General features: G+C 58.1%; 1 protein-coding gene across 12 annotated transcripts; it reads right to left on the bottom strand.

Annotated features, from left to right (window-relative positions):
- Positions 1-12889: 12889 nt before the first annotated feature.
- Positions 12890-89357, bottom strand: BCOR (BCL6 corepressor). 12 transcript variants are annotated; one of them, XM_084870099.1, is made up of 15 exons: positions 89229-89357; positions 34085-34209; positions 32791-32869; positions 29064-31889; positions 28396-28449; positions 27743-27929; positions 23378-23638; positions 22803-23147; positions 22046-22368; positions 21574-21828; positions 17511-17677; positions 16385-16530; positions 15952-16029; positions 15632-15788; positions 12894-14055 (listed from the first exon to the last, which is right to left on the bottom strand). In XM_084870099.1, the coding sequence occupies exons 2-15, from the start codon at positions 34168-34170 to the stop codon at positions 13764-13766; spliced, it is 5256 nt and encodes a 1751-aa protein (XP_084726225.1). In that variant the 5' UTR covers positions 34171-34209; positions 89229-89357; the 3' UTR covers positions 12894-13763. The 12 variants fall into 12 exon arrangements, with proteins under 12 accessions (XP_084726222.1, XP_084726225.1, XP_084726227.1 ...); XM_084870101.1 differs by having other exon boundaries at positions 89206-89333; XM_084870103.1 differs by lacking the exon at positions 89229-89357 and adding an exon at positions 52356-52489.
- Between the last annotated feature and the right edge of the window lie 51254 nt (positions 89358-140611).

Raw genomic sequence — 140611 nt, forward strand, 5'->3', positions numbered from 1 at the left:
AGGTTGTCCTCTCGGGGTGGGTGAGGGGGGGTGTGTGTGGCTGGGCACAGGCGCAGAAGGGCCCTCGGAGACCACCAAGGTCTGTTCCCTATTCTGGTGCTGAGGGCATGGCACCCTCTCGGGAGTGTGGGCCAGGGAGGAAGGAGTGTTACTTAATCCTTAAAGGGGAAGCTTGCAGGGGGGAGGGGGGGATAGAAGCTCCCTGGAGGAGGTGATAGGGCCTTTTCTTCACTTGGCCTTGGGAACGAACAGGAAGGTGTTGAGAGAGCGAAGCCAGAGAGGGGTATGTGGGGGAAGTGTCCCCAATCTCAGCGGCCAGGCATCACCATGGGGGCAGGGGGCAGGGGGCAGGGCCACAGCCACTTCTGGAGGCAGACACCTTCTGGGCCCAGGGACCTGGCCTGAGCGGCTCTGAGGATGAGAGAAAGGAGGGGTATTTTTAAAGCTTCTGGGAAAACACATTTAAAAATACAGTCTGTTCAGCTGCCTCTAAAAGCAGCGTCACTGAATTCTTAAGAAGGACAGAATCAGTCATCAAAGGGATGCCCCGATTTCTCCAAATCTGGGCTTCCGAACTTGGGATAGAATTCGTGGACTTGCTTTGCTTTAAACCTGAACTGAGCCCTGGCCAGTGTGGTTCAATGGATAGAGCGTCGGCCTGCAGACTGAAAGGTCCTGGGTTCGATTCTGGCCAAGGGCACATGCCTGGGTTGCAGGCTTGATCCCCAGTAAGGGCTGTGCAGGAGGCAGCCGATCACTGATTCCCTCTCATTATTGATGTTTCTATCTCTTTCTCCCTCTCCCTTCCTCTCTGAAATCAATAAAGAGATATTTTTTAAAAAAACCTGAAGGGAAATTCAGCATGTCCTTCAGTCTTGCATGTGGACAACAATCGCATTTGTGTTGGCAGAACCTGCGACCTGGTCCCTGATCAAAATCACAGGCATTTTCATATCATGTCACAGGTGCTGCGACCTCTGGGCGTATTGATCGCATCACTAATTTGAAATTACGATATTTGTTAGGCCTGCTGCTGAAACTTATGATTTCATTCGTCATTTAGAGGCACATCCATTAGTGTTCTGCTCGTCTATGCTCGGTAACAAATTGCCTCAGAATTTAGCGGCTGTAAACAATCGTTGCTTTTGCTCTTGAACCTGCAATTTGGGCGGGGCTTGGCAGGCTGCCCGGCCCCAGCTCCAGGCAGTGTCCGAGGCCACAGAGGGATGGCCACAATGACTCTGGCCTAAGTCTCCCAGCCTGTTCCTGTCCTGGGTTCGAGTGAGCCCTTCATCACGGTGGCCTCCGCAGAGTGGGGCTTCTCATCTGGTAGCTCACAGCTCCAAGGTGCCCAGAGGATATGGAGGGCGCTGCCAGGCCACCTGACCTCATTCCCCTTAGGAATGCCAGCATGTCGCTTCTGCCACATTCCATTGGTCAAAGTCGAGCGAATCTCTTCCTAAGGTCAGTCTAGGTGCAAGGGGAGGACATAGACCCTGCCTCTCAATGGGGGAAGTGCCAGAGAATTTGTGGACACAATGACTATCAGAGATTTGTAAATATTGGTATTTCGATAACATATCCTGAGTGGCCTGATTATGATGATCTCTGAATGCATAATAATCTGGTCACTCGGTGTCTATCCTATATAATAAAAGGCTAATATGCAAATTGTCCCCTCGACTATATATATATATATATATATATATATATATATATATATATACACACACACACACACACACACACTGAGTGGCCAGATTATGATGATCTCTAAATGCATAATAATCTGGCCATTCCATGTTTATCCTATATAATAAAAGGCTAATATGCAAAGTGTGCTCTTGACCAGGAGTTTGACCAGCAAGCAAGCAGGTCAACCGCCCATGTCCCCTCCCCCTGGCCAAGCTGGCCAGACCCCACCCATGCATGAATTCATGCACTGGGCCTCTAATACATATATACACACATATACATATACATATGCATACATATATACATATATATGTGTGTATATATACAAATATTATATATATATATATGCCAGATTATTATGCGTTTAGAGATTATAATAATCTGGCCACTCGGTGTATTTCAGTATCATTGGTTTCCTTTGTAATCTTATTGTTTCATTATATACCTTGTAAAACACTATTCTGATTCTAAGTGTCCTCCTCTGTCTATTCCCCACAACCTTGACCTTGGCCCAGGCTCCCATCTTCTCTTGCTGGAGCACTTCTTGGCTTCTGCCAATGGGCTCTTCCATCTCAAATCCTTACTCCAAAGTCTATCCTGTCTTAGGTCTAGATTCATCCATCTTCTCAGCCAGCCATCCAGTTAATGATTCTGCCATGCGATCCCTTATGAAACAGAAAGTGTGCGCTCTCACCAGACCAGATCTGTCATTGCCTTGATCTTGGGCTTCCCAGCCTCCAGGACTATGAGAGTGGGGAAAACTTCATACTCCCCTCCTTTGCCCTTCCCCCAGCCCCATGGCAACCAGGAACCCACTTTCTGTCTCTATGGATGTGCGTGTCCGGGGCATGTCATCCATGTAGAATCAGACATGTGGTCCTGTGATGCCGCTTCTTCAGGGTCATCCAGGCGGGAGCATGTGTTGGGACCTCCCGCTTTTTATTGCCAAGTGATATTGCGTGTATGGCTAGACCACGTGCCCACATCATCCATGGCACCGGCTTTAGACATTGGTGCCTGTCCACTTTTTGGCTTTTCTGAATGATGCACCTGAAGACCAGACTCTGTTACTTCTGTTACATTTTAAGGGGCCCACGCTTCAGTCAAAGAAACTGCTGCTTCCAAAGTTTGTATCCTTGGCAGCTCTCTCTCTCTCTCTCTCTCTCTCTCTCTCTCTCTCTCTCTCTCTCTCCTTCCCTTCCTCCCTCCCTCCCTCCTTACCTTCCTTCCTAAACCATCCCCCCCCCCTTGCAGGTAATGACTGTCCTGAGTTCAATACCTTAATTAATGATCAGAACCCCATTGAGAAGATGGCAGTATTTTGTCTCTCTCTCTCTCTCTCTCTCTCTTTAAAAAAATATATTTTATTGATTTTGTTACAAAGAGGAAGGGAGAGGGAGAGTTAGAAACATCAGTGAGAGAGAGTCATCCATCAGCTGCCTCTTGCACGCCCCCCCCCCCCCCAGGGGATGTGCCTGCAACTAAGGCACATGCCCTTGATGGGGATTGAACCGGGACCCTTCAGTCCGCAGACCAACGCTCTATCCACCAAGCCAAACGGGCCAGGGCTTGCCTGTTTGTTAATGTTGCATGAATGTGTCACCCTGCATGCATTCTTTTGTAACTTGCCTTCTATTTTAGTCAGTATTGTTTGTGACCTGCATCCGTCTTGGTCTGTGTAGCTGGGATCTAGTATCGCATTGGCTAACCATGAGCCCATTTACTTATCCACTGGCCTGCTCAACGCCACTCCCCAGAGAGGCCTTCTGTGACTTAAGCACTCATGGAATGCCCACCTTCCTCCTCTTCCTCCTCCCCATCCTCCCCCTCCCCCCTCCTCCCTCCTCCTCCCTCCAATGTGACGGAGGGCAAGTGCGTGTGTCTGTCCCTAAGAAGCAGATGCCAAGATGGGCCTAGACCAAAAAAGTGAGTCATTGGCGGAGGCAGGAAAAGGGAAGGAAGCCCTTCGACCCGACCTTGACAGGGCCGCCGCTTGTGCAAGAGAGGAAGGAAGGAGTGGGAAGAAGATGCTCAGACTGAACAGAGCTGCAATGCAGCCTGCCGGGCCGAGGAGGCGGAGCAGGTTCCCATTGGAGGAGCCCTGGCTCCGGAATGAGCCGGCCCGCGCCCTCAGTGGCTGGGAACAGCCCACAGAGAGTGTGGCCTTGGCCTGAGCCCCGAGCGTGGGGGTGAATCGCGGGGGGAGGCAAGCCTTGCCTACACCTTGGCGCTGCTGCCTGCAGGTTCTCAGGGAGGGAGGGCCTGCCCGCTCAGCTTGACACAGGCCTCCCATTTGTCCAAGCCGGAGGGTCTGGGAAGGAGGGTGTCGTGAACTGAAAGTCTGTGTTCCCCCCAAGTTTCATATGTTGACATCAATCCCCGATGTGCTGGTATGTATGTATGTATAATATGTATGTATGTATTCATTTAAAATATATTTGTGTTGATGTCGGAGAGGAAGGGAGAGGGAGAGAGAAACATTAGTGATGAGAGAGAATCCTGGATCGGATGCCTCCTGCACGCCCCACACTGGGGATGGAGCCCACAACCCGGGCCTGTGCCCTGACCGGGAATCCAACCGTAACCTGCTGGTTCATAGCTCGATGCTCAACCGGCCGGGCAGGCCTTCTGTTTTTGACAGAATCCGAATGCCTTTCAGAAAAGGGAGAAGAGAGACGAGGCAGTGAATGTTTTAACCTGTCCGTGTTTCCTCTTGCTCTGAGGACGCAGCTACAAGAGGCAGTGAGGAGAGTCTGAGGTGGAAATGACATTTTTGCCCTCAGCTTCTTATTTTGAAAAATTCCAAGCCCCTGGAAAAGTTGCAAGAACAGCTGAACACACTCTCCCCAGATTCACCAATTGCTAGTGTTGTACCATCTCTTATCTCTGTGTGCGCACTCTTTAACGGGACCACTGGAAGGTAAACCACAGACATCACAATTCCGCCGGAGCCCCCAGCACACCTCACCTGAGAACCAGAACATTCTCCTGCACAGCCACAATGCCGTTATTACTCCTCAGAAAATTCACATTTACTCAATAATACCCTCTAATTTATCGTTTTTATTTCAGTTTCCCCATTGACTCTCTAATGGTAGAAATCACCTCAGGGTTGCTTGGGGTGAGGGGGCTGTTGAAAGCAGACACGCAGGGCCCTTTTGGGGCAATGGAAACATTACATTCCTGATTGGGGGCGGAGCTTCCCTGGGTGTCTTTTCTTGTATGGAAATTATACCTCAATGGAACTGATTTTTAAAAAGACCCCAGCGGTCCCTAAAGTGTTTCTAGTTATTTTCCTCTGATCTAGGATTCAAGGTTCATGCATTGTGTTCGGTTGGCTTGTCTCTTCAGTCCTCTCTAATCTAGAACATTCCCTCCCGCTTCTGTTTTCCATGCCACTGATTAAAAAATAAAAGAATAAGCCGAAACCAGTTTGGCTCAGTGGATAGAGCGTTGGCCTGCGAACTGAAAGGTCCTGGGTTCGATTCTGGTCAAGGGCATGTACCTTGGTTGCGGGCACATCCCCGGTAGGGGGTGTGCAAGAGGCAGCTGGTCGATGTCTCTCTCTCATCGACGTTTCTAGCTCTCTAACTCTCTCCCTTCCTCTCTGTAAGAAATCAATAAAATATATTTTAAAAAATAATAAATAAATAAATAAATAAATAAATAAATAAATAAATAAATAAAAGGGCAGGCCAATTGTCCCGCAGGCCCCCATTCTGGATGTGTCTGTCTCCTGGCTGGATTCAGGTGACACATTTTCCCCAAGAACCTTAGCCATCGGATTGGGAGGTCTGTGGGGCCAGCCTGTCCCTCTCCTGGTTTTAGAAGTCAAGAATTTGGTGCTACGTGTGCTCATGGCCAGCGGGTGTCAATGCTTCTTTGGCCCTTTCAGTAGGCGGAGCTTGGAAGTGCACATTGTATCTGTTTTGTTTCAATCTTAAGTTGGCAATTCAAACGCAACACAAGGCTTTCTCCTTTCCCACATCCCATGTCTGTATCTCCCTTCTTCCACAGGCCTCACCTGGGACATTTCCCCATTGATTCTGAGGGAGAGTGGAAGAGAGAGGGAAAGACAGAGCAAAAACAGCGACGTGACGTGATGTGAGAGAAACACATCAGTGGGTTGCCTCCTGTGCGCACCCCAACCAGGGCCCAGGTAGGGGCAGAGCCTGCAACAGAGGTATATGCCCTTGACTGAAATCGAACCCAGGACCCTTCAGTCCACAGGCCGACACGTTATCCAATGAGCCACACCAGCCAGGGCCACAGTGGTTTCTAACATTACCAATATACTAGTACTTATCGTTTGCTCTATCATCAATGCATATACAACTCTTTCAGAATTCCAACACAAATATCGCTACAAGAGATTTACTAAGTCAAGTTCAAGCTATCTCAGCAGCTATTTCTGTTCTCAGAATATATTCCACTGGAGATGTGCACTGTGTACTATTGTCCGAACTTTGGTCCATCCTTTGCTCGGTGTGATAATCTGTGTGGTACAAAGTTGCATTCGTTCTTGTTCAAACTCAGCAGTTTTATTTTGGATGTCTGGATGTTGAAACCACTAAAAACTGCAGAGAAGTGCTGCCTACCCTGACCCTTGCAGCCTTTGCCATTGCCATTTGCTATTTTTCTCTCTTTCCCAGCTTTCCTAGCTGATTTTTTACAGAGAGGAAGGAAGAGGGAGAGAGAGTTAGAAACATCGATGAGAGAGAATCATCAATCAGCTGCCTCCTGCACACTCCCCACTGGGGATGTGCCTGCAATCAAGGTACATGCCCTTGGCCGGAATCAAACCCGGGACCCTTCAGTCTGCAGGCAACGCTCTATCCACTGAGCCAAACTAGTTAGGGCTGGGCGAGTCTATGTTGAAGAAGTGGCGTTAGAAGAAATTTAAGTTTAAAAAATGTGTCTCTCCAAAAAAATTTCAATTGTTGTCCTGTTGATATTTGGCTCTGTTGACTAATGAGTTTGCTGTCCGCTGTGCGAAATGTGCATTGCATTGTTGAGAAGTCTTAGTAGGAAAAAAGTTAACTCTCAGTAGTATTTATAGATTGCATGTTGAAATGGTAAGACTTTGGAAAGCACGAGTTAAAATAAAATGTAACAATGTCACCTGTTTCTTTTCACTTTTTAAAGTCCAGCTTCTAGAAAAGGCTACATTCCACAAGTGGCTCACATTCTCTTCCTAGACTCCCGCATGGTAGGTGTTTTCCCATCAGGAGCTCGAAATGCCCAGATGTCCCTTTTCAACTCTATTTCTGGTAATGCCGGCATTCATGACTACGGCCTAGACGCACCACTTCATTGAGGGCTGGGAAATGGCAGCATTCTATTATTGCTTCACATTCCGGCCGGGGCACTGCTGGAAAGCATACCAGATCCTTTCCTGTAGGAAAGACAGGGAAAAGCCTTGATTCTTTTTCAAATGATGAGGGTTTCCCCAGCATCCCTCCAAAACAGATCCGTTTTTGCTGTTGTTAATCACCCGAGGACATTTTCCCGTTGATCTTTAGGGAGAGTGGAAGGGAGGGGGAGAGACAGAGAGAAACATTGATGTGGGAGAGACACATCGATTGGTTGCCTCCTACATGCACCTTGACCAGGGCCAGGGATGGAGCTTGCAACTGAGGTACATACCCTTGACCAGAATTGAACCTGGGACCCTTCAAATTGAACCTGGATCTCTCCAATGTCTTACCATTGCAACACACAATCTATAAATGCTATAGATGCTCTATCCACTGACCTACACCAGCCAGGGCAGGTCAGCTTGTTCTGTATATCTTTATGAACTCATGGATTTGGGCAACTTCTGTTTGTGTTTGTATTTGTAGTGCTCAGAGCAGCCCGTGTTTATCCAGTTGTACTTCCCCAGGCTGGCTGCCCAGCCTCTGGCACGGTGCCACTAGCTTGTGTATATCCATACTCCCCTCAACTCTCCCTCTTCAACCGGAATCCATGATTTCTCAAAGGAACCTCAGTTCTTTTTAGTGGGAAAAGGTGTTTAGAAACCACAGTCTCAGAGCTAGTGGTGCTCATTCCCATTGGGCATTGTTTCTAAGCCTTTTCAGTGGGTGGAACTAGGGAACACTTTTTAAGATCAAATTCATCATCAGTTCACAGTCTTACCTTTAACTCACCAGATCACAGGCTTCTTATAAAGAGACAAAGCTCAAGAACAAGCAGCTGGACGAGGGGAAGAAGTGAGGGGCCCCATGCCCTCTCCAGGCACCCCACTCACCCTGAAATCTCCCCAAGGTCACCGACGGGGAAGCTCCATACTTCCAATTCAAGTTCAGCGCCACAATCTATCCAGTCTCAGCAATGTTACACTCCCATTTCCTTCCTCCCATACCCCAATCCCAGCTCTCAACAATACCGACTACTTTTGCTTGATCTTACAACACAAAAGGGACAGTTTCAGCACAAGGATGAGATTACTGAGAACAATTTCACGTGTTTGCTTAGGGTAAACCCACTAGGGGTTAGATAATCAATGTATTATGTTTTAGTGAGTAGGAATAGTTCCTTTCTGTCTGGGTGTGCTACCGAGTGAATACAGAGTTAGACAGGTTTGTTTCATTTTCCCTTTTGATTCCTAGGCATTGCTTCTGGTGTATCATTATAGATGCCAAAGTCACATCTTTAGGGCCATTCACAGGCGTGCACTTTCATCCCTTCCCCCTGCAGCCTGTTCTCTCCCCAGAGGGAATTTTTAAAGCAGATAGATGTTTACCAGGTGTACCAGTTAATAATGGGATTTTTTCACTAGATGGAGTTACACATATGTTGATATACAGAGTGGCCAGATTATGATGATCTCTGAATGTATAATAATCTGGCCACTCAGTGTGTGTGTGTGTGTGTGTGTGTGTATTAGAAGCCTGGTGCATGACTTCATTATGGGTGGGGTCTGGTCAGCCTGACCAGGGGCAAGGGACATGGGAGGTTGGCCTGCCTGCCTGCTGGTCGAACTCCGGGTAGAGGGAACAATTTGCATATTAGCCTTTTATTATATAGGAAGGATATACACTGAGTGGCCAGATTATTATGCATTCAGAGATCATAACAATCTGGCCACTCAGTGTATATGTGATTTGATATGTATGCTATTTTGTTGTATTAACAGCAAGCTTCAAAACTTCTTATGTCAAATTTTCTGAAGGTGTTAACATCATAGATATTTTTACGCTTAAAAATGTTGAATTTTGTGCCAAGAAAAGAGCATTTGCGGAAGTTCTAATTCATTACTTTATTTTGAAGAAAAGTGCTGCTGAAAGTGATTGTATACTTCGGGAAGCTTGTGGTGAGCATGTTCCATCTCAAGATACTTGTGAACACTGCTTTAAATGCTTTAAAAGTGATGATTTCGATGTGAAAGACAAAGAAAGTCCAGGTCAACCAAAAAACTTTGAAGACCGTCAATGACAAGCATTATTGGATGAAGATGTGTGTCAAACTAAAAAACAACTTGCAGAAAGATTAAATGTTGCTCAGCAAACAATTTCCGATCGTTTACATGCAATGGGAAAGATTGTAAAGGAAGGAAAATCAACTGAAAGAAAGTCTTTTTTGCATCAAATTGTGACTGGCGATGAAAAGTAGATTTATTTTGAGATTCCCAAATGCACAAAATCATGGGTTGATCCAGGTCAACCATGAACATGGACTGCAAGGCCAAATCGCTTTGGAAAGAAGACAGTGCTCTGCGTTTGGTGGGATCACGAAGGTGTGGCGTATTATGAGCTTCCAAAACCAGGTGAAACCGTGAGTACTGATCGCTACTGACAACAAATAATCAATTTGAACCATGCTTTGATGGTGAAACTACCAGAATGGGCCAGAAGACATGGCAAAGTAACTTTGCTTTATGATGATGCACCATCACACACTTCAAAACCAGCTAAAGACACATTAAAAGATCTTGTCTGAGAAGTATTAACCCACGGGCCATATTCACCAGCCCTTGCTCCTTCAGATGACTAGTTCCAATCGATGGCACACGCCCTGTCTGAGCAGCACTTCAAAATGTACCAGGAAGTGGGAAATGGGGACTCTGAATGGTCTGCCTCAAAACAAGAAAAGTTCTGTTGGGATGGTATCCACAAATTACCTGAAAGATGGGGAAATGTGTACCTAGCCAGGGGTATTACTTTGAATAAAGCACTTCTGGTGTTTCTCTTGAAATTATACTTTCTTTGATTACAAAAGCCACATTAGTAACCAGTTCACTGCCTGTGCCTAACTCCCGTCCCCTGGGTAAACAGAAGGAAACTATGTATCCTTTTCTTCCTGCCTCCCACCGCAAACAATCTGGTTCCTGACCAAGGTTCACATCATTTCTGCAAGTCCATTTTACTGGTCCTATTTATTTCATTCTCTCCATCACTCCACTGCCGGAAATGACTTCCTTCAAAAATTCATCAGTAGTTTTAACTCTGCGGGAGGGGGGGGGGGGGGGTGTTGTGTGATGGCAAAGAGCCTCCATGTCTAAAATGCTTGGGCTTTTTTTTAAAATGTATTTTTTAATAATCAGAAAAATTAATATTAATAAATTTCAGGGAGTTTGCTGACCCCTCCCCCTCCACATACTTCAAGACCCTCTCTTCCAGCACATAATATCCACAGCTTTGCCCCTGACCCCAGAGCCCATCTGCTCTGCCTAGATGTTCTCAGGGTTCAATAGCAACAGGCTGAGGTTGTCATGTGGGCATCAGAATGCTGTTGCCACTACCACCACCGCTTCTCATCACCTACGAAGCTGAAGACCCAGTGTTGGAAGGCTGGTTTAGTCATTCCAACTGACCAGCGTGTCTCCCTGCAGCCACTAGAGCAGGAAGATGCCTCTACCTTACTCTGCCTTCCTAACCGAACAGATTCCTAGCTGCAAGGGAGTTTAGTAGTTTTCGGTTTTCTAACCTCTGCAACTAAGGAGGACCTTAAAAGAAGTGGGACAGAAATGGAGAGCCAAGTAACAGACCTCAATATGGAAACTGCTGGAAAAAGTAAGCAGCAGAGGAGCAGAGAGGTTAAAGGTATAGGCCTTGACTATCAGGCCATGCCAGTTTGTATTTGACCCAGAAAGTGACCAAAACACATGAGTTCTGAAGGGAGAAAAGACACAACGAAAGCCGTTTCTGGAAAAGATGAAGGGCTGCTCATGACGGAACTGCTGCAGTCCATCAAGCCCAAAGGCGATGTAAAACCTGACTAGGGCTTCACAGAAGATGGGGGAGGTGAGGATTTGAGACATCAAAATATACGGCCACAAATTAGGCTTTCAGAACAGGACTCCAAATCATATTCTGAGCACAACTCCCCTGAAATCCTCCAGTCTGCTTTGGTTCAGAGACTATAAATTGCCTTACAATTATCTATAGGAAATTTGCCATCAATAGCACTTAAAAAAACACCTGTGAGGAACCAGGATGGTGGCGTAGGTAAACCCCTGTGCGCACTGCCCCCCACAACCACGTCAAAATCACAACCAATACAGAACAACCATCATTCAGAACCACTGGAAAGCTGGCTGAGTGCAAGTCCTACAACTAGAGAAGTAAAGAAGGAAGCACACCGAGACTGGTGGAGGGGCGGGGCGCTTTTTCAATCGGGAGGGAGGTCATCTCTGCGGGGGCTGCTCAGAAGACCAAGGGGTCCCAGCCCCACACCAGACCCCTGCCCAGGGTCCAGCGCTGGGAGAAGTCCCCACAATGACAGGCTGTGAAAACCAGCGGGATTGGGGCTGAGAGACACAGAGGCTGCTGGGGACCCAGCTGCTCCTCTTACCGGACTGGCTCATGAACTTACTTGGCTGGGTTCTTCCCAGTTCCAGTGCCGGGGGACCCAGATGTAAATCAGGAGCGGATGGTCTGGCCTCAGGGCAGGAACTCAGGGGTGGCTTTCTCAAAGGCGCAGGTGCTCACAGGGGTTATTGTTCCTGTGGTGGGACTCTCCCCATCCCTTGGCTGACTGGCAGCCCTACCCGAATCCCCATCATCCTGGAGCACTGTTAGCCCCGCCCCAGTGATTCCCTGAGACCCCGCCCCACCCAAGTTGTTTGCAGCAGCTTTTCCATATGAATGGCCAGTCCTGGCTCTCAAACAAGCTGCAGCTGGTGATAACATGCCCCAAACCTGCCAATAAAAGGCCCAAGACCCGGCTCTAGCACCAGAGCCTTGCTTCACAGCTGGGCCTCCCTCCCGCAAAGCAGCTCTCTCTATAGCCCAACGGGTCCTCACAGCCAATTGGCCTGGAGGTCAACTCCTCCCAGAAATGCCAACAGCAATCAAGGCTCAACTACAAAACTGGGCACACAGTCCACACAGGGACACACCTAGAGGGCCCCAAACTCAGGTGACTGGGGAGGCTGAGCCACTGGGTAATAATGATAGAAAAGTTCCCCCACCTGGTGAAATAAATAGACTTACAAGTCCAGGAAGCACAGAGAGTCCCAAACAAGAGGAATCCAAAGAAGACCACACCAAGACACATCATAATTAAAATGCCAAGGGCAAAAGACAAAGAGAGAATCTTAAAGACAGCAAGAGGAAAACAGTTAGTTACCTACAAGGGAGCACCCATACGATTATCAGCTGATTTCTCAATAGAAACTATACAGGCCAGAAGGGAGTGCCAAGAAATATTCAAAATAATGAATAGCAAGAACTTACAACCAAGATTACTCTACCCAGCAAAGCTATCATTCAGAATTGGTCAGATAAAGAGCTTCACAGATAAGAAAAAGCTAAAGGAGTTTATCACCACCAAACCAGGATTATATGAAATGCTAAAGGGTACTCTTTAAGAAGAGGAAGATTAAGAAGAAAAAAAGATTAAAAAGTGTGGAATAAATAGCAATAAATACAGATCAACAATCGAATCTAAAAATCAAGATAAAGAAGCAATCTAATGATCAAAGTAAACTGGTAAGTAAAATGAAAGCTGAGGCATGGAAGCATGAAACAGACTGACTCTCAGCAGGGGTGGGGGAGGGGTGGGAAGAGATCAACCAAAGATCTTACCTAAGGACAAGAACAGGGTGGTGAAGGCATGGGGTGGGGCTAAACAGGGTGGAGGGAGGCAATGGGGGGGAAGGAGGAGGGAGGGAACATCTATAATACTCTCAACAGTAAAGATTTTTTTAAAAAATCTGTGACATTTTAGGAATACATAACACACAACATCAATGTTCTCCTTTCTTCAACAGGTTTATTGCCTTTTAAGAAAATTTTTGTAAAATATAAATACAAAGGCAGAGAATTTACTTACAAAGTTAAAACACAGATTTCAAACATAAACACACAATTCAGAAAATTTTAGTTTTATGTACATTTTCAAGCAACCTCAACATATTATGTTAGTTTTCAATATTTTACAGGGTACAGAAAAAAATAGCTCAAAGTCTTCTTTAAATAAGAGCATAAAATGTTTAAACATATAAACAATCCGGTTTGATGCGTGAAAACTAATTTCACAGCTTTTAAATTAGGATATAAAAGTTTCATACAATTAGTTGTTGTGTGTGGGTATGGTTTGAATTTATATTACACGCCACTGGACTGCATCCAATGGCATTTACCTGACCCGAGCAGGTACACTGTAAACAAAACATAAAATTACAACATCACCGAATTCACCCCAAACCAACCACACAGGTGCAGCCACACTACATGGCTGTTGCCTCGGCCATCCGTCGGAGCTTTGTATGAAATTAAATCAGTGTTGCGCTCCGTTTCATCTTTTTTTTTTTTTTTCCTTCCTTAAAAAAGAAAAGCAAAGAAACAAATCTTCCAAGAAAAAAAAAGACACAAACATACCCCAAAGCGTGTGTGCATGGAAAAGCAAAGGAACATTACAACAGCTTCATAAAAACGGACTGAAAAGCTTAAAAAGGAAACAGAACCACGTTTCGAAGTCCTTTCCCACTGGAGCCGTTTCTCTTATATAAAGAAGAGATATTTCCATATGTAATAGTGTCCTTTCTTTACAGAAATAGCCGTATATGGCACCTATGCACAAGGATTAACACTATGACACACTGTACAGGCGGCCGGGCCGGCTCACCAGTAGTCGTCCGAGCCCGTGTCGCTGGGGTGCAGCCACTCCACGGTGGAGCCCAGCAGGCTCTGCAGCTCTCCCGTGAACTCCACCAGATCCAGGAGCTCCTTGCTCTCGGGGTTAAAGGCCTCCATGTCTTTGGGGCAGGAGAACAGGAGGCTCGCTGCAACCTGCCGGTAGAACTCGGCCTCGGCGATGGTGACGATCTCCACGTTGGGGAAGTTGCAGCGGAATATCCGTGAGGACATCTTCAGCTTCTTCAGCACGTCCGACAGCAGCAGCCAGTTGCGGGGCCTGCGGCGGCGAGCAAAGCTGTTTGAGTGCCAGGCACCTGCGAAGCGCTTGCCAAGTGCTAACCGCCACCCCCCCCCCGCGAGCTGGGTCCCTGGTGGGACAGGCAGGGGCCGCTCCGTCCGCGCAGACACCCCCTCCCCCAGCACCCCCTCTTCCCGCAGAAGAGGGGATCTAGTTCTTGCCACTCCCTCTGGCTGCATCTCCATTTATCAAGAGGCCACTTAGGGCCCGGCCTGCATGGCTCAGGGGTTGAGCATTGACCTAGGAACCAGGAGGTCAGGGTTCGAATCCAGTCAAGGAGACAGGCCCGGGTTGCGGGCTCCACCCCCAGTGTGGGGCGAGCAGGAGGCGGCTGATTCATGATTCCCCCGCAACACGGATGTTTCTGTCTCCCGCTCCCTTCCGCTCCGAGATCAATAAAAACACATTAGGAACAAACAAATAAAAGAGGCCCCTCGGGGAGGACCAGGCAGCGCAGCCAGGAGCCAGAGCGGCAGCTGGAGGGGCCGCATCACAAACTGCCGCGTCACAGGCGCCGGCGGAGCCTGACTCAGGGGCTCGCTCTCCAAGGAGCGCCCGGCACCAGTCACCGGAAGAGGCCAGCACAGCGCATCCTTGGTTTCTCCTCCCCTCCCCCCGCACAGACAGAGCACCATAAACGCAGAGGGGGGCCCTCCAGCTTTCCCACCCCAGCCTCAGCCATGGGCCTTGGGCTCAGGGGCAGTGCCCGGCCGTGGGAGCGTGTCACACACACGGGGTCAGAGGGGTGTTGAGGCATGAGACACGCACAATTCAGTGTCGTGTGTGTGTGTGTGTGTGTGTGTGTGTGTGTGTAGGAGTGACGCTGGCAGGGGGATGGGCAGGGATGAACACGAAGAAGCAAATAAAAGACGGGTGTGTGTGTGCGCGTGTGTGTCCATTGTCGGATCCTGCTGACCACACACACACACACACACACACACACGAGCTAACCAAATCTGATGACACACAAGAGCCCGGGGACCTCCCAGTGCTTTTGCTCATCAGATGCAGGAAGTACATGTCATCGGTATAGATCAGGGACCTCAGTGCCTGGAAGGGTCCTCGGTGGATCCCTTTCCAAAGAGCCCAGTGACTGAAGGGCCCAACAGTGTCCTTTGAGCTCTGGGGGTGTATTCTTTGTTTAAAATATATACTTGTATTGGTTTCAGAGAGGAAGGGAGAAGGAGACAGGGAGAGAGAGAGAGAGAGAGAGAGAGAGAGAGAGAGAGAGAGAGAGAGAATCATGGATCGGCTGCCTCCTGCACACCCCACACTGGGAATGGAGCCCACAACCCCGGGCCTGTGCCCTGACCAGGAATCGAACCCTGACCTCCTGGTTCCTAGGTCACCGCTCAACCCCTGAGCCACGCAGCCGGGCTCTGGTGGCGTGTTCTGATGAGGGCAGTTACTAACCATGCTGTGCACCCACCACCACCACCACCACCACCACCACCGGGGAAAGATCTGCATTTCCAAGTGTGACAGACACTTTGGAATCCCCTCCCCCACCCAAGAGCACCTGAGTCGTCCCCAAGCACAAGACAGCCATGCTCACCCCTGAGCGACGGACACTTGGACGTTGTAACACGGCAGGAGGGGGCTTTCCGAAAACTCAAATTCGAACACATCACTGCAGGCCTCGTCATCCTCCTGCAGGTCCTCTGGCCCCGGTGGGTTCGCCAGCACATCATAGCCACTTTCATCATCCGGCTCTAATGGAGGGCGAGCGAGGGGGAGGGAGAGGGAAGGGCATCAGCACAGACTGTGTCCGATCAGAGAAGGACCCCAAACACGCTTCCCAGCGAGCCCCGCTTGTGGCACCCGCATCCCCGGCAGAGAAATGGCCCGAAGGCCCGCGCTGCCCACTGAGCTCACCGCACACGGAGCTGCCGTAGAAGTCCCAGAAGCTGCTGGAGTCCTCGTCGCTGCGGCCCTGCAGGTCTTTCAGATAGTCTGCAGACAGAGGGAAAGCTGCTGCTGAGCACCGGGTGCAGGGGGCTAGGGAACTGGGGGACAGACATCTCACCCCCAGGCCACCCAGGGTGCGTCCCCTCCCACACCCTCCAACCAGGGATGGGTGCCTCCTTGCCCAGCAAACAAAAGCAGCCGAGCAAGCTAAGAATTTTTCCACCCTCAGAGGCCAACATAAAGCTGGCACCTCCTCTGGATTCCGTATGTTCTTTCCGAAACTAACTTGACATTGGTGACCCAGTAAGTAAACGAGGGTGGCCCTCTGAGCGCGTGGCCAGGAGCGCAGGGAACCCCCCTCCCCGGGTTTGAATGACACCGCCACGTGACCTGGCCGTACCTGTTAAAAACCTTTCCATGAGTTCGCTGTGCGTCATCTTCATGATGGTTCTACCTGAGTACGTAGCCAAAGTGGGGTCAGCACCATAGGAGAGCAGCAGGCGGACGATTGCCAGGTGGTCGTTCTCAACTGCATCGTGGAGGGGCCTGGGGGACAGGGGCAGAGGGTCAGCTCCCGCCTCTAACCATCCTCACAAGTGTGCTGCCGCTGACATTCCAGAGAGGGAAACTGAGGCAGGGACTGACCCAGGGTCAAGCGATGTGCCTACTATTCCAGGCCTAATTCTCAAATGCTAACATACCTAGTCCCGGGCCTAAGAAGGAGCACAGGCAAAATGAAAACGTTATAAAAAAAAAGCCCGGCTGGCTGGCTCAGTGGGTGAGCGTTAACCTATGAATCAAAAGGTCACGGCTGGATTCCCGGTCAGGGCGCATGCCTGAGTTGTGAGCTCAGTCCCAGTGTGGGGCGTGCAGGAGGCAGCTGATCCATGATTCTCTCTCCTCATTGGCATTTCTCTCTGTTTTCAATAAAACAAACAAATGATAACAAAAAAGCCTAGTCTGTTTTTTTTTAAAAAAATCAACCAGAAGGTGCAGGGCCCTCCCACCAGTGTCCACGAATGGGGAATGCTGTTTGGAAACCGTAAACCACCAAACACATTTCGCTTTTGCTGCTGTCATCACCACCAGGAAGGCCTCGTGCCCCGCCTCCCAGCAGCACCCCAGGAACCAAGGTCAAGGACAGGGTGTGTGGGCTCTGGGTGTGTGTGGCCCGGGCAGATCTTACACCAAGCCGGCGGCAGTGGCCCTGTCTGGATTCTGGGACTGTGGGCTCCAGGATATTTTAAATGGTGTCATTCAGTAGACGCTGATGAAAAGTATGGGGTCTTAAAGGGCAACACTCCAATTACTCAGGCAGGCTCGACATTTTCAACTTTTGTCCGTGGGAACATTGCAAACTTTGAAAGCTCTAGCTAAATTTGCCAGAAAGCTCTGGTGGATTCCACCATCAATGCGCTTCCAGGTCACTCGCCAGCTTTCCCTCTGGGGTTTCCCATGTGCCCAGAAAGATAAAGATACAGCCTGTGCCCCGCAGGGCCAGGCCGACACCAAGCCCCGCAACTGACCTGGTTCCGTCCTGGGCACTGCAGTTGACGTCAGCACCGTATTCGAGAAGGTGTCGCACAATGTTCAGCCACCCCCTGGCACAGGCTTCATGCAGGGCACAGTATCCGGCATTGTCGCGGTGGTTCACGTCACAAATCTTGTTCTCCAAGCAGTACAAGACCACCTCCTGCGGAGTGAGGGGACCGCGTCAGAGCGCCGCACAACGCACCTGGAAGTGGCCTCATGGGCAGTGCCCGCTTCCCCCGGCACCCATCCTTGGGTCCGAGAGCACATGGGAAGGGCCCAGTGATGAAGACGGTGTCCCCTGGGCTCTGAAGGCTGGTGACTGTACATGAAGCCAGCAGCCCGGCCCAGGGCAAGTGACCCTTGAACTTCTCCCAGTGTCCATTTCCTCCTGAGACAGGAGCGTCATGGGGGCTCTCAGGCGGCGGGAGGACGCCACCAGCTAGCTGAGGCCGGGACAGAGGTGTCCCCTTCTAATCTCTTAGATGACACATGGACAAGGACAGCCTACGGCGCACACGCTCCTGTTCGTATGTTGTACAGTGAGAGGGAAGCTCCGTCTGTGCGTCACGTGCGTCGCCAAGAAATGACACAACATGCTTTGCACACACCCCTCCCCCACTTTGCCTCACCCTGAACCCCACTTGGGGCTGAATGACCAGCATTTTCCTGTTTACTTCAGCGAACACAGGGACTGACAACACACGCTGGTTTTTTCTCAGAAGGGTGTTCTGTGTCAACAGCGGGCACCACAATCGCTGTATGATTTCTACTCTTTGGCGTGTTCACAGTCCTAGGACATGCTCCCAGCAGGCAGAGCAGCCTTCATTCCATGTTTCATTATCACTACCCTGACGAAGGGAGTTTTCAAACACACAAACATGCCTGACTCTTTTCCTGCCTGCCACGCCCAGCAGATGGCCCGACGCATGCTCCACCGGTTGGGGGAGCCGAGTGGGTCACGGCAGGCCTCTCCATGACAACTCTCCTATGCCCTTTCCCGGACATGTCAATCAAAGGTGACCCACCACTTGGGAGCTGACCAGAATGTTCCACATGAGAAGCTTCAGGTCAGGGCGGCAGCTCCCTTCCAAAAACAAGAGGAAGGGACGAGGCATGCCCACAAACGCGCTCTCCCTTCAGATCCTAACCTGCCAGCAAGCCCACAATGCTCTGGGCTCCCAGGCCACCTGCCCCGAGCCCCGGTATCCAGGATACCGCATGAAGCTGCTGCTCTTTTAGCAGGTCCTCCCCAGCCAGGCAGGAGCGGACGGCTGCAAGCTAATGAGCTGTGTGCCCCGCCAGGGAGAGGCCCCGTCACGTGGTCTGGGATCAGGTCTGAGCGCCACTGACTGCTGTGCACAGATCAATTTCCCCGGGGCCCGGTGGCCTGTCTGGTGGCCTGTCACCCGGGCTTTATTTGCTCTGACAATTATGGCCCTCACCTGGAAACCCTCGTCGCTGCCAGGGCTGATCGGAGGGCACCCAGAAATGAAAGGGCAGCAGAGCCGATGGGCAAGTCAACTCCTTCCCGGGAGGGTGGCAGGCGGCAGGAGTCACCCACAGCCAGGCCAGCCGTTTTGCCACGGGCTGTCCTAACCCAGCCACGTGGCTGTCGCTATGTACACAGCACTGCCCCAAATGAGCATGCCGTCTGTTGTCCCATTACATGCCACAGTAACCCATGACGTGCCAGGACGGTGGCACTGTTCTCATTCAACACTGGGGGAAACCGAAGTCCAGAGAAGTTAAACCCCAAGTTCAATGAACACGCAGTCCTGGAGCTGGGCAGATTCAAAAGGCCCAGAGGGCCCCAGGGAGAGGGTCGCAACCCAGCGTGACGAGCACCCTCAGGCCCTCTGTCGGGGTCAAGTGGGCTGACTACCTTCTCCCAGCGGGAGGGCACCGGCCTCTAAATGGATGGCAAGTGCTGTCACCAACAGCGGCAGGAATGGCTAAGAGGCCAGCCAAACCTGTCCACCCAATACGTTTCCTGGTTTATTTTCTGCCCTGGAAATGGGAGCACTCACCGGGCAACCCACCCGTTCCCAAACAAAATCCCGCTGTTTTCGTTGGACAGTTCTGTGTGAAGCGGCTATAAGCCCAATGCCATTAACCACAAAATGTAACCATAAAGGCCATAAACCCGACATTGTTAATTAATTAAATGCCTCATTAACTTTTTAAAAAACATGATTTATTCAATTCATAGAAAATGTAGCCATCACCACTAAACGCACAAGCATGCGGTTGCACATTGGCCTTTTAGCCCAAGAACCAGAAGCCCGGCCTGGGCGTCTCTGGCCTCGCTCGCCGTCTGTTAACACGGAGGGTGTTTCCCAACCTCAGGAGGTGGCTTAGCGGGACGTAAAGCTCGGGCGGCCTCTGACTGGCACTTGGGCAGACAGCAAGGACGGCAAGGACTACCTCCAGGAAAGCCCTCCCTGCCCTGGGCGTCCGGCGACACCTCTGCTGGGTTAAGCAAATTGTCCTGCCACTTTCAAAGGCCCCATTGCCACATCTCCCGACCAGTTGCCGTCCTGACGTCAATTCTGCCTAAAGAAATCCTCGAAAGTTGGGTTCAAAGTTGAAATCGCTCACCCAGCGGTGAAATGTTCAACCAAAAGCAGTGCCCTGCGCGATTCACATAGCAGAGCAGCCGTCCTAGGTCTCAGGAGCCACCAAAGGCCCAGTAGCCCCAAAAGCATGGTCGCCCAAGCCTCCGACCCACCGGCTCATCAAAACCCAAACGGAATCTTCATGGAGGGACCAACAAGGTCCCAAAGGAAACTGGTAGGAACAATGCCAAGATCTAGGGTATGGCCAGGAACCCCGAAATCCACACACGTGGAGCAGGCTGTCCTCCTGCCTCCCCTCCCCCACCCCCAGTGTGTGCTGGAGACACAAGTCCATTTTTTGAACCACGGACATGTTGACGAAAACACAGCACATACAACCAACAACGAAGAAAGCACCGTTTCCAAAGCTTCCCCACAGTCACGCCTCGGGGGCCCAGGGCCCAGGCAGCCCACCAGGGAGGGCTGGCCCCCGCGCCTGGGGAGCCGGGCTGTGGGAGCCAGAACTGCAGATAAACCCTGCGGCCCTCAGCCACCAGGGCCTGCCACCGGAGCTGATCCACGCCTCCTCTCGCAGCTTGCTGAGCCGCATTTTATTTTCCCCATTCAACTCCCAGAGGGCTGATGCCAGCATAAAAAAAATGCCTTTGCCCTGTGGGCTATTACATCACAATTTCAACTGACAGGCGTGGTGGGGGAGCGGCTGGGGCAGAGGGACTCATCTATCTCCCAGAGGTTAGCTGTGCAAAGGGCAATTCCAGTGCGAGCCCAGCCGGCCTGGAGAGAGGGCTGGGGGAGGGGCGGGCGGCGGGGGAGGGGCCGGGCTCCGGAGCCAGACTGACTGTGGGCTCGCTCGCTACCTGTACAAGCTGTCATTTAACCCCTGTGGGGCTGTTTCCTCATCTGAGAGCGGGATAACATTAGCGATCGCCACGGGAAGAGGCGAAGAGGGGGAAATGAGTGACTCCGGGTCATACGGGCTTAGAAACCCGGACAATATCTTGCTTTGTATGTTGCTACAGCGAGAGAGGGCATGCCAGATGGGGATGTGGGGTGAGGGCAGGGACTTTGGGGCAAAACCTGAGTTCCCCTCATCCTCAGCCCTTGGATTCTCTGTCCTCCCGGAGGGCCTGCCCACCCCCTACCTGCACAGACATTTCCTACCCGCAACCAAAACAGAGCCAGCTAATCAGAATCCAAAGGGCTCATTAAAATTCCCCCAGTCGCCAAGCCCTGGGTTATGTCAGATTTCATATCAGAGGTAAGTGAGCGGAATGGAAGGATGCCTGGACACGGAGCGAACATCACAGGCCCTTCTTTTCACACAGCGACGGAGCAGGCCACCGGAGAGCCTGCAGAGGAGCCGGGGACCCCGACATCCTCAGGCCACCCCAACGGGCGCCGCTCCCCCCCCCCGTCCCCGTCCCCCACCGTCAGGGGCAGCAGCTGGGGGTTGGGGAACCCAGGGCCCCAGGACACTGACCTCGTAGCCCAGGCGGGCCGCGCGCTGCAGGAGGGTCTCGCCCGCGTTCTTATTGACAATAAGTCTCCGCGCCTCGGGGGGCATGGGCCGCGACTGCGTGGCCTCAGGAGGGGAGCTGGAGCGGGGCAGCTGGGCGGACTGCGTCGCGGGCAGCAGTTGTTGCAAACGGTCAAAGGGCTTCTGGTCCTGCTTGGCCGGGGACAGATCGTAGTCGGAACTGGACTCGGGCCGCTTTCGGACTCTCCTGACGGTCACCTGTCACAGAAGCAGGCAGCACACACGTGTAAGGCAGGCAGGAGGCGGGCCATTTCCCGCTTTTGTTTGGGGGAGGGGTGATGGGGGCAGGGGTTTGGAACTTCACCAGCACCCAGAACACATGCCCCCCGCGATGGGGGAGTGACCTGGGAACGGGAAGGCTTTGTCCCCAGAGCAGCTGTCCCCCAGGCCCAGGGCCGGCGAGGGCCGGAGGTACCTTGCCATCACTATTGTCCACATAGTAGTCCCCAGGCATCGGCAGGCTGCGGCGCGGCTCCTGGGGCATCAGGTGCTTGGTCTTGCACAGCCTCTTCCCCGACGGCTTCTCGCCGCCGTCGGTGTACTTGTGCAGCAGCGCGGCCTGGCAGTCCTCCTCCTCGTCCGTGCACAGCACATCTGTCTTCGGGTTTTCTTTAATTTTCGGATGTTTGGCAGGCGGCCTCGAGGCTGGCGTGCAGCTTGGCTGAGCCTGCCTTTTGCCGTTCGCATTGGTGGATGAAAGGCCCTTCATGGGAGGAGAGCCCGCGAACACAGGCAGACCTGGATCGGCGGGGAGAGGGGGGAGATGCGGGCGTTACTGAGCGGCAGCCGGTGCGGAGAAGCCCATTGTTAGCGCCCCTCGCTAGAGCGGCTTTGGCTCTTAAAGATACACCAATTCCGCTCTCAAAGCATTAATATTTTAATTAGCCCGCATCCAGCCGTCAGACAGGTTAACCCACAAAACACTGGTCTCTCCAGGGGCAGGGACCAAAGGGCAGAAGCCCGCTCTGGGGGGGCGCTCTGCCCCCCACCCCATGGGGCCTGGGGACCTACAGCTCCCCAAGGAGGGCCAATCTGGGTGCTCAGGACCTGGCGGCCACCCAGACTCAGCATGGGGGCTGAAGGACGTCAGGAAAGAACGCCCTGCCTGCCGCCACCTCTAGGGCCATTCCCCCATCCCGGAGCGGGCGGGCGGGCCCAGGGCCTCTGCTTACCTTGCTCATTGTCACTGGACTTGAGGGCCTCCTCCGCCCAGCTCCTGTTGCCTTTGGTCTCTGCCCTTTTCCTGCCGGGCTTCTCTTCGGAGAGGCTATTGCCCTGGGCAGTGGCCTCAGGCTGAGTGGCCTGGGTCACTTCCTTCCTGCCCTGCCGGCCAGGTTTGCTCTCAGCTGCCGACACCTGCTGCTCCCACTGTTCTCTAAGGTGCAGCAAGTGGCGTTGCTTTTTAGGATGCAGCCCTGTTAATTCAATGCACACCTTCAGGTTGGTCAGCTCATTACAATGTGGGTCTTCTAAGTGGTTAGAGGAACTGTTTGTCATTTCCCTCTCAGGCCAGTCATCTAATGGAGAAATAACTACAAATTAATCAAAAAGTCCCCCGGAAGGGGGAACCAACTGTCTTACCCATCCCTACCGGGGGTGGGGGAGGGGGGGGGCTAGCTCTGCCTCTGGCTTCAGCGGAGGGGGTGTGAGCGGGTTCCCCAGGGCTCTAGGGCAGCGCCAGAAGCATCCACTGCACCACCCCGGGCCGCCCGGGGCCGCTAGGCAGGCGGCCGCCGCCCGCGCTCACCTTTGGAGATCCGCCTGCGCTTGGCTTTCAGCAGCGGGTCCTCCGACAGCTCCTCTCCGGGGGCCTCGGCGAGGGTGCTGTCACCCGAGGCCTTGCGCTTCCTGTCCAGCTGCAGGGCGGGGCTGCCCGGCACGTCGGCGGCTGCCTGCTCGCTGAGGGGCTCACCCAAGGGAGGCCTGTCCACAAAGTACGACTCCAGGGACAGGTCCTTGCTCTCCGGGGGCTCGAAGGGGTCGTGTTTGTTGCCAACACCGTATTCACCTGGGGGAGGGGGGACAGTGACACCGAAATGAAGGCCCCAAGGTCACCGCGACAAAGCAGGACTGGGGAGCGGGCAGGCCCTCCGTGACCTGAAAGGGGGCACGTGATGAAAGAGCCTGCTACATCCCAGATGGTGATCAGGGTCCTTTCTCCCAGAGGGTGGGTGATCCCAAAGCAACATCCAGCCAGGCCCTGGTCACCCCTCTCCGGGTAACGGGAGAATGTGAAGGAGGAGGGATGGCGGAGTGATGGGGACCAGGAAGGCTGGGAGACCAAGGGCACTGGGAGGAGGGGTGTGGCTCACACAGGGTCAAGTTCAATGTCAAGGAACTCAACCTGATCCCTCACCTCTGTTCTCTCACACAAGGAGCTGCTCCCATGTGCTGTGCAGAAGGAAATCTAAGCCGCTCCCCCCCTCCCCCCAGCCTGGCCCTCAGCAACGCCGTGCACACACACAGGACGGAGTCGCCCCACGGGCACTCCTCCGTGGCATCCCTCACAGGCAGGCACCTAGGACCTCCCCAAGGCAGGGTGACACCCCTTTCTCCGCAGGTCCCCCCTCTGCACTCAAGGCCCGCGCTGGCTGACCCGCTCCCTGCTCTTTCTGCTCCACGTGGCGCCCACTTGGGGCCTCCCTACGAGGCAGCTCCCAGCCCACCGCGGTGGTGTTCGAGTGCTCCCCCCAACGGACCTGCGTGTCACCCAGAGAAGGAGTGCGCTGATTAACAGAGCTAATCACACCATCCAGATCCATTTCCGGGCAAAATCAACACACTCCTCACACGCTGACAGCTTCCAATGTCACCCCATGCTGACCAGCCTGCCAGTCCCCGCTCAGCCTTCTCTCGGGGGCATTCCCGGGGTTCCGTGGCAGTCAGCTGTGGGGACAAGTGTCATCCTGGCCTTGGCCAGCCTGGGCTCCCAATGCCGGGCCCGTAGGTGGGCAGTGGGAGCAGCGTCCCCACACACAGCTGGCAGCGCCGGGGAGCCATAGTGCGCCCCTTTCTCTGGCTCGTGCAGCGCGGCTGCGACTCTGGGCTCCGTGACCCTCGCCGCCGCCCCGCAGTAACGGCCGCTTTACAGCCGCCCCTCAGCGGTAAAGCGGGGACATTACCGCAGCCGCCTCCCGGGTGGGCGCCATAAACAGCCCCGCACCGGGGCCGCCGGAGAAACGGCGCTAACAAAAGGACACCAGGCCTCTCCGACCAGGTGGCACTGCGGCCCCAGAGGCACGACATTTAAGGACATGAGCCTCCAGTCACACCATTCCACTTTGCCGTCCGCTCCTGGGGACCGTGGGAAACTGAGGGCTTTCCTCTCCGCCACCACGTCCAGTTCCAAAGCGTGCTACTCCCTCCCCCGCTTCAGATAAGAAGGATGTTCAAACCAGGTGGCTGGGAGGCAGAGGTGACAGGGTGATGACACACGCCTTTCAAGGCCACGGCCAGGCAGCGGCTTGGCCTGAAGGGCCCTGCCCAGAATGGGGTGCTCTGGCCGTCACCCCGCCCACTCCTGCCCTGGGCCCTGAGCAGACTGAGAGCCACTCCACACTCGACCTTTCCGCTCCAGGTCGCAGGGGCCCGAGGAGGGACAGGCCCCAACCCCCTGCAGAGGCGCCTTTTCTCATGGAGCTGCTTTCCCACATCGTCACCCTCCCGGCCACTTCCGACAGCGCGGTGACAACCACTGCTCAGACCTGGCCTCTGGCCGCAGGGCCAGCCTTGTTCGCCACAGACAACCGCCCGGAGGCCTTGCAATGACTTATTTCCCGCGTCAGAGGCGGTGACCGGGGCCCTTTCTCCCTGCCAGGCAAGCCTGTCCTGCCCGGCCTCCCGCAGGCTGCCCAGCTGGTCAGAGGGAGCCCCTTCGGCCCCAGGATGGGCAGCCAGCTCGGCACACACCTGCCATCCCTGCACGGCCAGGCCACTCCGGCCCTGGCCCCAGGGGCCCTGCAGGAACCCCATCCCTAAAGCCGGGCTCACTGACATCCCCCCACCCCCACACAAACTTCAGTTGCTTTCTTCCCCGTTTTGTACAAGGATCTTTCCCCAAACTAAGTGCATCCACCCTTCCCCATCCCCTAGGCCTCTCTCGGGCAAAGAGCCCAATTCCCCGCGGACTCCAAGACCTCACTCGGGCCAGGAATAGCCCGCAGGACGCCCTGACCGCTGACACACGCATGGCCGCCAGCTCGGGCCGAGGCTCAGGTCGCATTCCTGCGCGCCGCCTCGGAGCTCCGACACGGGCCTCCGCGACCACAAGCCACAGGCGCCCTGGAGGGCAGGGAGATGGCAGATAGCTGCTCTTGGCCCTTCGACAAGTGGGAAGCCATGAGCGCCCGGCCACTGGGTGTTAAGCAGATGTGATGTGGCCGTGTTGTTTGTGGTTTCACACTTATTTCATCCCTGCAGCCTGGTCATATGACTCAGCACATACATCCCATAATTTATCATTGTTATGCCATAGCATTATTTCGCAGCAGCATTGCCATGGCAACATTTACAAGTCACCGTGGCAACAAAGCACCCTCACCACTGGTGAGCCAGGCCCAGCGAGCCCTACACAAGGTGGGAAGGCTGCCCTGAGCGGAGGTCCCTCCTCTCCAGGAGCCCCAGCAGCCCCAGCGGAGGCTCAGCTAACACACCGTCTGCAGGGGAGACCTGCCGCCTCTGCTCCCAACTCACAGCAGTTCCCCAGACTCGCAGGTGCGCGGCCAGGAGACAAGTTTCCCAGCAAGAAGTTCCGGGAAGCCCTCTGACCCCCGCCTCCTCCCGTTCCTGCCCAGGCGCTGCCACTGAGCAGGTCCCCGGGCCGCGTCAGCCGAAGGGCTGGCTGAGGAGACGTCATTCCACATTCGCGGCGAGATGGACGCATGCCTCCCGCCCTTCCCCCATCTTCTGCCACTGATGGTTTCTATTCACAAGCGTCCAAGGCTGAGGAGCCTCCTGACTCATCGGTTGAACGTCTAAAATCAAAGCCTCACTCAGCCACCTCCCTCGCAAAGAATGAGCGCAAATCCTGGCCATTGTGTTTCAAATTCATTCACCTTCCCTGAGCCAGCTGCATCCGCCATCTTAGAAGCTCCTGCACCCCCTTTCTGACCCCTGCCTGCTCTCAGCCACAGCGCTCTCAGGAGAAGAGAACCAATGGGGGTGGGGTGGGGGAGGGACCAAGCCCCACATGGGCTCAAGCCATAAGAAGGCCCGTAACGCCCATTCACGTGCAGCTGAAGGAACCCAGCCCCTGCCCCTCTCTTTAAAACTGAGCCGCTTGCCCTCCCCAACCTTTTCCCTGCCCCCAGGGGCCATTCCCTCTCCTCCCAGCCTCCTTCGCCATCCACCCAGAGGGCTTCTCCCTGATAGGCGCTTTTCCTTCTTCACAGAAGCACCTGCCAGCCAGCCGGCCTGGCCCACTTGCACCAGGAACAGGGACACCTTCACTTCAGAGCATCCGGAGCCCCTGACCAGCGTGCAGCGCCCTTCTCCTGGACAGAGGTAGGACACATTGGTCCTGGCATGGCCTCCTCAGAACCCCGGCCACAGGCGGCTGCTGGCCCCAAGGATGAGCTCTTCCGGGCCACAAATCCTTCCAAACCCATCAGGCGCCGACGACCCAAGCCTCTGACATTTAATGGCACAGAGCTCCCCACCACACCCACCATCCCGGACTACCCTGTCTTGGGGGAGGGGAGGATTTTGCATCCACTCTTTCAAAATGCCTTAATTCCCCATCACCGACACATCGGGCAGAGAGGTCATGTGAGCAAACCCCAAAGGCCTTTGCAGCAGGGGACAAGCTGTTGGGACTGAAAAATGGTGTCCTTGGATTGCACTGTCGCCTCCCACTTGCTCATCCCAAGTCCTCTCTATTCCAGACCAGACTGTCCCTGCAGTGGCGGGAGCCACCTCTGGCTACAAGTATCCTTCCGCTGCTACAAAAAAAGAACGTACGTGCTCCACTCCTTACACTCAGTCTCCGGCTGCCGTTCCTCTGCTATATTGTACTAGACTGCTACTGACTGCAGGAAACAGGCTTCCAGAGGCCGCCACAGTGCTCAAAGGCTCACTACACGGTCCCCCACATAAGCCACTCGGGGTCACTTACATCTCTCACTGTCATTCTGGTCAGCAATGGCCTCCTCCAGGGCGACCAACTTTGGCTTTTTGTCCTGATTTCCTTTCAGGCTCTCCCACTCGGCAGGGCTGAACTTGCACACCTCGGAGTCTTTGGTTGCTGGGTGGCCACCTTCTCTCTCTTTCATCTCCAACTCTGAGAAGCGCATCATTGCACGCTAGAAAGAGAACGAAGATGGAGAAAAACAACACCTTACCATAAAAGCTATTTCATTTGCCTTACCTTAAAGGAAAGTATTTTCAAAGAAAAGTTTGCCCAAAACCAACCACAATTTATGATACAACTGAGATATTTTAAAATTTAACAGATAAAAATTTAAGAGGATCTATATGTAAGTAGTCACACATTCTTTATTCATAAAGCCATATGTATAGATACGTATGCACTGTGTATGTATATCCATACATACACTATTGCACAGAGACAGACATTCTCTCTTGAAGGTAAATAAAACAGAACAAAAACACAACGCAAAGAAAACAAAACAAAAACACAACAGAAAAGAAAAAGTGCACAATGAATAAAGACGACCATGGCCCACAAACTTCCCTTGGTATTTGGAAATGAAATTTAACTCAAAAGGTTTATGGAAGATTCTAGTAATAAAAATTTGAAGAACTGACCTCACAGTAAGCAGCGGGTAGACATAAAATACTGTCCTCTTGTAATCCTTCCATCTATGTAATTAAAATGGGCACTCAATGGATCATTTAGATAACTTCATCCATTTTTATAAGCATAAACTAAATTTTTTCTCTTAACATTGCAAAAAACAATTTGGCTTTATTTATCTCTTAATTAAAAGTAAAATATCTTAAGGAAATTCCTATACAACATCTATCATTCACTAGCAAGTTAAACACATCCTCTATCCCTTTAAGCGAGCTTTTCTTTTTTTTGTGAAAAAAATTGCACGAATCCCACAGACATGCGGCTGCTGCACCTCCACCGAGTAGCGCGTAAGGCATTCTAAGCAGCGCTTCTAGGCATATTCGTTAAACGTACAGTAACGGCAGAGAAATTAAAGCAACTGATAGGCAAACGTCATGCAGTCTCAATCATTAACTCCCTTTATCAGCATTCGAGTGGAGTTCTTAAAATCTACAGAATAACTTAAAACAGCCAGGCACGCGAACTCCTCAGGGCCACCCCTCACGTCCCCTTACTGGCCGCCTTTCCTACATTTAATTACCATAATCCATAACCACTCCTGCCCTCCCAGGCCCCCGTCCCTGTACACATTAACAAGCTGACAACTGGGCAGTCACTGGGATTCGGGGGCGGAGCTCACCTGCAGGGCCCGCTGCTCCCGGCTCAGCTGGCTGGAATCTGCATACAGTTCGGTGGTGACACACTTGAACCTGTCACCCACGTAACCGGCGGAGTTGGCGATTCTCTTGGCCAGCTTCGATGGCTTTGGCTTCAGCACTTTGCCATCTGCTTCTGCCTCATCAGCTCCATCTTTGGTATAGATGGGGGTGACGTCCACACTGGGTGGGGCACCGCCCACACAAAACGGTTTGGGGTCTTCTTGGGTTTTACCGAAAGTTACAGCGGGGCCCTCGCTCCCCAGGGGGGGCTCCAGGAACGAGGCGGAGACCGGCCCCCCCAGGCTCTCCTTGGTGCCCGCTGCAGGGCTCTCCTGGCCCAAGCCGAAGACGGACTGGCCCGCGGCCTGCTTGAAGCCATAGGCCTCGTGGAAGTCACCGATGCGGCCCAGCTCCTCTCTCAGGGCCAGGAAGTCGCGGTGCGACTGCAGGGCCGGGTCGGCCGGGGGCTTGGCGGGCTCGGCGGCCTGGCCGATGCCGTCGCCCGCAAAAGCGGCTTTGGACACGCTTGTGTCAGGCTTAGTGTCTGCCTCTTCCCGGAGGAGGTCCACGTAGACGGGCTTGTCGCTCTTGATGACAGTTTTGCTCTGACTCCAGCTGGGGCTGGGCTTCGGGGTCTTGTCGGTGGGAACGTCGGGGTGTAACTTGGTGCTGCTGGCTTCCAGCACGTCGGAGAAGCGGCTGCGGAGGGTCGGGTCCTCGTAGCGGCTTCTCTCGTGGGACCGGGACCTCCTCTCCGGCTTCTCCTCCTTGGCGATCTCTATGGGCGTGTGAGGGATCAGCATGGGGTGCACCATGCCCAGCCCCAGCGCGTCCTGGTAGGTCACAAACTCCGGCCGGCCGGTGGGCAGCCCGTAGGGCAGGCCGGGCTTGGGGGCCAGGTGCCCGGGAAAGAGACTGCCGTTGGGCAGCAGAACCGGGTGGGGGTACACGGGTCCCTTGCCGTGTAAGGAGAGGGGGCTGATAGCGATGCCCTCGGGCGCTGGGTAGGGGAGGTAGCTCCTGGGGTAGGGGATGGGGGGGGACCTGAACGCCTCGTTTGGAGAGAGGAAGATGGAGCTGGACGGGAGGCCGTTCTCGCTCGCTTTGAAGCTCGAGTCTGGGTTGCTGGCTTTGACGCCCTTGCCGCTGGCCCCGCTGTGCTTGGCGGGCGTGCTCTGGGGCTGGCCCACGTGCTGGATGACGGACGGCGTGGTGTCCACGGAGCTCCTGCTGGTCTTGCTGCCATCGGCATTGGCATTGGGGGCCGGCGACGCGGAGGCCGGGCGGCCTGCGCTGGACACTGCCCCCGACACGTTGGTGACCACGGTGTCCGTGCCGCCCATGCGAGGGCACGAGGAGCTGCGCTGCTGCGGGATGGCCCAGTCCAGCGCCTTGTTTTTGAGCGACAGCCCCTTGCCACCGCTCTCCTCGTTGGGGCTGGGCCCGGGCACCACCCAGGACGAGGGCGCCGTGCTGATGATCTCGGATCTGTAGAGGGCACAGCCGCCCCCCGGCGGGGACAAAGTCTCCTTGGGCATGTCGCCCCCCGCCAGCACCAGGCCGCTCGCGGCTCTGCTGTGGACCAGCACCGTGGGCGTCATCTTCTTCATGTGCTCGGCCTTGGACGCATCCGCGTCCACCACCTTCGACGACAAGTCCAGCGGCTTATCGGTGACGTCTTTGGTAATGGTCTGCTTCTCCAGGAGGGGCGGGGAGCCCCCGTCTTTCCTGTCCTGGGCCACTGTTTTCCGGGTGTGCCCGGGCACCGGCTGCGAGCTGTCGGCCCCCTCTGCCGCCTTCTGGTACTTGGAGAGCCTGCCCACAGGGAAGTCTCCACTGACCGTCATGTATGGCTTGGACAGGGCGATGGAGGGCGACGTGGAGATCCGGGCATAGTGCTTGTGGAACTCCGCGTAGTCCACCGTGGGCTGCGAGGGCAGGTGGCCTCGGGGCGACGGCCGCGGTGAGGGCGGCAGCAGGAGCGCCGCATCCCCGGGCAGGCTGCTGACCGGCTTGGCGGATGGCACCCGGGGCTGCTTGCTGTTCTGGATGTGGGGGTAGGCGTGGGAATCGATGGGGTTCCCAGGGTTGACGCCCATCTTCCAGGACAGGCTCTTGTCGGCGGCACAGTGGACCAGCGGGGGGATGGCCGGGGAGGCCGAGGGCGCGGAGAGCCGCATGGGCGACGCCAGGGATGAGGGGATGTGGGGGCTGACGTAGTGGGGCGGCGGCAGGTAGAGGAAGCGCTCCCCGTTGGTGCAGACCGGGGAGTAGAGCGGCTGGGCCAGGCTGTAGGACTGCTGAGGTAGCAAGGCCTTGTACATGTTCAGGGGGTACTTGTTGGGCGAGTCCAGGAAGGGGTAGATGGCTGACGCGGTCCCCTCCATGTAGGGGTTGACCCAGGGCAGCCGCAGGTAGCTAGCACCGTTGATGTTGAGAGGGCTCTGCTTGTCGCCTGCCGGCCGGTCCAAGCCCAGGGCCTCCGCGGGGGGCACCGCGCCCTTTTGTATTCCGGGGGGCGTCTTGTAGATGGCGCTGAAGCCATTGGGGGCTTTTCCTGAGACGGCAGAGGCCTCCACCGTCTCGGGGGTGTTGGGCTTGAACTGCACCTCTGGGTTTCTTTCGGAAGAAAACCCAAGCCCGCTGAGGGAGCTGGTGGCGGCCTCCCGGCCCTTCTCGGAGCCCAGACCGCACAGGCTGGAGTACACGATGTTGCCTGGGACCCGCAGCCCTTCCCGAATGAGGCCCGTGCGGTCCATGCTCAGCGCCGTCAGGCCATCGATCCGATGGGCAGTGGTCGCGTCCACCTTGGCGGAAGAACACGGCATTACTGAGACATTCCTCTGAGCACCCCGAACATCCCCACAAGAGCCTGCTCAGTAACGCGCCAGGCGCCTCACGTCTGAGCAGGAAGGGGAAGGGGTTCCAGGGTCTGCTGCCCCCTCCCCCCTCATCCAGAACCCTCTGCTGCCAGTTCCACTAGGATCCTGAAAGCCCAGCAAATGGCCATCCCTTTAGACTCGAGGCCCACACATGACCAGTCACCTATTAACTCTGAAAAATTCACCTTCTCAGCAAAAAAACACGCTGCCGCAATGAGACGCACTAACGCCACGCCTCTCAGCGCCTTCACGGGGTCCAGAACTCAGACTAACCCTCCGCGGCCTGCTGGGTGGGGGCGGGGCCGTGTTCACTGGGTCTTTCCTGGATGCTATTTAACATAACAAGAAACAATCTTCAGCGGAGGGCTTTCGATGTCTCATTTCTAAATCAATAAAGAGGCCAGGGGTCAAACTGCGGTTGCATCTTTTGACTTCCTCTCCCTGGTGTCTGAGAAGCTCGCGCGTCTCCCGTTTTACTGGAAACGGAAACCCCGAGGATCTACTGGGAGGCTGGCAATCTCTGCGTCCGGGAGACTGAGGCGGCATGCAGCTTAGGGAGGGGAGGCAGCACGCTTCCCACCGGGCTCGGGGACGTGGGCATGAGTGGCAAGCATGCCACAAGGGGCGCTCGGCCACGGACCCGAGGGGGGAAGAGATGAGGCGAGGGCCTGGTCCTGCGGCTCACAGAGGCTTTCTGCTCAGCCCTGCCCTGCAACACCAGGCTCCACCCCCACCCAGCCCTTTAATGGTATGCAAATGAATGCACGATTGATTACAGATCACTGCGACTCAGATAGCACATCAACAGAAGCCATTCATCTCTTACCACGTTGTGGTTCAAGGGATTTTCTTCCCTCAGTTCCAGTCTGGCCTTTGAAGCGTCACCGTCATTTACAGGAATTTTCCTATGTGAAAGGACACAGACTTCATGAGAGCACTCCTCCCAGGAGCCACCGCTCACAGAGCACCCCGGAAAAGACCGGTTCCTAATAACCCCCTTGTTTTCCAGCTGCCCTTAAAACACTCCTCCCCCACGGCCCACTCGGCAACTTGTCCCCAAATGGTGATGGAACTGGAGGGGAAGACAAAGGCGGATGACAGGGATGCGAGATCACAAACGTGGCCCGAGGTGGGTAAGCGGAAAATGACGCACAGCCATTCCTCCAGCACAATCGTCTCTCCGGAGCTGCCAGCCAGGCCTGCCTGGGCTCTGCCGTCTGACGTCCCTTACAAGCTCTCCGTGAGGACAGACAGCACAGCGGTCAAAGCCCAAAGCGGGGGACAGGCGGCTGGCGTGTACTGGCCACAGCGACCACTTCCGTGTTCCACACAGGGGCAGGCTCTCAGAACTTTTCCCTAAAGTTAGGTCCCATGTCCTCCCTAACTGGTTTCCATGGTGATAATGAAGCCATGTTTGCTTGCCTTGGTGCAAACGACGAGGGATAAACACTAATATCACACAAATGTCAGCTGCTCCCGGCTCCGGAGGAAGGCCCGTGCCTGTGCCAGGCTGCGGCGGCTGTCCTGGGGCCTGTTATCAGGGAGCATCGATAAAGCAGGTGCCCGGTGCCAACTTCCTAATCCCCAGGACAGAACCGCTGACAGGCAGCAGGGAGTCTCATCGCTACCCTGAAAAGCAGCTTCGGTCATCCGCTCAGATGTCTCTACCCCACACCCCGAAATCACTAATCAGAAAGCTGACAGAGCCGTCGGCTGACCGAACCCAGGAGCCAGCAGCCCCGCTGAGGGGGCCGCACCAGGGTGGCCATCTCCCCGGTTATTACTGAGCAAACTATTTGTTTTAAAAGCACATCGAATGCCGCTCCACCTGGGCCCACACTCCTGACATTTCGAGTTAAAGCAGCATATACACTGGGATTAATTCTCCTTCATAAATATGAAATAATAAATTAAGAACGAAAGTGCACTGAAAGGCCGCTTTAGGGGCTAATCTTTTAAAGGGCGGCGATGCTTCGCTGAGCGGGGTTGCCTGTTAAAACTGTAAATCAAGGGCCGCCAGTGAAGCAGAGCTCCCCGCAAGCCCGCGGTGGCTGTGAGGGCGAGGCCGGGGCTGCCCGGCCTCCGGGCCTCCCCGCCCCGCAGTGGACGTGGGCGCTCACCTGTCCTCGTTGATCCCGCACATGCGGACCCGCTCGCTGCTCATCCAGCTGTGCACGTTCCCATACAGGGGGGTTGCAGAAAGCATGTCGTCTCCTTGGATGGCAGCTTCTTTCAGGCGTCTAGTCTGTTTAAAACAAAACAAAACACAATCCCAGGAGGGTGAGTAAAGAGCCAAATAGGAAACGAGAGAAGCCCTCTTTCTAGGCAATCCCCGCAGAGAGCGGGCTGGGGAGGCGTCTGGTGGCGGATGGGCAGCGGATGGCACACACCACGCCCAAGGACCCGGGGGGGGGGGGGGGGGGGCAAGAGGGTGACGGCTCTGCCTCACCCATCCAGGGTGGAGCCCCTCCGGCCCGCAGGCTGGCCTCCCCGCCTGGACCCGGCCTCTGGCTCAGGGCAGGCGGCGGGCACAGCAACCAGGGAGGCCCACGCCGGCCGTGTGCTGGGAGTGCAACTCCCAGTTCAGGGGCTAAAGAGTTGGGGGGCTGGTGGCCACGCCACCCCAACCCTAGATTAGATTAAGCACCGAACCCGGGTGGTTTGGCCGGCGAGCTGCAGGGGGAGGCGGCTGAGTAATTCAATGACGCCTGCTGCTCGCTGGGGACACAAATCATTAGCGAGCGAGCGCGCAGGTCTTAGCAGCCCAGACTGCCGGGCTGCAAGCGCTGGCACCCCGGGAGCAGCCAAAGCCACCCATTTCCCACCTCCTGGAGGGGGACGGCTGCCAGACAGGGGGTGGGGGAGCGCCGCTCCCCACCCCTTACCTCCTCAGCCCCGCCCCCGCCCCCACCCCAGCACATTCTAGTTTGCTGCATGAGTGAAGGGTCAGGACAAGCTGCATTTTATTAACAGGATTATCACGGCGCGTGATTTATCCTCGTGCAGGATTTTAATTGCTCTTCGGAGGTTGAGCCGTTTCTTTTGACTGCGCTTCAGCCCATATCCTGCTGTTAAATGCTGGGTTAATAAGTAGGGGAGCCTTTAATGCCTGGGACCGATGGCCCTGGGCAATTCCCTGATCACAATCACATCCCGGCTCTCCGTCAGGGCAGGCCGCGGCAGCTCTCCCCCAGCCCCAGCCCGGGATCACCGGCGCGAAGGCCAACGGGGAACTTGCCTGCCTCCTTCTCCCTCGCACACCCACCCACACAGTTTCCGAATGCCCAAATGTTCTCTAAGTCGACACATTTCCTTTGTTAGCAGGAAAAAATATGCAAATGATCGTTTTTTACACTTTAGCGCATAAAGCCTGCCGGGGATAGGGGCACCGGGTCCCCATCTTTTCCGAGTCGCAGAGGGTGGGGGTGGGGAGCACCAGGGAGGCCTGCATCCAAATGCCAGGCTGTCCTTGGGCATTTCTTTGTCCCCACGAGGCCTTTTGTCCACCAGCAGAGCCCCACCAGCCCCTAGACGTACAGCACGGTCTGGCCATGGAGAGCCACCAGCGTGGGCACACGGCAGAGTTCAGTGTGAAGGCGGCAGGCCTGGCGGGGTCCTGTGGGGAGGGCCCTTCTAGGAAGCATCTTTCTTCCTAGATGGGGAGCCTCCGAAGCACAAGCCACGCCCCATGCCCCCCAAAGAGTGGGACTCAGATGCTAAGGAAGGGCCTGCAGAGGCGCATGGGCTTTTGGTCCAAAGACACAAATGGAGCCGGGAGAGGCCACCACCTGAGCTGGGCCAGCCACCGGCATGTCCCCGAGGCTCCGTCTAACAAAAGGAAGACATCGCGAGCGGCCAGCGTCCTTGGCCATGGGCTGAAGCAGTGGGACCGGGCCATGCCAGCCCTACTGTGTGCCATGCTCAATGTGGAGATCACACAAGGAGCTTAAGGCTCAGTGACCCAAACCCCCAAGAAAAGGAGCAAATGTGCGCCTGCGCAACTTCATCTGGTGTCCGTCTTCAAAACTGGCTTCCCTTGCACAGCCCCTCCCCGCACACCCCGTAGTAGCCACTCGGTGACAGGACCCCCGACACCTGGTGAAGGCAGAAGGGAGGGGTGCCCCCAGCACCCCCAGTTCTTTCCTTTAAAGGGCTTTGCTGACGAAGGGCGGCCTGGATTGGTGGGCAGTAAGCGCAGCTTAGAAACACCTGGGAGCGTGGGGGCTTTCGAAGCTTCTGCCCTTTTCCAGGCTCGTCCTGTGGGGATCTCAGTGCTCCTGCTGCTCAAATGACCCCGGGGCGCCAGGATGGAGCGTGTCACACACACGGGGTCAGAGGGCTGTCGAGGCCCGAGACACGTACAATTCAGCGTCACTCGTGTGTGTGTGTGTGTGTGTGTGTGTGTGTGTGTGTGTGTGTAAGAGTGACGCTGGCAGGGGGATGGGCAGGGATGAACACGAAAAAGCAAATAAAAGACGGGGGGGGGGGTCCATTGTCGGATCCTGCTGACTACACACACACACACACACACACACACACGCACGCACGCACACGCACAATCTGTAGCTGCCCCATGAACTTTTTGTGAACTGTTTAAAAGTGGAGGTCTGTTGAACAAACAGCGGCGCCACTGCCAGCCATAATTTCATTGCAACAAGCTCAAGACTTAACTCTTCAGGCTCCTGGCCCGCGACGGAGCCGAGGGGACAGGGCCAGTGTGCCAGGGGCCTGCCTGGTCCTTCTCGGGGTGACAGACAGGAGCCCAGCTGCCGGCAGGGACACCCTGGCCAAAGGCTACACTGCGCACCCCCCACCATGACCGGAGAACGCGACCCCCATCTCTCTGGGATGCTTCACCAGGGGCCGCTGGGTAAGAAACCAGGAGAGGGAGAGCCATCACCCACTCCGATCACCCTCGTGGCTTCTAGAAGCTGCTGTTGGTACAGTTGGGAGTTGCTTTCTTTCTTTCTTTCTTATTTTTTTACGTCTAAAGGGAAGCGCCTCCAAACGGGCTCTGCTGACCCTGGGGTGGCTGATGAACAGGGCCGCACTCCGCTGCTGATATTCGAGGCCCATCTGCCCCTATTTCTCAACACCCCCACCTCCCCCACCTCCCTCCCGGGCAGCTCGGTTCGCCCGGTGCCAGGACGTGTGAAGTCACTCAGGAAAGCTCTGGGCAAGCAGCAACCTGTTCGCGGTGCGTGCTGCCCAGCTCCACCCCGGCTCCCGGCTTAACCCCTTTCCCAGGAGGGGAGACCAGGGCGCAGGCTGCGGGAGGTGCGGGACGGGGAGGAGGACGGAAGGTGGACCCAAGCAGAGGGCAGGCGGGGAGGCCAAGGCGTGGCTAAAGCACCGGGTCTGGGGAGAGACCTGGCTCGCAAGATGCAGACACACACCCAGGGGCCCGCACACCGAGGGGCCCGCCTCTCAGGTTGGCGGCAATGGGCCGCGTGGGAGAGCTCGGGTCCCTCTCCACACACTGGGCAGCCTGTGCTCCGGGAGCCAGGCGCTGTGAGGAGTGTGAGCCTGGCCCGGCCCGGCCCGGGGAGAGGGCCTGATTGGCAGAAAGAGGTCAGAGGGACCACCCTGTGACAGGCCTACGGGGCACATGGGCCTCGAGCACACCCGCCACCGCCATGCCACTTATTCCTGCCGCGAGGGCGCCAGCAGGGACCCAGGGAAAGGGGGGAGCTTCCCTCTGCTTTAAAGGCGAGCTCCCTCGCGGAACACAAAGAGCAGGTTGACGAGGAAGGTGCCGGGGCCCAGGCGGCCTGAGCGAGGGAGGGAGAAAGGCAGCACGGACCCCGCTGGCACCTGGCCTTCCTCCACCCGGGCCTCCTGGCACCAGGCCATGCCCGCCGCCGCCCTCCAGGTGCCCAGCAGTTCCCGGCTGCACATCGCGCCTGCCCAGTGGAGCGGACAGAATGGAAACCTGCCGCCGAGGCACCCCACTCCTGCGCTCCAGTGGCCCCTGCCCAGGGGCTCCCTCGCTGGGCACCCCTGTCCCGAGCAGGGACCCGGCCAGCGTGCAGTGGGCCCTCCTCCAGGGAGGGGTGTCCACCCCCCGGCTGTGCCTCTGGGCAGGTGGCTCAACCTCGCCATCCTTGGTCCCTGTCTGTAAACACTGGCACATGCTCTCCGGGCTCTGCCTGGAATGGCTGGGACAGGCCATTCACCCCGTTAGGCAGCTCTGACTGCGCCCCCACAGTGCAGCCCCCCAGCCTAGTTCTCTGTGGCACCGGGAGAGCCGAGGCTGGGCCAGGGGGCGGGGTGTGTGTGTGTGTGTGTGTGACCAGGGAGCCCTTCCTGGGCGGCTCGCAGTGCAGACGGAGTCACACACGGGGGTGGGGGTGGGGGGTCCCATTTAACAGGGGGCTCTGTGTGTGTGTGTGTGTGGGGGGGGGAGACAGCTCCCCGGATGTGCAGTGTTGGGGCGGGCCCTCCTGGGTGTGCAGAGCAGCAGGTAGCTGGCACCCCAAGGCTGGGCCTCGGCTGCCAGGGCCCTCCCGCCTTCCTTGTTGGGGTGCCCGGGGGGAGCGATCCCACCCGCCCAGGCGCTAGCTCGGGGCACACTCCTAGCCGCGGCGACAGCCTCCGGGGCCTCCCCACCCACGCCCCAAGTTTTGCATCCGTAACAGATGAGCCGCGGAGCCCGGGAGGGGGAGGAGGAGGGCGGGGCACCCCGCAGCCCTGACCTTTCCGAGCAACCAGAACCTTCCCGCCCCCTCCCAGCGCCGTGGGTCAGAGGAGAGCCGCCAGGGTGGGTCAGGAGTGAACTTGGCCCTGGGGGCGGGGGAGGGGGCGGCCGCGGCGAGAGCAGCAGGGGCGCCCCCTCCCCCGACTCAGCCCCGAGCGCGATCAGTCGGCAACAAAGGGATTTTCTCTCCCACCGCACACACCCGGGCGGCTCCCGCCCCTCCCCCGGCTCCGCGCCGCACCCGCCCCAGCGCGACCGCCCGGCCGTCCACGACCCGCCCCCCCACCCCCTGACCTGGATTAACCTAACCCTCAGCCCCGCACACTCCGGGGGCCCCTTTCCCCAGCCCTCGCTCGGCACCTCCGCTCCCCGACACTGAATCTTACAAAAAGCAACTTCGGGAGGGCGCGGGGGAGCGGGGCTGTGCTGCCTGCCTGCCGCCCCCACCCCCGCATCAGCCCAGGCTCCCTCCTGACCAGCCTGGAGTGCTGCCTCCCTGGACCCCTCCCCCCAAGATGCAAGCCAAGTGTAGCCACTGTGAGGACGGAGGGGGTGGGGAGCCCCTGGATGAGGGGGCCCTGCATTCCCGCCCCCCAGGGAGCTCCACGGCCTGGGGTCAGCTCCAGGGCCCGACGCGGGACCGTCCCCTCCCCCGCTGCCCATCCAGGCCGCTCGGGCTTTTTGTTCCTTTCACTTTCTCTCCGGGCTGTGCCACACACCACCACGTGTGTGCAGGAGGGGCCGTGTGGAAGCTGGCGCCTCCCCAGGAGGAGGCTCGCAGGGGAACTCTAGGTTGAATGCAATTAATCACTTACCCTCCCCCCCCCCGAAAAAAATCCCACCCACCCCCCTTCTGTCTAGTCTCTACAGAGCTGGGTTCCCACTTGGCACCGATACAACCTGGGGGCAGATCCAGACTAAACGATTCACACAACTCCACAGGGGGTGTCAGCGCCCCGCGGTCCCCACCGGGGCTCAGCCGAAATGAAGCCCACTTAATGCCCCCTCCCCCAACGAGCCACACCATAAGGCTCCGAACAGCTACCCTCAGCACACACAGGAAGCACAAAGGAACTTTTTACGAATAAAAGATGCAGAAAACACAGGGTCCCGTGGCCTGCACCCGCGTTCCCTGCCAATTGTGTGCCGCCTGGGGTCCTGGGAAGGCTGCAGACGGGGGTCAGAGGAGGAGAGGGGCACCCACTTTCTCTCCCAGGAACAATGGGAACCCCGTGTCTGCTCCTCAGCCTTGCAACTCGGAACACCCCAGACAAAAAGCTGGGAACAAGTGCGGCCGAGACGGGGGCCCGCGAATTTGTGCAGCCGTTCAGAGCTTAATTACTCCTCCTTGATCCGTGGGCCTAGACACGACACCGCCACCGCCAAGGTTAAAATGGCCCGAGCAGCGCCGAGCAGATGTGAGCGAGCTGGCAGACGCGCAAATGAGGCCTGCCTCGGAGCACGATAACAAGTGACTAATACATTGCATATCGTTGAAAGAAAATTATTTTTCTCTAATTTGCATTTGCTTGGGGGAAAAAAAAGAGCCAAGCAGAGTCCCTCCTTGCAAGCGCCGAGTCTAATCCTGGAAATCCAGGCCGGCTGCTTTAAGAGAGCTGGAAGGAGGGAGAGGCTGCCAGTGTTTTGGCGTTGCGAGCTTGTTTATCTTTCCGCCTTCCCTCCGAGGCGAAACTCGTTTTGCAAGCAGCATTCCTACAGAAAATGGCACACGTCATAAAGGGAGCCCAATTTCTGGAACTGGCACTGAAGTTCATGTATCACTCCAGAAGCATCTCCCGGCGCCCCACTGGGGAACCCGCCTGAGCGCCCAGGTCCACGTTACCGCTCGGGCGGAGACCTGGCCGGCGGGGGCGGGGTGGGGTCCCGGTGCTGCCACCCCGCAGGCAGCACACCTGGGGCCCAGCAAAGTCCCACGGAGCAGGGCCAGGCCCTCCTCCACACCCTCAGGCTGGGGCTCAGAAGGCTGCCGCCCAGGGAGGGGGGTCACACTCCACTGGCCCCCGGACAGCCCAGGGCCAGACCCACCCCAGGCCATCCCGGGACTGGAGCTGGTGAATGCCGCCACCAACTGCTGTTCCTCCCACCCTGGCGCCTCCCTGCAGAGCCCGGCGGGGGGAGGGGGCGGGAACTCAGAAGGCCTGTGGCCGGGCGCCTCCAGTTGACTAAGTCAGAGTGGGTGGCGCTGTGGGCAGCCCTCGGGCTGCACCTCTTATCCTGCAGCTGAAGCAAACGCACTGGAGAAAGGGGGCTGCCTCGGGCGGGCAGGGTAAGGGATGTGGGTAATCAGAACCCAAGCTGCACCCCTCCCGCCCACTACACCCCCCGATTTGGGTCCCGAGCCTCCACACTTGGGTTTCCCAGGCGAGGCGCGGGGCAGAGCGCAGACAGCACCGCCTGTCTAACTGTGTGATCCGCAGGGCCATTTCAGAGGGAACAACGGCCTTCAGAGCCTGGCAGTTTCCTGCAAGCTGCCGTGATACATTGTTTCCAAGCGGCCTGCTTAGGGCCCGAAGTTAGTTCCCCAGACCTTCCAAGCGGCTGTGGACCCAGGTCCCCAGGCCCTGGCCAAGCCCTCCAGACAGGGACCCCCACGCCCCCCGGGCCTGCTCCCGCCACCTCTTCCTAACAAGCTCCCCAAACCAGAACACAAGCCATCCGGCACGGCCACCGCCGATCCCGGGGGCCGGCGAGGTGTGCGCCGCGCCGAGCCCTCTCCTGCGGGGACGCTCCGGCCAGTGGCGGCCACCTCCGCGCCGCATAGTGTGCGCTTTGTGTGCGCGCCGGGCAGGCGCGGCGCGGCTCGTGCACCAACAGCTGTCACATTATTTGCACTCGCTGTAAACAGCCTTCACATTCCCCTCTTACCACAGAGCCGGAGCCAGACTAACAATCCGCAGCCCGAGATCAAACCAACAACAGCAGCATTGTGCCCGCCTCGGCGGCCTTCGCACCGAGCCCGGCAGCTGGCAGGTTTCTCCGGAACAAGGGACCCCCCCCCGCCCCCGCGCCTCCGGGCTCCAGCCGAGGCTAGCCGAGGCAGCATGCGTTTGTCGCTGCCAGATTGTCAAAGCAAAGAGCACAGCCATTTCACCGAGGCTCCAGAGCGGGTTGATCAGCCTGCTCCGAGTTTTCTCCTCCCGGTGGCTTGGGGGACCCCTCCCCCCGCCCAGCCCCTCAGCGGGGAATAAAGGTTTTGCGGCTCCCGGGGCTGCTTTCTGGCTCAGCAGAGCAGGGCTGGCCTGCCCGGGCCGGGCTGGGGGTCTGGGCGGGAGGCCTCCAGCTCCGCTGCCCACCACGGGGCCGGCCGGCTCTGCGCTCCTTCGGCCCCTGGTGTTTCGGAAACCGTCCAACTCCCTGAATGCTCACTGGTCGCCCCACTGATCAAAATGTCTCCTTTATGATTTTTGGTTAAGTCGAACATTTCCATAATCGTCATTATTAGCGCAAATTACACGCCTAATCGGTCCTTAAATAGATTTTAATTAAATAATCATACAAGGCTCATTTTATGACTTAAGAAAGGCATTACTTTTCGTTATAAACTTTCCACCAGGATATAGAATAACGATAGCGGACAAATACTTATTCTTTGAAAATCACCGATGACCGATGGGCAAAGGACAGCGGAGCGGACTAGGTTTCACCTTCTGGAATCCAAGTGGAGACCAGACCCGCCGCATCTGCACCGCCGGCCTGAGGAGGGGAGGGGGTGGGCTCCGTCTGAAACATCACTTTCGCCTTCTCCCAGGAGCCAGCAGAAACCGGCCCCAAATGCTGCTCTTCCCTCCTCACCGAAGTCTCTCCTAGACACTCCCCAGCTCCCCCCACCCCTCTGTCTGCAGGGAGCGCAGAGCAGGCAGGCCGTGCTTGTTAAATGCCGTGTAAAATGCTGTTAATAAAATAATAAATACAAAGGCGGAGGCCGCTTGTTCCACGGGTGTTTTGACTGGCGATACCGTGGCACTTGCTTGTGTTTATGGAGGGACGGCTGGAGGCCGTCCACAGTTTGGTCAATGCCTAAGAGTTTCTCCCATGAAGCCAAGTTTGACACCCAAAGCTGGGACATGCCCCACTGAGACCCTCAGCAACAGCCCCTGCCCTGCCCTCCTCCCCTTCACCCCCCTGGGGGTGCCCAGGGCAAAGGCTCAGGTGCCTTCAGATGGCAGCAGAGCCACCCTCTACCTCTGGAGCAGTGAGCTCTGATGGGGGCAAAACTGCTGGCCTGGTAAAAGCCACTGCTCACGACACAATGTCAGCAAAGGCTGGGAGGCATTCTGGAGAGGGACGGGATTCGTGCCTACTGAAGCTCTTTCCGCACAAAGGCTTTTAGGGGAAGAAGGGAAGAGAGGGAGGAGGAGAGGGAGGAGGAGGAGCGGGAGGAGGAGAAAGAGGGAGGGCTCCCGTTTCAGAGCGGGCATCCCCTGAGAGTCAAGAACCAAGTGTAGCTTCAATCAAACGCTGACTTCCCCTGTGGGAGCGAGTGGGAAACCTGATCACAGTAGCACACTACCGGCCGGGATCCATGCAGGTCTGGTTTTCTTCTCACGCTAGTAATTTTTTTAAATACATATCGATATAAAAGAAGCAATCCCTGGCAGACTTTATTGAAAACCACACTGAGCCCTCATAACATCCGGACTTAATCCCTATCAAACAAACCACAGCACCCCTGGCTTCTGCAGCCGGCCACCCCCACTCACCTCTTCCAACCAGGTCCCCCCCACCTACCCTCGCAGCCACGCATCCCCTCCCCCAAAGAATGAGGGGAAGCCCTCGGCAAAGAGCACCCAGATACCGGTTCTGGAATCAATTCCTCGCCATATAATGATCCCACTTGGGGGGGGGGGTATTCAAGTCCTTTCATATGGAACCCTTTAACATGCAGAATGCAAAGAACTGGAACAAAGGGAGAGGGACCCCGGGAGGCGGACGGGGAGAAATGTCCTCGGGGAACCCCCGGGAGGGGAACTGAACCTGCACGTTGGTGCCCAGACAGGCCTCGGGTCTTAGGGGGAGCGGGCCTGACGAGCAGCCTACGGGACCACGGCCGGCCGTTCAAAGCAGCCGCTGGTCCGGGGGCCTACTACGTGCCAAGTCCGCTTTGATCCCGAGGTGGGTAATTATTCCCAGTCTTACAAATGAAGAAACTTACCGAGGCTCAGAGGCCATAAATAACTTGCCCCCAAGGTCACACAGCTAGTAAAATGGGCCACGGTCAAACTCAGTCCTGGAGTCGCGGAGAGGAGCCAATTATTGGTCTAATTGTGCCGTTCGAAATCCCCAAGAAGTTCAGAAGGCTGCCCCGGGCCTGGTCCTCACCGCGAGGGTGAGAAGCTAGCCTGTAACTGCGAGGGGACCTCGGTCCACAGGAGCCTGGAACCCGGGTGCTCCCACACACAGGAACCTCTCGGCCCATTTGAAGTCTGTCCAAATCTCCCCACCCCCCGCTCTGGAATACTTTGGGGTGAGCCCAGGGCCCCAACAAGGGTCCGCTTTCTCCTCCATCCGGATCCTCGAATGCGCACGGAGGGTTGGTGGGTGGCTACTTTGGGGTCTGCAGAGAGTGCCGGTTCCTGGCCCCAGGACTAGGCTTGCCACCCTAGTTTTACTACAGCGAGCAATAAATCACATTATCTAGATAGAGCAACAGCCCTTTGGAGAGAGCGACACCCCCATTCCTAGGGCTGTGAGAGAAAACCCTGGAACCCAAGTGTGGGGGGGAGGGGACTGAGGGGGAAGCGGCTAGCAGGACGCCAGCCCTACTGGACCCCCTGGGGGTCCAACACAAAAAGCCATTCCCTCCCAGTTTCTCCTCCCAGGAACTCGCCCAATGTCCCCCGCCCACCCCACCCCCAACTTCCAGGTCTGCCCCAGGCTCTCCTCCTGAAACTACCCACACCCCACAGCTCGGCTCGGCTCGGTGCGGGGAGGCCCAGGTCTGGACCAGTTGCACCTCCGTCCGAGAAGGCTCGGATGCGTGAAACCTCCAGGAGCCACCGGGCGGGCAGGGCCGGCCTGCGGGAGGAGGGGTCCCTGCCAGCCAGCCCAACCACCCGAGGCCCGGTCTCCCCTGACTTCGGGCCGGTGGCTTGCTCTCATTTTCAACTTTCCAGCATCTTCCATTCCAGCTCCCCCACCCCCCAGCTCCATGCAGGTCCCTCGAACCTCAGGGGAGGTGACCCCTGACCTCAACCCCAGCAGACGCCCCTCCCCCACCAGGGCCACCTGGAACGGGCAGTTTCTCCAGCGATCCGCGACCGGCTGAGTCCGGCTGGGAACCCCCCCGCCTCCCACGGCTCAGGCCTGCCCGGGCGCCCCGCACTCAGCGCTCTGGGGGGAGGAGAGGGAGGGAACGAGGCAGAAAGGGTTACTGGGCCGTTTAAAAAAATTTTAAACTCTTCAGGTTCTGAGTGTCCCTGACACGACTGCAAGCACTTGCTCGGGTAGAACAAAAGAAGGGGGGAAAGTGCCGGAAATGTGCGGGAAGACCCCATAAACCTCTCCTCCCCCTGCAGCGACCACTGGCATTGAAAGACTCCAGGGCCTTCAATGCAATCGTGCCTGTTTATAACTTTTCCCCGCTGGGCCCCCACACCCTAAACCAGTCCCCTCCTCACCTCGGGAGCCACAAAGGCAAACGTGGCTCCCAAATCCGTGACCTGAAACTCCGGGCCTCTCACCTGCTCTGCCCCCGGCACACGGACCCCGCTCGCCCCCCTTCCCCAGTAGTTCCTCCGGTTTGCACCTAGACAATAAATTTAGTTTAATTTAGCTTCCGTCTTTAATTTTAGCAGGTCTCCTTTTTGCATGCAAATCAATATGGCAATTACCATCTAAAAGCTCGCCCAGCCCCGGGTCAATGTAAATTGATCATTGTCCGCCTTCCACAAAATAACACCGGGAGGCTGTGGTGCATAATGAGATTATACTGGAAACTGTCTCTTAGATCACAAATTATATTTTATGCTGTCAGGGTCTCCTAGCGGACTTCCCCACGGGTCTGGCCACGGGGAGCCGAGCCATGGGTGCTGAGGGGTGCCGCTGGCTGGGGAGACGTGGCTCTGAAAATTAACCAAGCGGGGATCCCCATTTCAGAGCCCCTCCGTTGGGGGCAGGCGCAGATGGGAGTGCGCCGCAAAGGGGCCTTCCTGCTATAGAAATGTCCAGAAAAAGCGTCCTTCGCTCATTTCCACCCAACAGCAAGTCACACCTCACTCCCAAAGGGACACGCCGGGGACAGGCACAGGGAGCCGTCAGGCAGGGCTGGGGGTCAGTGGACATCCTAGCCAAGTGCTGGTGATCAGGCGGCTCCCGCACCAACCAGCGGGGTGGGAGGCCATCCACGCCCGCCCCCGCTGCCTCTCAACCCGGCGGCTGCCACCCAGGGCTCAGCAGCCGGCTTTGCACAGACAGGATCTGGCCGGCCAGGCACGTTGGCAAAGCAGCCCGGGCGGGCCCAGGCCTCCCCTCCCAGGCGGGGTGAGGTCTCGCCGGCTGGAATCCTGAGGTCCGGAGATGAAGCCTCTTAGCAAGACCGTCCCTTCTCGCCCAGAGCACCGCTCTCCTGCCCCCCTGCAGCCCCCAGGGCACGGGTGTGACCCCGGGCCTAACAAAGGGCCATCTGAGCTCCTCTCAGCCAGGGGCCGGCGGGGGAGGGGTGGGGCAGGACAGGCACTGTCCCCCACCCCACCTGGCAGGAGCCCTCGAGGAAACCAAGGTGGCATTGTCAGGGCTGCCGGGCGCTCCTGGGCACGGCCTGGCTGGGCTGGGGCTCGGGAGGCACTCCGGCCTCCGAGCCTGCCATCCAGCCCGTGGCCCAGCCCGGCCTCGCCCAGCCCGGGGCGGCTCCGCCCGAGAGTGCGGGCTTCTCAAGCAGAGCTGGAATTCCCGGCAGGGCTCAGACAAAGAGGGACGGGCAGATCGACGCCGCGGGCCAGCCGAACCACAGCCTCCTTTACGTGCGCGTTGGGGCCAGGGGCGCCTGCTAATCCACTCGCAGGCCGAACCCACACGGTCCCTGGGGGGGGGGGGGGGAGCACACCAAAATGAAAGCGCGCCCCCTCCCTTCCTCCTAGGGGCCCAACTTCGCACTTCTTCCGGTTCTGTCTGGCTCAGCCCACTGGGCCCTGGGTGGCCTGGAACAGCTGAGCAGCGCACCACCTCGTTCTCACCCCAAGTGTGACCTGCTCCTCCTGCCCCTCCATCCACTGAACGTCAAGAACGCCAAAGCTCTTAGGAATCCGCCTCACACACACCTCCTCCTCCGCTCTACAGGGGAAGAAACTGACCAGGAGGAATATTGGTAATTGCGGGCCATCCACCCTTAAGCTGGTCAGCTTTGCCTGCAGTTCCCTTCAGCCATAGACACGTTTCCCTGTGCAGGAGGGTGTGAAAGAGACGGTGTGGCCCACGCTCCCGTGTCCATCAAGGTCTCATTCCGAAGGAACGTCTACAGCAGACCCCGAGTTGAGTTGCTGGCCATTCAGCCTGTGTAGCTAAATGTGGATGTGTGCATATGAATACTTTCTTTCCAAGTGACCCTCTTCACACCTTTAAATGGGCTTTTGTCTCTGGACCCAAGTTCCAGAATCCTCCCCGTTTCCAGCTCAACAAAGTCTGGGATTTTTCTTGGGATGTTGCTACAGGTCTCTGGGCCTGCAGGTCCCCGTGTGCATCCCTCCTGAAGGACCTCCTGCTCCTATGGGCACCGGGCCCCCGTGTCCTGTTTGTCTCAGCACTTGTCACCGGGCTCACATCTCAATCTGAGCATGTCTAACGTGCACACCTCCCCACTGCTTCCATTCCTGCCTTGGCTACATTGTGGCTCCTTTCCAGGCCAGACCAGTATGCGTTTGCAGGTTAAATGTAACTAGGACTTCCCCTAGACGGCAAGCCTTAAAAGGGAGGGGGAGGGGGAAGGTGCTACTAATGGTTTATTTATACACAGGGTAACCCACCCACCAATTTCAACCTCTGGAGAGAACTAGACTAATGCCTGCACAGCTGTAAGTAATTTTTAGACCAATTCAATATTGACCCCACGTATGCGTATACAGATGATCAATCTTACACACATCACTGTCCAACTCCTGTTTGGAGGCAGCCTCCCTCACATCTCATACCAACTCCCCACAAGTTCAAGTTAAAAGTGGGTCTATTTATACAGACAACTCAAGGGCCTATATGCTCTCCCCAGTGCAGACCTGCACACAGGGGCCTGGCATTTCAGCTTGGGTCTTCCGTCCTGATCAGAGGCCCAAACCGACCACAGCTCTGAGCTGACCTTCCACCCGGGGGACCCACAGGTCTCTCCCGGGAGGCCGAGGCTACCTCCGCATCTCCCAAACCGGTTCCTCCCTGAGGCTCCCTGTCCAGGCCTCCCCCAGCGAGGAGCACCGGGTGAAACTGGATCGTCCATCAGCTGCGTTTGGTTTTTGGAAGAATCTGGCCCAACGCACGCAGGCTGTGCGCGTGCAAACATTAGAGAAAGGAAAACCCCGGGTCCAGACTCCTGCCCCTCCCCGCGGGGGGCTCCTCTGCCTCCAGGAATTTCTTTCTGCCAGGCTCCTTGCCCACCCCCACCCCACCCCCCTTCCAGCCTCCCCTCCACCTCCTCGCTGGGCCCGCAGGCTGGCTCGCTCACTCAGCTCACGGGAGTCTGCCGCCGCCTCCGCGCCACCCCCCTTCCCGTCCTTCAGCCGGGAGGGAGCCTGCATGCCTGTCTAGACCGATCTATCACAGGCTCGGCAACAACCCCCGCGAGAGCGCGGGACCCTGCCCGGTGCCCTGCCGCCGGCTCCCGACGGCGGAGCCCGGGGAGCGTGACCGCCGCCGCGGGGCGGAGGGGCAGCCTCCGGGCGCGAGCGGCCCGGCGCCCCGCACCGCGGTGCTCCCCGCCCGGCCCCTCGAGCTCCCGCCAAGCCGGCCGCCGGCCGCAGCCCCGCTCGGCGCTGGGCAGTCCTATTTTTATCTGGTCTAATCCCAAACTGGGCGGGGAGCACAGGCGTCGTGCTTCGAGAACAAGAGACAGGCGAGGGAGGCGGGAGGAGCGGCGAGGCGGCGACGCGAGCGGGAGCGAGTTAAAGACACAGCCGGGGCGACCGAGGGCAGCAAGAAAGAGGGGCGGCGTGGGCCCCGCGGCGCCCGGCGGAGCCACCCCCGCCTCCTCCGGGCCCCGAGGCCCGACCCTCCCCACCTCCGGGCGGCGCGCTCCGGCCCGGGCCGCGGGGCTCGGCCTGTGTGGGAGGCAGAGGCCCGGCCGGCCCTGCAAAGGGCTGGAGAGAATCGCTAATGAGCTGTGCGGCCCATTGATCCGGAGAGCACTTCCTAATTAACTCTCAGTCACCTACTGGTGACAGCGCCTCAAAGGACAGCGCGGGGCTGTCCGCGCCCCAATCCGCCCGCCGAGCGCCGGGCGCCCGGACCCCGCGCACTCCCCGCACCACCCCAGGCGGCCCAGGTTAGCGGCGGCGCTCGGGCACACCGAAGGCCGGCTCGGATTAAACCTGGACGGCATATTAATCAACCCCCCCTACTTCCTCCACGCGGTGAAAGCCCCAAATAAACACGAGAGCCAGCAGCGCCAAGCCTCCACCAGACCCCAGGCCGGGCGGAGTGGGAAGGGTCGAGAAGCACACGTCTCCTCCGAGCGTCCAGGTAGAGGAGGCTCCGAGGCTGACAATTAAAGCGCCTTCCACGCAAGCAATTCTGTTGGCAAAACCGAATCCAACACCCTCGTAAGGATTGATTTCGACCCGCGGTGTCCGTTTGCAGAGCCACAGGAAGTGTCAGGTCGCTAGAAATACCCCAGTCTGTCTGGGTTCACCACCCACCACCTTCTGGAGTGGGCCATTTCCTCGCCGTTTTTTACTCCCAGGCCATTTTAAGGATCTTTCTCCAAAAGGCTAGCCCTAGAACATAACACCACTACCTCTCCCCTAGCCTCTCAAAAAAAAAAAAAAAAAAAAATAGAAAAAAAGAAAAGGAGAAAGAGGGAGGAAAAAAAGAAAACCCCAAACCCCGAGCTGTCTAGTCTAGACACGGCGAAGCTGTGCGGATACCTATTTGAAGCGCACTGGTTTCTTTTCAAGGTTTGTTTTTAAATACACTTACCCCCCCCCCTTCCATCCCCAGCCCCCACCCTTCAGACGCCGGCGGCGCGCGTCCTCGCGCGCGGGCACTCACAGCCTCTAGCCTCCAGCCGGAGATCTCGGACTTTCTGGAAAAGATTCATTAACGGCAAATTAAGCCTCGCCTGGCTTCGGCCTGCTCACGGCCAGACTCCGCCGTCTCCGGGACCGGGGACGTGCCCGCTCGCTCCGAGGGCGAGCAGCGGGAAGCCCGCGGGGACCACGCGTGCCTCCGGCCGCCCGGATCGCACACGGCGCCTCGGGGCTGCTCCGTAAACAGCAGGCGCGCCGCCGCCGGAGCCCCCGAGTTGGCGGAGGCTCTGCGGCGCGGCCCCCCGCCTGCTCCCAGCACCGGCTCCGCGGCGCCTCGCCCTCCCCGCCGCGGCGAGGATCCCGCCGGGTGCGCAAGTTCCTCTTCACCTTCCACCTCCACACCGCACGCCCGCCGAGTGGGACCAACTTCCTCCGGCCGCAGACTCGCACACGCCCAACAGGGCTTCCCACCAGACACCCGCTGCCCAGGGAGGGCCCAGGTCCTCCCCCCGCCCTCCCTCTCTCCTCCCTCTCCCCCCACGTTCTACCCGCCCCCCCCCCGGGGGGGCTCCGAACTTAAAACACAGCCCGCAGGGGCGAGGCAGGATGGGGATGGGAGGGGGTCGCCCATTGCAATTTTACAGGAACATTTACAAAACAAAAGCGTCTGACCTGGCGGATGGGCGGACGGGCCGAGTCGGAACCCCTCGCTCCGGTCGATTTCCTAGTAGTTTTTTTTTTTTTTTTAATCCACGTGATGCGTGCTTTGGGGCAAGCCAAGAAAAAACCCGGGACTCCCCTCCCGAGTTGGGCGGCGGCGGCGGTAGCAGGTCGAGCTCGGCGCGGCCGGGGCGCCTGCCACACACCCTGGCGCAGGCACACGCCAAGTTCCACCAGGAGGAACGAGCGCCCCCGGAGAGGCGAGACGAGGCGGCGGCGGCTGGGGGTTTTTACAGTTCTTTCCCGAGTCGAAAAAGAAAGCAGACGGGAACCCGCCGCCCTCCCCTTCCTGCTCGCGAGCTAACGCCGAGCCGAGCTTCCCAGCTTCCAGCCCAGCCGCCCCCCCGCCCGCGCACGACTCGCGGCGCTCCGCGGCCACCGCGCTCCCGCGCACGCAGACACAGGCTGCAAACTTCCACTCGGCGCGCTCCGGCCCCCCCGGCCCTCGGGGGGGCGGCAGGACCCCCGCCGCGCCCCTCCCCGGTGCCCACGCAGGGCCGCCGGGTCGGCTGCATTTTTAATAAGTTAGAGCTGAGACATAAAAACGAAAGCGATCTTCGCCAAGGGAAGCGCGAGGCGAAAGCTCCGCGGGGTACACGAGTCAGAGGAGCAGCCCGCAGCGGGCGGGGGCCCAGGGAGGGGGGCGACTGCAGCCCGCGGCGCGCCCGCCCGCCCGCGCGGCCTCCCCGGGGAAAGGTGTTCCGGGCACTGACCTGAGATCCCGGCCGGGGAGTCAACCGGGAGCTGGCGATCCGGAGCTTTGAAGTGCCCCCTACCCCGAGCAGAGTCCAGGCGGCTAGGAGCCAGGGCCGGCGGGTGGGTGAGTGCGGAGAGGTGCGCGGGGTAGGAGGAAAGTGCGGCGGCGTCGGCAGCGATCGGAGATGGAGCCGCGCCGGGGAAGCGTGGCAAGCGGCAAAGTTTGCCGTCCCCGGCTGGCCGCAACCCGCTCGCGGCGCCGCGCTCACTCGCCTTCCTCGCCGTCTGCTGCCAGCCGGCTGCCCTCGGGGTCGGCCCCGCGGAGGGGTGGGCTCTGGGCCGGGTGGGGGCGGGGCGGGGCGGGCTCAAAGCCTCCGGGCAGGTGGCGACAGCCCCGAGCGATCCTCCGGGCTCCCGCGGCTGGGCCGGGCTCGGCCGGGCTCAGCAGCTCCCGCGCCGCCGCTGCTGCCACCCGCGCTCGGGCAGGAGCCCCAGCGCCATGTTGACGGATCGCCGTGAGCGCCCGCTCGGGCTGGGTGTGTGTGTGTGTATGTGAGTGTGAGTGTGAGTGTGTGTGCGTGTGTGTGTGTGTGTGTGTGTGTGTGAGAGAGAGAGAGAGAGAGAGAGAGAGGGGGAGAGAGAGAGAGAGAGAGAGAGAGAGAGAGAGAGAGAGAGCGTGTGTTGGCCAAGTCGTCCCTGCGCGGCGACAGCGCGGCTTGGGCTCCCCGCCTGGCGGCTCGCGGGCTCCCCCTCCGCCGCCGCTCGCTCCGCTCCCGCTCTCGGTCGCGGTCTGGGCTCCGGCGCGTCTCCCCCGCAGCTGCCGAGCTCCGGCGGCGATCGGCGAGGAGCGTAGCTCAGGCTCACCTTGCCGCTGGGAGCCCGGGCTCCGTCTGCCGCCGCACGCCGCGATCCCAACGCGTCTCCCCTCCCCGGTTCCCTCCTCTTCCTCCTCCCCCTCCCTCCACCCGCCCTTTCTCCCTCCCTTCCTCCCAGCAGCCGCCTCCCCTCCCCCCGCAGGCGCAGCGTTCGGGCGACAACCGCCCGCCCGCCGCCGCCTCCAGCTCTCGCAAGTTTGAGCTCCCCGGCCTCGCTCACCCTGTGCTGCGGCGCCGCGGCGGTGGGCTGGCGGAGGGCTGATCCCCCAGGATAGGGGCGCCGGAGCTGCCCCCGCCATCGGCGATCCCTCGCCGGGCGCGTTTCGCCTCTCGGGGTCCGAACCCCAGACCACTTGGGTGGCGCCCCCCCTGGCCCCCGGCTCTCCCCTCCCCCGCTCGGACCGAGTTGGCTGCGCTCACCGGGGCTGGGCGCGCCCCAGCCCGACTCAGGCGGCGGCGGCGGCGAAGGCGGCCCGCAGATCCCCAGCCCGGGGGATGGGGGCGGCGGGGGCGGCTCTCGGAGCCGCGCGCCGAGACTCCCCTCGCTACCCAGAAGGCCAGTGGAGGACCGCAATTACCATAAAGCGCCTCGCACTCCGCTCAGCCAAAGCTGTCAAACCCCAACGGCGGCCGCTGCCGCCTCCTCTTGCCACCAGCGTTGCGCTCCCCCGGCCGCCCGGCCCCTCGGAGACCCAGCGGAGCCTGGCGAGTGCCCGTTGGCGCCCACCCCCCGCCCGGGGCGTCCCTTCCTCCCGGAGGAGCCCTTCCCCGTTCGGCTGTCCAGAGCTGCCTGAATGCACGGCCCCAGGCACCGGGGCCCGTTCCGCCCCAACTCCGCGCCCGAGTTCCCCGGACGTTCCAATTGTGTGGGAATTGTTCGGGAAGGCGGGGGGCGGAGGAGGCAGCCCTCGGGGCACTGGAAGGAGGGAATGGGGGAGCACCGTAGGAGAGAGATCCGCCAGCATGCCTCCCAGTTCCTGGGCATTTCACAGTCTGCACCTCAGAGGGCTGGAGGGTCTGTCCAAGCCCCCCACCCTCCTCAGGAGATTATCTCCCGCGTTTTATTTTCCTTGGCAGGGAGCAACTTTTGGCTTACACCATTCGCCCATAAATTTCCACTCGGTAACGTTGTGCTGATCGTACAGCCCGCGCCCGCAGCAGTTAATTCAATTGACACGTATTGAGCTTCTCCAGCGCACCCGGCGCGGCGCTGAGCGCGGGGCGGGGGGGGGGGGGGCGCAGGGGGGAGGCGGGGACAGGCAGGCGGGAGGGGGAAGCGGAGAGGCGAGGTTCCGGCCTCCCCGGAGCGCAGGGCCTCTGGGGAGGGCCGAGAAGCCCCAGTACCTGCAGCTAGCGGAAAGGGGTGGCGGTGGGGGTGGGGTGTACCGGCCTCACCGCACCCAGATCGCCTGGACTACGGGCCAAAGGTGTCCCCACTCCGATGCACACTAGGGTCTTTTCGTGCTGGAAATGGGGAGTCTCTGCTTCAGGACAAGATGGTGCAGGCTGCGTGAGACCATCCATCCGAAATGGAGGTGCCTTGTGAATCCACACGGAAAGTTTTCAAATACCCTGGAGTGTGTCCATGCCCAAAATAATCAAAAGCACCTCAAGTTGATTACTAAGTCAAAGTCAAGGCCAAAACCAGCTCTAGCTAGAAGATCCCTTTTAAAATGTAGACCTGACGCCGACTGCGGGACTGGTGTTAGGTGCGATTTTATTTATTGTCTTAGTTCTTAGCAGTTATAAAAACAGCCCTTCCCAAAGCAGAAGTGAAACATCTCTACCGTTTGAAATCCGAAACTTCGGGCAGAATCAGATCTTCGTGCTGCAGGGCTGCTTATAAGAACTGATGTGAAAGACAGGCCGGCCAGTGCCCCGCCAGCAGTACCAGCCCGCGGCCCCTGCTCCCGGGCCCTGCCTGCAGGGTGGAACGCACGCTTTTCCCTCCGTCTTTCTGGGGGTGGATGTCTCTGGAAGCTAACCCACACATTTTTTTAATCTCCGGTAACAAGCAGAAAGACACCTGGACTATTATGCTGTAAAGCTATTTTTTATAAAGACGTTTTAGGGCCAGACATTAAAAGTTATTAGACTGAATGCATGCGAGTTACAGACACAGCTGGAGAAAGGCCTCTGGTTGTGTGTTGGAGCAACATTTCTTTTTGAAGCGACTCCTTTTATTCAAAACAAATCTAAAATAACCGAGAAGGCTTGAGCTGGGCGCTTGTGGGGAAACTCTCCGAGCGCCGTTCCAGGCAGTGAGGCCGCTGTGCCGCTGTGGGCCGGCCTGGCGAGCTGGCCTGGCGATTGAGGAACGTTGCCAGGCTCTTCCGGCTCGGTCAGGCGGCCGCAGGGACGCTGGCCACGTGCCCAACCTTCTTTGCTCCCCTTCCCAAGCCTTCCCGACTCTCCCCCAAGGCACAGGCTTTTCCCGGAGTTCAGAATTGCAAGCAACCGTCCAGAATTTTTGGAAAATCCCGGAACCAAGGGAGAGTATGGAGCCTGCTGCCTCCAGGAGTCCGCGCCCCCCCGGGGCTGCTGACAAAGGGGCCTGTTTGTCTAACTTTAAAAGTCTGAGGGCTGAAATGAAGGGGGGGGGGGGTCGCTGTAAATGTGAAGGGGCCTCCAAGAGGGCTGACTGTGGGAGAAATTTGATGCTGGAGACAAACAAGCCAGTAAATTCGCCTTTGACGTAATTTGCCACATTTCATCCCCCCTTTTTGCAGGAGTCTCGCCTCCTAGGTATCCTGGTTGGGCTAGTGGGATTAAAGGGTTTCTCTTCCATCTCTAAGGGCTCATTTTCCAACTCTGTGGGATTTTTAAAACATATCTTTTTAAGGGAGTCCTAAGTGTGTGTGGGGGGGGGGCACGGGGAGGTGTCCCTGACTCACTGAGAATGAAAACGTGAGGTTCTCCTGAGGTGCTCCAGGCAGAAGGGGGGGCGGGTAGGGAGTTCATTCCTATCGGCCCGGTTAGCTGGAAGCGTTCCAGGGAGAAGCAGAAAGCTCAAGGGCAGTTTCACCGTGGGTTCCCATGCAAAAGGGGCTCCAGGAGGTGGGGGCACACGGAGCCTGCCGCGTGTGTGCGCCCAGCCCGGGCCTTCAGCCTGCTCCCTCCCGCCGCCCCTTGGGAGCTGCCAAGGGGTCAGCTGCTAGACCAGGCATCCGTCAAGGGAGGTTTCAATGGAAGCAGAGCAGGCGGAGAGCAAGCGAGTGCGAGGGAGGGGTGCAGGGCGGCGGAGAAACAGAAGAGGCGCTTCTAATTGAGCTGCGGAGGGCTGCCCTCCCCTGGCCCCGGAGGGTCTCCTGGTGAGAACATATGCCCGCACCCCCAGCTCCCCGGCACCCTCCTGCCACAGGTTCTATCCGGGCTCGGCAACTGGGCAGGCAGGTTGGGGCTTCAGGAAGCAGCCTGGAGGCCGGCCACTCTCTCCAGGCCAGACCAGCTGCAGGGTGGCCCTGGCCTCCTCCTCACCTTCAGCCGCGGCCCAGGCCTTGGGGAAACAGCCAGGCACCCAGGGTAAGGACCTTACTGGTGTCTGGAGGACCCTGGGATCCCCCATTGTGTGTGGGGGGGCTGTTGGTAACACAGGCGTAGGATCTAAGTCATAAAGCGCTGTAGGGCCCGCCTATTAATGTTAACCATTTAATCACACACACACACACACACACACGCACGCACACACACACACACACAGTCTTCCTTGGTTACTTTGTAAAAGAACCCATGGGCCCTTAAAACCGCCACTGGCCCACCCTCCCAAGCACAAGGCGTCCTGTCCCAGGAATTTGCTAGAGAGAAGCTGAAGGTAGCTGCCCTCCATGGGGGAAGCCTTTGAAGAGTTATTGGGCCACTGGGGCAGGAGGGCCCAAAAGGCAAGCCCCACGTGGTAACAGCAGGCAGCTGCCTCTGGGAATTTCTGGTCTGGGCTGGATTAGTGTGCGGCTCTGAGATCCCCGAAGTCAGGGACAGTGGATGAACTGCCATTTACACGGCGGGGGGGGGGGGGGGTCCTGCTGGGCAGACAGATGGGTGTCAGCCGAATAAGCATAACCGCAGGTCGCTGGGGCAGGTCCGTCTTGCACTCCACCTGGTCCCAGCTTAAAGAGCCCTGGGCCGACGCTCCCGCAGGTAAACCCGACCGCCATGTTCTCCAGGCTGCTTAGGTAGCAAGGGCCTCCAGCTCAGGTTCTACCCGGCTGGGGGTAGTGCCCACCGAATCGCAGGATGGGGGGGGGGACCATCAACTACTGGTCCACTGACCCAGCACCCCGGCCCACAGCCCCAGCTTTTGGACCATGGCTTCCTTCCTCACTCCCCAGCGACCCCTGGGACTAGAAGGATCTGGAAGACCCGTCAGCAACCCTCGCTGGGGCAAGAAGAGAGTACGGTCCCCAAATACCTCTGAGGCCCCCACCAACCCGGGGGCAGAGGGGAGTGGCGTAGGGAGGAGGGTTGACTTGGGAAGATGGAAGCCAGCAGCAAAACTGGGGGTTGGCACAGAGCTGGGGAGTCCATGAGGCCTCATCCAGGGCACTCTGACCCCCCACACACGCACCGCTCAGCCTTGGCCCCCGTGACACCTCCCCCACCCCTGCGTCTCCAGCCGGTTAGCAGCCCGCAGGCCCCAGCCACGAAGGGGGGGCGCAGGGTGTTTTGTGTTCCGAGGCCTGACAGAACCTTCAGTGTGCGGCAGAGGGAGGAGGCGAATGCATAATGCACAGCCTGGAAGCCCGGCCATTAGCGGCCTGTCGGTGACACAGACAAACGACTGAGAGGGAGGAGATCAGCTCTGGAGTTTAAATATACCAGCGGAGGGGAAACGCCATGATTTAAAAGTGTGTTTGCAGACACTCGCATATATTTTAATGATTTCCAGCAGGCCGGGCGTCCGGGCCTCGCACCCCCCTCCCCAAAAGGGGATCTGTAGGGGGGGGGAGAGATGAAAGCAAAGCGAGAGGCCTCCATGGGAGACCCACGCCAACGTTGGCGAGATGAAGGGGCAGAGGCTGGGATACACAGCCGAGAAAGTGAGGCCTAGGAAAGCCACATGACCCATCCCCAGAATCCCCCCCCCCAATCTGGCATGGAACCTTCCACCCCTACCGGCCCCTCTGCGCTGGACTAGGAAGGGGGGGCGGGGGGGGGGGGAGATAAACCCTGCCAACCTTGTGCTCCCAGGGCCCACATTTTGGAATCTTCCTTTCCCAGGGCGAGCAGCCTCTTCCCAGGTTTAACACACCAGTGCGTTTTAGCAATTAAGGCGAGAAGGGGGTGGGGCTGAAGATAAGCCAATTTTTTTCCGCCGCGCAAGTGTGAAAGATAAGATAACGTTAAGCTGGGGCGAAGCGGCTGCTTACAACCTCCCCTCCGCGATTTTGATCGGTCACTTCTTATCTCACCAAAATGCTCCTTTGGAAAACTGCATCAAAAAAAAAAAAAAAAAAGAAAGAAAGAAATTAAAAGAAAAAGAAAAAGAAAGAAAGAAAGCTAAAGAGAAGCATTTTCATTGGGAAGTGACATTTAAAACCCACCTCCTCTAGGCCAGCAACCCCCTCCCCATTGGCAGGGCTCCCCAGGAGAAGTCGCACCTCAACTCCAGGGCCTCAGGATTTCTCATGGGGGGAGGGAGGCAGGATTCCTAGTGTGATGAGGCCGGATAAAACCAGATATGCACGAGGAGGGTCCCTCCTGCATCCAGCCCCAAGCTCTTGGTTACTGGGGGTGTTTGTGTTACCACCGCGCTGGTGTTGAAACTACAGTTCTATCTGGGAGGGTCGTATAACTGTGTCAACACAAAGTGGCTGTTAATGCGAAATAATAAGAAACTGCTGATTTTTACAGGCCCCTGGAAAGGAAGGACAAGGCACCGCACGCCCCCAGCCCCACGGATTCTCAGCTGGACTCTCGGGGAGTTTTATAAAAACCCTTTTTTCCACACAGAGATCTCACGAAGGGGTTTCCGGAAGACTTTGTTTTGAGAGTGCTTTCGGTATTGAATCCAGGCCCCGGGGGCAGCCTGGAAATTCATCCCGGCCCAGCGGCTGGCCCCAGATCCCCAACATCAAAGCGGGGAGCCCCAGGCCAAGTGGACCAGCCTCTGCGCCCACCTCCGGCTCGGAGCCCCAAGCTCCCCCCTTCTCATCCCCCATCCCGGGTTCGCAGCTCATGGCGGGAGGCAGCCTCGGGGTGCCCCCTCGGGGCCGGGCTGCACGACCTACAGCCCGGGGCCGGCCGCGGCAGGCGGATTGTCCCCGGGGAGCCGAAACCGCGGAGCGGGGAAACCCCTCCTCTCGCCCTTCCCCGAAGAGCCTGACCACGGCGTAGGCGCCGAGCGAGCGGGCATCCGCTGACAGCCGGGCCTCACGTAAGGCCCACAAGCGACCCATTAGTCAGCCCGAGTTCCCCTCGGGCCAGCCGTCTGGCGCGGCCCCAAGGCCGGGCGGGGAGGGGGTGCGGGGCCGCCGGGAGCGGGCAGCGGGGCGGGGGCGCGGGCTCTGCGGGGCCCGGCCGGGCTCGGTTCCGCGTTCCTGGGCCGGGGTAAGCTGAGCCGGCGGGGCAGGCCGCTCCCTGGCTGGCGCCGAGGCGCCGAGCTGCGCTTCACGTGCCCGCCATCGGCGGCGGCGGCGGGGAGGGGGCGGGGAGGCGCGCCGAAGCTCCGCGGGGTCTCGGCCGCCGCCCCCCCTCCGCCGGGGGCTGGGCCCGGACCACCCTCAGCCCCCGGCCCCGCTCCGGCCCGAGCGGCGCGGCCACACGCGGGAGGCTCCCCGGGCACCACTCGAGAGCAGCGCGGCGGTGGCAGCGGGGAGGGTGCTCCTCGCGGCCGCCCCGGGAACTTCCCGGCCGCCCCGCCGCAGTCACCGGGACCGGAAGCCCCAGCGCCGCCGAGCGGCCCCCGCTGGCCCCCAGGGTGTTCCAGGAGGGGCTGGCCGCGTCACCCTCGATCCCTCTGGCCCCAGCGGCCGTCCTCTCCCTGGGGTCTCCCCATCCAAGCCCGCAGGATCCTTCTCGCCTCCAGTGAGATTCCCCTCCACCCGCCCTCGGCGCCCCCCGCCTCCCGCCAGCCCCGCAGCTGGGACGGGAGGGGCGCGGAGCCAACGCTCCGGCCGGGCAGGAACACCTGCTCCAGGCCTGCAGCTGGGCGCGTGGTGCCGGCAGAGGCTGCCTGCTGCTGCGTGCAGATCGCGGGGAGAAAACGGGCTCCGAGGCCCGGGGCGGGACGCGGCCGGACCTCGGCCACCCCTCCCGTGCGATCACGCCCGAGTCTCGGGGACTCGAGTCTCCTGAGGGTCAAAGGGCCGCCTCCCCAGGGATGGAGCTCCTGGCCTTTAGTCCGCCAGACAGTCGGGGCAAAACCTGTTTGGGGAGCCTTCCCTGTGTTCGCCCCCGTCTCCAACCGGCCCCCACTCTGGCCTGGGGAGGCGGACGAGGGTAGGGCACGGGGGCACCGGCAGCTCCCCCGCCACCCCCGCGCGAAGGGCCCGGTACCAGGTACGGACCCAGCGCGGGGAGGGCCGTGGAACCTCCTCGTCCCCGTGGCCCGCGGATGGCGGCGGCCGACGTGACCCGCGCTGCCGGCGCTGCCTCGCCGCCTCCCTCCCCGTCCCGCCCTCCCTAGCAGCGCTGGCCCCGGGCCCGGCCGGGGAAGGCGTTGTTTTGCCAGCGGGAGCCAAGCGAGCGCGCAGAGAAAAGCCTCCCCGCTCTAATGAGAGTGCACGCAGCGCGGCGGCGAGGAGGATGATTACCCGGCGGGCGGGGGGGCGGCGCGGCCCGGCCGCGGGCAGCGTGTGCGGCGGCCCCGCGGGCCCGGCGGCCCCGCCCGTCTGGCTGCTAATCGCACGCTTTCCGCCGGTTCGGAGGCGGGCGGGGGCGGCGGCCGAGCCCAGCGCCGGCGACTCGGCGGGTGACACGGAAACATGGCGCAGCGCCCCTCCCCCGCCCGCCTCCCCGCGCTCCCGCCTCGCACTTCCTCCCGCCCGCGCGGCTTTTGCAGTTCTTCTCTGCTGTCGGCCGGCACCATTACGCCAGCAGCCTCCGAGGCGGCCCGCGTCTCCTGCCCCTTTGTTTTCGGGGGCTATAGAAAGCCTCCGCTTTTGTCCCGAGCTCTCGTTAAACCAAACTTGTGGTGGCAACGCCAGGCGGTGCGGCCGGGGAGGGGCCCGGGGATTTTGGCAGCAGCGGACCAGAGCGCGGTGGAAACTTCTCTCGCTGGGTTCTCTGCCACCCGCCTTCCCCTCTCGCCCGTACACACACACACACACACACACACACCACCACCACCACCACCACCACCACCACCAACACACACACGCAGGCCAGTAGGCCTGCCGCCGCTTCCCCTTCTCCCCAGAGAGGCCTCAGCGCTCCAGGGAGGAGGTCTGGGCCTGCAGCACCGTGCCCAGGGGGGGAAGAGCCTGGGGTGCGTGTCTGTGACCCCTGAGTTTGGGGCATGAGTTGGCCTGGCTCCGGGCGGCCCTGACTGCCTCTCCCTCGCCTTGATCTCCGGGGCTTTGTATGAGCCGGTGGAGAAGGAAGGGGAGGGAAGAGAAGAAAGTGGTTCGTGTGAGGGGTTTTCATGTTCAGTCTGTTGGAACCTCTCACCCCTGCGCACAGCCTCCTTTATAGGATCTAGGGCGAGAAAGGGGGTCTGGGCTCCCCTGGAGAGGGTCAGAACCTTAGGCCTGGGAGCGGGACCGCCCAATGCCGGCTGGCTTGGCCACACTCCGGCAGAGTGGGGGCCAGGTCCCTCCATACGGGAGACACCATGCCTCCCTCCCCGGAGTGGGAGCGCCAGCCCCCCCCCCCCCCCCCCGCGCGCTCCCCATCCTGCGCGAACGCCCGCGGCTCTCCGCGCTGGAGCTGCTCAGGCGGCAATTTTTTTAAGCCTGCAATTAAGCGAGGCGTCGCCGTGTCCTCTGCTAGTGTCGATCCTGTCAGTCGCACATGGCCTTGGTGCTCCGGTCCGAGGCCCCGCGATTAGTCACAGGCTCGCTTCGCTCCTTCCCTAATCCGCCTCTGCAGGCAGCCTGGGGACGCGGCCGACTTGGCGGCGTTGGCAGAGAGCCACGGCGCGCGGGGCGGGCTGCCCGGCCAGTACCAGCCCTGCCGCCTGAGCCGGCGCGGGCCCCGGGGTGCGGGCCTGGGCCTCCCTCCCCTCTCGCAGCCTCCGGGCTGGGGCGGCGGTGCCTCTCCTTCTCGCCCTGCTCCCGGGCCTGGGAGATCTATTTGTGTGGTGTCATTTGCATAAAAATAGGACAAGTGTTTCAGTGCGTTCGAACGCGGGAGGCGAAATCCTTATTGATGTGTCTGTGTGGAGCCGGGGTTGTCGGAGCGGTTTGATTTAGGGTGTTTGTGTTGCCTTAAGCGAGAAATGAGAGGAAATCCTTGCAGCGCCTTCGGCGGGCCGGGCCCCCCAGAGCATCCCCCTGGCGCAGCGCCGGGCCGCCCGCCGCCCGGCCCTCGGCGCGCCGTCCACCACCAGCAGGTTGAGGGCCAGGCGGGCGGCCCATTATGACTCATAAACCCGGGCGGCCTAATCACCAGCTGCCAGCCCGGTTACGTGTGGCGCTTCCCAATGCTCCGTTCGCCCAGCCCGGGCCTCCAGCGGGCTCGCCCCGCTCCGTGGGGGCTGACCAAGCGGCCGCTCCTTCCCGTGGGCAGCGGGCTTCCCTCCCCGGGCGTCCCCTCGCCCCCGGCCTCTGCGCCGCTCGCCAGCACCTCCTGAGCTCGGACAAATAGCTGCGGAGGGCACCGGCCGCGCGGAGCCAGTAAATCAATCATTAACTCCCCGGGTAACCCGGTCGGGGCGGGAGTGGTGGCCAGAGGCGAGGCCGCGGGCGAGCGCCAGGCCCCCTCTTCGGGGTGGGAGGCGTCCACGTGCCAGCAGACAAGGTGCGCGAAGGCCAGGCTCCCCCTCCACACTCCGGGGCCTCTGATCCCTCCAGAAGCCTCTGCCTGCCGTGCCTCTCAGGCCCGCACCCCGCCAGGCCGGGCAGTCGGGTTAGCGCGTCCCGGGGAGGGCTTGAACGTTAACGAGCCGCCCCGGGCCTCGCGGCCTGCTCTCCCCCGGAGCGCCTCCGCGCTTGGCAGGCTCCTCTGATCCGGCGGGCTCCTCCAGGCTCCGGTTTGCCCAGCTACACTGATCGCCCCCATGTCCACCAGAGTCCCCCGCGGCGCCCCCACCACGGAGCCCGCCGTGGGGCAGCGCGCAGGGGGTTAAAGCCTCCGGTTCGCCCCGGCTGCTCGGCGGCGCGGAGGAAGCGCCGATCAAAGTGCTTACGGGGAAGGAAACACGCGCGCACTCGGGCCTGGGTCGAGGCAAGCCGACTGGGAGAGACGGCCCGCCCCGACCCGCTTCCCACACGCCCGGGAACGCGGCGGCGCTGGCCCGCGCGCTTCTCTCCACTGAGCCTGCCGCTGCGGGGCCGGAGGACGGCGCGGGGGGGCGGGGGGAGCCTGGGCTCCGCGCCAAGAGGCCGAAAGCCGCAGATTAGTCACCGCTCGGCTCGGCGCTCGCGGTGCGCCGGGAACCGGGAGGGCAGGCGTCGGCCCGCTCGGCCGGACTCCCGGGGCCTGGGCGCCCCGCCCCCACCCGCCCGGCGCGCCTGGCTGGGCTCTCGGGGACCCGCACTGCTGAGATCCTCTCGGCAGTTCAAGGGCAGGACAGAAACTCTGCAAGCGGAGTCTTGCGAACAGGAAATTTCTCATTGACAAGGTGCCGCCCCTCCCCCACGCCAGCTTCAAAACAAAACAGAAACCCAGCGCCGGCAGCCAGCGCGCCCGGCCGGGGCCGCCGCCGCCAGCGCCCCTCCGCCGCCTCGGCGACCCCGGCGGCTCGGCCCCGGCCCGGGGGGTGGGCAGTTCTCCGGTCCTGGGCCCCGAGCGCCGGTGGCGGCAAACAAACAGGCCTGGCGGGCAGGCTTGGCTCGCGCCCCGCCAAGGGCGCCGGTTGCCACCCGCCGGGGCCTGGGGTAGGGTCGGGCGGGGGCGCCGATCGCGGGGGGGTTCCCGCCCTGTCGGGTGATGCGCCCCGCGGAGCAGCTTTGCGGAGCTTCGGGAGTCGGGCCAGGTCAGCTGCTCCCGGGGGGAGGGGGCGCGGAGGCCGTGCGGCGCCGCCGACTTGGCGAATCCCGCTGCGGGGACTCGGGAGGCTGCGAGCTCGGCCTGGCAAAGTTCCCGTGGAAACTCCATGTTTAGAAACTCCAGCCGCGGTGCGGGAGGGAGGCGGGGGGAGGAGAACGCGCAGGGCGCAGCGGGGCAGCCCGCACCGTCCTGCCACTTCCCCGCGGAGGGGTCAGCGCCGACCCCAGCCTAACGGGAAGCCAGGCTCGTGGGGGAGGCGACCAGCGGCCTGTTCTTTGTTTATGTCCCTCTTTCCTCCACACACACACACACACACACACACACACACACGAGGACATCTCTAAATGGCTTCACTTACTGAATTCAGCCAAGGGAAAAGGGCTGTCTTTTGAGGGACCCTGATATTCAGGGTAATTTCGTCTTTGACGCATGTAAACACTTATTTCTCTCAGGTAAGGTCAAATTATTTATCATCTTAATTTATATTTCAATAGGCCGACAATTTAGAGGCGAGAAATGCCTCCTTATGAGTCATTACGGCCTATTAGGGGAGGTAATGTATAAACAGCACTATTTGGGAGGGAATCACTTATGTTGACATTTAAATGGCTCTTCAATAGTTAAAAAAAGACATTCGAGTGCCTTTGATTAAATATACAATTTACAAGACCATCAGCAAAGCCACCAGGAATATAAATTCTTCTCGGGGTTTTTATTTCCCCCCCTTTAAAACCTTCTAGGTCACGCATGTCATTTAATCCCTTTGGGGAAATCTACGGATTTCAGGCAAAATGTCATTCTCTCCTCCAGCTCACGTCCAATCAGGAGCCCAGGGAACCCCTGGACATGTGAGGACACTCCCCCAGCAGGCACGGGGGAAGTTTGTACACATTTGTATCTCACTAACAGAATTCAGGCTTTCTAACAATAGTTGCTGGTTTGCGAAACATCGTAGCTTCCCTGCTGGAGTAGAACCTTCCTGAAGGCCTGGTGTTCCCATCCATCCCCCCTGGTGTTCCCAGAGCACCCAGCACAGGGCCTGACAGTGGAAGGATCTTCCACACTTGCTACCTGACCCACAGGCTCTTCCGGCCGCCCCCTCCCCCACCACATGCACCCTGTATTGAATGACTGTATTTATTCCCTGGAGGCATCTCCCATCTTTAGAGCGCCCTTCCTTGACCCCACATCTCCTCCCCGGCTCCCTATTTATCTGCTCCTTGCACAGCTGTTCTCAAAAGAGGTGTCTGCATCCACGGGCCACCTCCATTCCCTAACCTGGTGTGCACGCTACAGACCAGCGTGTGGAAGTTATTCTGAGACACTGGCATAAATACAACTTTGTAACAGCATAAGATTAGAAGCAGCCTAAATGCCCAGCAATGTTGTTGCTGGTGCATGCACACAAAGGAATATTCTGCAGCTATTTAAAAAATAAAGATCTGCTCTGTGTGCTGATGTGGAATGGCCGCTGAGATCTATTGTTACGGGAAGGACATAAGGTGCAGCCATGAATGGGGATGTATAATACGGTACAGTGTGGGCATGTTACAGTTTGTGTCCAAACAAAGTAGGGGAGATGTAAACATGTTTATTTGTGTGTGCACTAGACATCCTTAACACCACAGCGGAGCACCCCCCGCGCGCGCGCGGGCACACACACACACACACACACCGCTCTCTGTACAGACGCATGTCCTCATTTTATTTTCAAACACGGGAGCACAGTGCATAAGCTGCTCTGCGCCTCACGTGTGAAACATACACTATATCTTACAGATCACCTATCAGGACACGAGATGGGTCTTCATTGTATAGATACATCACTTAGCTCACTCTTCAACCCATGCCTCAGCCTTGCTGAGGGACAAAGTGCTCAACATCACCAGTTATACCAGCCAGCGGGGCTCAGGGGCTGAGCGACAACCTATGACCCAGGAGGTCAGGTTTCATTTCCCGATCAGGGCACAGGCCCGGGTTGTGGGTTCCATCCCCAGTGGGGGGCATGCAGGAGGCAGCCCACCCATGATTCTCTCTCCTCATGGATGTTTCTCTCCCCTCTCCCTTCCTCTCTCTGAGATCAATTAAATATATATATTTATTATGATTATTTTTTAAAATATATTTTAATTGATTTTTTACGGAAAGAGAGAGGGATAGAAAATTAGAAACATCAATCAGCTGCCCCTTGCACTCCCCCCCTCCCCCAATTGGGGATGTGCCTGCAACCCAGGTACATGTCCTTGACCACAATCGAACCTCGGACCCCTCAGTCCACAGGCTGACGCTCTATCGCCTGAGCCAAACCGGTTTCGGCCATGATTATTTTTTATGAAAGATCACCAGTTACTTCCCGTTGCCAGGAAGGGGCTGATTTCTCAGTCTTCCCTTTGGCCTAGGAAGCACCCAGCACCGCTGACCACCCCCTTGTTGAGCTGCTCTTGGCTTCCAGACGCTGCTCAGAGCAGTTCTCATCCGGCCTCTGATCCTCTTTCTGGGCTCTTCTCTGGGTTCTACCGTGGCTTTCCATCCCCCCTCCAACCCCCATGACGGAAACATTGTTTCCAGGGTCAGCCCCGTAGCAACCTGTGGGCCCACCTCTCACCTACACAATCGCTGTCCCGCTTCCTAACAATAGCAACGTGTGCGCAGTGCTGGCGGCCCTACCCTCAGCCCTTCACCTGCTGCGTCCTTACAGTCACCCCATGAGGTCGACAGGTTATTATCCACGTTTTACAGGTGAGGAAACTAGACAGAGAGGTTACAGACCATCTCACTGGGAACGCGGTGGCGCTAGGATTCACACTAGGCTGCCCTCGCTCCTGAGCCAGTGCTCTTAGCCACGCTGCCTCAGAGCACCCCTAAAACTGAATTCTTTTCTTAAAATGTATCTTTATTGACTTGAGAGAGGAAGGGAGAGGGAGAGACAGAGTTACAAACATCGATGAGAAAGAAACATCCATCAGCCGCCCCCTGCACACTCCCCCTACTGGGGATGTGCCCACAACCAAGAATCGAACCCAGGACCTTTCAGTCCAAAGGCCGACACTTTAGCCACTGGGCCAAACTGATCAGGGCTGAATTCTTTTCTTTAAAAAAAAAAAATATATATATATATATATATATATATTTTTTGCTGATTTTTTTACAGAGAGGAAGGGAGAGGGATAGATACTGTAGCTAGAAACATCGATGGGAGAGAATCATTGACCAGCTGCCTCCTGCACACCCCCCACCGGGGATGTGCCCGAAACCAACGTACATGCCCTTGACCGGAATCAAACCTGGGACCTTTCAGTCCACAGGCCGACGCTCTATCCACTGAGCCAAACCGGTTTTGGCTGAATTCTTTTCTTAAAATGTATTTTTATTGACATCAGAGGGAGAGGGTGAGGGAGAGAAAGAGAAACATTAATGATGAGAGAACCATGAATCTCCTGACGGGCTTAGCATGCAGGGTCATTCCAGCTGGGCTCTGTGCCCTCACCCTCCAACATCCCCCACAGGGCAGCTCGGAAGGGCTTTGGAAACGCCACATATCACTACCCTGCTAGTTCTCACTGCACTTGGAACAAAACCCAAACTCCTGTCTGGCCGGCGTGGCTCAGTGGATGATCGTTGACCTATGAACCAGGAGGTCACGGTTTGATTCCCAGTCGGGTTGCGGACTCGGTCCTCAGTGTGGGACATGCAGGAGGCAACCGATTCATGATTCTCATCATTGATGTTTCTCTCTCTCTCTCTCTCTCTCTCTCTCTCTCTCAAGTCAATAAAGATATATTTTTTAAAAATAGCTACTGTTTATTGAAGGCCTTTACTCTTCAGTAATTTTATGAGGTCCATTTCCGAGTTATCTCACATAAGCCCCAAACCACCCTATGGATGAGGTATTACAATTCACACTTGATGTTTGAGGCAATTTAAGATCTTACAATCGTCTTCCCAAAATACACATGTAACCCAGCCGGCTTCGGCTACGGAGATTCTGACTCCAAACCGGGGCTCTTTCCCGTCCAGCATACTGTTTGCTTCCTACACACCTGCACGGTCCCCCCAAACCAAGTGTTCCTGGGATCAGATCCTACAGACATCCTCCAATCTTCTCCCTCTGGGGTCGTCCTGGCAACTCACCAGCTGCGGTAAATATTGCGAAAGGAGTTTTCTTTCTGGGATCAGCAGGACTCAGCTGATCTGCCGTGTTCGCCATGGGAGCCCAGGAATTCTTCATCTGCATGAAGCGCTGCCTGCCTCGCAGGTAAGCTTTGAAAAATGTGGGGCCAAGTTCAAGGGAGGGACTGCCTCCCCAGAACAAGCAGACTCTCTGATTCTGTTGAGAAAGCTCTGCACATCCACCGGTGCTAAATGATGGCCCAGCCGCTGGCCAGATTCTAAAGCAGCTGTCCTTTCACTATTGCTGGACAACTTTTCTCCCTGCTTTAAGCTTTGATAACGCAGTCCGGCCGGTGTGGCTCAGTGGTTGAGCGTAGACTTATGAACCAGGAAGTCACGGTTTGATTCCCCATCAGGGCAAGGCCCAGGTTTCAGGCTCCATCCCCACCCACTTTGGGGTGTGTAGGAGGCAGCCGATCCGTGATTCTCATCATGGGTGTTTCTGTCTCTCTCTCCCTCTCCCTTCCTCTCTTTTAATATATTATATATTAAAAGATAACAATTACTCTGCTCCTACCATGGGGAGAGCTATAGCAGGGAAGAGAGAACACAGGAAGAGTTTCTCTCTCCCCCCCCCTCCCGCCCTCTGAAGATGGACAGCTTTTGAGCTGCGGGAACTTTCGGAAGGGCCATCAGCTTTTCTCAGCTCCTAGAAGAGCAGCAGGTAGGATTCACAAGGACTGACAGCTGCTGTGGACAGTATATGCATTGACCATTTCATATAAAAAGCAACCTTATAACAAAGGTACTCTTATGCCCATTTCACAGATGAGGAAACTGAGGCTTGAAGGATCATTAACTTGCCTTCCTGCCTGGACACTCAGCGCCCCATTCCTAGAGCCCAACGTTTGTGCACACGGTCTTTCAGACTTTCCAGACACCTGTGGCCAGCTTCCGGCTCTGCTCACGCCACAAGCCCCTCCTCATGGGGCACTGTATTTGGATCTGGAGAACACGAACACAGTGCGTCTGTCTCGCACGCCCCTCTGAGACACCTCTTCTGTTCGGTAGCTTCCCCAGATGTGGCCCGTGCGGGGAGGGGGACAGCTGTGGCCTGAGCCCCACAGCAGAGGGGGCACCCCCTGCCCCGCACCCTCTTTCCAAGCGCGCCGGTCAGTGGGGGGACCCCTCGCCCGCTCCCTCCCCTGGCTGCGTGGGCCTCTCTGACCTGCTGGCTGGCACCGGGAGTGCGGAGGAGGGGAGATCAATCTTCGAGATAATTTAGGTCTGTCTCTCCTCGAACCAGCCTGTCCTCTGCTCTGGGCCCGAGGACGGTGATTAATGCGCAGCCGAGTATTTCCTCTCCGGCTCCTCCTCGCTCTGGGGTTTGTTTTACAGCCATCGCCAGAGTTCCAGCTCAGGAGAGGGAAACGCGCAGGACCGGAGCCCAGCCCTCGGTGCTGCTGGGGGCGTCCCAGGCGGCAGGTGGCACCGGGCCATTCTGCCAGAGGTGATGGCGCTGTTTAGGGCTCCGTGCTCACCCACCTCCGCCATCAATAAGAGCTTAATCTCTTAATTATTCTGAAAATACCCAAAATAAGGTTTGCAGGGAAGGCAATTAATAGGATCGCATGGTCCATTCCTTGTTTGCAATTATGGATTATTATTTTGCTCCCCATTGTGTTCCAGCAGTGATTTGAGGCTGCTTCCGTGCTACCCAAAACCCAGCACCGAGCGGCGGAAGAAGTGGGACATGAATTATAATGTCACGCCTGCTCACAGCTTTGCCCCCGTCCACATAATGGAACTGAATTCATAACGCCTTTCAGAAATGAGGTAATTCAGCTCTTCCGATGGCAACACTGGGCTCTTTGTTGGGCGCGGGGGGAGCGTGCGGTAATGGAAAGCCGCGGAGGGGACCGGCAACCCCGCCGCCAATGCCAGCCCCTGGGGTGTGTGACCTTGGGCCAGTCACTCACCCTCTCAGACTCTGAAATGATTAAATGGCTCTGCCGGGCTCTAAGCGCGCCCTCCCCCCCCCCCCCCCCGTCCCTCCCCGCGGAAGCCAGCACTGCCCATCTGGCACCAAGCCCCCGGGGAATTACTGTTAGAGAAATGGGTTCCCAGGAAGCACGAGCTCTGTCCTGCACCGCCCCCTCCTCTCTCTCTCTTTCTCTCTCTCTCTCTCCCCCATAGTGCTCCCACCGCGGAGCCCTGGCCCCTTAGTTCTCTTCCAGAAATCTTTAGCCTCGCCCCTCACCTCCAGAGAGAGAGAGAGAGAGAGAGAGAGAGAGAGAGAGAGAGAGAGAGAGGGAGGGAGAGAGAAATCCTCCCACAGGGACAATGGAACCTGTGCCGCCTCTTACCTCAAGGCATGCCCCCCAGCCCTCCCCTCTCCCTCATTCAGGTGGGATCTTCTTTCTCTCGTGCAGTTCAAGAGCCTCTCCTCACCTAGCCAGCCCCAGCCCCAGCCCCAGGCTCACTCCCCTCCTCCCTGACCGCACCTGCTCCCTGTCAGCCTCCGGCACACCCAGCACCACGCTTAGCAAACACCTTGCTGGGCGGGGCAGGACACCGGCAAGGGTTTCTCGAAGGATCCACAGGCCAGAGGGCCACCAAGGCACAGCCCTCATCACTGGTCTCGAGCGGGAGGTTGCTGGAAGGACAGTTTTTATTTATATAGATTCCAGAGAGGAAGGGAGAGGGAGAGAGGAGCATCCATGATGAGAGAGAAGCATGGATCGGCAGCCTCCTGCACGCCCCCTCCCAGGGATGGAGCCCGCAACCCGGGCCTGTGCCCTGGCCAGGAATGGAACTACCACCTCCTGGTTCGTAGGTCCACACTCAAACGCTGAGCCACGCCGGCTGGACTAGAGAGCAGATTTAAATGCAAACATATACAGCCACATGGGCGCATCCAGGAATGAAATTACACAAAGGAAGGCCGCCGCCAAGCACATGCCCTGAGCTTCCGGCTGGCGACCACGGCAGGCTTGGGGACAGTGGCTGGCCTGGGCGCGCACCAACTGTCCAGCTCCTCTCCCGGCCCTCAGCACCCTCCCATCGGGCTGCACCCGTTACCTCTTTTCCAGGAAACCAGTGACCTGGTGAGAGAGAAAAATGCACGAGGAGTTCCATTTACATGACATTTTAAAGCGGGCAGAGCCAACGGAGGCGTCGGAAGGGGGACAGGAGGCACACAGCCCGGGGAGGGGGCGCCCCAGGGCCTTCCGGGGGGCGGGCGCGCTGCCTCCCGAGCTGGCTGCGGCTGCACGGGCACGCTCAGCTTGTAAACATTCATCAAGCTGCACATTGAGGATTTACACACTTCTGTCTGTTTGCTGCACTTCAATAAAATGTTAACAAAATAAAAAATACAATAAATAAAAAATACATAAACACACTGGGGAAGAATAAGGTTTATCGCTGCACGTGAGCTCCGGCAGGAGACCCGGCTGCAAGCGAGCGAGCGGGAGGCTGGGGTGGCGGGGCTGGAGGGGGGCGGCGAGCACAGGGTCAAGTCCCTGAGCAGGAGCGCACGTCCTGCTCCGAGAGTGACAGAGGCCAGTGGTGGGGAGCAGCCGCGGGCAGAGATGGGGGGCCGAGGCTTCTGGGCAGCTTCCCCGCAGCCCTGCCCGCAGCCCAGGCCTCGCAGTGAGTGGATGGGAGGCACCTTGCACCGGCCAGACCCCCATCCTGTCGGTTCTCGCACCTTCCACTCCAATGAAACTGGACTCTCGCACCCCGGTCCCCACCACCCCACCCGGCTGGCACTCAGGACCCTCTCTAAGCGCCTCACCCCTCCAACCTGACCCTCCCCCCAATTCTGGTTTCTGTCTTTAAAATTATATATATATATATGTATATATATATATATATGTATATATATATATATATATATATATATATTTTTTTTTTTAATTGATGTCAGAGAGGGAGAGAGAAACATCAGTGATGAGAGCGAATCATCGATCGACTGCCTCCTGCACGCCCCGCACTGAGTATGTGCCCTGACTGGATATCGAACTGTGACCTCCTGTTCATAGGCCGATGCTCAGTCACTGAGTCACACAGGCTGGGCCCCAATTCCGTTGTGTCCTGTGTGTGTGTATGTGTGTCGTCGTCGTCGTTGTCGTCATCGTCGTGTCCCCCCCCCACCCCCCCGCCGTTGCACGGCTGGAGGAGTCGTATATACGTTCCTGTGCCTCTGGCGCCTGCCTAGGCCATGGCTATGACCTCCTAACTGGTCTCCCCACGCGCCCCCTGCCCCTCTGCAGTCCATTTGTGGCCCAGCAGCCACCCGCAGCCTCCACCCCTGCAAAGATGGACTGCCCCCGGGCCCCTGCGTTCCGGCGGGAGAGAGATGGATGGTAAACAGAGCCGGGCTCTGCGCTGCGGAAAGAGAAACAAGTAGGTAAGGGGTGGCAGGAAGGCGGGAGGTGGGGAGGCGGCGGCGGGGTTAGAGGGCCAGGAGAGGCCCCTGGGAGAAGGTGGGACAGGAGCGAAGACTCTAAGGAGGTGAGGGGCGAGGCTAGAGATTTCTGGAAGAGAACTGAGGGGCCAGGGCTCCGCGGTGCGAGCACTACGGAATAAGCAGGATTCCAGGTTGAGAGGGGGAGGAGGAGGGGGAGGAGGAGGAATCCGCGGGCTTACAGGGATCCCTGCAGCCAGGACCACGGAGCCCCCCAGCTGTCACTACAGAGCGCTCCTCACCTTGGCTCTTGGATTCTGTTCCCGCCCCTGCCCACATCTGGGCCTTGCCTGGAGCTGGCTGTGCCCCTTACCCCCCCCCCCTTTGGACTTCTCATTGTGGGCTACTCAAACCCCACTTCCCCCTACACATCTTCCCACGGCACAGTCCCCCAGCCTCACCCCCTCAACCCACCCGCCCTGCCTCCCCCACACTCCCGGCCTCACCCGTCCCGGCGATCCATCATTAAGTCTATAATTAGTTCACCGGGGTCATCGCATCTGCGACAGGTGTTCGCTCTGTGCCAAGCCCCGTCCTGGGTGCCAGCCCTGCGGAGAACAGGACCCACAAGGTCCCGATCCTCCCGGAGACAGGTGTCAGCAGAAGCAAACAGAGAAGACAGCCTGAGAGGCTCCGCGCACAGGGGATGGCGCTGGGCAGCGGGCAAGCGGCCGCGGGGCGTCTTTAGGCAGCGTGGCCGGGAGGTCCCATCACCAGGGAAGGCCTTTTCAATCTCTCTCTATATTTATTGATGTCAGAGAGGAAGGGAGAGGGAGAGAGATAAACATCAGTGAGGAGAGAGAATCATGGACCAGCTGCCTCCTGCACGCCCCACACTGGGGATGGAGCCTGTGTCCTGACCGGGAATCGAACCCTGACCTCCTGGTTCCTAGGTTAACGCTAAACCACTGAGCCACACCCCGCTGGGCTGTCCTTGCCTTTTACAAAAAATTTTTTTCAACTGTTTTTTTTAATAGAATGGAAGAGAAGGAAGGAGGTGGGAGAGAGAGGTAGACAGACAGAAAAACATCGATGTGAGAGAGACATATCCACTGGTTGCCTCCCACATACACCCTGGCCAGGGATGCAACCTGGCCAGGGTGTATGTGGTTCGATTCCCTGGTCAAGGGCATGATTCCCTATGCCCTTGACCGGGGAATCGAACCACTGAGCAACACCGGCCGGGGCTGGCTATCCTTGCTTTTATCTGGACTGTACACTGTGTCCCTCCTGGCAGGAGTGTGCTCTCTCCTCAGATCATATATTCCTTGAGAGCAGGCTAGGCACGCTGGCTTTTGAAAAATGTTACTTTACATTATTTCTTGCTTCCATGTCCACACAATCCCAGCTGGGGGACTTGTGGAGCACTGCGTGCCCACGGGCTCCCTCCTCCCACGCCCGGAGGCCCAGGGCGGCTGCCACGCGGGCGTCCACTGGCTTGTGGTCAGGCCCATGGCTGCATATTCTTGGCCGCCCTTGGCCGCCCGTCCTGGGCATTTCAGCTCCCCTGTCACCAGGGCTTAGCTCCCTCAGAACCGGGCAGCGCGGGTGTGGAGCGCGGGGAGCGTGCTGTTCGGAGGCCCGCAGGCCGCTGTCGCACAGCCTGTGGCTGCCACCGCCGCCAGAGCTGCCTGGCCAGCCAGACTGTTTGGAAAACACGGTCTGGCTCAGCAGACCTGCCCGACGCGGCGGGAGCTTCTGGCCACAGCATGGCACTTAGCATGTCTGACCTCCTTCCTCAGCCCCAGGCAACTCCGAGGCCTGGAGTCTGGGACACTCACTGACCTTCCTTTATGGAACGTTCCAGACGGCCACAATGGCCACTGTGGGTCAAATGGCAACTTTATTTATTTATTTTCAATATATTTGTATTGATGTCAGAGAGGAAAGGAGAGGGAGAGGAAGAGGGAGAGGGAGAGATAGAAACATCCATGAAGAGAGAGAATCATGGATCGGCTGCCTCCTACACGCCCCACACTGGGGATCGAGCCCACAACACGGGCCTGTGCCCTGACCAGGACTCAAACCCTGACCTCCTGGTTCCTAGGTCGAAGCTCAACCCCTGAGCCACACTGGCCGGGCTCAAATAGCAACATTTCAACCCTGTTTGGTCCTTTCCTGCCACCAGTCTCTGGAAAAATCCTCCGTCCGCATAAACCTGCCTCCCCCCTCGAGGGCACCCCTCCATGGCCCTGAGCTGCACCATGTGCCCATCAGAGCCACCAATCACAGCGCGCTAGATCTCGCTAAAGCCCACGCCATTTCTTGTTTCCTCCCTCATAGTCTCATTTCTCCTGCGGTGGCCGAATCTGCAGCTGTCTTTACTATTATTATTATTATTTAAATTTTTACTAATTTCAGAAAGAAGGGGAGAGGGAGAGAAACATCAATGATGAGAGACAATCATGGATGGGCTGCCTCCTGCATGCCCCCCTTCCCCCAGTATGGAGTCCACAACCTGGGCCTGGGCCCTGACGGAATTGAACCGTGACCTCTTAGTTCAGAGGTCTATGCTCAACCACTCAGCCACACTGGCCAGGCAGCTGTGTCTTTCTTTCCTTCACTTCTCTGGCTCTGGAAGTGCAGGGCCACAGCCTGGGAGGAAATTCGGGCAGGGGTGTGGGATAGCTCCCTGGGGTGTGTGTGTGTGTGTGTGTGTGTGTGTGTGTGTGTGAGAGAGAGAGAGAGAGAGAGAGAGAGAGAGAGAGAGAGAGAGAGAGAAAGAGAAAAAGAGAGAGAGAGAGTGTGTGTGTTAAGGGGGAGCAGAAATACTGCCTCTCTCCTAGCACCATCCTTCCACCAATCTACAGCAGATAAAAAGTCAAGCTCAATGTCAAAACGGAGCCTCTGAGGGCACACGTGTAAGGAAGGGCCGCAGTGGGCCAGACTGGGGGTGATAAGCACTGAGAGCTGTGCTCGGGGAACCCGCCGATCCCCACGGGCTCTGTGACTTGGGGATTTGAGGCCTCAGGAGAATTGTTGAGCTGGGGCTTAAGGGGACCACGAGGACTCTGAAATGGATGCAATTCTACAGATGCTTAGGGGAGGGCCTTCTGTATAAGGCAGGCGCTATGGGAACAAGCACGCATGCTCCCTCATCTCGGAGGCAGTGTCAGTCAGATGGAAGATGGAGGGGTTTGCGTGGGGGAAGGAGGCATTGGGGGGAGGGGGGAAGCAGGGGAGGCTGGCCTCCCAATGGGCTGGTGATAAACGAGCAAGAATAGTAATTCTAGAAGCTGATGGGTTTGAGCACATACTATGGTCGCGCACTGGACAATCTTAGTCGCTTAAACTTGGCCACAATATCCTTGCAGTTCTTCACACCAAGGGGGTGTGTTATGGGCTGACCTGTGTGTTCCCCAAATCCATATGTGGAAGTCCTAACCCTAGGTGGAAGTGCTACATCTGAATGTGACTGTAGTTGGAGATAGGGTCCTTAAAGAGGTAATTAAGTTAAGGTGGAGTGATTAGAGTGGACCCTAATCCGATGCGACTAGTGTCTTCATAAGAAGAGATGAGCTGCCGAAACCGGTTTGGCTCAGTGGATAGAGCATCGGCCTGCGGATTGAAGGTTCCCAGGTTCGATTCCGGTCAAGGGCATGTACCTTGGTTGCGGGCACATCCCCAATAGGGGGTGTGCAAGAGGCAGCTGATCGATGATTCTCTCTCATCAATGTTTCTAACTCTCTATCCCTCTCTCTTCCTCTGTAAAAAAAATCAATAAAATATATTTTAACAAGAAGAAGAAGAAGAAGAAGAAGAAGAAGAAGAAGAAGAAGAAGAAGAAGAAGAAGAAGAAGGAGGAGAAGAAGAGGAGATGAGCTGAAACCGGTTGGGCTCAGTGGATAGAGCATCGATCGGTCTGCAGAGTGAAAGGTTCCAGGTTCGATTCCAGTCAAGGGCATGTACCTTGGTTGCGGGCACTTCCCCAGTAGGGAGTGTGCAAGAGGCAGCTGATTGATGTTTCTAACTCTCTATCCCTCTCTCTTCCTCTTTGTAAAAAAAAACCAATAAAAATATATATTAAAAAAAAGAAGAGGAGGAGGTGAGGACACAGAGACACGCACAGAGGGAAGACATGTGAGGACACAGCGAGAAGGTGGCCGTCTACACGCCAAGCAGAGAGGCCGCAGGAGGAACCAACCCTGCTGACACCTTGATCTTGGACCTCCAGCCTCCAGACCGTGAGGCAGTGCGTTTCTGTTTTTGTTTTGTTTTAAAAAAAATATATTTTATTGATTTTTACAGAGAGGAAGGGAGAGGGACAGAGAGTCAGAAACATCGATGAGAGAGAAACATCCATTAGCTGCCTCTGGGGATGTGCCTGCAACCAAGGTCCATGCCCTTGACCGGAATCGAACCCAGGACCCTTCAGTCCACAGGCCGATGCTCTATCCACTGAGCCACACCAGTGAGGGCCATTTCTGTTGTTTACCACAGTACCCGCCTGTGGTACTGTGGTGGCAGCCCAAGCATACTAACACGGTGGAATGTGTGTCCCCGCCCCCGGAATCCAGGTTGCCCTGGTGACTCTCTCAGATCAACAGAATGTGGCCGAGGTGACACAGTGTAACTTTTGAAGCAGAGCCTTCAGCCCTCAGCTCCCTGCTTCACCCTCTCGGTGCTGAGCAGCCAGGGAAGGAACCAGCCTCGGGTACCAGGGAAGCAAGGTGACAGAGAAGAGCCGCAACCATGAGCTGCCACCCACTGCCACCTGCATGAGGCCAGCGCCGGGGTGAGCCTAGCCAACCGCCCAAGGGTGAGGGCAGTTTGTTACACAGCAACAAAGACTGATACACCTCACTGCAACATCCTATAGAAAGGCTGCCATCCAAAAGTCTCAGAGGAAAGTATGTCCTATTCTGAGGCTCAGCATGACGTGCCTCTCAGGAGGGTGGGGACAGGGGGCTCTCTCTCTGAATCATTAAGAATGAGGGCCCCGTTTCTTTCTTTGTCCTCTAAGGCCAAGCAGCCACCTATACCTATATCAGTCAAATGCCCAGATGTAGCCTGGCTGGCGTGACTCAGAGGTTGAGCTCTGACCTATGAACCAGGAGGTCACAGTTCAATTCCCGGTCAGGGCCCAGGCCCAGGTTGTGGGCTCCATCCCCAGTGTGGGGCGTGCAGGAGGCAGCTGATTCATGGCTCTCTCTCCTTATGGATGTTTCTCTCCCCTCTCCTTTCCTCTCTAAAATCAATACAAATATATTTTTTAAAAATCCCCAGATGTTGATGAATCAAACACCTTCTGGACACACAGCATAGAATCACTAGAGAAATAGCTGCCATTTAGAAAGCACCTACTAAGCACAATGGGTGTATTTACTGCATTCCCTGATTTAATCTCCGTGATAGTCACTCAGGCACGGTGACTACCCTCCTTCGGAGGTGAAGAAGCTGACACAGAGAGGGTAAGTCACTCTCCTGAGGCCTGGCCTCCTAAACAAGAGGTCTTCCCTCTCCCCCAGGGTTGGACAATTAAGGGGGAGGGTCACATAGGAGAATGGGGATTTGGGCCCCAACGAGGAGGTGGTCATATGAAAGTGGCGGGGCGGGGCCAGGCAGGTGTGAGAAGGCAGAGCTGGGTGGAGAAGATGGGTGGAGAAGATGGAAGCGGTCAGGAGGAACGGGGGAGGTGGCGGGAGGCTGGAGGAGGGTCACGTGGGAGTGGGGTGGGGGTGGGAGTGGGGGTGGAAGCTCTCTCGCTGTCCAGACCTGGGGGAAGAACCAGCCAGTCACGTAGAACCCACCCATCCCTGGAGCAGGCTGTCCCTCCACCCCCTCCACCCCCTCCAGATCTCAGCCTCCAGGCAACTCCGCGGGGGTAGTGGGGGGAGGGGGCAGGCTCTCTTCCCCCTGGTTATGCGAACCCCTGACATGTGAAGACCAACATACTAGGGGCCCACAGTGCCAGACCCCTCATTCCATCCTCATGGAGACACTTTGAGGGGGCACCTCATTACCCCCAATTTACAGACGGGAAACAGGCACAGAGCTGGAGGGGACGGACAGCCTGCGGTGTGCTCTTCTTAGTCACTCGGAGCAGGAGTCCTCTCCTGGCCTCCACGGTCCATGGGACCTCCTGTCGTGGATTCCTAAGGCTTCATGCACGCGTGTCATCACCAGGCATGTGGTGTGGCTCCGCCCGCACCAGGGAGGCCAATCAGTGAGCACGCTGTGGGCAGCACTGTGGGCAAGATGTGCCAACACCTTGGGGCCCTGCGGTCCCGGCCCTCTAATAACTCACAGGGGCGCCCAGGAGAGCGCACTCATTTCAGAGGACACGAGTGGCCATGGAACAAGTGTGCCTGCAGCGGGGTGTCACTGCACGCAAGGTCAGTCCTGCTGACAGCCAGCAGGAGGTTGCAGGTGGGTGGTGGGGAAGCATCGGGTTGCCTGGAAACCAGAGTAGGACCAGGTGGAGGGGGGGCAGGGAAAGGGGGACCTTGAAGCTTGATCCAAATCTTTATTTTCTCAGTTTCCAACACCTGTTGTCATGAAGGATCAAGGACCCAATCTCAGATTTTCTTGGAAATGAACAGAAAACCATATGCTTTCATCTGCCAGGACACCAGCTAGCATTTTCCTGGGATGATTCTGTAGGAGACACCTGGGAGAATTTTCAAGGAAGGAAAAGACTTTGTTTCTGCCCTCACAGAGCTTGCCATCTAACAGGCTCTGCGGAGTGCCTAAAGTGAGAGAAGCAAATTCTAAGTGCTGACAAGGAGCGCTCTCATGCTCCGTGGTGGAACACATTGGCACGCCATTCGGGCACTATTATTCAAACTGACACAGGCCCCACCTACGGGCCCAATGATTCCACTGGTGGGTATACAGCCCCGGCAAGAATGTGTCGGTCCCTTCACCACAAGTGTTCATAGCAGCGAGACCAGTAACCGCCCTATAGCCAAACTGCCCCAATGCCCATCAACAGGACCACAGCAGAGAAGGGAAATGTGTTGTAGGCACAGCTGGACACCACACGGCAGAGAATGAATGAGCCACATTGCACACAGTGCGGATGGGTCTCATAAGCACAAGGATCTTAAGAGCAGCTCAGCCAGACACAGAAATAGTTCATACTGCAGAGCCTATTTCTATAAAGTACGAGATCAGCCCTAACGGGTGTGGCTCAGTGGATAGAGCGTCGGCGTGCTGACTCAAGGGTCCCGGGTTTGATTCTGGTCAAGGGCATGTACCTTGGTTGCAGGCACATCCTCAGTGGGGTGTGTGCAGGTGGCAGCTGATCGATGATTCTCTCTCATCGATGTTTCTAGCTCTCTCTCTCCCTCTCCCTTCCTCTCTGTAAAAAAAATCAATAAAATATATTTAAAAAATAAATTTAAAAATATATATATTTAAAAATAATAAAGTACGAAATCAGGCAACGCTCCTCACGGCTGTTAGAAGTGAGGACAGCCGTTATCTTTGGGGCCACAGTGCCAGGAAGGGAGGGTGATGCCGTTTCCTGATCTCCGTACCGGCCATAGGAGTGGGTTCACCAAGCCCTACCCTTATGACATGCGCACTGTTCTGCACAGCTATTTTGATGCAATAAAAAGTAAATCATCATCATCGTCATTATCCTCTAATGGGGAATGAAGGCTCGGAAGGTTCTCCGGGGGACAGCCGCGGAGAGATTTACACGGAGAGCAGCAAAGAACTCGGAGGGAGGGTCAGGCGTGGCGAAGTTCAAGAGGGAGATCAGAGCCCGAGCTGGTCTGAGGCGACCGCATGCGGCGGTCCCCAGCCAGGGCCAGGCTAGGATGAGGTACAGAAGCCGGGTCACCTCGAACACCTTTGGAGCCAGGAGACAGTCCCCCCAAACAAGAGATGGCCTGAATCTCCAGAGGCCCCGCCATTAGGCGTTCGCCCCACGCCGCCTCCTCTGCTCCCAAGACGGAGCTCCACGCGGCCACCTGGAATTTTCAGACCGTGGCTTCCTTCGCGGGAAATGGCTCCGGGCAAAGGCGATCAGGTGCCATTAGCCAGTGGAACCAAGTGAACAGCTTTCCCTCCGGAGGGAAGGGCCGGGTTCCTGCACTTGGCCGACTGCACAGCCTGGAGGGATTCATGGAAGGGAGGCTTTCCACATCATCACTTTCTGGAGAGACACTGACGGGTCCCACCCATAGGACTCAGGAGGCAGGCGCAAGGCAGGGCAGGACTAGAGGACGGGGAGCAGCAGGAGGGGCTGGAATCTTCCATAGAAGCCCTTACACAGCACATGCAGGAACGACCTGCTGGCGGGTGGCGGTGGGACCGGCTATAGATCTAGTTGGCAGTAGGGTGAGACTCAGTGAAGGCACCTCCTGGGTCCTGCCCCAGATCCATGTCACCGAAAGGCCTGCCTGGCCAGCAAGGTCACTCGCTGGGCCTGGGGTCTCCAGGTCTCTCCCACCCACACCATCCATGCACCGGAAGTGCAGGCTGGGGAAGGGCACCCATCACGGCCTCGCTCAGCACTGGGATGGCCTGTGGTCCATCTGCCCAGGTTTCCTGAGGTTGGTGGCCATGACCCAGAAGCCTCTGGCCCCATAATAAACCACCTCAGGGACGCTGATGTGTAATTAGTGCATGGATTTATTTAAATTTAATCTAAAACAGAAGACTCCAGCCGAGGCAGTTCTAGCGTTTGATATATGTATTGGTGTATATAAACGTCGTAGCTAGAGATACATTGTGTTAGTTTGAAGCATCTGTTTCCGATTGCTTCTCGAACCTTCACCTTGCCCCATATCTACTCCCTTTACCATAGGACTCTGCGACACCTCCGCCCTTCACTGAACTCAGGCCACAGGACGCCCCTGGCCAATGGCATGTAAGTGGATGTCACGGTGTGAGCGCACCGGTCTAGGACTTAGGGTTTGGTTCCACTCTACCCATGAGAAGGACATGTCCCAGGTCGCCACTCACCCATGGAGGATGAGGAATGCATGGAGCAGAATGGACCCACCCACACATGGAGTCAAGCCCAGCTGAGCACAGGTGACCCACAGACACGTAAGTGAGAAATGAATGCTCACTGACAGAAAAGGCATGTTGATGTAAACTACTCCGTTTAGGAGTGGTTTGGTACAGATTATTGTGGCCACGCACTGAGACATCCCCTAAGCACTCTAGTCCATCAACCCAAGACTTAACAGCATGTAATCCACCACCTAAAAGAATATTCCAGCTCTAACCGGTGTGACTCAGTGGATAGAGCGTTGGCCTGCGGACTGAAGGGTCCCGGGTTCGATTCCGTTCCGTTCAAGGGTATGTACCTTGACTGCGGGCACAGCCCCTGTAGGGAGTGTTCAGGAGGCAGCTGATAGATGTTTCTCTCACATTGGTGTTTCTAACTCTATCTCTCTCCTTTCCTCTCTGTAAAAAATTAATAAAATGTATTTTAAAGTATGTTCTTGTGCGCAGCTCCACGCCATGGCGATGAGCAGAGCCGGGGAAGAAGCGAACACGTCATGGGGAGAAGGCGCAGAAGGAGACCTGCGTGTGCTGCCCCCGGGGAGGACGAGCTGTTCTTCCTCGAGGAGCCGTTCCGGCGGTCAGGGCTCAGAAACCGCAGCCGCCTCCAGCGCTGTGACAACCAGCAGGTGGCTCGGCCAGTGCCGTTCCTGTAACCCCAGCCCAGCGCCATCTCCGCGCCCCGTCGGGGCTGTCCTCAACCTTTGGAGGGGAACTTCAAAGGGACTGAGGTGGCTTCCAAAGGCTGTCAGGACGGTTGACTTTCTGGCACTGGGCCAGCATCACGAGTTAATTAAATTATGTGGCAGAAACACCACAATGTCAAGGTCAGATACTCCAGCCGTCAAAGCCTCTGGCTCTTAAAACGCCCACCACCGGCCATTCCTGTGAGGAACAACCCAGCCAGCTTTGTCTGGAGGGTCCACAGGCCTCTCCGGCTTGTCACACGGGAGACACTCCCGGGATTGCACCCCCTTCCCGTGTGACCCTGGACTCAGACCTGAGCCTGGCTTTTGTGAGCCTGGCTCTGTCTTTAAAGTAAATATAGCCCGGCCAGCGTGGCTCAGTGGTTGAGCGTCGACCTATGAACCAGGAGGTCACAGTTTGATTCCGGTCAAGGGCACAGGCCCAGGTTGCGGGCTCTATCCTCAGTAGGGGGCGTGCAGGAGGCAGCTGATCGATGATTCTCTCTCATCACTGATGTTTCTCTCTCTCTCTCCCTCTCCTTTCTTCTCTGAAATCAGTAAAAATATATTTAAAAAAATAAAGTAGCCCTAGTTGGTATGGCTCAGTGGATAGAGCGCCAGCCTGTGGACCAGAGTCCCAGGTTCGATTCCGGTCAAGGGCACGTACCTCGGTTACAGGCTCCCCCCCCCCCCCCCCCCGCCCCGGCCTGGGCCCTGGTCAGGGCTCATGCAGGAGGCCACCCATCGCTGTGTTTCCCTCACATCATATTTCTGTCTTCCCTCTCTCTCTCCCACTCTCCCTAAAAATCAATGGGGAAAATAGCCTCAGGCGAGGACTAACAAAAAAATAAAAAGAAAGTAAATGCTAGTTCTTTTTCTCCAACATGTTCTGTCAGCAGGGCAGCAAACTAGCCAGGCTGCAAATGGGAAGGAAAAACCCACTTTCTCTCCAAATGTCTTTTTAATAAGCATGGCTGGAGACTCTCCGCGAGGACGGCAACTGTCCCCAGGATGTCCCCATCACTTAGATGCCACTGGGCAGAGCGGAGCGGAGCCCCTTCCCGTTTCCTTGGGCCTCCGGGGATGCGTGAACTCGGGGCCAAACGAGTCACGCGCAGCCACGCAAGCAAAGGTGATTCCGAATGCACTGACGTCTCCCGGTGCCTGTGAAGCGCCTTCCATATGCCAGGCGTATTGGAAGTGCTTCCTGTCCATCACCTAATTTAACGGCCCCAACGCCCAGGAAGCTGTTCTATTATTACCCCCATTTTACAGACGGGCAAAGCGAGGCTCCTGAAGTCACTGCCTGAGGCCCCACCAGCACCCACAGCGCCGTCTCTGCTGTTGAACCCACAGCTCCGGCAAATGCCCACTGTGAGCTAGGCACACCGGAGGGTGCTGGGCTGGGCGGGGAGAGGGTGAACATCTAAGGTAACCATGAGGGCCAAGTATTCCTAAGTCATATATTAAGATAAAGGTGAATTAATTCAGACCTCTGCCAGGTTTTGAATGCTTGCCAAGGGGAGCTATTTTGAAAGCCGGCCTTTGTATATTGGTGCTCACTGTACCATCCTTTCAATTTTTCTGTGGGTTTGAGATTTTTCAAAATAAAATAAAAATCTTTTTTTTTTTTTTTTTTAAATCCTCACCCCAGGATGTGTTTATTGATTTTAGAGAGGAAGTGGGAAGAAGGAGGGAGGGAGAAACATCGATTGGTTGCCTCCAAAGGCACCCTGACCGGAGATCGAACCCACAACCTCTTTGGTGCATGGGACTGTGCTCCAACCACTGAGCAACCCAGCCAGGGCTCAAATAGAAGTCTTCTGAAGAGTGAGTCCTAATAGATGATCTTGGGTGACTGAGGGAGGGAAGTCGCTTACTGTGCCCGTGCAGGGGTGACCCATAACAAGTACCACTAATGTGCCGCCGTGTGGGCGGAACCCCAGGAAAGAGAGCAGACTTCCCAGGCCCCAGGCCCCCGTTCAGCAGGCGGGCGCTGGAGTCTGCGGGAGTCTGGTCACCCAGCTGGAAGGGGACGTGGGCACAAACACCGTCCGCCCTTCGGTTTGCAAGCACGTGCCTGAGGAGGAACAGCGAGGGCGGCCGCCTCCCCTGGCTCCAGCCACGTGGGGCTTCTCTTTCCACAAGCCCATCCATTCTCTAAGGAGGGGCCTGGGGTCTCCGCAAGGCCCCCCCGCCAACAGCCGAAAGTACAGTGGCCAACAGTCAAGGGCACTGGATGGGGTGTTTGTTCAACGATTGAGCCACGAAGGGCCACGCGGCCTGGCGCTCTCCCCCTGGATGCGTGGGTACCTCTCAGGCCCTGGATGTTGCCCTTACGAGGCGGCAATGCTTCCAAGCCTTGGCACACGCACAAGTGATGGTATCTTATGGCACACCATGGCGAACAGCGACCAGGGTTCAGACTGCACAGCACGGTTGCTCAAGGCCTGAAGCTACCAGCCAGGGGACGTGAGCCACCCTCAGACCCACCAGGCCACCCTGAGGAGCTGACCAACTGGCAAGCCACTCACTCCTTTTTTTAACATATTCGTATGATTTCAGAGAGGAAGAGAGAGGGAGAGAGAGAAACATCAATGATGAGAATCATGGATCGGCTGCATCCTGCACACACCCCTCTGGGGATCAAACCTGGGCACGTGCCCTTGATCAAAATAGAAACCGGGACCCTTCAGTCCACAGGCCGATGCTCTAGCCACTGAGCCACACCAGCCAGGGCAAGCCACTCTTAGGAGCATTGGGTTAAGGGACTGCAGAGGCCAATCTGGCTCTGGAACTAGCAACTGGAATGGAGAGGACGGGCTAAAGGGCAGCTTGGCTCCCTGGGGCCTGGCTGGGTGTGAGGGTATGCCCAGGTCCGGGGGGCCACTCGGCCTGAGTGGTGGGCTGGCTCGGGCGCCCTGCCAGCTCGGCTGGCCCTCGGCCAGGAAGTCTGACTGAACGCGGGCCAGCCCTGTTGGCCCACAGACTCTGTAAGCTGAACTGCTCGGCACTCCTTGGCCTCTTTGTTTTCACTTCCCCGCAGCTCGCCCTTCGTGTGCAGGAATGTGCTTTGAAGGCTCCAGCGTGTTTCCCTCCGCTTAGGGGACCCCGAGCAGGGGCTGGGCCCGCGCCAGATGGCTGCAGGGAGGGCACCTGTGATCACACCGCGGCTCCCCACGGGCAGGTGGAATCTGGGGGCACAGAGCGGGGAGCGCCAGGGAGCTGGTCTCGGTGCTGAGCCTGGGAGGATAGGTTTGTTTGGCCGAGGGAGGCAGCGTTCCCTCGCCGGCTGCCCCAGGGAGCCCGCGTTTGTGGGGAGCTTCGGGGAGAAGCTGCGCTCTGCTTTGTCCAGGCCTCAGACACACTGATGAGCGCCTGGCCGACGAGCTGCCTCTTCCATTCGCATCGGATCGTTTCCCCGGGGCCTTGGGAGCAGCTGGGCCTCCGAGGAGGCAGTGCGGGGGGCCCTGGCCCACATGGCCTCGTGCACCTCCAGCCTTGGGAGAGCAGGCTGCACACCTAGCCTGTGTGGCCTAGTGGCTGAGCATCGACCTATGAACCAGGAAGTCAAGGCACAGGCCCAGGTTGTGGGCTCCATCTCCAGTGTATGGCGTGCAGGAGGCAGCCGCTCAGTGATTCTCTCTCCTCACTGATGCATCTCTCTCCCTTCTTCCCTGAAATCAATAAAAAATATATTTTAAAAAAATGCAAAATCCCCCCCTGCAAGTGGTGGGCGCCCTTCCCTCTCCAGCCCCGTGCCCCCATCCTCATGCCCTGTCACCAGGCCCAGAAGGACCGAGGCTCCCCTCTTCAGCCCTCAGAGGACGCACAGCACTGGGGCCTCTAGGCCCAGCTCTGCAGTGACCAAGAGCAGCTGGATTTCTCTCTCACCAAGCTTGCTTGTCTCCTCTGATCCAGTACCCAAAGCGGGGAGCTCTGGGTTCTGGTCTCACTCTTACCACCACGTGGCACCGTGAGCGAAGTATTCTCACCCTCTGCACCCATTTTCTTAGCTGTGCAAAGTGGGGGCCCGACAGCCAGTCTGCGAGACCTCCGCCCCCTCCTGTTCGCCGGCTGTCACCTTCTACTCAGGGCAGCCCAGGCCAGGCCTGATGGGGTCCCTGACCCTCAGCGGAGCCAAGCCCCCTGCTTCTCCACGGTCTGCTTAGCTTCCCAACACACACCTGGGCCTTGAGCGCCCCCGCCTCTGCTCCCTCTGTTTTCACAGCCATTCAGACAGCTCCAGACCCCGCGTGACGGGGCCGTGGCCCATGAGCAATGACTCCAATGCCACAAAGGCGCCCGGGTCATTTTTCTGCGCCAGCATTGTCTGCTCGGAGCTCCAGGGCCTCCCTCCTGCTTGGTGGTGGCACAGGCCCTGTTTGGTTAAGTGTGGGCCCCGGACTGCCCCCTAATTTCCCTCTCTCCCGGATTTCAGCCCCGGAGTTAACCGCACTCCCGGCTCTGCCGAGGGGAAGCAGAAAGTGCCATCCAAAGGCCCTGCCTCTCTCTCAGAAGAGCCACTTTCCCTGCCCAGGTAATGACCGCCTTTCCCCGCAGCTGCCTCGCAGCCTCCTGCACTTAGTGCCATCGCCCTGGATAGAGTTTAATTAGGCACCAGCGCACCCAGGGGCAAGACGCAGGACCCCTCCCGGGCTGAGCCAATGGGCCCGGCCCGCGCAGGAGCCCGCAGCCAGCCTCCCCGGGCCGGTAAGTGATGGGCTGCCAGCAGGTAGGGGAGGTTGTCCATTCCCAGCTAATGATCGCCTTAGGCGCCAAGTGATGGGAAATCCAGGCGGGCTGGCGAGCTACAGGGCGCAGCCAGGGACAATTGTATGGACCAGTTTAACGCGGCTGGGGGAGGGCTGGCAGAAGGAATGCCGTGTGTGTGTGTGTGTGTGTGTGTGTGTGTGTGTGTGTGTACACACTTCCTGGTCTCTCTTCTCTCCCCTCCCTGCCGCCTCGCCCTCGTTTTTGCTCTTGCTTTCAGGTTTCTCTTCTGTTTTGAGCCCACGCAAGTTGAAATTAGAAAGGTCTTTGCATTCATCTATTTGTTTTTAATAAAGACAGTATTTTTGAAGCAATTGAGTGTTCAACTACACACCAAGCCAACTAAATGCGTTCGGGGGAAATGAAAAGTCAGTTTACAAGAAACATATAATTAGCACGTTCTTTGACTTTCCCTAAGCCTTTGTCTGGCTGGGGACAAGACAGAGGCACCATAATCAACTTTAATAAAATGAAAGACGGTGTCGAGGCAAAGGGGGAAGGGAAAAGTTTGGAGTGGGAAACGGGCCTCCAGAGGGCATTCTCAAGTTCGAATAAATCCGTCTGAAAAGGAACCTTTTGTTGCCTTATTCCTCGTCAACAGCCATTTTCTCCTTCCAACTACAAAGGCTTCCGAAGGCTCGTTTGTCCTGTACCTGTTAACAAGGCCTGAAGCTGAGCGGGCGGGGGAGGGGAGGGGGCCGCACCAGCGGGATGCTGGAGAGTTTCCGGAGGCTGCTTCGGCCAGGCTAATGGAAATTACTATCGCATGGCACGGGAGTCCTCACGTGGCCTGCCTTCCAACCAACTGCTCCCCCTCCTCGCCCCTCGGAGAAAGTGAAATAAGACATTAGACTTTCAATAATCTCATACGGTGATGATCAATCAAAACCCAGAGGAGAAGGCCAATTTATAGAAATTGTATCTGCTTCGCTGGGCGGCTGGAACCGGAGCCGAAGAGAACATGGTGCTCACCTCTGATGTGTGAAGTTGCCCCCCAAACACACCACAGACGCCCCAAAAGGTGGCCTGCGCACACGGGGGCTTCTCTGGGGAAGAGGTGCGCCCGAGGCCTGTGTCAGGCCGGGCACCGTGGGGACCCGCCTGGCCAGAGGCGCGCACACACATGTTTAGGCCACATCAAAACTATTTATTTTTATTATCCTTCGGCTATTTTAAGTTGGTCTTTCCATCTTTCTTGTTTGTTTTATCACCAATTAAGTTTATTTACTGAATTAACTTTTAATGGATCCTCTACTTTGTTCTGCGGAGTTGGCTTCTAGCATTCGGGCCTTTGTGAGCAGTCTCACACACACACCCCCGTCCCACTCCCGGAGGTGGAGGTGGAGGGCTCGGCCTCGGTTAACTCCTTGCCTGCCGGTGTCTTTTCTCTGCAGCTACTAATCACCTCCTTTTGATCATTGCCAAGTTCTCAGGCTGAAGGAAGGAGAAAGGACCTCTTGACCATTCTGGCTGGCTTTCCACATGAGCCTGAAAATGTCGACAAATTTGAAACATCTGCCGGGTTGCTTTGGTCTGATTGCTAAAATATGCCGACCTCCAGCCCCCTCCCCCCGCCCCTTTTAATCTGTTTCATATTCACAAATTAAGCATTTAGTCTGGGTAATAAATCAGAGCGGTTTACGAGACTCACACGACACAAACAAGCGAGCAGGGCGCAGCACAGCCTCCGGAGCGGAGTGCGCGGCGCGGCCAGGGGTCTGAGGCTCCCCGCGCTCCAGCGCGGCGGCCGCCCCGACCCGCCGCCGCACCCTCTGTGGCCCGTCCCCGTGCCGCCGAGCGGAGGGTGCAGGGGAGCGGCCGGCCCGGACCCCCCCCCTTCCGCGCGAACGCGCCGCGGCGCCCGGCCCGCCCCAGCTCCAGGCAACTCGGCGCCCCCGCCCGCCCGGGAGGGGCTGCTGGCAGAGGAGCCGGCCTCGCCCGCACACACCCAGTGATGGGCCCATTAAGCCTCTCCCAGCCAGGCTGGTCCCCCTCCCCCACCGCTGCCATCCGGCTGGGCTGGGCCCTACACATCTCAGGCCCGGACCGGCCAGAGAAGCAACGACTCCCCTCCACGTCCACGTGTGACCTCCGCTAAGCGAGGCACCAGCCCGCGCCCCCTTCCCCCCCATCTCTCCGCGCCGCCTCCTCCCAGGTTTCGGTCCCGACAGCCACAAAGCTACTTTCAGATTCAAAGGGGGGGGGGGAGGCTCTCCTTCATAGTGGATCGAGGCGTCAGAGAGGCATGGGGAGGGGAGTAAAGGCACAAACAGGGCCGAGCCCCCCCCCCCCCCGCGCTGCAACCCACCCCGGCTCCAGCGACCACCCAGCTCAGGGCTTCAGCCGGTGCGTCTTCCGCCCTCCCCCGAGAAGCGGGCCTGGACCAGGGGTGCGGGGCAGTCCCCGCCTCGGACCTTGGGGGACACGAAGGGAAGAGTGGCTCCAGGTCGCCCGGTCTGGGTCCCCGACCCCTGCCAAGCTCAAGTTCCCTCCCGCCTGGCATCCCCGCTGCCACGGCGGGACTAGGCGGCAGGCGGAGGGCGGGAAACCGGGGAGACGGAACGTGCAGCCCACCCGGGACGGGGAGGAGGGAGACACAGGAGCAATCCCCCACCTCGCAGCACAGAGCATATATCGCCCTTCCTCTCCTCCCTGCACACAATCCGACTGCGAAAGCCATTACCGCCGGCGCGCGAGAGACTTTTTAAATATTTACAGCCCGCTCTCCGCACGGTAGCCTGATCCATCTTGTGGGCGCGGAGGCGGGGAGCGGGGCTCCGCTCCGGGAGGTGAGGAGCCGGGGAGGGGGGCGCCAGCGGCTTCCCCCCGCGCCCCGGCTCCTCCGGGAGCTCCCCACCCCGTCCCTTCCAGGCGGGGCGAGGGCGGGGGGGGCGGCGCGCAGTCCCCCCGGGCCCCGCCGGGGCCTGAGCATGGGGGGGGGCTTCCGGGGGGGGGCGGGAGGCTGATTTAAAGGTTCTCACCGGGAAGCGAGCGAGGCACAGACCTGAGAGCCGCCGCGCGGTGAAATCCGAGGAGCTCTCCGGGCGAGGAGGGGCTGTCAGGGGCCATTTATCTCTCGCCAGAGTGGAGGCTCGGCTCCCACACCGCCCGCGAGTAACAATGGCAGCGATCAGCAGCTCTGCACGCGCTCCAGCGCATGAATGGATTGCGGAAGATGCCTGCGCTCCGCTCCCGGCTCCCGGAGCGCCCCCTCCCCCGCCCCCGCCCCCCCCCCCCCCCGCCCGCGCGCGCGCCCGGGGCCTCCGGCGCTCGCCAGCCCGGTCCCCCCGCGGCGGCCACTCTCACCCCACCCTGCTGCGGTGGCCGGGCCTCCGCACCTCGCCGCCGGGGGCTCTGGGGGCTAAAAGTTGACACAAGCCTTCGCGACAGGGACACCCCCGCCAGCCCCCTCCCCCTGTGCTCTCCTCGCGGCAAGTTTGCTCTCAGGGCGTTGGACGGGTTTTCGCCTCCAAGGCTGGCCTCGTGCAGGCCCGGAGCGAGAGGGCAGGCCGAGGGTGTGCCCCCTGCCCTGCGGCCTGGGGTGTCCGAGGGCCCCGGCTGGTGCCCTGCCCCAGCGCCCTGGCCCAGCGCTCCCTGCTCGTCCCCCCAGGGCCGCTGCGATGGGCGCACACGCTCGGACCCCCACCCGGGCTCCCACGTCCGGCCAACGTGCAGGGCAGCGGCGGACCTCGCGCTCCAATGCGTCTGGGCGGCTTACAGCCCCAGAACGGAGGTCAGAGGCCGCCACCGACGGTGCGGGTCGGCCGCAAACGTGTTTCCTCTCAACTGTGCGGCACAGGTCTCCTCGGCCCTCCGGCTGCTGCCCAGGGCTGGGGGCGGCAGGGGATGCTCAGCCCTCCTGGGCTTGCTTTGGTGGAGCCAAACCAGCACCTGGAGGTCACCGAGCTCCAGATGCGTCAGCCTGGGGGGTGGGGGCGGGAGGCTCAGGGGGTGGCACTGGCGGAGTGCGGTGGAGGGAAGGTGGCCACCCGGGCGCAGAGCGGCAGCCCAAACGCGGAGACGCACTCGGGGAGAAGAGCAGGACCCGCCGCCCCGGAGCCCGGGGCGGACAGCTCCGAGGCTGGCAGCGAGACAAAGCGGGAGGGGAGCGCCGGGCGGCTCCGCCACAGCCCCGGAAACCGGGCAGCGGCAGACGCCCGCCGCGGAGGCGTGTGCGGCCAGGCCCGCCGGGCACACCCGGGGTGCGCGTCCAGGGACCCCCGCCTCCCCGTGGGCCTGCCGCCCCAGCTGGTCTCTGTTGGGCCTGGGCCGGCTTGGCATGGAAGACCAGCAGATGGCGGGGTCCCCTGGGTAATCTTAACTGATAGGGACCCGTCTGCTCTCAGCCCCTCCCGGAACCTCGGACAAAGATAGCGGGGTTGGAGGCCTGGGGACAGCTCAGGTCTCCGACCCGGGGGCCTTAAGCTACTGCTTATCTGACCTGGGGGTTCTGGAGAGCCGCCACCCCGCACCGAATTGACATTCGGGCTTCACAATAGCAAGACCCTGACGGCGCGGCCCACGCCCCGGCTTTTTACAACAATCGGCCATCCAGACTGGACTTCCCGAAGCGAGGAACAATGTCCTGTGGGAAGAGGCCTCCAGCCTCGGGGTCTCCGCGGCTCTCCCCCACTGCCCGCACAATCAAAGGTCCCAGCAGCAGCCGCCCCCACCCCACCCCACCCCATCAGCACCCCCCCCCTGCCCGCCCCCAGCTCCGCAGCCCCTGGCAGCCGCGATGCAGCCGCCTCTCAAATGAAGCCTAGCGCGTTCCCAGGCTGTTGCCTTTGCGCACACTCGCTGCACCCACCCCCATCACTCTCTCTGTCTCTCTCTCCTCGCCCTTCCTGTTTCCCTGCTGGGCGTCCTCAAACCTACTGCTAGGCTCAGCGCAGAGTCGGGGCAGAGTGGGGGCCTTGGGAGAGGAAGCGAAGGTGGCCCAGGAAGAGGAGAGGGCCCGGAATGGAGGAGGGAGCCAGCGCCCGGCGGGAGAGGCCTCGGAGACTGTGCGGGGAGGGGATGCAGCGGGAGAGCCAGCACTAATCCCTCCGCCTGCCGGCGCGGCCTGAGAGTTTACAAAAGCCTGTTCCCTGAACATCGTCTCGTTTGCACCAGCCTGGCCAGTGGGCCAGGAGGGAGGTGGAGCAGACAGCATCACACCCCCACTGGCAGTGGGGAGAGATGGGCCTCGGGAGGTGGCGAGACGTCTGTGCAGAGTGAGCAGAGCTGAGTGTTGGAGGAGGCCCGAGGCCTTGGCTTTCTTGTCCCCAAGTTCACTTTCCTGTTCAATAATTGTGTGTGTGTGTGTGTGTGTGTGTGTGTGTGTGTGTGTAGGGAAAGGGGATGGCCAGACAGGAATGAACAGTCCAGTTAGGGAAGTCCAGGAAGGAAGGACACAGACAGCCCCACGCCTCTTCCTCTCCTCAGGTCTCACAGGACAGCCCTGGCAGTGGCCGTTCCAGAGGGCTCGGCCCGCCCCACCCCCACCCCTTGCCGGTCTGCTCAGCCCTCCTCGCGGCCTACCTTCCCGCCCCCAGCCTCGGCTGCAGGATGCCTCGCATCCAACTGTGGTTTCCGGGCAATAAAACAACTATTAAAGCATCAGGCACGGCTGGTGATTTGCCTCCCATCCTCTCGTGCATGGATCCAATATTTAATACCCAATATCCAATAGGATGGGAAGAATCAATAGCTGAGGGCCCTTGGGGAGGTGGCACAGTGCGAGCCGCTTCAGGGACACAAGCAGCTCCTCTGACAGGGACGGCCAGTTGAGCCGAGCTGAGCCCGGCCGGGGGAAGTGAGGAGCAGTGGATGCCTCTCAGCTTCCGGATCTGCTGCACTGCGCCTGCTCCTCAGCCCAGCTAGAGGGAGGCCGAAGGAATGCTGGGTCCCAGGCTGTGCTAGTGGGGAGAGTGGGAGGGGAGGGTTCGTTTCCCAGCAAACCAGGTGGACGGAGCCGCCTTTTTGTTGCTGTTTGCACTTTGGGTTGGGTTTGGGTCTGAGCCCTGCAGGTGAACTCTCAGCTCGGCCCACCAGGATGGCTCCTCAAGACAGCCACCAGCTTAGGTCCCGTCAGGAGGTCCTGGCCAACCTCTCAGCCAGCTGGAACAGGAATGCTGATGGCTCGGAGGATTCTGTGCTCCGTGAAAGAGGTGCCAATGCCTGATTCCAGGCTCAGAGGGGCCGGGACTTCCGGGGCACCACCAGCCTTTAAGACAGAAACCTCAGGCCATGTGACCCCCAGGGCTGGTGATGGCCGGTGCTGACAGAGGGAAGGGGCCGTCTTCACTCCCAGGAGGAGGCTGGGACATGGAAGCACTCCTGCTCCGGAGTGAGAACCCAGAGTGGCTGTTAAAGAGCCAGGAGAAGAGCAAGCTCCCGGGACACGATTCTCTTCTCAGGCCTGAAGAGGAACACGAGTCACACTCTTCAGCAAAACACAGAAACCAGGTTCTCACAGGCTGGTGGGTAGTGGGGAAAAAGAATAAACATCTTTGAGCACATTCACCTTTTCCACTACAGAAAGAGAAGAGAAACTAATAGTGGGAAACACATGTCGGTTATCTGATTGCAAAGGGCTAGGGGCTTTTTGATACTAAAGAACCAAGCGGCCCTAGCCAGTGGATAGAGCGTCAGCCTGGGGACTGAAAGGCCCCAGGTTCGAATCTGGTCAAGGACACAGGCCTGGGTTGTGGGCTCGATCCCCAGTGTGGGGTGTGCAGGAGGCAGCCGATCCATGATTCTCTCTCATCATGGATGTTTCTCTGTTTCTCTCTCTCTCTCTCTCTCTCTCTCTCTCTCTCTCCCTTCCTCTCTAAAATCAATAAAAAATACATTTAAAAGAAAAAAGAACCAAGTGAACTTGGCCTATGGAAGTACCATTCTAGACACCAAGTTAGAGTATTAACCTTACAGATCCCCTTTTATCACAGCTTCACTCGCACATGGACTGAGCTGGAGGTCTTGCGGTTAGTGAAGAGATTCAAAAGACACGTCCGGACCCCCAGTGGTGCCGTGGGTGAAGTTGAGAGGGAAGGGAAGGGGCATTGGAAAGTGACAGGAAGGAGCTAGTGGCCTCAGCTCCTGGTTCCCTAGCAGCACAGTTGTCAGAGGAGCATCCGAGGAGGGGAACAGGAAAAGGTGACCCCAGCCCGTGAGCATGGCTGCGTTTCCCGGGCTGGGGGGCAGCTACTTTTACCACACCAGGCGCCGGGCCTGTGAAACCACCAGCGGAAGTTCTCCTCAGAGGAAAGGACATCGGAAGATGGCTGCTGGTTAGAGAGCAACGGCAGCTGCCATTAGCAACGCCTTCTGGAGTCCTTCAGCGCTCCCAGCCCGCTCCCTTCCCACCTTGACCGGGGGCCAGGCTCTGGGCCTCCTGCGGACCCGCGGTGACCTGACAGTTAGCACCTGGTGGGCCATGTGGCTCGGGTATGAGTCTTCTGGCCAGGGGAGAAAAGAAGCTCAGATGGGGGCACCCAGGGCCCAGGAGGGCCTCCTGGTACAGCTTAGAGCTGACCCAGCTTGGGGGGGGGGGTGTGCACCTCCAGAACCCACTGTGGCCCACGCATCCCCCCTGGACCCACCGGGCACTTCAAACCTCGAGGGAAAGTGGCCTTCTCCTGTTTGGGTGTGCCAGGCCCAAGCAGGAAGGCCGCACACAGTAAGCCCCAAGTGCCAGTGGGAAGAGGCCAGAGCAGCAGAGGAGGTACCTTTGTGCCCATATTCTTAACGTTTCCTGGAACGAACTGGAGTTGAGAGTGGAGTTATTCTCCAAGCCTGGCGGGGACTCATTCCCTCCTGATGCCAGACAGCGGGGAACGTATCCCTGCTCCCTGCAAGAGGGTGGCCTGGACGGCATCCCCACGGGATTGCTTTCACCAAACAAGGAGCCCCAGCTTCCGGCGCAAAACCTCACAGCTGCCAGACTCTCCCTCCCACCCCACACCCCCCAGAACTGCTGGGGTGAACACCGGGCCTGAGGCCAGGGTCAGTGGAGGGACGGTCCCCACCACCAACAAGTTGCCAGCCCAGATAACAGCTGCGGGAGGGGGAGGGGAGCCCAGGCAGCCACGACCGAACGGTTGCGAGCTAGAAAATTCAACCAGAGGCTGCCGCACCGGCGGCGGAGGCTCCAATTAGCGAGCCAACTGGGAAGGGAGAGCGCGGCGGCGGCCCCGCGGATCGTGCCCGGAGCGAGCAGGCGGCGGCGGCGCAGGGCCTCGGAGCAGCCCGGGCGGCCCGCAGCGCCCCTCCCGCGGGCCCTCGGAGCGCGCCTGGTGTTTACACACTGTCCTTCCGACACGGGATCAAGTTTCAGGCCGCGCCGGAGGCGCCGGGGGCCGGCCGCAGGCCCGGGAGGGGGAGCTGGAGCGGGATCTGAGCCGCGCGGCGCGGAGGTGCAGGCCCCGCGCGGGTGGGCACCGCTCGTGCAGTGGGCTGGGGGGGGGTAGTGGGGGGCAGCCCATCAGGGGGGTGAGCAGGGTCAGGTTGGGCTGCGAGGCGCGATGGGGGGGGGGGGGAGAGGGGGGAAGCATCCCTCGAGTCTCAAGAACACGGTGCTTTTGCTCGCTCGGGCCAGAGAACCTACCCCTGCGAGGGGAAGGGCTGCCCAGAGCGCCCTGTGAGCCCGGCCGCCCTCCCCCAGCGCCTTTGATATACTACCCGGTCCTGGCCCTTGTGGGGAGGGGGGCGATCTGTGGGTTGGAGGGATGCAGCAGGAGACCTCAAGTTTCCCCGCGCGCCCTGGCCCGGGCTCCGGAGGCCTCGGACCCAGCGCCGGAGCTCCCCGCCGCCGCCCGGAGCTGGGAGCGCTGTGCCCGGGCCGCTGGGCGTCGGCAGGGAGCTCCCCGCGGCACAGGCTCTGTAAACAGCTGCGTGCCGCCGCCCCGCCGGCTGAGAGCCTCACCCAAACACCATGTCGCCGCCTCTCAGCTCCGGGCCCAGGCTGGGGGGGGGGGGGGGGCGCAAGGCTTTTGTAGCTGAGCCTGGGGGCGCCCCCACCCCCAGGCCGCGGGGAGCCAGCGTTCAGAACCCGCAGGGGCGCGGGGTGCGGTGGGAGGGGAAGGAGCCAGCGCCTGCCCCCTCCCCACTGAATGTCTGCTTTGTTCCGGAAAACAAGGGAAGCATTAGGCTGCTGCCCCCGGGGAAACACAAAACTTCTTTTTGAATCTCGGGAAGGGCGGTTGACTGCGCTACGGGGCTCCCGAGACAGCGAGGAGGGGAAGCGCGGGGGGCGGACGGGCGGAGACAGGGAGGCTCCGGGAGGGGCGGGGGGGGGCGCTCAGGGTGACCGGGCGGCGGACCCGGGAACCCGACTCGGCGCGAAGGTGCCGCGCGAGTTCCAGCGAGCAGCCGCCCGGCCAAGTGGCGCCGGCCCAAGCGGGCGGCCGTGCCAGCTTCCTGCCCTGCCCAGGACCGCGGAGCAGCCGGGGACGCCGCCGCAGGCTGGCCCGGAATCTCAGGCCAGCGGGTGGGGTGGGGGTGCGAAGCCACAAGTAAACCCAGGCTAGAACTTTCCGCACCTCACCCCCACCGGCCCTGAGCGAAGGCCCAGACCCCGGGCCTGTGGCTCGTCCACTCGGGGCTTCCAGCCTTGGAGGGAGGGGGCCAGGGCTCAGGCCCCGGCGCGGAAGGAAGGTGGGGGGCAGTCTGAAGCGTCTTGGGTCTCACTGGGCGACCGCTAGTCCGATCGGGGCTCCGGGGCCAGCTGTGCCCCGAGGGGGCGAGTCAGTTCTCCATCCCTGCGGTGGGGGCGGACTGGGAGGGCTCTCCAGCGTCTCTTCTCCGACCGCCACCCCCCACTCGCCCTTCCCGCACCTAAGAAAGGGGAGGGCGCCCCACCCCTGCGGGGCGCTCCCCTCGGCCTCGGAAGCGCCGGCCGAGAGCGAGGGTTTTCCCCCTTCCCCGGGGCTCGCGGTGTCTAACTTCCTCCAAACCGCCCTCCTCGCTCCGAAAAGCCCCGAGGAGGGGAGCCGAGAGGAAGCACGCCGCTGGTGTGCGAAATGAGGACCATGTGTGCGGACGGGGCCTCCGTGCAGCCGGGGAGGGGGGGGGCCGGGGCTCGGCGGCGGCAGCCAGCGCCTCCGCCCGGCGTTGGGGACGGAGCGGCGGGAGAGGCGGTGAAGCGCCGGCGGCCTCGTGGCGGGGGGGGGGGGCGCCGTGGGGGGCGGGGGGCCCAGCCGGCTTCCTGGGCCGCAGCTGCGACCGAGGGCGCAGGAGCAGATCGTGCTCGGCGGCGGCGGCTCGGGTCCGCCGCGCTCGCAAGCTGAGAATCAACAAAGGGAGGCGGCGGGCGGGCGGGGGAGGGGCGCCGCCGAGCGCTCGCTAGCTGGCGTGGAATAATAAAAAATAATTAATAATGATAATAAGAGAAAAATCCCCGGGCTTTCATGGCTCCGGGTTTCCGTGTGGCTGCAGCGGGAAGCGCGCTGTCCTTGAGGCGGACTCTCGCCTGGGCTGCCCGCCCCTCCCCCTCCCTCGCCCCCTCCTCCCCTCCCCGAGAGCCGGGAAGAGAAAGGTCTGCAGCTGACAAATATTATCCATTCTCCCCATCGATCGCGGGGTGTACAGATGTGAGCGCTTGATGTGCCCGCGGAGCCGCGAATCCTCCCTGCTCGCTCGCTCTCGCCCCGGCTCCGCTCGCCACCCCCTCCTCCCCCTTTGTTCTCCTCCCCTTTCCCTCTCTTTAAATAGATTTCAGGGCGCTGCCTGTTGGAGAGCAGCTGGCGATCTCTCCCGACAGAAGGAGCGAGCGTAGCCCGAGGTGCCCGGTCACCAGCCTCCCCTCCCCCACCTCGCCTTCCGCGTGCAGACCCGCTCCCCACCTCCCTCCAGTTTCCAAAACACAAAACGCCCGGAACACCCACGCCCGCCGCGCTCTCGGCGCCTCGGAGCCTGTGTCGGTGTCACTTTGTGTGGAGGAGGGAGGGACCGGGGACGTGCCGGAAGAGCCGAGGGTCGGGATCCGTCCCCGGCTGCACCGGGGACGCGGCCCCGGCCACGCAGCGAGGGGACAGTTTACCATCAGCGACAGTCGGGGGGCAGCCCTTTATCCCTCCTTTGCAGATGGCAGATTAAGCCCACAGCGTCCAGCCTCAAAGGGGCCGGCCGCTCGGCGAAGGGTTAACCCGTTGGCCGGTGGTCGCGGGCACCCGCGCGCGCGCACCCGCACGCGCGTGCGCGGGCCCGGCGAGCCCTCCCGGTCCGCCCGGGTGCCCGCCGCAGCCCGCGGAGCTCCGGGAGCCGGAGGGGGTTTCGGGGGGGAGGGGCGGGGCGGGCTTAACCAGGCCGCTCGGCTGAGCGAGGCCACCTCGCCGTCTGTCACTTAAATGATTGTCCTCCGCTCCGCTCGGTGCGGTCAGCGAGGGCTGTTAACAGGCAGTTGCAATCAGTTTCCGAAAGGTCAGCCAAGGTCCTCCGGCTCTCGCAGACGGAAGGCATTACGAAACCGCTTTTGTATCTGCAGGCACTTTAGAGAGAGGCGGAGGGGCGCACCGCGGAGCTGCGAGCCCCGGAGAGGGCGGGGGCCCGGGGCGGGGGGCTCCCCTCCCTCCCCTGGCGGCGGGGAAACTACCCGGCCGGTGACCCGGGCCTCCCGGTTTCGCTGGGGAAGCAGGAAGGAAGACGGGGCGCAGGGAGCAGGCAATGAGGGAAGGAGGAATGGGAGGAAGTGGGAGAGGCGTCCTGGCTCCCGGCCCTGCCCGGCCTGCGGCCACAATGGGACCCGGACCGGGGCGGGCGGCCTCGGGTGCGGCCGGCCCCGCTCGGACTCGCGGGTCCTCCTGGCGCAGGGGAGTGGGGCGAGGGGTGCTCGGAGGCAAAGGAGAGACCCTCGCACAGCAAGCGAGTCCCCGCGCGGTGTCTGAAGACGCTGCTGCCGCCGCTAGAAGTCGTCCATCAGCAACCAGTCCAACCTGCCAGTGATAATGTGCGATCAACACCAAATCACCCCCGCCAGGCGCGATCCATCATCGGCGCGCCGCGGGCCGCGTGAGGCTGGCTCGGGGCGGGGGCGGGGGCCGCGGAGCAGGAGACGGTCGCCTATCGCACCGGGCCTGGCGTCCCCCGCTGCCCCTCCCGGAGGCCTGCACCCCGGCGTCCTTAACGCCCCAAGTTCCCCGGCTGCGGGACACAGACCCGGGGGCTCCCACTGCCGACGCGGGCCACGTAGGAGCCCGCGCGTCGCCGAGTCCCACCTACAAAGCCATCCCTTCTTCGGAACCACTCTGCCTGTCTCTCCCCCCTCCTCCGAGAAAGCCTGGCTGGCGGGAAATTAATATTTAATATCGTGAAATTGATTAAAGGGTTGGAAGCCGACGACGGGGTGGGGGGAAGGGTAGGGGCGTAATTAAAGATCTGAGAGTCATGGCCGCTCCTCCTCCGCCCCAGCCGATCGCGGCCTTTGTGAGGCCAAGGCGGGGCTGAGCCAGGCCCCAGGGTGGTGGCCCAAGGGCGGAGGTCAGGGGTGGCCAGTAACCTAAGCACCTGGGGCTGCGCAGACCGGGCCTCCCTCGCCCGCCTGTATCCCGAGGGGCCGGTGCGGGAGCTCCCAGCTGGTAGCCGGCCTGGAAGCACCCTCCCTGCCCCGAGGGCCCTTCTGGGCGCACCCACTCTGGGACTCCCAGGTCCCCAACGCGGCCTTCCTTTGGGCCCCGCTCCAAGGCCGCCTCTCCAGCCACTGACCGGGCTCTCCCAGGCCACCACACAGCCGTTCCGAGTCAGGGCCCCCCCGGGCTCTGTAACTGGGGTGTCGGAGGCTGAGGCTGAGGCTCCCGGAGCTCCCGCAGGTTCTTTTTGGTCCAGGCCCCACCCGGGCGCTCAGCTGGGGGCCGCTTAACTAGTTCAGCTGCCCTGCGGGCGGGGCCTGCGCTCCGGCGGTGGTCTCCCGGGAGTCATCACCAAACCAGTTCAGCCGGTTTAGGCTCGCTGCCCCCGGGGAGGGGGCTGGGGCTGGAGGTGGGCGCCCTTGGGCCACTGGAGCTGGTTACAGCAGGTGGGCGCTAGGTCTGCGGTAACCTATAGGCGCTGGCTGTTTAGAAACCAGCTGGTTGGCTCCAAATGGCTACTTGGAGCTTCTTCCTGTGTACCATTTATTTTTCCGTGAAGCGGCCTGTGGAAAGTACCAACAAGTGTGCAGAGGAGAGAAAACGCTAGACACACACCACCCTTGGCCTTCATCAGTTGGCGGTGAGGAGGGCCGCCAGGCTCCGCAATGCCCAGAGAGAAGGGCAGGCCCAGGGCAGGGCAGGCCCAGCCTTGGGGTTCTTGCTGCCCTTGAACAAAGCACCAAGTGCAGCCTAAACTAAACGGGGGGACAGGAGGAAGGAAGGAAGAGCTGGTCCTGAAGCAGCCTCCGGGGGCCGGAGAATCTCCTTTAGAATATCAAGCTTGGGAAGCGTTATGCAAAATGACTCCGTTTCACCAAAAACAAGCCCAAATGTTCGCGATCAACCTCCTGCCGAGCTGATAAGCAACCTGCAAACTTTGGCTGGGACCTTGAACTAGAGGGAAGTATCCGCAGTGGCTTACAAAACAAAGGCAACGGGGAGCTATTCCAGCAATTTGCCTCTCCCCCTGCCTCTGCGCTTCTACCTGCCGCAGCTGCTCCCTGGGGGCCATTCCGACCTCCCAGCCCGAGCCGCAGGCGAGATCCCACCGAAAGCCGCACGCGGCACTGCCTTTTCGGGCAGAGCGGGGAGGGCTGGGAGTGTCCTGGGAGACAGGCGGCCTGCACGGCGCACATACCGATGTCTGAGCGAGTGCGCTGGGCGGCACTCACTCTGCAGCCTCCATAGATAGTGTTGGGATCTCACAACCAGATGCACCACATTTTCCAGCACATTCCTCACCGCAGCTCGGGGCCCCGGTCTCAGCCGGGTGTGCTCCCACCTGCAGTCACTGCTGTGCACCCGAGGTGTCCCGCGGGCAGAAACAGCTCGGGTCGAGGCCAGCAGCCCTGGTCCTCGCTGGTCCTCTGCCCACCATCCTCCTCCCAGTTCTGGCCCCAGCCAAGGCCTGTCCCTACCCCCCCCCCCAGGCGTGGGGGGAGCTGGGTGCGCACGATGCCTCTAGCGCCTGCCCAGGTAGGTCGCCTGCCGGAGGAAGGTGCAGGCATCCTGGGGGGTCCTGGTGGGCCCAGGGGGAGCGCCCCCTCCCCCCGGGGACACAGCTGTGCGCACGGGAGGTCCCCGCGGGCGGCCCGGCAGCTGCGCGGCCGCCATCTTGGCCCGGGCCCCGGGGCCGGCGCTGCCCCCGCGGGGGAACCCGGAGCCGCAGCCGCGCCCCCCCCTTTCCCCCCCCCCCCCCCCCCCCCGACCCCGGCGGCTGCTCCCGGTTGAGGCGCGGCCGGCCGTCCCCACGTCGCCAGAACGATGTCACTTCCGAGGAAGGACCTCTCGTGCCCGGCCTGCTGCACCGATCAACACGTTGTCGCCTCTCCCGCGCTCAGCGGCCGGGCAGCAGCCCTGGCACTTGGACTTCTGCCCCGGGTGCCACCCGCGGAGGCAGCGCCCTGGGGCGAGGCCTGCCGTGCACCCCCTCGGCGCTGGGAGTTCCCAAGGAGCTTTCAGGGCAAGAGGGGATTAGAAAGCTACCTCTCTTTAAGGGATCTTTTTAAAACAAAATAGGTTTTATTGATTTTTAAAGAGAAAGGAAGAGGGATACAGAGATAGAAACATCGATGAGAAATGAAAAAGAACAAAAAGAAACAAAGAGAAAAAAAGAAAGAGTAGAGAAGAACATCACCCATCAGTTACCTCCAGCACGCCCCCTACTGGGGATGGAGCCCACAACCCCAGCACATGCCCTGATTGGGAATCGAACCAACCACCTCTTGGTTCCTGGGTTCACGCTCAACCGCTGAGCCACACCAGCCAGGCTCAGGGGCACTGACTGGAGGAGACTATGTGTCCACCTTGGGGATGTGTTTATGGAGAGCTCGCTAAGGCCAAGGCGCAGCGTTAGGCCCCAGGGGCATCCAGAAGTACAAAAGTGCATTTTTTAAAAAGACACCCCTGGTCCTCAAGTAATTTACAATCTAGCTTGGCAGGCAGACTTGTAAATGACTGACTAAACACAAATAAAAAGCAACGTGAAACGAATGTAAACAATGGGCACGAATCCTGCAGTAAATGGCCCGGGGCAGGGCCAATTAATTATTTAAAAAATAACCTTGACTTCTAAAAATGTAGACTCCGTTCTAGGAGGGACGGGGAAGATAAAAATTTACTAACACTGGATAGTTCCAGGATTCCAGGGGATAATAGTCATCATTTCTGAAAGGTTGATGTTTAGGAAAAATGGTGAAAGTTTATTTAAACTAAGCAAAATACTGAGAATCAGAAACACTGGATTCCTTTCTCGGCTCCTGACATTAGCCGGGTGGTAGAGAAGCAGATTGCCAGCAGCTCGCAATACCCCTGCTGGAAATCGGCAAAATTCCCACTTCGCCATAAAGAGAAAAGTTTTAGAAAACATAACTAAAGGGAAGATTAGAGACTTCTAAAAAGGTTTCAGACTTAAAGTGGGAATTAGCCCTAGCCGATTTTGCTCAGTAGATAGAGCATCAGCCCAGGGATTGAAGGGTCCTGGGTTCCATTCCAGTTAAGAGCAGTACCATCCCCAGCCCTGGTTGGGGCCTGCAGGAGGCAACCAATCAGAGGAAGTCTCTCTCATTGATGTTTCTCTCTCTCAGTCTCTCCTCCTCCCTTCCACTCCCTCTAAAAATCAATGGAAAAATATCTCAGGTGAGGGTTAACAACAAAAAGGGGAAATGAAAAGAAGAAATACACACAACCACAAAGATCAGTCTAGATGTTCTCCAAGATGTGAACATGCAGAAAGCTGTCCCAAGATGATCTGTCCAGAGGTTGGAGAGTGTGGGAAAATCAGTCACTGGTCCAAGAAAATTAAGCAAATTTTATTTATTTTTTTAAATTTAAAAAATATATATATTTTATTGATTTTTTTTTACAGAGAGGAAGGGAGAGAGATAGAGAGCTAGAAACGTCGATGAGAGAGAAACATCAACCAGCTGCCTCCTGCACACCCCCCACCGGGGATGTGCCCGCAACCAATGTACATGCCCTTGACAGGAATCGAATCCGGGACCCTTCAGTCCGCAGACCGACGCTCTACCACTGAGCCAAACCGGTTTTGGCAATTAAGCAAATTTTTAAAATGTGGCAATTAACTAGGGGGTGGGGGAGAAGGTGTACAAGAAAGTAAATACAATCACTGAAGCTTAATTGCCTCAGCAATAAACACTATGAATTTGGTCACAAAGTAGCCATTGGGCATGAATTTAGTAACAAATTATGTTGTCGCTCTATTGTGAGAGGAGGGGGGGGGGAGCGGGAAAGTATGTTGCAGAAAATAAAAATCCTCTACTATACTAGGAAGTCAACACATAGTAGCCACCACGGCTTATTTAGAAGCCCACACCTACACATTACTTAGAAACATGATGGTATCTTCCAGAAGAAAAAGCAGAACAAGAAATGGGGTACCCACGGGGGGCTGCTTTTTTTGCACCAAGACTTTACCTATTATCTGGCTTTATAAACGTTGGGTAAATATTCCTTTATGAAAAACACAAATTTTAAATATTAAACACACACAGACTTAGAAGAAAATGGAGCCCTAGCCGGTGTTGCTCAGCGGATAGAGCGTCAGCCTGTGGATTGAAGGATCCCAGGTTCGATTCTGGTCAAGGGCACAGGCCCAGGTTGTGGGCTCAATCTCCAGTGTGGGGTGTGCAGGAGGCAGCCGATCGATGATTCTCTCTCTTCGTTGATGTTTCTCTCTCCCTCGCCCTTTGTCTATGAAATCAATAAAAGTATATTTATAAAAAAGAAAAGTCTGAGAAATCCCAGTCACGATGTCATTCATGTCCTTTGAAACTCTCTTCAACACGACTAACTCAAATTACCCAAAGCGTAGAAAAAGCGGGCAGTGGGGTGAGCGAGCAGGCCGGGGGGCCCCAAGCTATAGGTTCCTGGGGAGAGGGGAGAGCAGGCCCCGGATCTCCTTCCCAAGAGAGCCGCCGTGTACGGCTCCTGCTGGGGAAATGACTTGCTAAGTATTGATGGAATCCCCAATAGCAGCCCAGTCCTCCCAGCGTGGCCGGCCGCTTCCCACACCAGCACTGCTGGCCCAGCAAAGCCCCTCTTTGCAGCGCATTTGATTAGGACCTGCTTCTCCGGATGACCCCGCACTTTTAAATGCAAATTCTCTGCATCCGCCGCTCAGAGTGTGAATGTTTGTTCACAGGTAACTTGTCAGGCTGTCAAACCCTATTCACCACCATTAAGGTCTTACACTCAGACACCCTACCCCTTACACCCCACTTAAAGGCTTCCCATTCCCAACCAAAGAAAGCAGACCCCGAGTCCCACCTCGCTAGCTAAACAAGACACTTCGCTAGGGTGACGCCCTCGTCTTTTTTTTTTTTTCTTTTTAACACCCAAACCAAGCCTAGAAGTGACCCAGTAATTTATGGACACTGGACCCCACAGATGAGAGGTAACAAAACAAAGATGGAGTCAATGGGCCTATTGAACCAACCTGCTGGGTCAACACTGGGCCGGGCGCAGCCGTAGGCCTGCTCTGCCTCCAAGATGCCCTTTTGACCCCCCTCCTGCCCTGTGTCAGCATCTCTTTTCTTCTTGATCAGAGAGAGAATCTGTTTCTCCTCTGCTCCGCGAATGGAGCTGCCACTAACCTGCCCCGTGGCTTGGTGAGAATCGGAGGGCTGTGCCCACGGGCCCGAGTCCCAGCCCTAATGCCCCGTACAAGGAAGTACCCAGACCACACAGCCTGCCGCCTGGGGCCTGCCAGAGAAGCCAGCTGGTCTCAGGCCCCCCTGAGTACCGCTCGGTTCTGGTCCACGAGGTTCTGGCTGAATCCGGTCTGCTGGCTGCACAGAAAGAGCGGGCCGTGCACACCCAATCACCTGAAGGAAGGCAGGGGGGAAGTCGGGGGGAGGCTAGGGGCCAGGAGCGAGACGGGGACTCTGGGCTTCCCTCTGCACCGCCCCAAAGCCCGGCTGAGGCCATCAGGAGCGGAAAGGAAAGCGGGCCGGAGGGGCGCACGCCTGCTGGGAAAATGCGGAGATTTCACCTTTAGGGAAGGTGTGTCACGTTAAGGAGCAGAGAAGAAAACAACTGACTTTTTTGCTTGTTTTGCTTGTTTTCCCAAGCAAAACAGAACCGTGTTTCTCTACAATGTTTCCATCTCCTACTCGAGCCACAATGAAATCGCAGATCAAATAGCAGATCAAAGGCAGAGGCAAATACAATTATGCCGCCTGTGAAACCCTGAGCATGAAATCTGAAGTCAAACTTGCCATTCAGGGGTTAGAGACGAGGATAATGGGAACCTGGGGCCCCTTGCAGTCACAATGTATCCTGCTGGATATTTTTAAAAAATTGATTTCAGAGAGGATGAGAGAGGGAGAGAGACAGAGAGAACCATGATGAGAGAGAATCAGGGATCGGCCGCCTCCTGCACGGCCTCGCTGCGGATCCAGCCCACAGCCCAGGCCTGTGCCTTTGACGGGGAATCGAACCAAGACCTCCTGGTTCCCAGGCTGATGCTCAACCACTGAGCCACACCGGCCAGGCACCATGCTGGATATTGAAAACCACACCTTGGGGGTTGGGTAAGGTGACCAGACGTCCCGCTTTTGGCAGGACAGTCCCGATTTTTAACAATTTGTCCGGGGGCATTTTTTTTTTTTTTTTTTTTTGAAATCGGGACTTTTTTTATTGTAAATGCTGCGGGACGCGGGACAAATTGTTAAAAATCGGGACTGTCCCACCAAAAGCGGGACGTCTGGTCACCTTAGGGGCACCTGAAGAATTAATTCAGTATTAGAATAATGTATTGTTTTTTCCACACTTCCTTTAGGAAACACACCGACTGCATTTCCAGCTTTGTCCCACATAAAGGTATCTGTCTGTTGAAAAAAAAAAAAAAGTGATTGCCAAAGCCGGTTTGGCTCAGTGGATAGACCGTCAGTCTGCGGACTGAAAGGTCCCAGGTTCGATTCTGGTCAAGGGCATGTACATTAGTTGCGGGCACATCCCTGCTAGGGGGTGTGCAGCAGGCAGCTGATCGATGTTTCTCTCTCATCGATGTTTCTAGCTCTCTATCCCTCTCCCTCCCTCTCTGTAAAAAATCAATAAAATATATTTTTAAAAAAGAAAAAAAAGTGATTTGTAAACAAACAGCGAAAAGAATTGCCTGGAGCAATAAAGGGTTACCACAGATTGCCCCCCAAGATGGTGGGCAAACGCTGGTGGCAACCAGATTGCCATTGGCACTGCCTACCCACTTCCCTTTCACTGCTGAGGGCCACCACCGTGTTCCTCAGTCCCCCCCACACTGCACGAGCCCGTGGGGGGGGGGGGGGCCTGGCCTTTGATCTCCTATCGCTCAGAAGATCCAGATTGGCTTCACGGCTCCGTTTCTTTGACCTTGGCCTCATTTCAGCTCTCTGTCCCCCCACCACCCACCCTTATAATCTGGGCGGCCTCTGGAGGGTACAAGCTCCTATTATAACGGAGACTCTTCTGTTTAGAGCCGCTGCTAATTAAGCTTAGCTCTCAGCAGTGCGTGGCATGCTTGGTTGCTTTTCTCCCAATGGCCACACGTTCTTGACACTCTTCCCATGGGGGGGGGGGGGTCGTCTATGTCTCTTCCTCTGGAACCTGAGTGGCCCGGAGACTTACTGTAAGCACTAGAACGCAGCCTGAATGCCCAGCTCTGGGACACCGAGGGCGGGTCAGGGGTGACGCGGCTCCCGGCTCCCAGCTGGCTGTGGGCTGTGCAGGCTTTGCTTTTGGATCACCGAGCTGCCCGTCCCTTCTAGTTCTGCCACCCTTAAGCCACCACGCTGGGAGGAAGCCCAGGCCACAGGGGGCACCCAGCCATGTGCATGGAACACAGCTAAGGCCCCCCTCAGTGGCCGGCTCCACAGTGAGGCGTGTCCAGATGATTCTGGTTCCCCGCTGCTGAGTCTTTCAACCAGAATCCCCACCCACAGAAGTCAATTGCTTCCCAGCCAGCCCTGTTGCTGCTCACATGTTTGACCCTTGTTTTTGTGACAGGGAGTGGGGAGATGAGGTTTTGTTTGTTTTTATTACCCTGGCCGGTGTGGCTCAATGGCTAGAGCGTCAGGCTGCAGACCAGAGAGTCCAGGGTTCGATTCCAGTCAAGGGCACGTACCTCAGTTGCAGGCTCCTCTCAGTGTTGTCTGTCTTTCCCTCTCCCTCCCACTCTCTCTAAAAATCAATGGGAAAATATCCTCTGATGAGGATTTTAAAAATCTGTATAATTACATATATGTGTGTATGTGGTTTTAAAAATGTATATATTTTATTGTTTTTTTACAGAGCGGAAGAGAGGAGAGTTAGAAACATTGATGAGAGAGAAACATCCATCAGCTGCCTCCTTCACACCCACCATTGGGGATGTGCCCGCAACCAAGGTACATGCCCTTGACTGGAACTGAACTTGGGACCCTTCAGTCCGCAGGCCGATGCTCTACCACTGAGCCAAACTGGTTTCGGCTATGTGTATGTTTTTATTGATATCAGAGAGGAAGGAAGAGGGAGAGAGAGAAACATCAATGATGAGAGAGAATCCTGGATTGGCTGCCTCCCGCACGCCACACACTGGGGATGGAGCCTATAACCCAGGCCTGTGCCCTGAATCGAACTGTGACCTGATTCATAGGTTAATGCTCAACCACTGAGCTACACCGGCCGGGCCGGGAGATGAGTTTTTATAACGCTTTGCTAAATCATGGGAGAAAGCGGGCTGGGTTAGAAACAGAAGCGTGGCAGGCAGGACATGATCCCGGCCCGTCATCCACCCGTGAGGACACATGCCTTGTTCCTCATGGACCCCGCTGGACAGGCCTGCTGCTCCTCACGTCTGAGCTCACCTTTCCCCTACAGGGAGGGACCAGGCATTTCCCGGGTGAGCTCCCTCCCCATCAATTCTCTGCTCTCCCCAGGTTCTCCTGGCTGCTTCGCGAAGGTTCTCAGGCCAGGGACGGGGAGGGGTGAAATCGGGAAGGACTGTCATTCCCTCATTTTCTTCTCAATCCACCCCCTGTAAAACCCGCTATTTCCCCTTCTCTGACGCCAACTACCCGGCTGTGCCATACTCCAGACACAGGCATTTTCTTTTCTTTTTAAAATCTATTTTTATTGATGTCAGAAAGGAAGGGAGAGGGGCAGAGAGAGAAACGTCCATGATGAGAGAGAATTATTGATTGGCTGTCTCCTGCATGGCCCCCACTGGGCATGTGCCCTCGACCGGAATCAAACCCAGGCCCCTTTAGTCCACAGGCCCATGCTCTATCCACTGAGCCAAACCAGCTAGGGCTATTATTTTTAAGTTTTAAAATACATTTATAAAAAAATAAAAATAAAATACATATGTATTTTAACAACGCATGTTTTTATTTATTTTTAAAATATATTTTTTATTTTTTATTGATCTCAGAGAGGAAGGGAGAGGAAGAGAGAGAGAGAAACATCAATGATGAGACAAAACCATTGATCAGCTGCCCCCTGCAAGCCCCTGACTGGGGATCAAGCCCACAACCCGGGGCATGTGCTCAGGGGTGGCATGGGGAGGGGCTGCGAGACACCAGGAATGTGGAGGACTGAGGAGGGGGGTGGGGGAGCCCAGGTCCTAACCTTCACCCCACCAAGCAGGACAGCCGGGAGCCGGATAAATAGGCCAAACTGTGCATATGTGTGTGTGTGCGGGGGGGGGGGGGGGGGAGTGCGGGGGGGGGGGGGGCCCGAGGGAGTGGGGGGGGAGTTACTGAACCGGCCAGAATGGGACAGGCAGCATGGGAAGTAGGCAACACCCCTCCCCGCCTGCCAAACGGTAAGGGATGAACTTGCCAAAGATCAAATGCAGGCGTGAAAGTGGAGCAGAGGGCAAGCGCGGGGACAGCTCCCGCCCTGGCCACAGAAAGCCAGCGCCAACCGGATGTGCCCGCCGCTCCTCTGGGTGGCTGGGCCCTCCATGACAAGCAGGGCTCAGACTCAGTCCCGTTCGGGGAAGCCCCAGGCCTGGGCCCTGCCCCTCCCCCGGAGCCTGAAGTCATTCTCTCCTCAGACCCAAATCCCAGCCAGGCCAGTGAGATGGTCCCCAACTAGGGCCTTCCAACACTCAGCCCGTCCCACTCAAGAGCCAGGACAGACCTTCATTAGACCTTCCTGGTGTGTTGCCCGCAGCAACTTCACCTATTCTCTCCCCAAGCTTGAGACTCAGGCCTTCTCATGGCCGTTTTACAGACAAGAAAACTGCGGTTGGGAAAGGTTACACTGGGGGCAGAGCGCCCATCTTTTTTCTTTTTCTTTTTTTAAATTTGTATTGATTTCAGAGAGGAAGGGAGAGGGAGAGAGAGGAACATCAATGATGAGAGAAACACTGATCGGCTGCCTCCCGCACTATCCCCACTAGGGACCAAGCCCACAACCCGGGAGGGCATGTGCCTGACCACTAGGAATCGAACAGGGACCTCTTGGTTCATAGGTGGATGCTGAACCGCTGAGCCCAGTCACGGATTTTGTGCCTGGCCCTGTGCTGGGCTTTTCAAGAGAAATTAGACATTCTCTGACCTTGGGGAATTCGTAGGCTGGTGGGAGAGGCAGAAACACGGCATCCGTGGGACAGGGACTCTGAATACCCTTCAGAACAGCCTGACCATCACTGCCCCCACCTCTGCTTTTCAGCCCCTGTGGTTTCTTCTCACCGGTGGCTCTTCTTGGCCTTCCTTGTGCGCCAGCTGCCGACTTCCCTCCATGGCTGCACCCACACCTGGCAGGGACCCTGGAAAGGCTGCCAGGGCGGAGATGTCCTTGGTCCTTGGCTTCTGGGGTCCAGGACAGGCGAGCCTGACGGCAGCCCCGGGCTTCCGCAGCTGAGAAATGGGCCCAGGCCGCGAGCAGGCTGGTAGGCCCGAGCAGCGCTTTTATTGAAGCCTGTTAAAGGGCTCCGGGCTTCCTCTGATGAAAGGCGCTTAAGTGCATCTGGTTTTGATTACAGGGGAGGAGAAAGCCAGGCGGTCTCCGGGGGTTGGAGCAGTCATTTGGCTCTGCCTTCCTCTGGGAGAGCCGGCTGCTGGGGAGGCCAGGAGGCCAGGTGTGGGGGGCAGGCAGGAAGCAGAGCCAGTTCCAAATCCCCCGACTGGACTCTCCGAGGCTCCTGACTCTGCCAGGTGGGACCCCAGAAACAGCATGGTGGCTCGGCGAAGCCGGACTTCTTGGAGAAAGTCAAGTTCAGAGCGCCTGCTGCCCACCCCTTTCCCACAGCTCTTCACCGACCTCCACCCCCTCATCTCCAAACACCCGCCCGAACGCTGACCCTCCAGCAACCTTCCCCCTGCCCTGCCCCTCCCTCGAGGTTAAAATGAGCTGCTTCTGCCTCGGGGGCTCCTGCAAGTGATGAAAAGTAAGAAAATGCAAACTTTTCAAAGTTAAAAACACACACACACACACACACAACTCATTTTTTTCAACTAGCCGGGTATCATTTCCCTAAAACAGACGTCGTTAAGGATCCCACGGCGCTGTAACTGACAAGCACGCGGAATTAAAGGAAGATTCATATTAGTCAGGCGGCGAGCCAGGGAGTCCCCAGCCGCTGGGCGTCGGCACCTGTGCGCGGGGCTCCACGTGGGCGCAGAAGCTGGGGGGCGGGGGGGGATCGGACGGGTTCAGCACAGCTTGTGGCTCTGCAAACGCAAATGCGCGCTCCGATCCCCGCCCCGACTTCCTCCCGCTGCGTGTTACTGCCAAGTCTCTTCGCACCACGTTTCTAAGAAAAGCCGTGGGGCTGCGCGGCCCTTCGCCGCCTGCTCGGCTCATTGTGCGCGCAGCCCGGTCTGTCTGCGTGGAGCCGGCGCGTCGTGACCGCCTCGCAGGCGCGGACACCCACGGGTTGGCATTTCGAGAAGAGCTGGGCGCATTGTCTCAGCACCCCCTCCCCCCCCCCCCACACACACAATAAAGGGCTGCAGCCCCTTGCCACCCCTTCTCGCAACCCATAATTAGGGATGGCCTTTGGAGAGGCAATTAAAATATGGTAATGACCGGGGCGCTCGGCCCTTTCCAAAACAGAAAGCACGCAGGTGCCGGCTTCCGGAGGCCCCACCTGGCCGGCCAGGCCGCCTCCAGCTCATGAATGAACTCCTTCTCCGGGGAGCCTTCGATCCCCCGCCGCCGCCGAGCGCCGGCTCCCTCCGCCCTCCCCTCCCCCACCGGCAGGCGGGCGGCAGCTCGCTGGCGGCGGGGCTTTGTCATCCGAACGCACAGCGACACGCACACGCGCGCCCCCGGCCCCCGCGGGGCCGCGGCGGCTGCACCGCGTCCTCCCTCGCCATGCGCCCCTCCCGCCCCCTCTTCTTAGGAGCTCTTCCAACCCCTTCTTCTGCCCTTTCCGCGCACGGCCCTTTGAATCCAGGAGCTCAAAGCATTTTTGGGGGGCCTCCCGCGGGGCGCGGGGCGGCGGGACTCGGGACACGCGCCCGGAGGCCCTTTGGGCGGCTGACCTTTGTTCAGTCCCTGGCCGGGGTCCCGAGGCCGGAAACACCTCTGTCGTGCTGGGGCCCACCGGAGAGTTGGCATCCCCTACCTCCACCGAAACCAAACGCGAAATCCCTCTGGGGTTCACTCCGACTTGTGCGGGGCGGGGGGGGGGGGGGGGGGAGGTGGGCACCGCTTCCGGGAAGGTCTCCTGGCCCACAAGTGGCTCCCACAGGGACAAACGTGGTGTCACCACGGCGGCTCCTGTTGCTCCAGGCGGGGGGGGGTGCATCCCACCCCCATCACCGCGCCGAGGGCGGCAGGGGGCTGCCCGGCGGAGAGGCCGCGGCCTGCCCTCCCGCACCCCCCTACCGCCTTGCGGAACGGCGAGCACGGAGCCAGGCGGCCTCTCGCCTTTCATTACCGGGCCTACGAAAGCAGCAGCCCAGGCAAATATGTAGCTATTAAAATTAATCGCCCTGCGTTGTCAGCTGAACATAATGCAAATTATTTATGGGCTGTCTGCGCAGTATTTATCATCGTGCAGCGCCGGCGCTCCCGCCCGGCCTCCCCGCCCGCCCGGCCGGCGCGGGGGAAGCTGCAGGCGGGCTGCGGCGGGCGGCCGGGGCCGGAGTGGGGCTCCCAGGGCGAGGCCAGAGCCTCCCTCTAGTTTGTCATTCGTTTCGCATTTGTTGGCCTCGTGTAAAATGAGGTCTGCGGAACGGGGGGTGCAAACCGATTAGGAAAAATGGGAGCCGGGGCAAGCTCGGGCCGAGGGGCGAGGCAGGTGGAGGCCCCTTGGCCGCCCAAGTGGATCTGCTGGGGCTCAAGCCGCCCCCCCCCCCCGAAACCCACGTTTGCGGAAGGTGGGTTCACGCTTTGAGAAACCGGGAGAGCACTGGACGTGCCCCACAGACCCGCCACCCCGCCGCCGCCGAGAACCGGAATCCGGTGTCCTTCGGGCCTCAGCCCTTGTTTGCTGATCGGCGATAACAGATTAACTGCTAATGGTCGGAACCGGCCGGCCATTAGGGGGTCGCTGCTGGGGGCCCGAGGTATGCGGCGCGCTTTTTATATGCAAACGAGAGCCCGTCCCCCCGAAACGGCTTTTGTGCGGCTTTTGTTTCTCTTTCCAATGCCGTGTTTGGAAAAACAGCAGCAACACGCCACCCCACCCCCTCTCCAACCGAGCCTTCTCGTTAAAGAAAAAGCCCAGGAGGAGAAGTAATCTCTATAGGACAATCCCCCCCTACCGGCCGGCGCCGGCGTTAGGGCTTTCCGCAGAGCCAGCCGCCGGGCGGGAGTAAACAGCTCGGCTCCGGCTCCGTGAATCACGAGGGAGGAGGGGACGGGGCGGGAGGCCCGGGGATGCGGGCTCCGTGCCAGGGCGGGGAGGGGCGGCAGCGGGTGGAGGCGGGGGGACCCTGCCCGGAGGCCTCGGGGCCGGGGAGGGGGGCGGCCCAGCCAGAGGCCCGATCTGCGCTCTCTTCGGGGCGGGGTGAGGGCGCCGCCCGGGCCTTGGGCGTCACCTGGGCCGGTCACGCCACCGCGGCCCCTCTGCGGGGAAGGAGGTCACGGGGCGCTCCCTCCCACGCACCCTGTTAGTGCTCCGGGCCTCCGGAGGCGGAGGCAGGCCTGCGTGTTTCTTGTGATGGGCACTGGAGGCAAATGAGTGCCCTGCACGCGGTCCCCACCCTGCCCGCCCACTCACCTCGCACTGAGCCCCCCAAGCCCGCCTCGGGGGTCCTGGGGGCGGGGTGCTTATCCCTGGCACCTGCTCTCCCCACTAACGGGAGGGTGCCTGGCCCTTTATATTCGTTATCCAGTTTCCTTTTAAAAATGTGGTTTGACCCCATTTTCTTTATCTTGAACACCCCCTCCCCCCAGATTTGGACTGGGAGTTTCCTCACAGCATTCCAAAGATTCTCCCATTACTTCACAAACTGGACGCGGTGACGGGAGAGAAAGGAGGCGCGGAGATGAGCTGAGGTTGCCTTGCATTTCCTCTCTCCCGCACTCCTGCCTGGCTTGGCGGGAGGCTGCCTCTCACATTGTTTTGTTTTGTTTTCTTTTAATCGGCCAGCCATTGTGTTCTCATGGTGAAACTGAGCATTCATCACTCAGTGCAGAGGTCACGCTTCCTTACAAAGAGCCGGCCTCGCTGGTCCTCGGAACCCCACCTGCAGGGGCAGGTAAGGGGCCTTGCCCCCACTGCAGAGATGAGGGGCTGAGGCCCCCTCCCCCGGGTCAGGAATGAGCCCCGAGGAGCTGGGGCCAGAACCAGGTGAAACGCGCTACTCCCCCCGCACCCCCTCCTCCAGCTTAACGCCATTTCGGGAATGCTGCACCCTTTTCTGAGGTCGAGCTCCTGGGGTCCAGGCCACCATCCGGCTTGAGGCAGCCCCCATTTTAGGCAGCTCCCGCCACAGCCTGCAAACCGCAGGGCGGCTTCCAGCCATCTGTTTACTCATTCCCTCCGGGGGTCAGTTCCACCCCAGGATGGAGGGCGGGTTTTAAGTATTTCTGCAGACAGACTCCCTGCCCGAGCCGGAAGTGTTTTATGGACCTGTGAGCCCAGGTACCCCAGGAGGGGCGACAGAACTAGTCCCTGGAGTGGGTGGGGGATTCCTGGGTTAAGGTTTAATCCTTAAAGAGATGGGGGTGGGGGCTTACAGCAATGCGTGCCCCTCCCCCTGTAAACTCCCAGGCCCAGGCCCAGGCAACGGAGGCACGCGGCCCTGGGCCCCCAAAGCCTGATCCTCCCCGAGGCATGGAGTGGGGGGCAGGCGGCGCCCAGTGGGACTCGCCCCCCCACCCCAGATCAGCGGGGACAGGGAGTGGAGAGCGGCTGTGTTTCCCCGGGTCTGATTCTCCCAGCCCTGCGGGGAGGAGAGCCGCAAGCGGGGAGGGAGCCGGAAAGAAACACTTAATCACCGGCGTGTCGCTGCTCGTCACGCGAAGATGGCAGCGGCTCCCCTGGGTTTCAAGGTTCCGGGAAAGGCGTGTGTTCTGCCTGGAGGCGCGGGCGCTGCGCTCCCTCCCCGGCGGCCGCCAGCCCGCTCCCGCGCCCCGCCGGCCAGTGCGGCCTGGCGGGCAGCTCCCCTCTGCGGCCCGGGCTGGCCAGGGCAGCTCGTTCCAAGGTCTTCGCGAGCTGAAGTAAAGGCTGGAGGCGGCGGGGAGGCGATCATCCCACGCCACCCCGATCATGAACATCCCTCCCCCTCCCACATCGGGTCGTGGGGTGACGGGCTGTGGTCAGCCCAACACAAGCTGGCTGAGCTCCTGCTCGCGGTGGCCCGAGGTCGAGCCGGGCTCCGCCGGAGCGCCTATCATGTCCACCATCTCCTCGCCGGCCCCGCAGGCTGACCCTCCCCCTGACCCCGGGCAGCAGCAAACACGGCTCCCAAGCCCCGGAGCCGCGCGGTCCCGGAGGGGAGGGCGCGGCGGCACCCCCAGTCCTGGCCGCACGCCGCAGGGGCGCCCGCGGGCACGGGGCCGCCGGGGAGCAGGAGGGCGGCGAGGCCCCTGCACCCCGACTCTTCCCCGGCGCGGAGCCGTTTACGGCCGCCTTGGGCTTGCCGAGCGCCGGAGCCCGGAGAGGGGGAGGGGCGGGGAGCTGGGATCGTGTGTGTGTGTGTGTGTGTGTGTGTGTGTGTGTGTGTGTGTCCAGTGTGAGCCACCGAGAGCCGGCGGTCCATACCGGGGTGACTGTGGCCTCCCAGCCCTGCGGGGGCCTGGGCTCGGTGCCGGCAGCGGGGAGAGGCTGCGGGAGGCGCTGCCGGGCGCCGGGCCAGCTCAGGGCGAGCAGCCCGGCGATCGCGGTGACCCAGCCGCCCCGCCTCCCGGGACCACTGCCGCCGGCGATAAGGCGCTCCGCGGCAATCGGCGGCCCCCAGCCCCGCCACCTCCGGCGGACGTGAGCGCCGGATGCTAAGCGGCGAGGTGGGGCGAGGGGCCTTTGCACCGCCTTCACCGACCCTTTCCCTGCCGCGGAGCCGCAATAACAAGCTGCTGCAGCACGAAGCTCCGGAAGTCTCCTTTGCAAAAAGAAAGGCCGAATGTTAGGCCCACGAGTTCCTTCCCATCATTTTTAAGGCGCGGAGTCCTGGCAGGCCTCCCCGAACACCCCAAACAGCTTGCCTCGGTACACAACACTGGAGTGGAGGGGAGCCCTCCCCCCTGTGCCCCTGGAGGCAAGCCGCCTCAGTCTTAGCCTAGGTGTCTTCATCTGTAAAATGAGGCCCATAGCTCTGGCCGGTGTGGCTCAGTGGACAGAGCGTCAGCCTGCTGACCAGAGGGCCTCAGGTTTGATTCCGGTCAAGGGCATGTACCTCGGTTGCAGGCTCCTCCCTGGCTGGGCTCTGGTCCCGGCTTGTGCAGGCAGCAGCCGATCTATATTTCTGTCTTTCCCTTTCCTTTCACTCTCTCTAAGAATCAGTGGCGGAATATCCGTGGGTGAGGAGTAAGAAGAAGAAATGAGGCCCATATGATTGTTTCTAACTCAGGGTTGTTTGCAGAAAGCACCTAGCACACCGCACAGTGCAACACAGTGCAACAATGTACCTGCGGTGTGCTAGGTGCAACAATGTACCCTTAGGGGTGGTACTCTTGCCTTTGAATGGGAGGAAGGTAGGAAAAACGTCTAGGTTTCCGCTCCTGGGGGCCAGTACGGAGTGACGTTTGGGCAGGGCGCTAGGACACCCTCAGCCACGAGAAAGTGAAGGAGAATGGGCTCACGTGGCCACCACACTTCTCATTGCAGGCCTCCCCAGCGGCTGCGATGTAGGGATGTGGGCCTTAATGGCACTCATGGAGGCTGGATTAATGGGACGCTCGTGCCAGGGCTCAGGCACCATTACCCACCCTCTCCCTGAGGCCGTGGGCAGGCGGCACTGGTGGAGAGGCCTCCTCTGCCAGGCCGCACGGGTTTGGTTTAAATCCTCACCGGAGGGTATTTCCCCCTTGGTTTCTAGAGAGCGGAAGAGAGAGAAAGACAGGAACATCAATGCGAATCGCATAGATTGGTTGTCTCCTGCGTGGCCCAGCCGGCGAGGAGCCTGCAACAGAGGTAGCTGCCTTTGACCGAATCCGGACCCTTCGGTCTGCAAGCCGAGGCTCTATCCACTGAGCCAAACCAGCTAGGGCCAGGCCATGCTTTTGACGGCTCAAGGAGGCACTGGGTGGAAGCCACATCCTCTGGGCCTGCACGCGGCAGGCCTAATCCCTGGGCTTCATTGGAGGGGCACACACGCACCACACGCACGACTATTTATATGAGACATCAGGTTTCCAATTCCTAAAAGCTCGTTTTCTTTGGGATGGGGTCTCCTGTGCAATGGGGAGGAGCTGGGGCAAAGAAGGGCCTGAGGAGGCCTCGGCGCCACTTGCTACGGGCCTGGCCTCGACAAGGTCACTCATCATTCATGAGGCGGACGGCCTTCTTCCTTTTCAGACCACGCAAACGGCCTTTCCCTCCGCGGCCGCCTAATCACTGAAATGTGCTGGCGGTGCGCTCACTCCCGGTGATCCTTATCGGGGCTGTGCGTGCCACACTGCCCCTGTCCCCCGCAAAGACAAAGACGAGTGCCCCCAGGTTTGTTCCCAAAGCCTTGGTCACCTCGGGGACTTCTTCACAGCGGCGGGCCCCAAGCCCTTGCAGGCCGGCCTCCTGTCAACCCGCAGCCCCAAGCCAGAATCCCGGGGAGTTCACGCTCCCCTCCCCCGGAGGCCCTGGCGCGAAAGTGAGACAGCACACGCCGGGTTCATTCTTCCCCGCACCCAGCAGCACGCAGCAGGGAAAGAAAAATCAAGAGGAAAATGTGGACCACACAAGCCTAAGCCCAGCACCATCTACCAAAAAAGTACAAACGACCCAGGCAGGCGTTTGCCAGGAGTAAGCAACTGGCAAATAAAACCACAAATAAAAGTGATCTCCTGTCGATGAAAGGTCCTCGAAGGTGGCGTGCCAAGGGGCCCGCGTCTGCCCTGGACGCACGGGTAGTGCCAGGATGCATGGCGCTCACCCCGCATCTCCGGCGTGCGAGTGCCAGACCGGCGAGTTCCTCGCCTACCGAGTCACCAGGCCTCGGTCTCCACGGCTGAGTCACCGTGGGTTTGATTAAGAAAGATTGATCGTGCTGGAAAGCTACATGGCAACCCGTGTTTAGACGGGCAGCTGTCTGACCACATCTGTCTGGTCTCTCCAAGAATCCGCGTTTTCCAGCCCGGGAAGGGCCGGCGGCCTCGTGGCTCCTCCTTTGGCGGGTTCCTGGCGAGGCGCCATCCTCCCCAGCGCGGGCACCGGAGGCGGCCGCGTTAATAGTCGCGGGGAGCCCGCCCTGTTCTGCACTGTCATTTTTTCCATCGGTCAGAAGGGGGGGTCTCCTCGGAGGGGCTCTGCAGGGATCATCGGGTTTCCCCGGCGAACTGAACGCGGAGGCGAAGGGGCAGATGGAAACCAGGCCTCGGCGGGCCGGGCGCGCGGAAGCGCCGCGCTCGGCAGCTCGCCGCAAAGCCAGGGCTGGATTTCCCGGCCCGGCCCGGCCCGGCGGCCTCCCCGTCCCCCGTCCCCGTCCCCCCCGGGCTGGGCGATCGTGCTCGCCAAATTCCGCCCCGGAGACAGCAGCTGTGCGGCGTGTGTGTGTGTGTGTGTGTGTGTGTGTGTGTATGTGTGTGTGTATGGGGGGGGGGGCACACGCAACTTTTCCACCAGAAAGTGCACGCGCACCGGAGAGGCACGGCCCACCCCGATTCCGTGCACGTCCCGACACTGCACCTCATCAGTGTCACTGCCAGGAACACGCTTCCGCGGCGGGCGACACTCCCCCCGCCAACCTGCGGGGGGGGGGGGGGGGGATGCAAATGGCGTCTCGCGTCGTCCCAGCCGCGCGGCTCCGGCTGCCGCCGCTCGGCGATGTCCGCGCCAGGCCCGCTCCGCCAGGCCCGCACCGGAGCGGGAACGCCGGCGGCCCGCGCCTCCCGCGCCCGGGTCGCGGAAAAGGGGAGAGGGGAAGAACACTCCCCTTTCCGAAGCCGCCCCCCCGCCCCCATCTCCGGAAGAGCTAGCCTTCCCCGACGGGGGGGGGGGCGGGAAACTTTGGGAGACAGTCCCGCGCCTGCCCCGCGTGGCGCCGGAGGGACGTGGGTGGGTTTGCCATCTAAGGCCTGGGCACACCCCCTCTTCCAGGCCTTGGACCTGAACCTCGTGGGCTATGGGGGGGGGGCATTCCGGGCCGCTCTGGAGGGGACACCGAAGTGCAGCCTGCTCCGGGCCCTGGCGCGGGGCCAAGCTTGTGTCCTTCCTTCCCACGGGGGAGCAGCGGAGGCTTCGGGGGAGCGGGAGCCTCCCCCCGGCCACCAGGCCGCTCCCGTCGGCGAGGTGGGGCCCTGGTGTCTCCAGAGCGCCTGCCCCCGCGCCCCCGGGATCCCCCAGAGGCCCGCACCCCCCTGCCCGCCCTTCCGGGGGAGGCGTGTGTCTTGTGCTCCGGGCTCCGAGCCGCACCCCCTGCTGCGCTACCTCGGCCGCCCTCCCCGGCCGCCCTGCGGGACGCAGCCCCCCCCCCCCCGCCCCGCATAATGGGGCGCCCGGGGACGAGGCAGGTATGGCGGCTCCGGCTGTTCTGGGGTTTGCGTGCGAGACGAAAACAAGGCCGGCGACTGCAGAGCGGCGGTTCCGTTCTCGGGGCTCAGACGCCCGCGCAGTCTCCGCGTCGGTCTCGTTCTCCCCACTTCGGCCCGGAGTGGGTGGGGGCGCTTCCGTAACCCCCCCAACCCCCCCCGCAATTCCCCATTCCGCCCGCGGCGCCCCGCGGAGCTCCCAGCGCCCCGGCTCCCCGCCCCCCGCCCCTCCGTGACGCCCGCCCCCCTCCCCCGGGCCCGGGGCGCCGCTCGCTCGTTGCGCCCCGATTCCGCCGGTTCCACCCTCGGCTGCGAGAGCCGCCGCCCGGCGCCACCCCCGCGCCCGCCCGGCCCCGCAGCTGCGCCGCCGCCGCCGCACGTGACCGCCGCGCGGCTTCCGCCCGCCGCCCGTTCCGGAGCACAAACAATCTCTGTGACGCGGGCCGGCCGCGTCCTCCCCGCCCCCCTTCCGGGTACGAGAACTCAAAACAACTCGCTGACCTTCGGGCCGACCGGCTCCGGCTCGCACAGGCTCCCGCATTCCGCCCCGGCCGGCGAGACCGCTTCTAAGATTTCACTCGGAGCCGGGCTGGGGGAGGGGGCCTCCCGGGAGGGGTGTCTCCGATCGACAGAGCACTTCGCGCTTCTCCCTCTCCTCCCAGTCAGCTCTCCGACTCCAGATCCTGGGGAAAAGCGCGGCTCGGGGAGAAGCCGCCCCCGCCCCCGCCTCCTGCCCCCCTAGATGCTCCCTGCACTAGTGTCTGGCGGATTTCCAGGGTCACGGCCCAGGGCTCGGCCGGCCTCGGAAATGCCACCAGGCTGTGGACTGTGGCCCTGAGCGGGGCTGGGCGAGGGGAGGGGGAAGAGGGGGGACGGCCCAGAATACGAGTGGCTCCCACGCCCCGGCTCTGAGCCGACCGCTTCACAAGTCCTCTGACTTGACAGATCAAGAAACTGAGGCCTGAAGGAAGGCCAGCTTAGTAACTCGCTCGGGCACCCCGCTGGTTAAGTGACTTAGGGGGAACCTGTGCTAGGGCTTCCTGAATCCGGGGGTCTAAGCACTGGGCCGTAGTGAGAGCTATGCATTTTGCGTGTTGCAATGTGGCTGGCACATAGTAGGCACTCCATGAATACCGGTGGAATGAGTAGGTGTCTGAGTGAGGGACAGAATCATTGACGACAATTAGAGAAAACAGCCTCAACCCTTGTCCCTTCTAAGTGGTTTGTTCCACCTGAGTACAATCCAATCGCCAGCTGTTTTTGCCAATATTTGCAGGTAACAGGAAACTCCTATTCAAAATGCATATTAGCTCTAGCTGGTTTGGTTCAGTGGGTAGGGTTGCGGGTTCAATTCCGGTCAAGGGCACTACCTTGGTTGTAGGCTCCTCCCGGGTCGGGCCCTGGTTAGGGCATGTGCAGGAGGCAACCAGTCCATGTGTTTCTCTCACATCAATGTTTCTCTCTCTCTCTCTCTTCCACTCTCCCTAAAAATCAATGGAAAAATGCCCTCGGGTGAGGAGTAACAAATAAATAAATAAAACTTATTTTAAAAATGCTTATTAACCTCCCACCTCTCCCCCGCCCCTGTCCAAGCCAATCAGCATGGCAGCACTTGAACTTGAACTTGCTGAGGCACATTCCCAAGGCAGCTTTCACTTGGTCTCGGTCCCCCCCGCCCCACACCCCTTGGTCCCTTCTCTGTAGGACTTGTGCTCAGGGTCAGCCACCTGGAGCTGCTGTGGAGAGGACAGCAAGGAGAGGCGTGTGCCAGACATGGCTCACTGGCTTCCCTTCCACAGGTGGGGGTGGGGGAGAGCAGGCTCACAGCTCAGTGGCCAGTGCTTCATTCACTGACCACACAAGGGACACCGCCATCTGCGCAGCTTGCTTCAGAGTCGCAGCCCGCACCGTCTCCTGGAAGGCAGCCATGCTCCTCAACCAGCGGCCCGGAATGCTGGTCATGGGGACCTCGCCTGCCATGTGGGGAGCTGCTCCATGCCCCGTGCTGCCCTGCTCCTTCCGGGGCCCCGAGAGAGGAGGCAATTAAACAAACACCCCCACATTTGTACCTTTAGATATCGGACGGAATGCACTTCCATACCGTATTGTTATCTCTCTCCCCCCCCCCCCCTTCATTGTCGAAACCCAATCAGTTGTCCTTTCAGCCCTTAATTGAGCAATCTGAAACGAGGACAAATTTCACTTCCGGTTCCCTGAAAGTCAACTTTCTCCTTTCCCATTTGATTTCTCCAACATCTGCTGAATGCATGCCACGGTGGGGTAAGGCACGATATTAGGCAGAACACGGAGCAGGAAAATCCCTGGTCTCTGGTTCTGATTACTGATACAGTCTGTCCTCCCTCCCTCCCCCCTTCCTCTCCGTTTCCCCCTCTCTCTGACAGTTAGCTATTTTGTTCATGTTCCTGCGCTTATTAACCAAGCAACGAACATGCTTCTTTCCTCTCTAGTAACAACCCAGTCTTGCTAAAGCTGGGGCCCAGCAGCCTCTCTCACAGGCTGGTCTGGAATGAGCAGCGGGACCCTGCCGCCCAGGACAGAGGCCTCGGATGGTTCCCAGGGAGACCCCGGGCCTCGGTGCCCTGTGGCCTGGGGGTAACTGACAAGTTCCCGTGGACACTGGCTAGCTGTGGAGGGCCCTGGGACCAGTGATGCTGCGCCAGAGGCTCGGGATGCTAATTTGATTTATTATCTTTGTGCAGCCTGGGGAGGAGAAAGGCTCATAAAAGTGTTCCAGGCTGGTCTTTCTGAATGCGAGCATTTATTTATCTGCAGAGCTGCCGAGTGTCCCTGCAGGAAGTGGCGGGCGCAGCAGCCCCGGGCGGCACAGACAAAAGTCTCCGCTGCACGCAGGCTGCTTTTATTGTTTGCAGCAGCTTTGTGCTCTCCCTGGGGACGGAGGAGCGTCACAGAGCGAGGGCTCTTCCTCTTTTCTCACGCTGCGGAGGAAGTGATGTCGTGGCATTGCCTCGGCCTGTGAACCACATCAGAGACGGGCTGGGAAAAGCTCGGCGCGGGGTGGCGGCTCTGCGCCTTCCTCCTCGGGGCTCCCAGAACGCCAGCCTGGGTCTGATGCGGGGATGGCACGCACAAGGTTGGCACAAAGCAAGAGGGCTCATCCCTGGGGATCGTCCCCTGGGGATCGGGGGCTCCTAGGGGGTGAGCCCCCCCATTGGGAGGAAAGGCCCACAGACACTTTTCATTCCTTCTTCATTCATTCTGGGCAGCTTTAGGGACCACCCATGTGCTGGGCCCTGTGCTCAGCCGAGGGAGGCAACGCTGAGCCACAGACACGGTCCCTGCCCTCCCGGAGCATACATGCTACTTTGCTTCGCACACAGAAGATTTAGGATGTGGTCCCGGTGATCAAGTCCTGTCAGTCCTACCATCTTTTTCTTTTTCAAATATATATTTATTTCCGAGAGGAAGGGAGAAGGAGAGAGATATAGGAAATCAATGATGAGAGAGAATCATTGATTGGCTGCCTCCTCCACGCCCCCCACTGGGGATTGAGCCCGCAACCCTGGCATGTGCCCTGACTGGAATTGAACCTGGGACCCTTCAGTCCGCAGGCCAACGCTCTATCCACTGAGCCAAACCGGTTAGGGCTTTTTTTTTAAAAAAAAATTAAATATATTTTTATCGATTTCAGAGAGGAAGGGAGAGGGAGAGAGAGAAACATCAATGATGAGAGAATCATGGATCAGCTGCCTTCTGCACACCCCACACTAGGGATTGAGTCCATAACCTGGGCAGGTGCCCTGGCTGGAATCAAACTTGGACCCTTCATTCCACAGGCCAATGCTCTATCCACTGAGCCACACCGGCTAGGGCGGCCCTACCGTCTTAGCATGCCTCCTGTGCTCTTCCTCATTCTACGCTCTTAATTCACATCCTCGAGGACTCTTCAAGGAACAACTGAGCCCACCTTCCCCAAACCCCCTTCTCCCATCTGCTCATGCCGCCGCTCCCTGCTTTAAATCCTTCCAGCAGCCAGAAGGGGCGGGGCAAGGGACACCCCTTCCGCTGAGTCAGCCTCCTTTATAAAGAGTTCTCGGAAGTCCCGCCCAATTATTTCCACTTATGTCTCAGAGGCCACCTCTTGCTGCAAGGGAGGCGGAGAGATGGTGCCATGCAGCTCGGGTACATTGCTGACTCAAATGACAAAGGAAGGGGTGGCTGTTGGGGTAGGTCACCAGCCGCTTCCGCTCCGCCTCAGAGTGTGTGACACTCAGAGGGATGCAAGCCCTCCCTGGCTGGCAGGACAGGAGTGGTCCCTGGCCTCTGAGAACAGCCTTCACCTCCCCCCACCCCACCCGAGGGTCATTGCTGTAGCCTGTGGTCAGGGCTGGCCTGGCTCTGTGACATCTGACTAGTGTCCTCACACGGCCCCGTGCTCCAGGGCTCCACGCTTGGGGGTTCACCCCTTGTAGTCGCCATCCTGAATAATAGTATCCTTTGTTGTTGTTGTTAATCCTCATATTTTCAATTGATTTTAGGAGGAGGAGTGGAAGGGAGAGGGAGAGATAGAGAGAAACATCGATGTGAGAGAGACCTCGATTGGTTGCCTCCTGCACATGCCCTGACCAGGGCCTGGACCAGAGAAGAGCCTGCAACCGAGGTACATGCCCTTGGCCGGAATTGAACCTGGGACCCTTCAGTCTGCAGGCCAATGCTCTATCCACTGAGCCACACCAGCCAGGACGTGAAGAATACTGTCTTTGAATTTGTGTTTGGGACCATGGAACATGGACCAGAGCCTTGGAGCCTCAGCTCATGCACCCCTCCCCTCCCCCGCCCCTTCCCTGCTCACCTCCCTGAGATGGCTTCTCAGATGCCCACTGCCCACCTCCAGGTGCCCCCGGCCCTGCTCAGCCTTGGGACGGCTGCTGCCTTCTGCCCCGGGGGAGCCTGGTTGCTAAGTCTGGGAAGGTCAGGGTTGGGGTGAGGTGTGCCTCATGCTGGGATGGGCAGGGGCCTCGCCCGCACCGTGGGCCAGGCAGCGAGCGTGCCTGGCGTGGAGACTGCCCCTTGGAGGCCCCCAGGGGGCAAGGCAGTGGCGTGTGGGGAGGGGCCCTGCGTTTTCATGGTTTCTGGGCCCTGACGGGCGGAGGCGGGCTATTTTGTCTGAGGCCGCCATGCCAGGCCTGGGAGCCAGTCTGCAGAGCGGGGAGGATAACAGGGAAGCTCAGTGAGTACCAGCGCCTCCCGCGATGCAGGGCCGGGAAGGGTTCTGGAAGGGGCTTGGCTGTCCGGGTCCTGCCCCCCTCTCCCCCCGGGGAGGCCTGGCTGCACTTTAGCTCCTGTGTCCTTCTAGTCAAACCCTTCTGTTCCCTGAGCTCAGACGAAGGCATGTCGCTGCTGGCCAGCTTAGAGTCCCCTCCAGGAGCCAAACGGGAGCTCTGTGCACAGTGCCTGGCGCCGGGATGCAGCCCAACTTCGCCTTTCCACCAGCCGCCTGGGGTCGGGCCGCCAGTTCTTCTGTCCGAGCCTCTGTGTCCTTTGGAAATGGCCGGCCATCGTGGCACCAGCACCGGGGTTGCTATGGGGCTTATCTGCCTGCGCGCCTTCTCGTGAACAGAGGGCCTTGCGCACAAAGCCTGCAGGAAGCTCGGAGGGAAAGGACTTCCTGGCCTCATTGTTTCCTCGGCGCTCACATCGCTCGCTGGAGCCTGGTGAGCTCAAGGGGCCAGAATGGGGTCAGACAGCATGGACGTTGTAGGTGGGCACCCAGCGGGTTTGCTCAGCACGTCCCCGTGGCTAAAGACGGAACCCCCAGGGCGGTCTCCCAGCTATCTATTGCTGCGGGTGGAACAGCCAGGGCACGGGTGTTGTTTTAACCCGCACTGTTTGCGGGCTGTTCCACCCGCAGCAATAGATAGCTGGGAGACCTCCCTGGGGGTTCCGTCTTTAGCCACGGGGACGTGCTGAGCAAAAACAACACCCATGCCCTGGCTGGTGTGGCTCAGTGGCTAGAGCACATGTGTCAAACACAAGGCCCGCGGGCCAAATCCAGCCCGCCAGGCCTTGCAATGTGGCCCGCACCGCGCTGTCATCACTGCACTCCGCTGTCAGTTTATGACATTGTCAGTTTATGACTGTTCAGTAAACCATTCGGCCCGCGATTTAGGCTGGATTTTAGATTTTGGCCCCTTCTCTGATTGAGTTCGACACCCCTAGGCTAGAGCGTTGGCCTGAGGACTGAGGGGTCCCGGGGGCACATGTTTCTGTCTCTCTCTCCCTCTCCCTCTCCCTTCCTCTCTGAGATCAATAAAAATAAAAGAAATAAAAACCCAAGAGCCATGTTCCCATAGCGCCTGGTCCTGTGGGTCAGGAATGGGCGCCGCTTTCCCTGCCTCTCCGATGGTTTAACGCCCCCAGCTCGGCGCCCGCTCGCTCCGGATGCCCCGGGCCTGCTCTCTGGCCTCCGTGCCTATCTCATTGGGGCACCTCAAAAAGCAGACCCCGAGCCAGGACTTGGGGGCACAAGAGGAGTGATTCCAGGAAGCAGTGAGGGAGTGGGGATGGAGACAGGGAAGGGGGGGCGGTCAGTCCAGGGTGCAATAGTGAGCAGGCTGCCCATGTGGGCACCTGGGGCTCCCGCTGCTGCTGCCTCTCTAGGACCCTGGGGGACCGCTCAGCACCGCCCCGGGGAGGGGTGAAGAGGCTGGAGTGTTCACACACATTCCCACCGCGGCTGATGGTGAAGCAGCAATGCTGGCACCATGGGCGCGCCCGTTTCCTGCCGATGCCAGCCAGTGTCTCCAGAGCGAGCAGCACTGCTCCAGCCCGGGCCGCTCATTCCGTGGCAGGGGAGGGCCGCTCAGGGAAGCCGCCTTCACACATGGCGGCCAGCTGTGCGGCTCCGGACAGGCACACCCCTCGGAGGCTCAGGAGGCTCTCCCTGTGGCTGGGAGCCCCTTCAGGTGCCTTCCTGCGTGGATGGAGAGACTGGGGCATCCACAGAGTCCGCTGTAAGGCCCCAGCAGGGCTCGGCCCCTTGTTGGGGAGGCCTGCTCCTTCTTAGCTCTTCTGCTCAGCGTTCAGTATTCAGCCCTGGTGTTACCACCTCCGTGAAGCCCTCCCTGCCTTCCCACAAACCATCCTTGCTCTCAGCACACCCTTGGTTTAATCGTGACCCGTCTTTCTCCCTCACTGGACTGCAAGCCGCTAAGGCCAGGGATGCTGTGCGTTCCTCTCTGTGACCGCAGTTGTAGTCCTGTGTCCAGCACTTCGTAAATAATTCTGCCCTAGCTGGTGTGGCTCAGTGGATAGTGTCAGCCCGAGGACTGAAGGGTCCTGGGTTTGATTCTGGTGCCCTGGTTGCAGGCTTGATCCCCCATGTAGGGTGTGCAGAGGCAGCCAAGTCATGGTTCTCTCTCTCATCATGGATGTTTCTCTCCCCCTCTCCCTCTCTGAAATCAATAAAAATACATTTAAAAAATACATAAAATAAATGCCCCCTCCCCCACTCGGCAGGTAGGGTGGTTGAGTCCATTAGCACCCCCTCCCCCGTATACACACCCACCGCTCCATCAGCCGCTTGGTCTCGCTCCAGCTTTATTGCGCATTCCCCACCGTTTCCAAGCAGGTGCTTCCTTTCCCGTGAAGGTGTGAGCGACCATATTTTCTGAAGCAACGATCAGGACACGTGATCCTACACATGTTCCGACACATGGCCTGCCAATGGGGTGGAATATTTTAAATCACCGCCGTCTCCGAAAGCTGGGCTGCATGGCGCTGAGTCGGGCAGAGCCAAGAGCCAGGGCCTCGTAACGCGCCGGGGCGGGCGGGAGGCTTCGGAGGCTCTGTGGCTTTAAGAGCCGCGTGTGAAGATCGTGCGGGGAGAAGTTGATTTCTGCGGCGCTCTAGCTGCAGTGATCACAGGGAGCCGGGAAATTTGTGGCAGAAACAAGCTCTCATTAAGACCATATGCTGTATTTCTAATCGATGGCTCTTAGAAGCGATTCCCCGGCATTTCATTCATTTTTACTGCCTCCCTTCAGGGGCAGGGAGAGCGGCGTGCTTAGGCCGCCTTTATGGATGAGGGTGTTTAGAAACAGAGAGGTTAAATGGCTCAGCCCCAGCCACAGAGCGAATCAGAGGCGCCGCCAGCCTCACATCCAGCATTCCGACTCGCGCTTCTGTGCCAACATCCCTCGGGGCACATTTCCTCTCTCATTTGCATAAATCATCACCATTTTTTTTCCAAGCTTGTGCTGAGAAAGCCCCTTTTCAAACAGCGGAAACTCCCTTTGCCTTCTGTCGCCTCCGTTTGATTCTATGAACCGAATTCTTTTACTTCGACACGTAGACTTGCCATTTTCCCTTCCACGGAGCCCTTTGCAGAAGAGGTCATGACCTTTGCTTTGAGATGCCATGGAAATGGCTGGGCCCAAAGGAAAGAAAACACATGAGCGGGGACCGTGGAAAGCGTCATTGCCGCTCACGTTGACAATCCCACGCAGCTGATGACAAATCTCGGGTCCTGGCAGGTTATCAGCAAAAGAAGAGCAAAGGAATGCGCTCCTAGTGTTCGAACCCTGTTGGATGGACCATGTCATGGTCTCTGAACGCACAACAAAAAGACATGTCTCCAACTTTAAGAGCAGATTCACAGGGTTAGAAATAGGAAACTGGACATACCAGGGTCATGCAAGTTTTAGAAATTTCAATTTGGAAGTATGTAAAAGGTCATACCTAAGCCTAGCTGCATATGGCTCAGTGGTTGAGCATCAACTTCTGAACCAGGGGGTCAGGGTTTGATTCCTGGTCAGGGCACAGGCCCGGGTTGCCAGCTCGATCCCCAGTGTGGGGCGTGCAGGAGGCAGCCGATCCATGATTCTCTCTCATCATGGATGCTTCTCTCTCCCTCTCCCTCTCTCTCTCTCTCTCTCTCTCTCTCTCTCTCTCTCTCTCTCTCTTCCTTCCTCTCTGAAATCAATAAAAATATACAAAAAGAAAAAGGTTATACCTGAAATTGATGGTAGATAAACTTGGGTTTCTAACCACCAGCAGAATACAGAATCACTCACAATCTTTCCACAAAGTTTTAGTTCATGGCCTCATCTGTCCGGTGGTCCTTAGGCGATTTCAGTATTAAAGTTTCTGGGCATGAACCGCACTGCCTGGAATCCCAGGTCAGCACTTCGCGCATTGCCGACGCTCACAAAATAGTAATAACCCTCGTTTAACCATGAGGAAAGAATGCGTTCTCTCTATTCGGAGTCTTTGGTAAAATAAAATTCAGCACAGAAACAGCTTTCTGTCTCCACGGTAGAGTAATTTTCTTTATTACTTATCCCATTAGTCAGCTACTGCAGCAATAATGCTGTGTAACAAAAGTTTCCAACACATCAAAACCCAGTAGCATAGACTGTGTACTTCCTGTTCCTGGCAGGCGGGTGGGCTGGGGTTTGTTGGTCTCAGCTGTTTGGCTGCGCTCCACAGCTTTTGTCCATGTCTGCTCTGTGTGTCCGCTCATTCTCCTCGGACTGGCAGCTTCCCGGAGCATGTGCATCTTACAGCAGATTGCAGGAGAGCAAGACAGGCCCAATGGTGCAAACTCATTGAAAGCCTCATATCTGCTCACAGTCCATTGGCTAAAGCAAGTCACAGAGTCAAGTCCAAAGTCATTGGTCACTGCAGCATATCAGTCCAAGAGGGAGAGGGAGGTGAGTGAACATTTGCTAAACAATATTCCAGCCTCTCACTATTATTATCCCTAATTGACTGTGTTGTGGGTTGAATAATTTTCCCCAAATTAATATGTTGAAGCTTTGACCCCCCACCCCCACCCCAGACCTCAGAATGTGACTGCATTTGGAAATAGGGTCTTTAAAGAGGTGATTAAGTTAAAATGAGGTTGTTAAGGTGAGCCCTACTGCAACAGACTGGTGTCCTAATTAGAGGGGGACATTTGGATACGTAGAGAGACATCAGGATCACACACAGGAAAGGCCATCTGAAGGCACAGCAGTAAGGCGGCCATCTGCAAGCCTGGGAGAGAGGCCTCAGAAGAAACCAAACCTGCCGACACCTAGACCTTGGGGTTCCAGCCTCCAGAACTGTGAGAAACAAATGTGTGTTGTGTAAGCCACCCAGTTTGTGGTATTTGGTTATGGCAGCTGGAGTAGACTAATATAGGCTACAAGCCCATTGTGTCTTACTCATTGTGCTGTCCCTCCATAGTATTTAACACGTTACTTTGTATACATATCCTATATAATAAAAGGCTAATATGCAAATGGTCCCCTCAACTGGCCTGCCAACTGCCCATGGCCCCTCCCCTCAGCCTGCCCAGCCCGATTGGCCCCTAGGCGGGCTGGCTGGACCCCACCTGTGCATGAATTCGTGCACCAGGCCTCTAGTTTATGTATATTTGGTGAATGAATGAAGACCATTCTCAATTTCAAAATCAATATTTGTTTATCAGCCAGAACACGTGGTTGCAAGGGTTATAAACCCACTTAAAGTTGTTTAAGCAAAAAGGAACTCTTTTGGGTCAGATGACTGGAAGAGCTTCTCACATTTAAAGATTCCGGGAACCAGGGCCGCAGGTGCTGGCACAGGGGACCACAATTGTTCTCTGCAAGAATGGCAGATTATATTTTCAAAAATGATGCGACAACATCTCCATGCCAGACACTCATCTTACAAATTGACTTTGACAGTCTTCCCGCTGAGAGGTGGGAGCTGTGTTCTGTGCCCTTGAAGCTGAGTGGCCCTGTGCCTTCAGTGAAAGTGACCCTGTGTAACTTCCAAGGCTGCGTCATAACCACAGAGCTTCCGCCTAGTTCATGGGAACACTGCCTTTGGGTCCTGAGCCACCATCCACAAGTCTGAGGCCGCCATGCTGTCAGGAAGCCCATGCTACATGGAGAGGCCACTAGAAGTGTCCTGGCTAAGAGTCCCCAGCTGAGATCCCAGCTACAGCCAACATGCACCGCCACCTGCCAGTGAAGACGTCCCCAGTGACTGGTCCCCAGTCATCAGAGCGCTCCTGGCCTTCGAGTCCTCCCTGGTGAGGCCCCAGAGCCTGGAGATCAGAGACAAGTCTTCCCTGCGCCTGGTCAGGACTCCTGACCCAAAGAACCTGAGCATGACAGACACCTGCTCAAGCTGCTGTGCTTTGTAAGTGGAATAAAGAACACAGAACTAGCCCAGCTGGCGTGGCTCAGTGGTTGAGCTTCAACCTATGAACCAGGAGGTCACCGGTTTGATTCCCGGTCAGGGCACATACCAGGGTTGTGGGCTCAATCCCCAGTGTGGGGCCTGCAGGAGGCAGCTGATCCATGATCTCTCACCTCATTGGTATTTCTATCTCTTTTCCTCTTCCTTCCTCTCTGAAATCAATAAAAATATCTATTTTTTAAAAATAAAATTAATAATAAAGAAGAAGAAAGAAAGAAAGAAAGAAAGGAAGAAAGAAGAAAGATGGGAGATGAGGCTGTTACCTACAAGCCATGTGGCCAGGCAAGTTACTTTGCCACCGCGAGCCCAATAAGGACTTGTTTTCCACTTCTCTAGCAAGCTGCTAAGAACTTGCCAGAACCACCCCTGGACACAGACACCAGGGGGTGAGGGCATGAAGTGGGGGGTGTGGGAGGGACAATGGGGGGATAAGGACACATATATAATACCTTAATCAATAAAGAAAAAATTATCATAAAGATAAAAAAGAAAAAAAAAAAGAAAAGGAAAAAAAAAAAAAGAACTTGCCAGAACCACTTTTCAGGGTGATGGGAAAAATTAAAAAAAAAAAAAAAAACTTTTAAAAAAAAGAGTCACTTTCATTTTAGTCCAAATTCGTGTTGGAAGCAGGGACCTCACACCTCGGGGAAGTGTGCACGCTGCTGTGTGCGTGCATTTCCCACCTGCCGCCCTCCCCTTTACACCCAAACACACACGCACCTGCGCCGCTCACATGGCGTACTCACACACATGCAGTGTATTTTTTCATGCATTCCCGAGATACACACGCTTTCCTTCTTTTCTGAAAGCCGGCCATATATTCCCAGTGCCTGCGGCGGCAGCACACGCACTGGGCCTGGGACATTCCCAGCCGCGTTCTCTCCCGGGCAGCTGACCTCGTCTGTGGGCCCGGAGGTTTCTTCTGTTGCAACTACACTGAGTGGCCAGATGATGATGATCTCTGACGCATAATCATCTGGCCACTCAGTGTCTGTCCTATAGAATAAAAGGCTAATATGCAAATTGTCCCCTCCACCAGGCATTCGACCAGCAGGCAGGCTGGCCAACCACCCATGGCCTCTCCCCCTGCCCAGCCTGGCCAGATCCCACCCACGCACAAATTCATGCACCGGGCCTCTAATATATATATATATTTACACTGAGTGGCCAGATTATTATGCATTCAGAGATAATCATAATCTGGCCACTCAGTGTATATTCAATTCTATTGCAGCCGAAACAGCCACAGACCATCTATACATTGAGTGTGGCTGGGTTTCAATAAAACTTTATTTGCAAAAACAGGTGGCTGCACAGGTCTGATGCGCAGGCTAGAGCTTGTATGGAATATACAGCAGCATGTGCAACAGAAAGGCGAGCCTCAGTACCAAGCCCCTGCTGCAGGAGGAGGTACCGGGCCAAGCAGCCGAGATGCGCGGATGGAAGAGGAGGTAGAGCAGTGAGCTGTCTCCTGCCCTTGCCGGTGAGCGCAGGCAGCCAAGGAGGCAAGAAACAGGCCAATAGTGTCTGCCTCAGGGAGCAAAGTTGAGGAGGAAGCGATGCCTCAGAAGGTGCTAGGGCAGTGGTCGGCAAACTGCGGCTCGTGAGCCACGTGTGGCTCTTTGGCCCCTTGAGTGTGGCTCTTCCACAAAACACCACGGCCTGGGCGAGTCTATGTTGAAGAAGTGGAGTTAGAAGAAGTTTAAGTTTAAAAAATGTGGCTCTCCAAAGAAATGTCAATCGTTGTACTGTTGATATTTGGCTCTGTGGACTAAGGAGTTTGCTGACCACTGTACTAGACTAAATGTTACCGTGAGTTGGAAGCTGTGAGGATTAGGCAATTGTGGCATATTGTGTGCAAAGAGGTAAAGGGTAGTATATGACAGTATATGACAGTGGTAGTATATGACAGTGGTAGTATATGACAGTGGTCGGCAAACTCATTAGTCAACAGAGCGGCAAACCGCGGCTCATGAGCCGCATGTGGCTCCCAAGCCGCGGTTTGCCAACCACTGTGGTACGGCATTGGAGAGATTATGATGTTGCTGGATCAAGGCTTGCCTGAAGCTGGATCTACCTCTGGACTTAAGGACATGTGGCTGATCTATCCCCCAATCAGGATTTAAACCTGTTTCGTGAAGGGTCCTCAGAGGCCGGTTCCTGCTGCTCTAGGAATTATGCTAATGACCCCAGCAATTCTTTGGATGCTGACCATTCTTACTGTGGGAGCTGAGCTTGACAATGGCACATGGCAGGCTGGCTACAGCGAGGCCCCGCCTGTCAGCCAAAGCCAAGTGCGAACTGGAACCGCAGCATCGTTAAAGAATGTGTGGCGGAGCCGGACAACGGCGTGTTATTCAGCCAGAAAAAAGGAAGTCTTGCCACTTGTGGCACCATGGATGGACCAGCAATTAGTCAGACAGAAAACGACAAATATGCAATGACCTCACTTGTCCATGGAATCTAAAAAACCTACAAACCAACCAAAACACAAACCACACCACACCACACCAAACTCTGAGCTCATAGATACAGAGGGCAGATTGGGAGCTGCCATAGGCAGGGGCCGGGGAAAATGGGTGAAGGCTACCAAAAGGTCAAAGCTCTCAAGTAAAGAAGGCCTGGCCAGTGTCGCTCAGTGGTTTCACCTTGGCTTCTACCAGGGGTGGGTGAGTCACCGGAGACGACTAGGAAAGGCCATCCCGAGCATAATGCGGCCCCTCACGCGTCTCTCGCCCTGGGTCACCAGCCCTTGTCCCTCACGATAAATGCTCGTCATTTGAGCTCCCTGCACTGGCCATTTATGGCATAAAAAAAAAAAAAAAGCAGCCATCACAACACATTTCCTCTTCTTCTTCTCTTTCCAGAAAGAAACCTAAGTGGGGGCATTCGTTCCCACTTTTAATCACAGCTTGACAATGATGGAAAGCTCAGTCATGTAATTGCTTTTGTGTTTTGTAGGTGTGTTTTTTCCACTGTTTTGGAAAAAAGGAAGGGTTCAATGGATAAAGTGTGGGTTCCACCAAACCCCACACATCACGGCGATGATGGCAACCACGTGTCAATCCTGAGAACGCGCACCTCGTTTGTTTCAGGGGAAATTCCGAGCGGCTCAGGCTCAGCGTGTATGCGAGTGAGCAGTGCTCACTGCGTGGCTGGGGACAGACAGCCGCTTGCAGGTGTCACAAAGCAGAGAGACTGGTTTGTAGGAAGTTAAGATGCAGATGACAATACGAATACTTGCCTTCCCAACAGCACTCGAGTGGTAAAACATCTGTCTTCGAAGAGGAAGGCGGGGTGCCTGGAGGCGCCTTCTGCGGGGGGGTGGTTCACAGAGGGACAGCCTGGGCCCTCTGAGCGGAGGCCAGGTGGGGCCCCAACTCTCCTGGGTGCCCACCCCTGCGGACTGAAGGGTCCCGGGTTTGATTCTGGTCAAGGGCACCTACCTCCGTGGCAGGCTCCTCCCCAGCTTGGGCCCTGGTCAGGGTGCATGTGGGAGGAACCCACCAATGTGTCTCTCTCACATCGATGTTCCTCTCTTTGTCTCTCCACTCTCTCTAGAAATAAATGGAAAAATATTCTGGTCAAGGGCATGTACCTTGGTTCGGGCACATCCCCAGTAGCGGGTGTGCAGGAAGCAGCTGATCGATGTTTCTCTCTTATCTATGTTTCTAGCTCTCTACCCCTCTCCCTTTCTCTCTGTAAAATATATATATGTTTCAAAAAGCCCTAACTGGTTTGGCTCAGTGGATAGAGCATCGGCCTGTGGACTGAAAGGTCCCAGGTTTGATTCCGGTCAAGGGCATGGACCTTCGTTGCGGGCACATCCCCAGTAGGAGGTGTGCAGGAGGCAGCTGATGGATGTTTCTAATTCTCTATCCCTCTCTCTTCCTCTCTGTAAAATATCAATAAAATATATTTTTTTAAAAATCAATGGGAAAATATCCTCGGGTGAGGATTAAAAAAGAGAAGGAGAGAGAATAGGGCCAGATGGGGTCACTGCCCACGTTCAGGCTTCCCTTGTCTGCCGTTGCTGGAAGCATAGGTGGGACAGGGTGGCAGAGAAATGACCAGGGAGGAGTTGTGCTTGGCCACAAAGTCTGGGGAGCAAAGCCTGTGGCTCCTTGTCTCCCTGAGGCTGACATGAACTCGGTGTGGGGGTCCTATCTGCCCGGCTCAGGCCACACCTGGGCGCCAGCTCACACCGGCGCAGGCACTTGCAACTCAAAGGTGGTCCCGCAAATCTCTCCCAACCCCCAACCCCCACACCATTGGATTTCCCTTTTTAAAACTCATTTGAGGATATTTCCCATTAATTTTTAGGGAGAGTAGAAGGGAGAGGGAGAGGCAGAGAGAAACATCGATGTGAGAGAGACACATCAATTGGTTGCCTCCCGCATGCACCCTGACCAGGGCCCAGGCTGGGGAGAAGCCAGGAAAGTAATTCCCTTGACCGAAATCGAACCCGGGACCCTTGGGTCCACAGGCTGAAGCTCTATCCACTGGGCCACACCAGCCAGGGTGATATTGGATTTTCCCATAAAACCTGTGATTTGAGCAGGACTTGGCGGAGACAACATCTCAGTTCCAACTGGTGTCAGCTGAGGCGGCTCAAAGGCTGGAGTTGGAAACACTCTGGACCCCCTCGGGCAGCTGGGTGTCATCTGAGTCTGTCGCCTGGGCTCTCAGCAATTGGGTGACATCGCATCCACTTGACCAGGTGTTCCCAAAGTCTTGCCCAAGTTCAAGAGCAGCAACTCTCTTGAGGACAGTCACAAGTTGTCCACACCCCTTGATTTTTGTTTTTGTTTTTGTTTTTGTTTGTTTGTTACAAAGGCGTTTAGTTTATTCTCATCAGTGTTACTGATGTTCTCATGTTCACATTTCCCAGTGTGCTCCTCTCCTTACAGTAGTTAATGTGCAATCTCACTTACAGGCTGGGGTGGGGGTGGGGGGCTCAGCCCAGAGAAGGGCAGGTGTTGGCACTCCACGTGGACACAGCAGCTGGCCTGTCCTACAGGAACAGGGGCGGCCAGAGGCCTCCAGTCTTTTTTGCGTTGGTGAGTCTCCATTCATGCTCTTTCCTGGCTGCCCAGGTGGGGGTGGGAACCATGTAGCTCAGAGCAGCACACCCCTTGATTTCACACCCTATTGGCCAGAACCTGGTCACGTGGCCACATCAAACCTTATTCTGGCCAACCACGTGCTCTGTGGAAAACCACCCCTCAGCTTCTCTCTGTCTCACCCCGCCCCACCCTGAGCTTCCTGGGGTCACCTGCCAACCAAGCTACCTGCACCCAAGTCCTTGTCTCAGGCCCTGCTTTTGGGGGAGCCTCAACCAGCCCCCCTTCCCAGACCCCTGTCCCGCCCTATTGGGCGGAAGGGTAGAAAGCTCCCTGGCCCTGCGCCCTTCCCAGCCAGGCGGCCACGTGACCTTCGCCAGTGCCTGGCTCCCAGCCGCAGTCTGATGACAGCTTTCTTGGAAAGTCTCACTTCCTTATGAAAGTGACAGATATTTCGGGTGCCGCCCCACTTCCTCCTGCCTTCCCACCTTGGCTGTGAACGTGCTCTGGAGCCGGAGCCGCCTGGAGGCCAGAGGGACATCTAAGGCCAGATCTCTTTCTTTGTGAGAAGAGTAACCCGAGGTTTGTTCAGGGCGCCATTCACACGGACACAGCGGCTCAGTTCGGGGTGCCAAAGGCAGCGGGGCTGCTCCCCAGATTCCCAGCCTTCTCAGCCTGAAGCCCCAAAGCCAGCCTGCCTGCTTCTTTGGGCTAATTGTGTACAGGAGCTCACAAGTTACATGTTCATTTCTTTGTTTCAGTCCTCACCCGAGGAGTGAGGACACGATTCCCATTGGTTTTCAGAGTGGGAGGGAGGGGAATGGGGGACAGAGAGAGGCAGAGGGGCGGGGAGGGGGCATCGATGTGACAGACACACATCGATTGGCTGCCTCCCACGTGCACCTAGACCCAGGGAGGAATCAGGCCTGCACACTAAGTGCCCTTGACTGGGAATCGAACCTGAGACCCTCTGATGTGTGGGTTGACGCTCTAACCATTGAGCAATCCCGCCAGGCTGTGTGTTCATTCTTCGTTTCCCCAGTGCCCAGCACAGTGCTCTGTACACAGTGAGCTGCCTTGTGGGGTGGGGGTGGGGTGGGTGCTGGAGCAAGGCCAGAGCAGGGTCCAGACCTGTGGCCTGGTCAGTCAGCTGTGGGCATACACTCAATGTCAATGTCAGTGGTAGGGAATTCTGTGCTATAGACCCAGGGCAGGGTGTGTAAGAATCAAATGTAGGGCCTCATTTGATATATATCTCAGAGAGGAAGGAAGAGAGAGAGAGAAACATCAATGATGAGAGAGAATCATGGATCAGCTACCTCCTGCACACCTCCTTCTAGAGATCAAACCTGCAACCTGGGCATGTGCCCTTGACTGGAATCGAACCCAGGACCCTTCAGTCCACAAGCCCACACTCTACCCACTGAACCAAACTGGCTAGAGCCTTTAAAAAAATACACACACACACACACACACTAAGTGGCCAGATGACAATGATCTCTGAACACATAATCATCCGGCCATTCAGTGTCTATCCTATAGAATAAAAGGCTAACATGCAAATGGTCCCCTCGACCAGGAATTCGACCGGGAATTGGACTGCTCACTATGATGTGCACTGACCACCAAGGGGCAGCAGAGAACATGGCGGGTGTTGATGATGTGGCACTGACAGCGGATTGCAGCGGAAGCACTGAGGGCCCCAATGGGCCCTGATGAGAGTAGGACTGCAGCAGGATGGTGGAGCAGGTGAGCAGGTGGCACCAGGCCAAAGCGGGTGCAAGCAAGGGCCCAATTGCCCCACCGATCGCCCCATAGATGGTGACCAGCAGCAGTGCGGGGCGGAGTGAGGGGGAGGAGGGCACCACCAGGCTCTCAGGCACTGAGGGGGCTGGGCAGGGCCCCGATGACTCAGGCGGAGTGGGGCCGGGGGCCCAGGTGCTGTCCAGAGCCCAGAGGTCAGCTGGGACCTGCCCTTCCACACCAGACGCTCAGGCTTTGATTGCAGGTCAGGCCTAGAGTCTACACCTGTGCACAAATTTTGTGCACCAGGCCTCTAGTATATTTAAATATGTTGATTGATTGATTGATTGATTGATTGATTTCAGGTAGGAAGGAAGAGGGAGAGAGAAACATCCATGATAAGAGAGAGAAACATGGATCAGCTGCATCCTGCACGCCCCACACTGGGGATGGAGCCTGCAACCTGGGCTTGTGCCCTGACCGGGAACGTTCATGAACCCTGACCTCCTGGTTCATAGGTCGACACTCAATCACTGAGCCACACAGGCCAGGCACGCAGGGCCGCCTTTTGACCTCTGCCTGCCCCTGCCCGGGCAGTGTGGAGGGACAGGGCCCCCGCAGCAGCCGGCAGTGATCTGCAGGCAGCAGTTCTGATCGGCCGCGTAGGGAGATTAGCGATGGAAGATTAATTTCTCCTTGTCATTTCCCCCGGGGCCTTAAGCAATCTCGGGAGCAATTTTCCCCACCGAGAGCCCCGCCCTCGGGAAGCTGGCGAGATGTGGGGCGTGGGGCGCCGGTGAAGGAGCCGGTGGGAGCCGCAGAGATGTGCCCACTGAGCACCGGCCGGCCGGCAGTGGACGCTGAACAAAGGAAAGGACAGAAGCGGCGCTTAGCGGGTGGGCGCTCCACGGGCTGGGAGCGTGAAGGACGCCTGACACAGCTCTAGGGCCGCACGGAGCCGGGCAGCCTTTGTCTCAGTGAGATTTCTTTCTTTCTTTTTGAAAAATTGATTTCAGAGAGGAAGGGAGAGGGAGGAAGAGAGAGAGACAGAAACACCAGTGATGAGAGAGAGTCAGGGATTGCCTGCCTCCTGCACACCCCCCCACTGGGGATGGAGCCCACAACCCGGGCCTGTGCCCTGACCGGGAATCCAACCCTGACCTCCTGGTGCCTAGGTCGACGCTTAACCCCTGAGCCACACCGGCCGGGCTCAAGTGAGGTTTCTTTTCTTGGCTGTGGCTCTGTCAGGCAGGCGGCGTGCTGCCTACTCCGCTGAAGAGGAGGGCAGGGCGCTGGGTGCCGGGGCAGGGAGCACACTCATTCCGACAGCGGAGTCTGAGGTCAGGCGTAAGGAAGGCCTTCCTGATGGGAAGGCGAGTTTGCAAACCGGATCTGATGAGAGGCTTTCCGGCGGACAGAAAAGTGTGGTCTGGGATGAACTGGAAGACGCTTCAGCTGGAGGGTCAAGGAGCAGCCTGAAGCCTGGGACGGTAGCCGCCCACGGCCTGTGCCCGGCCGCCTCTCTGTTGTGCCTCTGCTCCATCATTCACTCACCCGCGCAGCTTCTTCGGGCACCGATTGTGCTGAGAGCAGGGCTCTGCCAGTGACACTGAGTGTGGTGTTAACCTCCCGGACTCCATTGCTTCTTCCTTAAAGTGGATGTTAGTAATGTCTCTCGCACAGGCAGATGGCTGAGCTAAAGAGCAGGAGGAGATATGGCTGTTGCAGCAGACCCAACCCAGCCCGGCCGCCGTGGCTCAGTGGCTGAGGGTCAACCTAGGAACCAGGAGGTCAGGGTTCAATTCCAGTCAGGGCACAGGCCCGGGATGCAGGCTCCATCCCCAGCCAGTCCATGCTTCTCTCTCCTCATTGATATTTCTTTTTCTCCCTCTCCGTCCTCCCTGAAATTAATGATAAATTAACAAACAAACAAACAAAAACAACTAAAAAAAAAACCCGCACACACAGAAACAACAGGCCCAGCTAAGAGGGCTTAGCACCAGGGGCCGGAGCTCCGGAGAAGAGCCGAGGCCGGCTGTCGCTGGCCGGGTCCACCCATGAGGGCTTTCCCGGCCTCTGCTCCACGACCCCGGCTTATTGGAGGTGACTCTCCCCCAGGGTAAAGGGGACCAAGGCCACTCCATCGCTGGCTCAGCTTGCAGAAATTGACACCTGCTTCTCTGCATTTCATTAGGGGATTTCACTTCCGGTCTCATGGCCTAGGACTGGGTCACATGGCCCCAACTCAACCAGCCTTTAGTAAGAAGATGAACCCATGTGGTTGGCTAGAGCAGTGGTCCACAAACTCATTAGCCAACAGAGCCAAATATCAACAGTGTGATGATTGAAATTTCTTTCTTTCTTTTTTTTTTTTTAAATATATTTTATTGATTTTTTACAGAGAGGAAGAGAGAGGGATAGAGAGTTAGAAACATTGATGAGAGAGAATCATCGATCAGCTGCCTCCTGCACACCCCCTACTGGGGATGTGTCCACAACCAAGGTACATGCCCTTGACTGGAATCGAACCTGGGACCCTTCAATCCGCAGGTCGACGCTCTATCCACTGAGCCAAACCGGTTTCGGCTGAAATTTCTTTGGAGAGCCAAATTTTTTAAACTTAAACTTCTTCTAATGCCACTTCTTCAACATAGACTTGCCCAGGCCGTAGTATTTTGTGGAAGATACTCAAGGGGCCAAAGAGCCGCATGTGGCTCGAGAGCCGTGGTTTGCCGACCACGGGGTTAGAGCAAGCATGATTCACCCCTCTAGGACCGGGGAGGAGGTTCCCTCCCTCACTGCATTGAAGGGGAACTCCAGAGCAGAATCTGGGCTTGGCCATCAAGGAAGGTGGGGGAGAGTCGGGGATACAGAAGGGGAAACTGAGACGTGGCTAGGCAACTCATAGTTTTGACCACAGTTACCCATTTACTGACCTACTTGCCTACCTTTTTATTTTTGACTGTATGTCACATTTAAAAAAATACATATTTGTATTGATTTCAGAGAGAGAGAGAAAGAGAGGGGGAGAGAAACATCAATGAGAGAAAACCATCGATCGGCTGCTTCCTGCACGCCCCACACTGGGGATGGAGCCCAGAACCTGGGCATGTGCCCTGACCGGGAATCGAACCCTGACCTCCTGGTTCCTAGGTTGACGCTCAACCACTGAGCCACACTGTCTGGGCGAGATCTCACATTTCTGTGAACACTGTTGATATTTCTATTCTCCAGCCCCAAGCAGATAGTAGGCACTTTATGCACATCTGTTATTGATGATGACATGAAAACCGCTGCAAATATCAGGGAGCAGTAGGGTTTGTACATTTGTCTTTTTTTCCTTTGAGTCGTAAGAAACTTTAGGAAAAATGATCTGACTTTGGAAGCGGCTGTGAAAGTGTTACTCTGAAACTCATTACGATAAAAATCAAGGAGGAGACGTTACAGAGAAATAAAAGTATGTCCTCGGCTTGCGAGAGGAAGTCAGGAGGAAAAAATCACCAACGTGCATCTAAAGCCATCCACACGCACACAGACTGTTTGCGGTGAACTTTCCCTTCCCGCGTTCCCAAAGCCATCCACACAGCGCATCCCCTGAAAGTAAAGCATTTGTGCAGTTCGGTTAACCGAACAAATCAATAGTGGCACCCGGTGGCTAGAAGGGTTAATCAGGGAACAGCAGTTTCTGCTGATCTCGGCTCTACCAACCGGAGCCGGATTGAAAAATTAAACCACTGAGTCAGAGCTTTGAAGACAACGTCTGTTTAGGCTTAGGCTCCGCGACGTTTCGTTTCCCACGCCGGGACTGCTCCGAGCAGCGGGGCCCTGACGGTCCAGCCTGCGCCTCGGAGCCCAGAGCAGGGCTGGGAAACCTCCGATGTCTGGCGCCGTTACAGGGGCTGTTAGCAGCTTATTCATCCCCGGCCTTTCTAGAAGCGAGCGAGTGGAATTGCGGGGCGCTGCTGAAGTGCTGGTCCTTCCTCCACAGGACATGCCCCCGCCCCCCAGTTGCTGAGGTCCAGTTCTTACTGGATTTCAGGAGACTAGTGACCCAGAAGCAGTAGAAACCATTGCCAGCTGCCAGGATCACCAATTAACCAAACCAGTGAGAGGGAACACGAAAATGATTGTATCTAACTTTGGAGTCTCGTCTTCCCCCTCCCAACAGCAGCCAGGGGCACCAGGGACTGAGGCGGGCG

This window comes from Pipistrellus hanaki (genome assembly GCF_964339955.1).
Source record: "Pipistrellus hanaki genome assembly, chromosome: X".
Classification (NCBI taxonomy): Eukaryota; Metazoa; Chordata; class Mammalia; order Chiroptera; family Vespertilionidae; genus Pipistrellus; species Pipistrellus hanaki.

What these genes read in the sequence shown, in the direction of transcription:
- BCOR (XM_084870099.1), bottom strand. Translation starts at nt 34,170, where the DNA reads ATGCTTTCTGCAACCCCCCTGTATGGGAACGTGCACAGCTGGATGAGC. An exon ending in CCAGAATGACAGTGAGAGAT is followed by an intron (nt 23,639 to 27,742) that starts GTAAGTGACCCC and finishes CCCCTCCCCCAG; the next exon opens with GTGAATACGGTGTTGGCAAC. An exon ending in CAAGTGTCCGTCGCTCAGGG is followed by an intron (nt 14,056 to 15,631) that starts GTGAGCATGGCT and finishes TCGCCGCCGCAG; the next exon opens with GCCCCGCAACTGGCTGCTGC.